This window comes from Halichoerus grypus, chromosome 3 (genome assembly GCF_964656455.1).
Source record: "Halichoerus grypus chromosome 3, mHalGry1.hap1.1, whole genome shotgun sequence".
In the NCBI taxonomy this organism is placed as follows: domain Eukaryota; kingdom Metazoa; phylum Chordata; class Mammalia; order Carnivora; family Phocidae; genus Halichoerus; species Halichoerus grypus.
In genome coordinates this window covers 99,450,010-99,594,188 of record NC_135714.1, presented here as the reverse complement: position 1 = coordinate 99,594,188, position 144,179 = coordinate 99,450,010, and positions in this window count along the sequence as shown.

Genomic DNA, 144,179 nt, shown 5'->3' with positions numbered 1-144,179 from the left:
CAAAAACTAGTCAAAGGAGTCACAAAATACAAGGATGTAAAGTACGTCACCATACACCTAAAATGTGGGGAGAGAGGAGTAAAAATTTAGTGCTTTGAGAATGAGTTCAAACTTAAGGGGAACCATCAACTTAATAAAGACTGCATTATGTGTATAGATGTTACGTGTAAACCTAATGGTAACCGCAAATCAAAATCTGGTAATATATATGCAAAAAATAAAGAGAAAGAAATCCAAGTAATCCACTAAAGAAATCCTCAAACTGTGAGAGAAGAGGGGTATGTGCCCTCTAGACCTACTTGTTGAGGGTTTTTATCCTGAACGGCTGTTGTACTTTGTCCCACACTTTGTCTGCATCAGTTGAAATTATTGCATGGGATTTATCCTTCCTTTGTTGATGTGATGTATGATGTTGACTGATTTGTGAATATTAAACCACCCTTGCATCCCAGGAATAAAGCCTATTTGATCGTGGTGAATGATTTGTTTAATGCATTGTTAGATTCTGTTTGCTAATATTTTGTTGAGGATCTTTGCATCTATGTTCATCAGAGATACTGGCTTGTAGCTCTCTTTGTATTTTTGGTAGTGTCTTTATCTGGTTTTGGTATCAGGGTAATACTGGCTTCATCGAGTGAATTTGGAAGCTTTTCTTCCTCTATTTTTTGGAACAGTTTGAGAAGCATAGGTATTAACTCTTTAAATGTTTGTTAGGATTTGCCTGTGAAGCCATCTGGCCCTGAACGTTCGTTTGTTGGGAGTTTTTTGGTTACTGATTCAATTTCATTGCTGGTAATCAGTCTATTCAAATTTTCCATTTCTTCCTGATTCAGTTTGGGAGGTTATATGTTTCTAGAAATTTATCCATTTCTTCTAGGTTGTCTAATATATTGGTATGTCATTTCTCATAATATTCTTATAATCCTTTGTATTTCTGTGGTGTTGGTTGTTATTTCTCCACTTTCATTCTGATCTTGTTTATTTGAGTCCTCTCTCTCTTTTGATGAATTTGGTTAAAAGTCTATCAACAAAATTGATAATTTTGTTGATCTTTAAAAAAAAACAAAAACAGCTTCTGGTTTCATTAAGAAAGACTTTTTGGGGTGGCAACCTTTGAATACAGACTTAAAGAATGAGAGATGACAATCTATGTGAAGACCTGGGCAAAGTATATTCCAAGCAGAAGGAATAGCAAATCTGAATCTCTGAAGCAGCAACAAGTTAAAGGAAGAGCAAGAAATCTGGTATGGCTGAAGCAGTAGTACTAAGCTAGTAAGTAAGCTAGTAGTAAGCTAGTAGTACTATTTTAGGGCACATTTAGGTATTTTGTTCACCATGTATTTTTTGAAAATTGACTTTTTAAAATATTACATTAAAATTAAAATATCATATCTTATTTACTTAGTTTTTTGGTGCACCTCAAATTTTGTGTGCCTGGTTTCACCCACTGTAGTATCTATTTGGGCCAAGGGCCTGAAAGGTTAAATGTAATTTCCAGGTATGGTCAGTAGAGGGCAGCAAAGGGTAGTGGAGTGAGCACTCACAGCCAAGGCCTGGGCATCCCTTTTTTCCCTCTATAGAGATAAAAATCCGTCAGTGGTAGTAGAAAGTCCAGAGTGCCAGAATCAGGAGAGAAATTACTCATAGGGATACTGATCCAGAATGGGGATCAGCTGAGGAGGCACAATTCACAGCCTGGTATCTATCTTAGAGATGTGAACCACTAGACATCAGGAGGGGAATCATTAGACTTTCCCAGTCCCGACTCCTCCTCCTCCCCGCCTGTCTAAAACCTCAGATCTGGCTCCGTAAAGTAACAGGAGTCTCCTGTCCATCTTGGGAGCTGATGCAAACTTCCTGACTGACAGTTAGGACATGGTACCAGCAGTGGCTAAGTGTTCCTCAACCAGCCATTTCAGGGAGGAGAGACTGAGTGGCATAGGGGCACCATAGGCAAACACTGACAGCTGATGAAAACACTCACATGTGTGTCAGTTAAATAATTTGGGAGCCAACCTAAATGGGATGCGGCTTAAAATATATTTTCTTTCCTCCTCCAGAAGGAAAACATTGTTTAGGTGAGGAAAAACTATATGACTTTGAAATTAGACAAACTTGACTCTGCAGATTATTTGGTATCTCAGTTACTTAACTTTATTGAGCTTCAGTTTCTCCATCTATAAAATGGAAATAATGATTCTTACCTCACAAATCTGCTGCAAGGAAATGAGATGATGTCCATAAACTGCCTGGCAAAGAACTTGGCAATTTGTAGTTACTCAGTTGGCATTACTACCTGTTCTCTGTCCCTGTCTTTGGTCATGGGAGAATACCCATTATATTGTTGCTATTTTGAATAAAAAGCCTCATTGTCTCCTATAAGCATAACTAAATTATTTGAAGGATTAATCTGTTAGGTACCATACTAACATTTCTGCAGTATGATCTCATTTAATTCTCACAACAACCCTATGAAGCAGATGCTTTCATCATCATTTTGATTTTACAGATAAGGACATTGAGGCTTTAGAAGTATAACAGGTTTACCCAGTGTCATGTAGGTAGTAAATCATAAGGAAGGATTAAAACTAGGTAATTGGATTCCAGAGCTCATGCTCTTGACACTGCATAATGTTTTCCAATATACACATTTAATCAAAGATTTAAAATTTTAAGGGAATAAATCAGAGAAGAAATTAAAAAATACATGGAGACAAATGAAAATGAAAACACAATGGTCCAAAAACTTTGGAATCCAGCAAAAGCTGTTCTATGAGGGAAGTTTATAGCAATCAAGGCCTACCTCAAGAAGTAAGAAAAATATTGAAGAAACAACCTAAACTTACACCTACAGAAGCTAGAAAAAGAACAAACAAAACCCAAAACCTAAATAGGAAGGAAGAAAATAATAAAGATTAGAGCAGAAATAAATGAAATAGAACCTAAAAAAAAACCCAATAGAGCAGATCAATGAAACCAGGAGCTGGTTCTTTGAAAAGATCAACCAAATAGATAAACCTTTAGCCAGACTCATAAAAGAGAGAGAGAGAGAGAGAGAGGACTCAAATAAACAAAATCAGAAGGGAAAGAGGAGAAAGGACAACCAACGCCACAGAAATATGAAGGATTATAAGAGAATATTATGAAAAATTGTATGCAAACAAATTGAACAACCTAGAAGAAATGATAAATCCCTGGAAACATATAACCTCCCAAAACTGAATCGGGACGAAATAGAAAACTTGAACAGACTGATTACCAGGAATGAAATTGAATCAGCATTCAGAAAACTCCCAACAAACAAAAGTCCAGGAGCAGATGGCTTCACAGGTGAATTTTACCGAACATTTAAAGAAGAGTTAGAAGGAAAGCTTCCAAATTCACAAATTCATTCTGTGAGGCCAGCATTACCCTGATACCAAAACCAGGTAAAGACATTTAAAAAAAAAAAAAAAAAAAAAGAGGACGCCTGGGTGGCTCAGTCAGTTAAGCGTCTGCCTTCAGCTCTGGTCATGATCCCAGAGTCCTGGGATCGAGTCCCCCATCGGGCTCCTGGCTCGGCGGGGAGCCTGCTTCTCCCTCTCCCACTCCCCCTGCTTGTGCTCTCTCTCTCTCTCTCACTCTTGCTCTATCGCAAATAAATAAAATCTTTTTAAAAAAAGAGAGAACTACAGGCCAATATCTCTGATGAACACAGATGCAAAAATCCTCAACAAAATAATAGCCAACCAAATCCAACAATACATTAAAAAATCATTCACGGTGATCAAGTGGGATTTATTCCTAGGATGCAAACGTGATTCAATATTCACAAATCAATTAACATCATACATCACATCAACAAGAGAAAGGATAAAAAGCACATGATTATTTTAATAGATGCAGAAAAGCATTTGACAAAGTACAATATCCATTCATGATAAAAACTCTCAACGAAGTAGGTTTAGAGGGAACATATTTCAATGTAATAAAGACCATATAAAAACCTACAGCTAAAATCATACTCAATGGTGAAAAACTAAAAGCTTTTCCCCAAGATCAAGAGCAAGACAGGGATGTCCATTCTCACTACTTGTATTCAACATAGCACTGGAAGTCCTAGCCCCAGGAATAAGACAAGACAAAGAAATAAATGGCATCCAAATGGGTAAGGAAGAAGTAAGACTTTCACTATTTGCAGGTGACATGATACTATATATACAGAAAACCCTCAAGTCTCCACCAAAAATAGACTAGAACTGATAAATGAGTTCAGGAAAATCACAGGATACAAAATCAATATACAGAAATCTGCATTTTTATACACTAATAATGAAGAAGCAGAAAAAGAAATTAAGAAACAGTCCCATTCACAATTATACCAAAAATAACAAACTACTTAGGAATAAACTTAAACAAGGAAGTGAAAGACCTATATTCTGAAAACTATAAAACACTGATGAAAAAAAATTGAAGACAACATGAATGGAAAAATATTCTATGCTTATTGATGGAAGAACAAATATTTTAAAATGCCCCATACCCAAAATGATCTACAGATTTAATGCAATCCCTATCAAAACACCAATAGCATTTTTCACAGAACTAGAACAAATAATTCTAAAATATGTATGGTACCACAAAAGGCCCCAAATAGCCAAAGCAATCTTGAGAAAGAACAAAATTGGAGGTATCACAATCCCAGATTTCAAGATATATCACAAAGCTGTAATAATCAAAACAGTATGGTACTGACGGAAAAGTAGACAATAGATCAACGGAACAGAAGAGAGAATCCAGAAATAAACCCATGATTTTATGTACAAGCAGGGAGGCAAGAATATACAATGGGAAAAAGATAGTCTCTTCAAAAACTGGTGTTGGGAAAACTGGACAGGTACATCCAAAAGAATGAAACTGGACCACTCTCTTACACTACACACAAAAATAAAATTCAAAATGGATTAAAGACCTAAATGTGAGACTTGAAACCAAAAAAGTCCTCGAAGAGAGCACAGACAGTACTTTCTCAGACACTGGTTGCAACAACATCTTTCTAGATATGTCCCCTGAGGCAAGGGAGACAACAGCAAAAATAAATTATTGGGACTACATCAAAATGAAAGGCTTCTGCACAGCAAAGAAAACCACCGATAAAACTAGAGGACAAGTTACTGAATGGGAGAAGATATTTGCAAATGATAGAAAAGGTTAGTATCCAAAATATATAAAGAACTTATACAACTCAACACCAAAAAACCAAATGATCCAATTTAAAAATAGGCGGAAGACATCAACAGACATTTCTCCAAAGAAGACACAGATGGCCAACAGACACACGAAAAGACGCTCAAATCACTCATCATCAGGGAAATGCAAACGAAAACCACAGTGAGCTATCACCTCATACCTGTCCAAATGGCTAAAATCAACAACACAAGAAACAACAGGTTTTGGCAAGATTGTGGAGAAAAAGGGACTCTTGTGCACTGTTGGTGGGAATGCAAACTGGTGCAGCCCCTGTGGAAAACAATATGGAGGTTCCTCAAAAAATGAAAACTAGAATTGCTATATGATCCACAACTGAGTATTTACCCCCAAAATAGAAAAGCACTAATTTGTGGGGTGTCTGGGTGGCTCAGTCGGTTAAGCATCTAGCTCATGGTTTCAGCTCAGGTCATAATCTCGGGATCGTGGGATCGACCCTCACATTGGGTTCTGCGCTCAGCACAGAGTCTGCTTGAGATTCCCTCTCCCTCTTCCTCTGCCCCTGCCCCCACCTGTCTGCTCACCCTCTCTCTTTCTCAAATAAATAAATAAATAAATAAATAAATAAATAAATAAATAAAATCTTTAAAAAAAGAAAAACACTAATTTAAAAAGATATATGCACCCCTATGTTTGTTGCAACATTATTTACAGTAGCCAAATTATGGAGCAAGCCCAAGTGTGTCCACTGATAGATGAATGGATGAAGAAGATGTGGTATATATATATATATATATATATATATATATATATATATACACACACACACACACACACACACAGACACACACACAATGGAATATTATTCAGCAATAAAAAAGAATGAAATCTTGCCATTTGCAACAACATGGATGGATTTAGAGGGTATAATGCTAAGTGAAATAAGTCAGAGAAAGACAAATACCATATGATTTCACTTATATGTGGAATTTAAGAAACAAAACAAATAAAAAAGAGATAAACCAAAAGACAGACTCTTAGCTATAGAAAACAAACTGATGGTTATCAGAAGGAAGGTGGGTGGGGGGCTGGATGGTAGGTGATGGGGATTAAGAGTACACTTATCATGATGAGCACTGAGTAATGTATAGAATTATCGAATCACTATATCGTACACCTGAAACTAATATAACACTGTTAATTATACTGGAATTGAAATAAAATAAATATTAAAAAAATTCAAAGAAAGAAATTGAATTAAGAAAATAGTCTAGGGGCACCTGCATGGCCCATTCAGTTAAGCATCTGCCTTCGGCTCAGGTCGTGATCTCAGGGTCCTGGGATCGAGCCCCACATCGGGCTCCCTGCTCCTAGGGGAGTCTGCTTCTCCCCCTCCCCCCCAACCCCCTCCCCGCTCATGCTCTCTCTCTCTCTCTCACTTCTCTCTCAAATAAATAAAATCTTCAAAAAACCTTTTTTTAAAAAATAGTCTTGTCTTTGCAACATGCTTAAAAACATTGGTATTATGGGCATAGGATCACCTTATACTGTCTCTTCTATTTGATATTTAGGGTGAAAAGTTAAGTGTTCAATGAAATAGATGAAAACAAACCCTATCACTGTTATTCTATTTAGAGCTCATTCACCAAATTAAAATAAATAGCAATGGTATTTTAGAAGAAATTAAGCTTTAGCTATTACTGTAAATGTAACTATTACATGACTAAGGAAAGCTCCCTTTATCTTTCTGAGAAAACTTTTCTCTCCTTGGCTTTACTACAAGGGGAAGATAGAATCAGAACACTACATCTTTCTCAATTAATTCCTGAAGACTAGTAACTCACAATCCTGGTTACATACAAGAATCACTCAAAAATTTTTTTAAAATACAGGTTTTCTGGATCTGATGAATCAGAACCTCTGGGGGTTACAGAGGGAGTGCCTGAAAACTCCCCCAAGTGAGACTGATGCATATCAGTATTGATAAGCAGATACTAGATTCTAGAAGGAGAGTTTTCCTGGTCTCTAAATCTCGAACTTCTCTGAAGGGAGAGGCAGAGAAATGGGACATAATCCGGGAATTGGGGAAGGTGCAGAGATAAGTTTGCCTACATTTTTACCTTAAATAAATTTTGACAGATGCTTGATGGGAGGCCAGAAAGTGTTGCCCAATGAGCCTCCATGGTTCTAATACAATCAAACGTGTCCAGACTAGCACTTGTCCCTTTAAAAGTGGTGAGAAGGGGCATCTGGGTGGCTCAGTCGGTTAAGCTTCTGACTCTTGATCTCGGCTCAGGTCATGATCTTGGTTCAGGTCATGATCTCAGGGCTGTGAGATCGAGCCCCAGGTCAGGCTCCACTCTCAGCACTGTTTGTGCTTGTCCCTCTCCCTCTGCTACCCGCCCCCCCCCAAATAAATAAATAAAATCTTAAAAAAAATAAAAGTGGTGAAAAGTCTGAAGGCCACTATCTACATGTCACTTCTGTGCTAGTTTGGTTTTCAGATGAGAGGCCTCAGTAAAGTCTAAGAGGTCTACCAGGACTTGTGCTCTTGCCTCTACTTACTTTTTCAGGCATATTTCATGCTCCTGTACCTTCTGCCTGTGTCTGCAATCTAGCAAACTCTTCCATGTCTCTGAAACGTCACATATTCGCATTCTGTCCCTTCAGCTGAAAAATGTATCTTCCCTTCCAATACACTTCTCTTCTTGTCCCTTCCCTCTGCCTTCCTCTTTTCTCTCCTCTCTCTAATCAATCCCTAATTATTCTTTAAAGCTCATTTTAAAGGAGCTCTTCAAAGGAGACTTCTTCACAACTGAAATCAGGTGTCAGGTCCCTCTTTTAATTTCTCATCTCACTCTTTAATTTTTCTCTGCAGTACTTTCCAGAGTCTGGTGTTACACAGTTATTGATGACGCTCTTTGTTTAATTTCTGCCCCCGCACCCCCCCATTTAAATCCTGGTTTTGTGAGAGTGGGGCCTGGCTCTCTGTTGCCCAGACCTAGCAAGTGTCTTTCTCCTAGTACAGGTTCAAACACTATCTGTTGAATGAATGAAGTAAATGAGAGAGAGACTAGTTTAGGTCATGCCTTTTCCCCATCCATCCATGCCAGAAAACTATTTCATTCACCCATTCAAGAGAATTTTTGAATTCCTCCAATGTGCCAATGTTTGTGAGAATTAAAATGATAAATCAGACATAGACTCTTTCCTTGAGGTCCATAGAGTCGAGTGGGGAATAAAAGAGAGGGATTCACATACCTGTTAGAGGTGCCTATAAGGGAAACCACGAACTTTGTTAGTAGGATCAAATTTCAGTCCTCCACTGTTGTCAAAGGAAAGACACTGTCCGTGTGAGAAGAGTGGGGGGCCCTCACAGGAAGTTGAGTGACCTCCTGAGTCAGCTGGATTTGAATCCTTCACGTTACGTCGCAGCCGCTTGGGTTGAAAGCGTCTAACCTGTCCGTGAAGCACCTCCTCATCTGTAAAACGGTCAGTTTTCCAGTGGACAGGGAACACCGTCTCCACGGAAAATGTTTTTAACAGACTACTGTAGGTTCCGTCACACTGAAGAAGATGTCCACATGGCAAATAGATGTTTAGCATCACTAACCATTGGGGAAATGCACGTTAAATCCACAGTGAGATATCACGACACAGCTATCAGAACAGCTAAAATAAAAAATGACAACACCCAATGCTAGTGTGGCTGTGGGGAAACTGAATCACTCCCGCAGTACTGGTGAGAATGTGAAATGGCAGAGCCATTCTGGAAAACAGTTAGACAGTTTCTTAAAAAACAAAACAGAGCAGCTACCCTAGGACCTGGCAATTGGACTCCTGGGCATTTAGCCCAGAGAAGAGAAGACCGACGCTGACACAAAAACCTGTACACAGATGTTTACAGCAGCTTTATTAGTGGAAGCCCAAGCCTGCAGACAATCCAGAATTCCTTCAGCAGGTGGTGAAGCAAACTGTGATACAGCCGTATCCTGGCATACTACTAAGAGACACAGAGAAATGGACTGTGAGCACCTGTGGCAATCCGGATGACTCTCCCGTTATGTTGAGTGGAAAAAAGCAAATCACAAAAATGTTACATACTATATGATCCCCTCTGTATACCGTTCTTGAAATGTCAAAATTATACACATGGAGAACAGATTCGTGATTGCCAGGGATTAAAGAGGTGGGGGAGGTGGAAGGAAGTGTGTGTGGTTGTAAAAGGGTAATAGGAAGGATCCTTGTGGTGATGGAAGTGTCTGGAAGTCTCTATCTGTAGAAAATTGATGTAATCTCTCTGTATTATTTCTTACAGATACATATGAATCTATAGTTATCTCAAAATAAAAAAAAAAGATTACTTTTAAAAAATCAAAACGTGCAGGCCAAATCAGGGAAACAAGTATGTCAGTTTGGCAGTTATGGCATGAGCCTTAGATCCGTGACATCATAATGGTAGTGATCCCAGGTTACTGTGGAATCCTCAGGCTTCAAGCATTTTACAGTACTCTGCCTAGTGCTGTAGACTCACTTGATTTTCAGTCCTGAGAACTGAAGACAAAAGGATGTTCACGTCATTCAGAAAACATGCTGAACTTATAGGTGCTCGTTCAAGGCTTCACCGCGGAAGGTAGTCTTTTGATATACTCTTTTTGAGCCTCAAAACAGACTGACAGTAACAGGGAGTGTTGTTCTCTTTTGTTTCTTCTAATACATGTAAACTAATGAGTAACTTCAGCACCAGCTTCATGAAAAGCTACTCAGGTTCGTAAGATTCAGTGCCGCTGAGCTGAAGAGAGCAGGGCTTACTTTCTCGGAGGAGACACTTTCTTGGCTCCACGAGAGAGAATTTTCCCAGGTCTATGAAAATATCTGTCCTATTTATGAAAGAACTTTTGCATTCTGTTCAATTTAGTTGTTTTACCTATGACGACCAGAAAGTCCTATCAGAGCTCAGTCAGAGCTCAGCCAAGTAACAGCTAAACTCTTGTGTTTAGAAACTTTTTGATGTTTCCAGTATTTTCGCCGATCTTTGAGAATTTTTCCCCCAAGTTTGAATATTGATTTAGATAAGATTTAGATAGATTTAGATAAGTAAATTTCCAGAATCTTCAGTTGTCTTCATTTTTATCTTAACATGAAAGCAAATTGTAATTAATTCTTCACACACACACCATATCATTTTGTTTTATATTAGGCCACAAATTGTCCTGTTTGTTGTTGTTTGCCTTCTTGTAATACACTCTACCTCTTGATTCTCCCCTTCCTAACAGCTCATGATTAGCTTTGCTGCTTTCTCCACCCCACGTCTGAGTGTTGGCATGCCCAAGGGCTTTGTCCTTGAAACTGTTCTCCATCGGTATCAGTTCACCAAGTGACCTCATCTCTCTCTCTTTTTTCAAAATATTGTGTTTATTTATTTGAGAAAGAGAGCATGTGAGAGAGAGAGAGAGAGAGCACAAACAGGGTGGAGGGGTAGAGGCAGAGGGAGAAGCAGGCTCCCCGCTGAGCAGGGAGCCCGACGTGGGGCTCGATCCCAGGACCCTGGGATCATGACCTGAGCTGAAGGCAGACGCTTAACCGACTGAGCCACCCAGACGTCCGACCTCATCTCTTTCAATAGCTTTCTATAACTCAGCGATCCCTGAATGTGAGCTCTGGAGCTCTGCTTTCGGGGTTGAGACTGAATTTTAGTGTTGTGCGAACCTTGACATTTAGCATACAACTCTATTGTATATTTGACTAGTAACTAGCTGCTCCGTGGTGTTTGGTGGGTTGCAGGAAGAGCTCTTCTGTTGAGGTGGACGCCCGCAGCAAAAGCACTACATCATCTGAGGGTGCCGCCCCTACCCTGCTTATCCACGGCCCCGTCGAGCTCAAGAGAGGCTGGAGGAGGCAGAAGCGGCACCTCTTCTTGTTCAGCGATTTCTTGCTGGTGTCCGATACCAAGTATGTATACTAAGCAACGTGCCCTCGTGATGATCACGAAGTTACATTTCCATTAACCCTTACCATAAGAAGACATGACATTTTTTTTCTTTTGTTTTTGCCCATGTTTTGATCCTTCATTCATTCAACAAGTACTTATGGAGGTCTTGTTTCGTGCCATACCCCCCCCTCCCCTGCCTGCAGAGAATACAATAGAGAATGTGACAAGCAGTGTCTCTCTTGCCTGGAACTTACAGACAAATGATAAAAATAAGAGGGGTAATTATAGATTGTGATTAGTGCTTCTGATAGAAGGTAGACAGGGGGCTGTGTGGAGATGATGGGAACGTTTGAGAGAGGGGTAGTCCAGGAGGGCCTCTCTGAGGTGGCAGCACTGAAACTAGATCTATGGGATGAGAAGCAGCCACGTTCCTAGACGAGGTGCCTGAACCTTCTAGGCTGAGGGACCGGCAGGCTACGTGGGTGCAACCTGACCCCTGGGGGGAGGGGCTCAGGAAGGCTGGTTTGATGGGAGCCGAAGCATGGGGCATGCGATCAGATGTGATACTGCGCTCAGGGTCCAGTCACACACGGTCTGCACAGGCCATGGTGAAAGTGGACACATTTTGCCATGGCATTTTTAACTAGGACTGACCGAATCTGATTTATAGCTCTAGCAAATTTTTCTGACTGTTGCTAGGTAATGGATGGATGCTTAAGCAAGAGTGGGAGCAGGGAGACTGGTTAGGGGAGGCAGTAGTCCTGATGGCTGCTCTCAAGGGCTCCAGGATAGGAGTGCAGTAAAAAGGAAGGAGGCAGCAGACAGATTTGGAATATATGCTGGAGACAGAACTAACTGCGTGTACTTTCCTCTCAACCCTGAACACAAATGCAGCTGATATCCAGCCTGGAACCTGATGATTGCTCAATAAGTGTCCAAAAGCAGGTGGGTGGGAGGTCAGCTGTTTACTTGCTCTGTCTCTGTTTTCATTATTCACAAAACATCATGAAAGACAAAGACTATTCCAACAAACCAAATACCAAGAAGCTTTTTAGTCACCAGAAAAAAAACTACCCCCCTTTATTTTGCTGCCCTCACCAGCTCCCAGTTATGCCATGCCATTAGTAAGACATGCAAGTACTAATGTGGCAAAATGCTATACTCAATCTGAGTGACATTAATGATAATTTATCAGGGGCTTACTACATGACAGATGTTATGCTAAGAACTTCATGTATGTAATCTTCTCCAACCTTACAACTACGCTGTGAGATGGGATTATTTTTATTTTAGAGGAGAACTCTGAAAATCAGAGGTCTGAAGGTTTTGCCCAGGTCACCATATTAGTGATGAGTAGAGTCTACATTTGAAATTAGGTCCGTTTCTTTCAAAGTACAGGCTTTTATTCTACGTGTGGTGCTGCTGTTTCTATTCTTTCTATTTTTCTGAATTTCATACAACATTCCATGAACACCTAGATTCTCTTTCATTATTGAAATCAACCTTTCCTTTACGGTGAGTAAACAACTCCAATCTGCTTGGTATCTGGTAAGAAATAGGTCAGAATGCTTAGTGAACTGAGAAATGACGGTAGTGTAGCTGTCCAAAAAAAAAGAAAAAAAAAAAAAACCAGAGGCAAAGACAGAAATAGTAAAATATATTTGAGATGAGTGATATTGCCTACAGATGTAGCCTTGGAGGTGGTGATGTCATGAGGAGGACAGAGAGAAAAAGACTGTCCAGGTCCTGACATGAGGTCCATGTGACGCACTCTGCTCCTCCCGATAGAGGGCCACATCATTATTTTTAAAAAAGCAGAGTAGTTACCATTCTCTTTATTTAACCAAGGTGAGTACAGGAGACTAAAATGTGTGGGACGCATGCTGGGGACCACACGAGGAGCATTACAGATTCCTCGTGTGATTTCCCCACAGCCCTCCAAGGCCAGTATTGTTATCATCCACCGGCTGCAGAAATGAAAATGGGGATGGAGGAAGTCTCAGGAATGGACCTGTCATCCACAGGGAAATGGTGGGAGAGACTCCAAGCCAGGCCTGCCTTCATCCCAAGGCCACACTCTTCCTGCCACACCATGCCACACCTACTCTTCCATGCTCAGCCCGAGACACGCTAACAAACAGCAAACTCCTTTCCTGCTCCTTGGGACCTTGCAGACCACTCACATTCGATTTATAAGGGGAACAGGTTGTCCTTCACTTTGTTTTCATCTTTGTAATTATTATCGCACTTAGGGAGAGGAGAAGACCTTTCTTTTCCTACTAGAGCCGTTTATTGTCCTGGATACTGCTTACCTCGCAGCGGGTTTTACGGAACCTACGGTGTTCTGCTGAAAAGATTTTATATAAAGGCAGTGTTCTTTCTCCATGAGAGAACTGCATCCTTTTAAGAGCTGAATTTTTTATTTTGATTGGTTCACTATTACAAAAGAAGTGCAACATTTTTCCTCTTCACATATTGCTTCTGAGATAGGTCTTTGTGTCTACGCAAGGGTTTTTATGATGTGACAAAATCTACATCAATGTATTTAATAATGTTCTCTTTAAGAGACTCAGCTCCTGAAAGATTATCTTATATACTTTTTACATCCATTAGGAATATTAGAAAATGTAAGTGATCTCAGGCACTTGAATTTGGTTTCTAAAACCAAGGCCCTTGACAGAGAGAGAACACAGATTTTTGGAAGTCCAAGTTCGGGACACCATCAGGGTCAGGTTCCCACGAGAGCTGTCTTTCTGCTTGCAGATGGCTGCCCTCTGGCCTATGCCCTGTGGGGTTTCCTCAGCGCCTGCATGTACACACACACACACAGAGCTCTCTCTCCCTCTTCTTACAAGGGCACCGATCCTACTGGACTAAGCCCTTACCCTGATGGCCCCATTTACACTTAGTTACCGCTTAAAAGCTCTCTCTCCAAACATGGTCATATTGGCAGAGAGGGCTTCACGGTAAGACTGTGGGGAGCAGTGGGGGAGGGGACACAATTCTGTCCCTAGCAGTCACGAGCAGCACTTCATGCTGTGGCCGCGTACAAGTTTTTGCCACAGTTTTTAGAAAACGACTATGAGAACATTCCCATAGTAAATATTTGGGTATATTTATGATCACTGTTAATATTGGAAAAGTTTACATTTTTTTTTCTAGAAGGAAACAACTAAAAAGAAATAGCTCCTGCATTAACAACCTTGTTTCATCCCTGTCATCCTTGTTCTTGGAGGATTGTGTTATGCCCTGAATCAATCTGTTCAAATTAATAATCTGAATTTAGGGCCTACGTTTTCCAATTAGCTATAAGAAGAAGGGGTTGGGGTGACCCAGGTTCCATTTTACCTCAGCTCACCTGCAGGCTTCAGCTGGAAACTCTCATCTTTAGGTTGACGCTATAGAAATTAACACAGATTGGGTAAGTAGTTGACTAATTGCTACCTATTTATTCTGTCAGAATTAGTGAATTTTAGTTTGTGTGTAATCGTAAAAGGAATTTAAATGTTTGTTTCTTCACAAAGAAATTATATTTCTCTAGTCGTACAAGATGTCAATAATAGTGGAAATTGTTTGGGGATTTTTTTCATACACCTTTAGAAATTTCTCAAGAATTGAGGTCAGATGGAACCTTCCTTATTACTTTTGATATTCATTAGAATACTAAATAAGTTATTTTTCAAATAAAATTATTACTTTATTTTTAAGAACAGTATCTGCTTGATAAATATTAAGATATTAATACTAGTAGAGGCCCATGAAGAATTTACAAAAAGGAAGGGACTGAACTTAGTTCTTTAGACATCACATGCCTCATATGTAGGTATTAAAGAATATGAAATGAAACAAAAAATGAATTTAAATTAGGTCAAAAGATGAAGATGACTATTAACTCATTATGCGTGAAATTACAAAGAATTACTTACAGAATATACCATGACCCCCACTCCCAACATCTGTAAAAGGATACCCCTTTCTTAGAACAGGGGAAATCTCCCTAGAATCCTGTAAATTTCCACAGTGCACTGGGGCTTCCCTTCTGGTATAAAGGTTGAGGTAACAGAAAGCAAGAGTGATATCCATCATGTTAATACAAATATAATAAAGGACTATTTTTAGAAATAAAAACCACAGTTCTTTCTCCTCCTCTTTCTTCTCCTCAAGTCAGTTTCCATTAGATTAATACTTTCCAATTTCTACTGAGATAATCCAGTTGGGTCAGTGATTGAGAGTGAAGAAATGCAGTAAGACCCTAGAAGAATCCACTGAAGTATGAAGCTTTGTTGTAATAAACTTTAAATATTTCCAAGCTAGCAAGTAGCTTTGTTAATACAATGTCTTGAGATCTATCCTCTCACTCCCCAGACAATCCCATGAGAAAGCCTGATGGCTCTGGGGACCGAAGTGAGGCTGAGTGAGGGTAGGAAACATGAGAAGGGTAGTTCATGGAACGATAGGTCAGCACCCACAGAGGCCAAGTGGTTACAAACATGGGCTCATGAGTTAGGCTGTCTGGGTTCAAACTCTCTTGCCTTTGGCAATTTTTTTGACCTTTCTGTGAGTTTCCTTATTTGTAAAATGGAGCTAATAAAGACCACCTAGTGTAGTTGTTTGAGGATTAAATTTTTTATATTTGTATTTATAAAATATTTAGAACAGTGCTTGGCATATGGTAAGTGCTCCAAATGTTATAGGACAGTAGAAACCATGCTCTGGGCTTTGGGATAACTCCTTGGTTTGGAGTAGATAATCTTGGCGCTTTCTTGAACTAAGGAGAGAATTATTGAGATGCCTTTTTCCAGGTCAATGTATTTGGAAGTTTCCACACAGTACCTCAGGTGTCTGTATACACACAGATACCTACATTAGAAAAACAAAAAAAAAATCTGTGAAAACAAACAGATATATGTCTATCTTTCCCATTAGCCATATATTTTTACCTTGGCAACGCCTTTGGAGTTACTATCTAGAAAAATGATTTTATCTGATAATCAGACATCTGATATCTGATAATGATTTTATCTGATGACTTTATTCATTGTGTCATAAACTTTGAATCTAGATTATCCTTCAAGTGCGCTTCCAGCAAAATTATTTTTCTTTCATAAAACCCATTGGAGAGTCTTAGCTTTAATTGTTCCATGAATCATTGGAGTCATAGGGATTTTTGCACATGAGGTGTCTTTGATCTCATTTTAGTTTAGTGTTTCCACATGTGTTTCTGAATAGGAAGGAGTTCCAGAGTGGTGTGTCCAAGTTCCCTAAGCATCCCTCAGAGGGCTTATAACTATTTAAATCTCAAGCCCACCTGAGAGTTAAAGTTGTGAATTAACCAAATTAATCAATATGGTGGTTTTCATGTTAGAGATCAAAGAAGATTAGGCAGAAATTGTCAAAAAGCAGTTTCACCACTGACAAAGTTGATCACCTTCTGACTCCTCAGAGAAATGGGAAGTATCCATCACTCACATATACGACCTCCTGACCACTGATCTGGGATTGATTGATTGATGGATTGATGATTTTTAAATTGGGCTCAATCTGTAGGCTAACAGTTTTTCAGTTTTAGCCAGAATCTAAGGGAAAATGATATGGATAAAATTTTAAGAAGGGAAATTGAAAATAACCTATGCTTTAAAGGCTAGAAAGTATTTTTTTTTTAATTAAGGTTGAAAATAACTTTTAAATCTTTCTGATCCAAGTTTATTTTTTGTTCTTGGTTTGTCTCTCTCTCTCTCTCTCTCTCTCTCTTTTGAAGATTTATTTATGTATTTATTTATTTTAGAGAGAATGAGCGTGAGCGGGGGGAAGGGCAAAGGGAGAGGGGAAGCAGACTCCCCACTGAGAGGGGAGCCTTACACGGGGACTCGATCTCAAGACCCTGAGATCACCACCTGAGCCGAAACCAAGAGTTGGATGCTTAACCGACTGAGCCACTCAGGCGCGCCCCCTGGTTTGTCTCTCTTAAGAAAAAAATTGTATGACTATTTTTATAAATCGTGTACAGGTAGCTTTGTTCAGCCCCTCAAATACTTTTTGAAGTAAGCAAGTCATAAATGAATAATTAACTCTAATAATAACCATAAAACTATATATAATAAGAAACAAATTCTAACAATAATAAATGAATTAATGGTTTTCTGAAAAAGCTCTGCAATATATCGTCTTTACTCAACACTCAACATTCAGAAAAATGGCCACTTGCTGCCATTTGAGGAAGTGTTTTCAGGGCCTTCCTAGGGCCAGACTTCGCTCAACACACACTTTGTAAAGGTCATGTCACCATTTGCTGTGCTGGGCACAGAGGGTAATAGAGACAAGGGAGGCATGCTGTGCCCTGGAGCAGTGAGAACTGGTCTCTGATGAGCACGGCTGTTCCCATAACATTTATGAAACAAACTGACAGAGGTCTTGTTTGGGTATCTTTCTAGGTATAAGAAAAAACTTAAGATAAAAAATAAAATACCACTGAACACCGTGTGGACTGCCAACTGTATGGACAGAGTGGAGGATGCCAACATCTGTGCTGGGAGGTCCTTTATCCTGGGCTGGCCCACGGTGACCTTTGTGGCCACCTTCAGGTAAGACCGACCGTTTGGTCTTGTATTTACATGGGTTAAAAAGAAAAACATTTTAATCTGATTATATATCAAGCCAGTGACTCACTTTTTGACTTCCCATAATGACACTCATTTGCCTTGTACTTTCCCCCAAAAGGTATGTACAAATGGGAGCAAGTAGATAACGTAGAGTGGGAACTATTGGAGTAATTTCTTTTGGTTTTGATCAGTGGTTTTTCAGATGGGCTCTAGGAGCCACTTGAGGAATTGGGTGTTTTAGGCATATGGAAGGAGAATCAAGAGAGTGAGGTTCTAGAACCCCTCTCCAATATCCTGCCCCCTAATTCCCAGGGGGTATCTGTGTTTCCAAATCACTGGCATATTTTTCTTGAGCAAGTACTATTAAAGAGTCCAATTAAATTTGAAAAATTGCTCTTATACTCCCAAGTTCATTCCTTTAAAAGTAGTATGTAATTATACAAAGAAATTAATCATGTCATTGAATATGAGGTTGCCTGAATTGCTGTGTACTGCTTATCTTAGTTGGTGTCTCTAGAGAGGTGACCATCGAAAACAACAGTATGATTGCGTTGAGTAGAGGTTAGTTGTGCAAGACACATTCTTAGGCTGACATGAGGATGGGGAATGTGACTCTCTACCCCGGACATCCTGAGCAGACACTCCTGAGTTTACAGGGGTGGTGCAACACTTACATCTGCTGTTTGAAACAACCACACCCCAAGTCTCATTCTTGTTTTGCACAATGAGTGTTCATCACATGCACTTAACACCCTCCTTTCTTCTCCTCACCCCACTCCACCAAAATGCCACACGTCATCACAAAGGGAAGACAACGAAAATGTTTACAAGTTGTTAATTTATTAAGCCCTATAATGCAGCGTTGACTTGATGAAAAATTTTCAAAGCTTATTGGGAAGAAATATGTATTTATATGCTCTCCGCATGTCTTCTTTTCCACGACGTATTTCTGTAAAGATTCTCAGTTCCTCTTGCTTACTGTCTTCTCCATGTTGCAAATGGAAGGAACCAGTTTCAATTGGGAATGTATAAAGTCTTTGACAGGGGAGTTTCCAAGAAACTTTTTTTCCCTAACAAGGAGGAAAATGTGGAAGCCAGGCTTCTACAGGTTATATTAGTTAAAAAGCTGTGTAAACATATAGAAGGCATTTATAACAATTCCTGGCACCTAGTGCTTTTGCTATTTGTTATTATTACTGTTCTGCAGATCAGCATGGCTAACTAGAAGCTGTGTCCATGCGCATAGGCAGGCTGGGGCGCGAAGTGGGCGTTCCATTTTCCAGATGGGACAAATCCTGAAACAGCGATGGAGGGGTTGGGGAGCAGTGTTGCTGGGAGGAGTATAAAATGTGGCAGCCACTGTGGACAGTTTGATGGTTCCTCAGTAAGTCAAACAGAATTACTATACGACCCAGCAATGCCACCTCCAGATGTATACCCAAGAGAAACATAGGTGCACACAAAATTGATACACAAACGTTCATAGCAGCATTGTCGACAATAGCCAAAAACCAAACAAACAAAAAAAAGTAGAAACAACCCAAGTGTTTATCAACAAATACACAAAATATGGTACAGGAGCTAGAAACAGGAAGGAAGGAAGAGTGACTGACTGCTTCATGGACACAGGTTTGCTTTTGGGTGAAAAAATGTTCCAGAACTAAACAGTCACGGTAGTTGCACAAAACTGTGAATGTACTAAAGGTCACTAATGGTCAATTTTATTTTGTGTAGTTTCCCACAGTAAAAAAACGCTAGTAAGTGGTAAGGCCATGTATGAATGAGGCTTAAAACATTCGCAACTTTGGATATTAAATGCTGTGAAAACTTTAGTTGAGAAAAGACTAACCTTTAGTAGTTTAGCACTAGCTGGATTGATCTTGCTCAGAGGATCACAGTAATGAAGAATGTTTTCTAGAAACTAATTTAACACATTCCAAGCTGCTGTGTGGATGAAGAAATAAAAATATTACAGGTGTTTTTTCCTAAAAAGATATTCTTGTTTCTGGGCCAAGATAGTTCCATCCAAATGCCAAATTCCTTAAGTATGATTTAATTTGAATAATAATGTTCTTTATATCTGAATAGCACTTGCAGCTGCAGGAACACTCGGGGTATAATTAACCCTTTTCCAGTTCTGGAAACTGAAGATCAGCGCAGTTAAGCAAAGTGCCCATGATCGCATAGCTTGCATCACATAGTTACAATTAAGTGTTCAGATTCAAAACCAACTTTTCTTCCACTTTAGGATCTACTTCCCATTGCTTTAATACGCTCATAAAAGAGTGGGGTCCCTCCAAAGCCCAACTATGAGGACAGTATGATATTAACACATGCATCCACATCCTTAACAACTGGCTGCTGATATTTTTTTCTGGAATGGTGATCTTATTTTGCTAGTATAAGTATTGTATGTATCTTAATTTTTTCTTCCCATTTTTTTAAATTGCAGTTCTTCGGAACAAAAGGAAAAATGGCATTCTTTCCTTCAAAGGTATCTTGTCACTATACATACTATACATCTTTAACCCATGAGAAAAGAATAAATCCCTTCAAAGCAGCGCCCCCACACACTATGCTTCCCCTACTTAGTAGAAATTGTTAGACTATCCTCAAATAATTTCTTATTTAGATGTACCCTGGCTGCTACTGCAAATAATCTGCTCTTATTTACATGCACATATTGCTTATTTTTGATGAAATTCTGGTTATCACTCTCATCTTCCCCTTCTCTCAGACCTAATGATTGGAGCTAACATTATTCTCAAAAGATACATATTAAATTTTCTTCAGTGCAATTTAGTCTCCTGAGTGATGCTCAAAGCACCTTCTCATTCCTACCCTTGAAGGTGCTGGGCCCTCCAGTCTAGGCAGGAAAGCTTTGATGACTGGATCTGCTGCTCACATCTTACATGACAAGAGCAACCTGTTGTTTTCTGAGTCATGTCTTATTTTCCTGAAATAGTTTTGCATGTTTTCTCCCAACCCATAATTTGGTTTTGCTGAGTTTATTTACATGCATTTAAAAATAACAGAGTGTGTTGAAAATTTTAGCCACATAGATCAATTTGAAAGTAAGCTAATAGCTAATTCATCCTACTCTATTTGGGGTTATTATTGAATTTGATTAGGTACATCAATCTAGCCAAAGAGAAGGACCAGCCAAAAAGCATTCCTCTCAGAATCTTCACTGAGGACATCAAGAACTGTGCCTGTGTAAGTGTTTTTAAGACCAAAAATTAAATTCCATGTTCCTGATTCAGATAGAATGAAAGAGAGGGAGATGGAGATGGAGATAGAGAGAGGGAGGGAGGGAGAGACGGGGAGGTAGGAAGGAGAGAGCAAAAGATAAGAAGAGAGAGAGTATTTAGAAAAGTACCATGTGGGAAAATGTCTTTTCCTGTCTACACGTGTCTTTGTATACATAAAGAGTGAATCCTAGGTAATATGAAGCGAGAGGAATCCATGCCACAGTACTTAAGCATGGAAAGAGTATTGCGTGTTAAGTATCCATAATATTTCTCTGGATCTTTCTAATAGCAATAACACTGGCTTGTAATAAGGTGATTTTCACATGCAGGTATTTCCTACTAGAATTAAACCTTTTTTTCCAATGGTTACTACTTATGTACAGAATGGCTTGGATTGTTTCCACAGTTCTCCACCCTCCCCCCATTGGTGTTTTATTTGGTATAAGTGTAAACTCACAGAAAAGTTGTAGATATAAAAATAAAACAAAAAACACCCCATGCACCCTTTACCTAGATTCAGCTATTAGTAACATTTTACTCCACTTGCTTTATCATTTATTTTCTTTCTCTGTCCCTATTATGTGTATGTTATACTTATTTTTGAGGGTCATACAAATGCCATGGCCCTTTATCCTTAAACCTAAGTATTTCCCAAGAATAAAGATATCCTCTTATATCACCATCATACAGTTATCACCTTTAGTAAATTTAACATCGGTGTAATACTTTACTCTGCCTTCCATGTTCCCATTTTGTCAGTTGACCTCAATAATGTCTCCTTTCCAGTACAGGATCTACTCAAGGGTCAGGTATTTCACTTAGTAGTTATATCAACTGCAGAGGGGTTTTGAAAGGTCTTTTGTTCCAAGGAATATCAGGGTTGAATTGAGCTCAGAGGGATGACACTTTTAAGGGATCAGCATATTTCTATCTCATTTTCTTTTGGCTGTTGGGGGAAAAAATCAAACCAGTTGCCCATTATTTGTATAAAATTTGATTTCTGAAATTGTAGTGCAGTAGCCAAGACATTTGCAATGATGAACAAGATACTTTGGGTATCTTTAAGTGACATTTTTTTTTTCCTGTTATACTTTACAGTAGCTCTAGATCACACAAAAGAGTACTTGAAGGTGGAAAAAGTGGTAGCTATTCGTGGCCAAAGCAAAAGCCACGCAAATATTTTGATTGGTTTCTAAGCACCAGGTAGATGCATTGCATGAAGGAGATAAGGCCAGAGGGTTCTCTAGCAGCAGAGCACACTCTTGTCTCTGCCTGCTTTGATTTCAGCTGTGGCAGTGGGTTCCATTCAGAATTTTCCATGGAAAATTACCTTGAAATCTTTAAAAATCAACTTTATTTATGTATAATTTACACAAAATAAGCATTTCTAATGTTCTTCACTCATTCCTAAAGATCCAAGTTTCCCTCTAACACTGTTTTCATTTCATCCGAGAGAGATGATCCTTAGCATTTCTTGTGCAGATCTGGTGCAAACAGATTTTCTTAATTTCTCTTCTCTGAATATGGCTTTATTTCACACTCACTCTTGAAGGATATTTTGAGGGATGTAGAATTTTGTTTGCAAACTTTTTCCTTTCAGCCCTTTAAAGCTGTTCCACTGTCTTTTTGTCTTTGTGCTTTCTGATGAGTAGTCTGGGATCAATCAAACATTAATCCTCTGTAGGTGATTTGTCATTTTTCTCTAGCTGCTTTCAAGAGTTTCTCTTTATTTTTGGTTTTTAGCAGTGTGGCTATCAAGTATCACAGCATGGTTTTCTTTGAATCTGTCCTATTTGGCATATTCTGAACTTCTTGAATTTATAAATTTAATTTCACCAAATTTGGGAAATTTTAATCATTATTACCTCAAATATTTTCTTCCCCATTTTCTCTCTTCTCTCCTCCTGAGAGTCCAGTTATATGTATATCAGACCCTTTCATATTGCTCATAGATCCCTCAGGGTCTTAATTTTTTCAATCTTTTTCTCCCCTTTTCTTCTTCAGACAGGATAATTTCTATTATCTATTTTCAAATCGCTGACTTCCTTTTGTCATCTCCATTATGCAATGTAGCCTAGTCAGTAAATTTTTTCTTTAAGATATTTTTCAGATAAAAAATTTCTATTTTTAAATATTTTTAGTTTCTATGCTAAGATGCCTCTTTCGTTTATTGTGAGCATATTTTCATTTGTATCATTGAGCATTATTGTAATAGCTGTTTTTGGCTAACAGCCTGAACATCTAGATCATCTCAGGGTTGGCTTCAGCTCTTGAGAATTGATCACATTTTCCTTGTTCTTCATATATTAAGTAACACTTTGACTCATATAAAACAAAAAGTAACATTTCTTTTTCTTTTAAATTATTTCCAAAAAACAGCTTATTTTTCTGAAGTTATTTGTTTACAGAGAGCTCTATCTACTGGAATTTATCTGTTTTGGAGAACCTACAACATGCAGGAAAATATACATACGTCTCTGGAATTACTATTTTGAACATAGTATGTTCCTTATACCATGAAAACCATTATCTTGCAGACCAGATAAATTAAAAAGTGATTATTAGTATTTCAAAAGAGATTTTTTTTTTTTCTTTAAAAAGATTTCAAGGGAGGGACGCCTGGGTGGCTCAGTCAGTTATGCATCTACCTTCGACTCAGGTTATGATCCCCGGGTCCTGGGATGGAGTCTTGCAACAGGCTCCCTGCTCAGAGGGGAACCTGCTTCTCCCTCTGCCTTCTCTGCCTGTGGCTCCCCCTGCTTGTGCTCTCTCTCTGACAAATAAATAAATAAAAATCTTAAAAAAAAAATTCGTGGGAAAGTTTTTAAGTTGTATTGAAAGGCTTTCAGACATCTTAAAAAAAAAAATAGCAGAGCCATTACTTCTAACTAAATTTCAAGCTAAGACCCAGTCTTGAATCCTCTAGACAATTTAACATAGGAAGCCCCTCCCTGACAATTTAACATAGGATATCCTTGAGTTTGGGTGCTCTGAGTCCTACTGCTAGGTTCTGAACACTTTTTTTTAATAATCCTTAAAGCTCAAGTAGTTTGAAATCAATGAACACTTGTGTTTATAAAAGTTCGATTATCAAACAACTTTTGGGCCATCTGTCATATCAAGCAATTGCATTTCAATTCCTAAGAAGAAAAATACAATGAAAGAACAAGTTTCTTTTAACTTTGTTTTTAATATTTTTAAGGACTGTGAGTGTCCACTTCTGTTGCTTGTCTTCTTCATGCACTGTTTCTCAAAGGACACAGGCCTCATTGCCTAATAATGTTATAAAAACTGTATGCATAGTTGGTTACATATTGTCCTATTTTAAAATGTCTTTTGGAATTCGGATAGTTTTATAGATATCATCTCAGATTCCTATCAGTCCCTTTCAGATAATTTTCAATAACTGTTTTCCTTGTTGTATGGAGCAGTTTCTCAATATAAGGTGTGATAGAGAGATATTATAAGTAACTACTCACTGTCAGAGTTGCGAATGGAATATAAACTTCTAAAATTTTCAGTCTCATTTCCTAGACTCATTGGTTTTATTTGTCTCAACAGATTTCAACAATGGAAATCTTAGTAACCATGATGACACAAAGAAAGTACTGACTAAATAGTAGTTTTTTTTTTTTTTTTAAATGTCTGTCACAGACAGTTCTTATTCTGATTTTGCTGAAACTGAGTATGTAATTGCGAAGAGAGAAAAGTATCTAGCTCCTCCTTTTTAAACTATCTCCCCTCTCTATTTTGGAAATAGCATTATGGAGCTGAGGGTCAGTTCATGTCCCCTCGTGGAATTCTGTTTTTCTCTTTCTTGCTTAAGCTGCTATATTTTGTAAGCCACAAATCCTTGAAGGGAAATACATGTTTTACTGAAATGTTTCCTACTAGCTTCATGTTCTGTAAAGAAATGAAGATATAATTAAGGGTGTGTGCTCTACATATGCTTTACTTTGTCATTAACTGAAAACAAGCTTTGCCTTTAGAGTATGGATAATAATTTGACAATAATTATTTGGTCACTGCTTTAAATTTTTAAAAATTTATAGCAATTTTTCTTATTTCTTTTTTACAGTCTGTAACTGTAACAGGAACAAATTCAGACACAGCGAATGACATTATCAACATGTCACTACCAATGCTAGGAATAACCATAAGTTGCCTTGCAAACTATTTTTAATTTAAAAACCAACTTTGACTTTTGAGATTTGTGTGTGTGTGTGTTGTGTACCTCCCATTATAAGACAGCTGATTATTATAGATATCATAGTCATATTTTGTCCCCCAGATTTAGAAATTGAAGGCAGCAAAGCTATATTATTAGCCTATACATGGGTGCTCTTCTTGTCTTCCCATTTTAAATTTTCTGCGAATTCGAAATCATAGCATAAAATTGGGCTATAATTTTAGAGTGCTAATAACAACATGCAGTTTATTGTATATATTTTATACACAGACAATAAAATATTTCTAAGTTTCTAAATATTTCCTCCTCTATTGGACTCTTCTATCTGTGTCTTCGTTCCTGATTCCTCCCCATCCCTATTTACCCTGGTCATCACGCAAGGACTCAATCCCAGTTAGAGGAATCCTAACTTATATGTTTTGTTGTACATTTTGACATAAAGACCACATGGCTAGAAGCTACCTCCTCTTGGTGCAGTTCCTTGGGATGAGGCGGCTCACACCCCTTATGAACTGGTAAAGAGGGCAAGTTCTGAATAAGACCATGGATCTGGGGGCAGTTGCGTACATATCACTTTCATCTTGTTTTGGTTTTAACTGCCTGTTCCTTTATGTTTTGATGGTGCTGGTGTGAGTTGCTGGATTTTTTTTTTTTTTTTTTTTTTTGATGAAAGACATGGACATATTTGAGGATGAGGTTTTCTAAGGGAAAAGAGAGGGAGAGTGATAGTCAGATGGACAGAACTGAAGGGAGCACTTGTAAAGCACCGCTTCTTATATAAAATCCTCTATAAATGCAAAGATGTCTTGCTATTATGACATGACATAATTACAAGATTCTTACTTAAATTCTGTCTGACCCAATGGTATAATAAAGCCCCTAAAAAATTCAGAGCAACTGGAATTTGGCATAAGAAATCAATGATTTCTGTACAAACAAAATTTAATAATATATCTGAAATAAAATTGAATTTATATGTACTGAGTAAAGCACATATCTACATTGATTTCTAACCTGTATGATATATATACCCTAAACAGGAATTAAGTCTTAGAAAGAGAGTGAGTGGTTTTAGGGATGAAGTTGGGGAGATTGATTAATGATGAAGCTCATTTTATTTCATGTTTGTGATTTTCCTTTGCATAAAGTGATCAATCTCACCACACAAAGAATTTCTGTTTTAATGAAGAATTGGGGCTATTTGGCTTTATGTATGCCTGATTTAAGGGATTCCAGCATAGCATTTCCAAACCCTACCCTACCTTATTAGCTCTCACATCTTATATGCAATACAGTTTTGAGCAGATTCAGCTATGTGTGTGTGTCTGTGTGTCTGTGTGTGTCTGTGTCCATACCTATGACCTTTCTTCATAAGGGCAAGACCCTGATTTTTAATCAGGAGTCAAGGGCAAGCATAGTACCTATCACCAACAACTCCATGTCGAACATTTTTTGCTTTAGTCTCCTGGAAGACTCTCTAAAATAGTTCCGCGATCTTTATAATTTAGATGTGTTTGTTTCAAGTAGGACTTCCAGGTTTACTGGGCGGTAATTCTGCTGGGAGTGATTGTTTTCTGCATCTGATATGTCGTCTAGGTGAGAGTCCTTGTTCTTCCTCTCCCTGAAGTGGGGCTTGCCCGCACCAAAGCCAGTGGCTGACTTCAGTCCGCTATCTCCTCAAGGCCTCTTGGGCGTTTGTCTCCTTTTGCCCAGGGCTGCTGAGCTATTGATGCCTTTCAAGTTACTTTGCTCGGGAATAGTCACAGCAGGGTATATGGCTCTCTGGACAATATGCATGTCAGGGCAGGGACATTTGGCGGCAAAAGCCAACATTATCCAAGGAATCTAGAGACAGCGGAAGGCAGGACTCCGAGATTAGAACTTTCCTCCTTAGTGAAGGGGCACAACTGTGATTTCTTATGCCATGGGCCACCCACACAGTGAGGGGCTGATTGTACTGCGGTTTCCTGGCCTTTATCAAAAATGACAAGAACCTGGGACGGTCCACTGGAGGCTATGAGGGAACAAGTTAACAAGTACTGTAGCTACCTCCATGGACCAAATAGCATTTATACTGGCCCCAATTCCTTCTTTCTGGAAACATAGATATGCAAAGGAAATGTGTTCTTCAAGTACTGTGAAAGATTTGTTATGATGCATAGTTCTTTTTGTTTCCAAGGGCTCTGAGAAAGACTACCAGCTGTCGGTGAGTGCTGGCAAGGAAGCGTCCCCACACCCACTCATTGGTAAGTGTCAGGGAAAATCTAAGATGGGATTGATTAGGTTCAAAATTGTAACTCTACATCTCAAAGTAATGGTTGTTCTGTCTTAAGCTTAAATACCCTTAAAAGTGAAAATCACATGCAATATTCACTCTCACGTTTATTAAAGAATTACCAGGTACTTACTTTTTCCCAGGCACTGAGGACATCTCTTCATTCATCAGCTTAAGGTCTAGTTAGGGAGAGAAATGTAAATTTTTCGTTTCTACTTCATTTTACCTGACAAACAGAGCTGTCTTAAACATTGTTTTGTTTAGTGTTTACTTACTTATTTACTCACTTAGGTATGAAAGCAAAGAATCGGAATTTCTTTTTCCCATACATTTATTTTTCATATTCAGTCTTGAATTCCAGTTCCTAACAACTAAATAGCCTCTATTCTGTGAGAATCCACTAAAATCCAATCATGTCTCTGAATCCAGGTATAGGTATGTGTTTAACACCTGCTCTGTGCCCAGAAGTTTTCTCAGCATCATGAGGAAAATGAGATAATCACATTTAAACTCCTCAAGTCTTCACTGACTAAACTACCTGCACTTTGCTGTTTCTCAGGCTTTTTCCATCACTGTTCTTAAGGTTATTGATAAACAGATTACAGCTCTCCTAAAATAGTTATTAGCACAAGTTCTCTAAAAAAAAATCTTTGGATTAGCAAAATTGTTCAGTGCTTACCAGAAATAGAAGGATTAAAAAACAAGAGAAAAAAGAGAGGATCTGCAGCAGACCTTGAAGTATAGTAATGTATGGTAATGGTGACAATGATTTCTGCTAGAAATCTTAGAGCATTCCTTCTTACATGCATTTTTTTAAATCTTTTTAATAATCCTGTGAGGCGGGATGCCTGGGTGGCTCAGTTAAGTGTCTGCCTTTGGCTCAGGTCATGATCCCAGGGTCCTGGGCTCCTTGCTCAGTGGGGAGCTGCTTCTCCCTTGGCCTGCCGCTCCCCCTGCTTGTGCTCTCTCTCTCTCTCTCTGACAAAGAAATAAATAAAATCTTAAAAAGAAAATAATCCCATGAGGCTATTACTGTTTTCCAAGTTATCTAAAGAATATTTTCAAGTGATCTGGAAATCTAAATAACCAATTTCTTTCTATGAAATGTATATTCCCAGTCTTAGGATACAGAGAGTCACCAAGGGCATAGCTGAGGAAAAAAATCCCCCCCACCATTCCATGTTTCATATTAATATTGACATCTCTGTAAAAGTTGGCCAACAACAAAAAGGAAAAAAGTCAAATACTTAAATATATTTCTTTTAATAAAGTGCATTAATTTAGGTAAAACAATATAGATGATAACTTTTTAGACTTTGAGCAGCTTCACACACCAAGGCAGCTCTAAGGAATCCGGAGAGCCTGTCATTCATGATGATCCATTAGCAGCAATCAAAATGCATTTTTTAACAATGCTCTCAATTCTCAATTGCGGATTATCTCCTGGTTATCTTTGTGAATTGGTTGTATTGCTGTCGTAGAAGCTTCTTTTTCCTTAAAAGAGGGAAGTCACTGTGATTCTTGTGAACACATCACTGACACTGCATCTATGACAGATGAGAAGGAACAGCAAAAGCTCCTCAAGTTACATTCAATAATAAATCAGAAGTGACAGAAAGAGAACTTCCATTCTGTTCTTAAAAAATGAGATCCATGTCATATAGCACAGGGTCTTTGAGAATTCTATAGAGAGGAAACAATTTAAAGCATACAAGAACAAAACTAATCACTTGGCAGGCAACTCTCACTGACTCTGGGTGCAGTTTTCCACTCTGTAAACATCGTTTTGCACTTTGCTTCTGGGTTCCCAACACTGTGCAGCCTTCCCTCTGATCATCACCTGGCAGGACTCCCCTTGGAGGCAGGGCAGCAGTGGGAGGGAAGTATAAAGCATAAAGGCAACCCATCCCACTGCCCTTGAGTAGCTCTGGCTCTAGAAATTGACAAAACGAAATGAAAAAAAATCTGTTCAACTGACATTATGTGAGAGAGGTTAGCAATTCTTAATATATATGTTCAATTACTTAAAAAATATTAACCACCAATGCGTATTAATATATTTACTCTGATCCTTATAAGTTTGTGTGAGGGCAAGCATTTCAAAGGATGAATGTAAGGCTCAGAGGGGCCAAGTAATTTGCCTAAGATGTGCAGATCTCGTTAGTGTCAAGGCAGAAACTAGAAGGCCTTAAATATTCTCAGATGGAAACACAGCAAAAGTCAGCATTGTGCAATGCGCTGATGAATCTTTGTATTCCGAGTAAAGTAACATGCTTTAAATTTTTTTTCTCTTTTTAAAATCTTTTCCTTGGGCACCTGCTTTTTGCAGGGTGTCCCCAACAAGAGCGAATATGATGCTCACTCAGGAGGCACAGCCCTTTTTAGCCAGAAGCCCCAGCAGAATAGCAGCATATACCAGTGTGATGCATACACTCACGGTAAGGGGGATTTGATCAGAGCCATCACCATCAGCCTGAATCTATATTTTTTCCATATAGGACATGAAGATCCCTATGGAATTAAAATGAGCCATCTTCCATCTACCACACTGCTGCCGCAGACACCAGAGGACTCCATCTCTCCTTCCACCCTCCAGGAGTCCCTCCTTCTGGAGCAGGGGTTCGCAGAGATGCAAGGCCAGTTCATCCTGAAGCCCAGGCACCCAACGCAGAATGAGCAAGGGAGAGGTGAGCCCCTTCCCTTTCTTCACGTGTCTTCTCTTGGCTCATGTCTCCACTCTTGACCACAAATTCAGGACACAGAGCTCACTCTCTCTGTGAGGGGTGGGGAGGAACCGTAGAGGCAAGAACCCCAAAACTGCACAGAATCAAGCTTAGAGAAACCCAAAGGTCTTAAGACCCAACTCACTTCGAGGAAGGTTGTGTGCTTGTTTTAATTCTCCTAGGTAGACTGTTACTCCTTTCTCTGTATCCCCAGAACACTTTCTACATATAATTGTGTGAGTACACATCTCTGTGTCTTCTTAGAGCACAAGCTGTTTGTGGCCTGGAAACAGGTCTTCCCTATTCCAGGGTTTTATCTAGTATCTCAGGCCATCACAGGATGGAATCAAATGACTGCATGGCTTAGATGCACCTGGAATGGAAGAACTCCAGTGGAGTAAAGAGTTATGGAACTGAATTGGATTTATTCCGGGCTTAGGCTGAAGTGGCCTTGGGGTTACAGTTAGAATTCAAGTCTCAATTCTGCCCCCACCTTCCATGTCTGCTTCAGACACAGGTCAAGGCTGGAGCTAGACTGAATGTTTGTGGTCAGGGCTTTTTAATCTTCCTTCTTGCTATTTTTTTCCCTAGCATTCCAGTATTCTCCCATTGATATTTGTTTTCTCTGATGAAAATGTGTTATTCATCTGAGAAGTATTGGGCCAAAATAGAAAGTATTTTATTGTTATGATTGTTATTCTATAAGCACAAAGTTTCCAAAATTTTATTTTTTAATATTCATACCCTAATTCAAGCATTAGGAAACATTAACCCAAATCTTGCCAGGGCTGTTTAAGAAAGAATAGGTTTCCATAAAGTTAGCTTGTTTAATCATTCCTATATTTTTCATGGCTATAGCATATATTTTTATTAGTAATAGAGGCAACATGAACTCTAACAGCAAATAATGTACATTATAAAACATCCAGCTAAGGCTGAAAATACCTTGGAGAAAGTATAGGACCCAATGTGTACTTATTTTCTGTATATACTCATAGAGTAGCTAGATACATAGCTTTGTACCAAGGGATACAACATTCTTCTTAAGAGCATTCTTCTTATTAAAGCTGAATAATGGAATATATTTGGGTAGTTTTAGAAATAATAAAACTAGGGGAAGAGTAGGGAACCCAGGTTGCATACAACAACTCAACTTACATATTAACATGTGTCTTCAGCAAATGCATACATTTTGATGGACAGGAATCTCCTCCTGGATTTAAGAATGTATTTGCTTTCTTTCTTCACTCCTTTTAAAATGGTAGGGGAATCAATTTCAGGGCAGGAAGAAAGAGCCTTAGTTAAGTAAAGTGGTAGCAATCCTTCATGATTGCCTACCTTCTAGAGGTTGCAAAATCAAATAGAGAATGGGAGTGATGTCTGCTTTGGAGGGGGAAGAGACTGATGTCTAGACTGCCTGAGGCCTTCTGAGCAAGGAAATTACTTTTATCAAGGCTGCCATGAGCCATGCCTTGTGCTGAGTAGTACATTACATTTAGTTCAACGAGTTGTAGGCAGCAGCATTTATGTTAAAGTTAAGCAAACCAAAGCTTAAAAACTTTTGAGTAATCTAACTAAGTGGCAGAACCAGGATGCTTCTGGTTCTTAGATCCTGGTCTCTCTGGTCAAGTGCCATGAGTGTTGCCACCCACGTGAGTGGATATGGTGATGCACTCACTACATCCCAGAAAAGCCCAGTGGACAGGTGTTTATGGGTGTTTGGTGAAATGTTGCTCATTTGTTTATCCTTCTACAGCTTGGCTCCTCTGTGGACTTTTAAAGAATTCAGTTATTTAAGCAGATTATGTAAGCAAATGTTAAGGTATCTTATAAGGAAAACATTCATAGCTGAGCAGTAGAAACTTTCAACTCAGCTTTTCACTGCGGATCACCTTTTCTTTGTAAAGCTCTTCTTCTGCATTCCTTTGATAGGGAATGTTGGGTAATTCAAAATCTTCTCTGGAAATTGGGGATAAATCAGGCATTCATAATCTCTCATTGTTTTTCTTTTTGTATGTTTTCTTTCAAGCCTTGTACTGGTATGGTGTATATACATGTATGTTTGAGTATGTGTGAGGAATTGGGTGCAATTCATTGTGGATTAGACTCTTTTCAGTAAATATCAAACATAATTTACAAAAAAAAAAAATCATCTCTGGGTAGCTTGGTGGGGTATCATAAGAAAACACAGTCACCTGGAATCTTACCACATAGCCAGCATGTAATGACTATTTCCCAAGAACCCTGACTGCAGGAAGTCATCCTTGGGGATGGCCGAGAGCAGAGACACCAGAGGCTGCCTGAGAAGTGGGGTCAGGCGGATCATGTCATGAAAGGCAGATCCTTTTGATCATAGAAAGATGAGCACTCAGAGGCACCTGGGTGGCTCAGTCGTTAAGCGTCTGCCTTCAGCTCAGGTCATGATCCCAGGGTCCTGGGATCTAGCCCTGTATCGGGCTCCCTGCTCAGTGGGAGTCTGCTTCTCCCTCTCCCAATCCCCCCCCTGCTTGTGTTCCCTCTCTTGCTGTCTCTCTCTGCCAAATAAATAAATAAAATCTTAAAAGAAAAAAAAAAGTTGAGCACTCAGAAAGCCAAAGAGGAAACCTAAGGCTGGGAGGAGACTCACTGTGAAAGCAGATGATTAACAAACTCAGCTTGATTTGAATACCAGATCTTTTGAGCTTTTAAAATCGGATCTGACACTGGATGAATCCACTAATCATACTTACCAATAGGAAACAAACAACAAGTTAAGTGCCTCAAGATAAAGCACAACAGGCAGTAGATGGCATTGAAAGCATTGACACTAAGTCTGATCAAGTCTCTAGGTTTCACCATCAGTTTGCAGGATCTGGGGAAGAAATCTTAACACCATAAGAATGCTATTGGCCAATTTCAAAAAATGGAGAATTCTACACAACAAATGCCTGTTTCCCTATTCTAGCCATTGCAATGAATGTACCGTAGAATGGGGATGGTGAAAATAAGGTTAAGCGGGGTGCCTGGGTGGCTCAGTTGTTAAGCGTCTCCCTTGGGCTCAGGTCATGATCCCGGTGTCCTGGGATTGAGCCCTGCATTAGGCTCCATGCTGGGCGGGAAGCCTGCTTCTCCCTCTCCCGCTGCCCCTGCTTGTGTTCCATCTCTCGCCGTCTCTCTATCTGTCAAAAAATAAATAAAATCTTTAGAAAAAAAAGAAAAGAAGGTTAAGCGAATAAAACAACGACTACTACTACTAATCTCACTTCTTCCTTAGACCCCGGCCGGAAGACAGTGAAAAGACGTTCTTTCAGAGACTGGGTCTGTTGTCTGGGCTCCAGCCCTAGCCGGGAAAACCAGGGCACAGCCCCACCTGCCGCAAAACCAGGACAGCTCTTCGGAGTTTCCCTCACGGATGTGTGTGATAAAGACAAGCTGCCCTTCCCAATTCTGGTAGGTCATCTCATTTTGGTCTTCTATAGCCCTCCTGAGGAGGGGAAACTCTGAGAGGCCAAGCGTCCTCAACCAAATCTATCCCCAAATGGAGAAGTCATTAGACAGCCCCTGGCTTTGGCTGAGAAGCTCTGTTACTGTTATTGCAAAGAACAGAATCTGATTTAGGTCCTACACAGTCATGAGGCAAATACAACAGGAAAAGTCATTCTTGTCCATTCCACTTGTGTCTTGTTTCCACAAAGACCCACGGAGTCCTGTTCAGATCAGTCAAAATGGACTCTGTGTATGTGAGTCTCTGAGAGTCCACCTCATCTTCACAGTCTCCCTTCATTGCCTTCCTGAGCTCACATTAGTCTCAAGTCTCCTTCAGCGGAGTGTACTCAGTCTAACAACTGCAAACATCTGACACGAGCATAGACTCATCCTCTGGCAAATAGGAATCTGTTAATCCTAACAGAATATGTGAAATGAAAGCCCCAGAGTTTGGCCTGTGTTATCTCAAACTGCTGTAGTGAATTGTCAGTTTTGACATTCACTGAGTATTCGGTGTCTCTGCAAGCACGGGACGGGATGGAGGGAACGTTCTGCTAGACATGAAGAAATGTATCATATTAGCTAGCATGTTACCTGCTAGCTACTCCCACAGTTCCTTGCATCACAGCAAATTTAGGGGCTAGCTAGGATTATCATCCTCCGCACTTCCCAAACGAATCAGAAAAGCATCAGTACAGTATGTATGGGCCCCAGGGCACACAAAAGATACGTAGCATAATAGACTTCAGATCCGTTGGATTCCCTGAGTGCAGCCCTCATTAACTTTCTACACAGCAGGGAGAGGACATGAACATAGAGCAAAAGACAATGAAAGACTCATGAGAAGGGAGGGTAATCAGAGAAGGACAAGAGAGTTTTTGAGCCTGACTTTAAAAGAGGGAAGGAAATAGGACAAGTAGGAATGGAGTATACAGGCACTTAAAGAGAAATAAACAAATGGGAAATGAGTATTTCCTAAATCGACTTCCCTACTTGGGGAAGAGCATCTATGTAAGGGAATAATGAGAAAAGAATGGTAAAGTAGGAAACAGACGGTGATTCCGCAAAGGCCTTGAAGCAGAGAAGTTTGACTTAAAAATGTAAACTCAATGGAAGGGAAAATCTGATTAAAAGAAGTGTTAAAAATGTTTCAGTGTATGACTGTAAAATGGATATTTGGGTAGAAAGTATAGAGAGAGACACTGAAAAACAACCAATCTAAATTGACTTTACTCCTTCCCGCTCTAACACAGTGTGCCATTACATTCCCCTCCTCTTTCAAAACGAAGGCAAGCTTGTGCTCTGCATTTGTGGATATGAGATGCCATATACTTTTCTTTTCTTCCTACAGGATATGCTTTCCTTTATTAATCAAAAAGGGCCACTCACAGAAGGCATCTTCAGCAAATCAGCCAATATAAAATCCTGCAGAATCCTCAAGGACAAACTCAATTCTGGGGTCAAAGTGAACTTGTACAGCGAATCTGTTCATGTGGTCGCATCCGTCTTAAAGGTAGGGAAGGTTCTAGCATTATCTACACACAAGTAACTGAAACTATGATTGGTGTCCTTCATCATGACAGCTCAAGAACCATAACGGGCATAATAGTTTAAGAACTTGACAAACTGAAAAACGCTTGACAAAATCAAAATGTAAGGAAGCTACTTGAGGAGTTAAAAGCCCCATATGTTAGTAATACTTTCTGTTTTCACCACACACCGCCCTCCCCACCTTCACTCCTGAAGACTCCATGCAAAATACTAATACTGAAATGACTACGAGTCATGATAATAAATTTCAAAATACGCACTGACACATACACACTGTTTACCAAAGCAAACATCCTCGCCACCCTCCTAATGAAGGCAAACCTTCTAAAAGAAATAGAACAGGGAAAGAATTTAATCCATCCACCTTGGCACTTATTAACAGGTCTGAACAACACTATGTTAATGAAGTAATGAGTACAGTCTTAGAATCTCAGTCACATTTGGTCTTCCATTGTCCCGATAATGTCCGAAGATGTGATAAATAGCAAAGTCCAGAAATGACTTAGGTAACCACTCCTACACTGGGGCCATAGTGATATCCAGTAGTAATATACATATAGGCATCAGGAGACAGGAAAAGAATGATGATACATTAGGTAGCAAGATGGGTGTTGCCCTCTGTAAGGTGCACACATGGAATCGATTTTCTAGCAAGAGTGAGAAGGTTCTTTCCTGATTCCGTGTGATAAGCACCGACTAGGAAGAGGGTGAGCACTTGTGGGTATAGTGCTTAGACATTTCTAAAGTTTTCTCTTCCTGAAGTTGACTGATCTTGGTGGAGAATCAGTCTCTGCAACCTTGGCCTTGATAATATCATGTCAAACTAACTGGAGAATTGGCCTAAACTAGAAATGAATCTATCCTCAGGACCACAGTGAGTCTGCCATTAGACTCCCGCCTTTTAGACAGCTAAGAAAAGGAAGAATGAAGCAAATATGAGAGAAGCTTTCTTCCAGGGAGCACACATACCCCGAGTGAGAAGACCTAGTTCTTTCCTAATATGTGTGCAAGAGCCCACCTGTTTGTGTTTTGATTGTTTCAGAACTTTTCTTGCTAGAATTAAGAGCTAGCACTGTGTCTAAAACAAGCAACATGGGAATGTGTGTTTCTGTCCAAGAAGCTAATAGGATTTAGCATGGTCTATGGCCAGACCCTGTCAGTTTGTGGTACTTCGCAAAAAAGGCACACATGAAAAATAAGTTCCAGATGATAGAAGGGAGCTTTATGTTCATTTCCACCACAGCCTAAGCTCTGCTTTTATGCCTCTAAGTTTTAGCGGGAGAAAATCCAAGCACCTGCTCCTGCGTGTGCCAGTAAACGAGGAGTCAGAGGCGAGCTCCGTGTGGGTCACAGTTTGGCTATCTGTGAAGGAAGTGGGGGATGAACTGAATATTTTAACTACATATTTTCTCTGTAATATTTCCAATACATATTTTCTATAATATATATACATATTTTTTTTATCTCCATAAGGATTTTCTTAGAAATATCCAAGGAAGTATATTGTTATCCGATCACTATGACAAATGGCTCGGTGTTATTGATCAAGGGAACGAAGAGGAGAAGATAACTGCAGCCCAGAGGTAATGAAGCAAAAATTACTCTACTCTGGTCACATCTCCATAATACAGCCAACATACTATTAGGAGAACATTGGCTTACGTTTCGCAGCTTTGCCCACTAAAATCATGACCGATGCCAAAGAGTTTCAATTCTTCACACCCATGGGGGTCAGCTTCAGAATAGAGGCACGCTTTAGGGCTCTTATTGTTCTTCTCCTGATGTTATTAATGTGGAATCCTTGGCCGTTTTACACCTTCTGGATCCATGAAACTGGTCGACGAAATCCCCTGGTCCAAGACAGATGCAAGAGCATCGACTGCCAGGGTTATGACCTTAAGAGTCTGTCAAACATTTAACTAACCAGAGAAGTGTTTATCTGGCTCAGGACTGAATTCAGTGCAACAATTTTGTATACATTCATGCCTGGAACTCTGCTACGGCAGGTTGTGTGCTAGATACACAAGGATCTATCCTGTTCCCTGTCTCTGTATTTCCAACCTCCTAAGTGGAATCACTTGCCTAATTTAAAAGTGTATTTTTCTGACCTTAGGCTTTTAGCCCAGCTGCCAAGAGCAAATGTGGTTCTCTTGCGATACCTTATTGGAGTGTTATACAACATTGAGCAACATTCCTCATCCAATCAGATGACAGCTTATAATTTATCAGTGTGTATAGCTCCAAGCCTTCTTTGCGCACCTAATTCCGGCAGCTTGGAATTGAAAGACAACTTGATAAAAAAGGTAATGAGAGCTCTCATTTTAGTCCCCCAGGGGGTAGAATCCCTACTTTGAACCGGACATGTGCAGTAGTAACTCTGACGGGTGGAACTTTGTGAAGTGCACATTTTCATTAGGCCCCTGTGGAGTGGCAGAGTTCTTCAACCTACTCTGATGGGGTCTGGGAAGGGGTGTCGTTAAACGGGAAACTCGGAGCAGTCGAGTCATTCTTCCCCCTCCAGGAGACTAAACACTAGACTGACTAAACGAGAGACAGAAGAGTCGTGTGATACGATAGAAAAGAACCTGGGCTTTGGAGCTTTACCAGTCAAGGTTCAGCTCTCAGCCTAATCCCTGAGGGACTTGTAACCTTGGGTAAAGCCATGGTTTCCTCGCTACACAATGGCGACAACAGTCAGCTCCTCTGGTCATGACAGGCACATACTAGGTGGCTTGGGCAATATGAGCTCCCATGGCTCCAAACACATTGGCTTTCCTCTGCAAATTGTGGCTCATCTAGAGAAGTACTCGGCTACTATTTCACCTCTGCTATGTCACACGGAAACTACCAAAAGATTGCAGAATATCCTAACAAGATGACAGGTCTTCCCCAAGCTCACACAGAGATCCAGCATGAGGCAAAGCAATGCATGAGAAGGGACTGAAGTTACACAGACAGATACGTTTTCTCTCCAGCTGTGTGGGTTTTCCCTCACAACCCCACAAAAATCTCTGCTTCCAACCTTTAAGATACTTCTTCACTTAAGAAATGGTTTTCTTAAGTTTTTGTTCATACTTTATAAAGTTTAATAAGATGTTATACATCAGATACAGCTCAATAAAACTGGAAACAAAATTTAAAAACCAAAACTAAGCAAACTTTAATAAGGTAGGCTACTTTGAAAATTATCCTAGTTTTATTTATTTTTTGATATGTATTTATTTGAGAGAGGGAAAGAGAGAGCGTGAGCGGGGCAGGGGCTGAGGAAGAGGGAGAGGGAGAGGGAGAAGCCCAAGCCGATTCCCCGCTGAGCACGGAGCCCAAAGTTGGCTCCATGTGGGGCTGGATCTCACAACCATGAGATCGTGATCTGAGCCGAAATCAAGAGTCAGACGCTCAACTGAGGGGCCCCGAAATTTATCCTACGCTTCAAGACGTAACCACTGTTCCCAAAATGTTAGCTATTAAACTCGGCCACACATTATAACTTTAGCCCACTGATGAGCAGTATTTTAAAATGTGTACCCAAAGTACACGGGAAAGTATCACTCTTTCTAAGTTATTTCTTAGAACTCTGGTCTCTATGTTTTTTGGTTTTTGTTTTTTTTTTAAGATTTTATTTATTTACACGACAGAGAGAGACACAGCGAGAGAGGGAACAGAAGCAGGCGGAGTGGGAGAGGGAGAAGCAGGCTTCCCGCTGAGCAGGGAGCCCGATGTAGGGCTGATCCCAGCACCCTGGGATGATGACCTGAGCTGAAGGCAGACGCTTAACCGACTGAGCCACCCAGGTGCCCCTGGTTTCTACGTAATTTTCTCAACTCTGAATTTTTCTGGGAAGTCTTTCACATTTTTTCTTAGATCCAAGGTCTATATACAAAATGTGATTTATAACTATGCCCTATGAAAAAGAGCACCCCATTTTTGTCTTTTTGTGTTACAGATTTCTCTTGTCGCATTTCTCATTGAAAATTGCCTCAGAATATTTGGAGAAGACATCACTTCCCTCTTGGGAGAGAACTCAATGAGTCGTGCTAACAGCGAGAAAGCTGCAGGTACCGGGAATATTTTAATTGGCTTTGGGGGAAGCAGACAGCAAGGTTGCCAGGGGTCATGGGAGATGCTTAGACAGCGCTCTTCTGGAGCCCAGAGCATCGCCAGGGCAGTGATTTCCATCGGCTCCTTGTTCCGAAGGCTGGCTCACAGGTCAAGGGAGGTTCCACACTGTTGTGAGACCAAAGAAAGGATAAGATGAGGTCTCTGACTTCAAGAAGTTTCTAGTGCAGATCATAACAGCATTAGGAATCATCATGGTATGCTACAGTGATGGGAATTTATTGTAACCAATATGATATATCATTAGATACTTATACTATATAAATATATAAACATAATGTATATATTTATGTATATTAGATGTGCTCTGGTTGAAGCCAGAGCAAGGGGCCTTCTTTTCCTCCCTCCTCTTTTCACTCAGGGGCTCTTGAGGCACCACAGGATTCCAGTGCCCTTTGCAACGGGTTGAAAAGAACTGGCATCACTGAGAGAAAAGGACTTGACTTGATGTCAAACAACCTCTCCAGAGTGTAAAGTCCTGTGCCCCCATTTACCAGCTATATTATCTTTGGCCAGTTATTCTAGCTCAGCATCAGTTTATTCATCTCTAAAATGTGGATAAAAATAAGGTCTAAATCTTAGAATTGTTGTGTAGATTAAATAAGATGATGGATGTAATCCAAAAAAAGCCATTAATAGGACTAGGAGAAGTGCCCCTGAGACTAGATCTAGTATGATTTGAGCCTAGCTAATCACAGCTAACTGGCAGCAGTCCACCTTAGAAGGTAGACTTTCGATTCAGAACCTGGAGACACGTATCATCAATCCCTACGTGTTTTTGACATTTCTTGGTTTTATGATGCTTACCACATTGCTTTGAGGAAACCTTTAGGAAAATACAAGTCATCAGGAACTAAGATGAGTCTGGGGCACCTGGGTGGCTCAGTCGTTAAGCGTCTGCCTTCAGCTCAGGTCATGATCCCGGGGTCCTGGGATCGAGCCCCGCATCGGGCTCCCTGCTCCGAGGGAAGCCTGCTTCTCCCTCTCCCCCTCCCCCTGCTTGTGTTCCCTCTCTCGCTGTCTCTCTCTGTCAAAAAATAAACAAAATCTTTAAAAAAAAAGAAAAGGAAAAAGAAGGTTCAACAAATTAAACAACAACTACTACTACTAGTACTCTCACTTCTTCCTTAGACTCCGGCCAGAAGACAGTGAAAAGCCGTTCTTTCGGAGACAGGGCCTTTGGTTGGGGTTGCAGCACTTGCCAGGAAAACCAGGGCACAGCCCCACCTTCCGCAAAGCCAGGACAGCTCTTTGGAGTTTCCCTCATGGATGTGTGTTATATAGAAACCCTGGCCTTCCCAATTCTGGTAGGTCATCTCATTTTGGTCTTCTATAGACCTCTAAGGAGGGGAATGTCTGAGAGGCCAAGCGTCCTCATCCAAATCTACTCCCAAATGGAGAAGTCGTTAGACAGCCACTGGCTTTGCCTAAGAAGCTCTGTTACTGTTATTGCAAAGAGTAGAATCTGATTGAGGTCGTGCAGAATCATGAGGCAAATGCAACAGGAAAAGACATTGTTGTCCATTCCACTTGTGTCTTGTTTCCACAAAGACCCATGGAGGCCTGTTCAGATCAGTCAAAATGGACTCTGTGTATGTGAGTCTCTGAGAGTCCAGCTCATTTTCACACTCTCCCTTCATTGCCTTCCTGAACTCACATTAGTCTCAAGTCTCCTTCAGCGGAGTCTACTCAGTCTAACAACTGCAAACATCTGACATGAGGATAGACTCATCCTCTGGCAAATAGGAATCTGTTAATCCTAACAGAATATGTCAAATGAAAGCCCCAGAGTTTGGCCTGTGTTATCTCAAACTGCTGTAGTGAATTGTCAGTGTTGACATTAACTGAGTATTCAGTGTCTCTGCAAGCACTGTACGGGATGGAGAGGACGTTCTGCTAGACATGAAGAAATGTATCATATTAGCTAGCATGTTACCTGCTAGCTACTCCCCCAGTTCCTTGCATCACAGCAAATTTAGGGGCTAGCTAGGATTATCATCCCAAACGAATCAGAATAGCCTCAGTACAGTATGTATGTGCCCCAGGTCACACAATAGATAAGTAGTATAATAGACTTTAGATCCGTCGGATTCCCTGAGTGCAGCCCTCATTAACTTTCTACACAGCAGGGAGAGGACATGAAAATAGAGCAAAAGACAATGAAAGACTCATGAGAAGGTAGGGTAATTAGAGAAGGACAAGAGAGTTTTTGAGCCTGACTTTAAAAGAGGGAAGGAAATAGAACAAGTAGGAATGGAGTATACAGGCACTTAAAGAGAAATAAACAAATGGGAAATGAGTATTTCCTAAATCGACTTCCCTACTTGGGGAAGAGCATCTATGTAAGGGAATAATGAGAAAAGAATGGTAAAGTAGGAAACAGACGGTGATTCCGCAAAGGCCTTGAAGCAGAAATGTTTGACTTAAAAGTGTAAACTCAATGGAAAGGAAAATATGACTAAAAGAAGTGTTAAAAATGTTTCAGTGTATGACTGTAAAATGGATATTTGGGTAGAAAGTATAGAGAGAGACACTGAAAAAAAACCAATCTAAATTGACTTTCGTCCTTACCGCTCTAAAACAGTGTGCCAATACATTCCCCTCCTCTTTCAAAACGAAGACAAGCTTGTGCTCTGCGTTTCTGGATTTGAGATGCCATATACTTTTCTTTTCTTCCTACAGGGTATGCTTTCCTTTATTAATCAAAAAGAGCCACTCACAGAAGGCATCTTCAGCAAATCAGCCAATATAATATCATGCAGAGATCTAAAGGAGAAACTAAATTTTGGGGTAAAAGTGAACCTGTACAGCGAATCTCTTCTTGTGGTCGCATCCGTCTTAAAGGTAGGGAAGGTTCTAGCATTATCCCCACACGAGTAACTGAAGCTATGATTGGTGTCCTTCATCATGACTGCTCAAGAACCATAATGGGCATCATAGGTTAAGAACCTGAGAAACTGAAAAACGCTTGACAAATTCAAAATTTAAGGAAGCTACTTTAGGAGTTAAAAGCCCCATATGTTAGTAATACTTTCTGTTTTCACCACACACCGCCCTCCCCACCTTCACTCCTGAAGACTCCATGCAAAATACTAATACTGAAATGACTACGAGTCATGATAATAAATTTCAAAATACGCACTGACACATACACACTGTTTACCAAAGCAAATATCCTCGCCACCCTCCTAATGAAGGCAAAGATTCCAAAAGAAATAGAACAGGGGGAGAATTTAATCCATCCAACTTGGCACTTATTAGCAGCTCTGAACAACCCTATGTTAATGTAGTTGACTACAGTCTTAGAATCTCAGTCACATTTGGTCTTCCCTTGTCCCCCATTAATGTTCGAAGATGTGATAAATAGCAAAGTCCAGAAATGACTTAGGTAACCACTCCTACACTGGGGCCATGGTGATATCTAGTAGTAATATACATATAGGCATCAGGAGACAGGAGAAGAATGATGATACACTAGGTAGCAAGATGAGTACTGCCCTCTGTAAGGTGCACACATGGAATCGATTTTCTAGCAAGAGTAAGTAGGTTCTTTCCTGATTCCGTGTGATAAGCACCGACAAGGAGGAGGGGGAACACTTGTGGGTATAGTGCTTAGACATTTCTAAAGTTTTCTCTTCCTGAAGTTGACTGATCTTGGTGGAGAATCAGACTCTGCAACCTTGGCCTTGATAATATCATGTCAAACTAACTGGAGAATTGGCCTAAACTAGAAATGAATCTATCCTCAGGACCACAGTGAGTCTGCCATTAGACTCTCGCCTTTTAGACAGCTAAGAAAAGGAAGAATGAAGCAATTATGAGAGAAGCTTTCTTCCAGGGAGCACACATACCCCGAGTGAGAAGACCTACTTCTTTCCTAATATGTGTGCAAGAGCCCACCTGTTTGTGTTTTGACTGTTTCAGAACTTTTCTTGCTAGAATTAAGAGCTAGCACTGTGTCTAAAACAAGCAACATGGGTATGTGTGTTTCTGTCCAAGAAGCTAATAGGATTTAGGATGCTCTATAGCCAGACCTTGTCAGTTTGTGGTACTTTGCAAAAAAAGCACACACAAAAAATAAGTTACAGAAGATAGAAGGGAGCTTTATGTTCATTTCCACCACAGCCTAAGCTCTGCTTTTATGCCTCTAAATTTTAGCGGGAGAAAATCCAAGCACCTGCTCCTGCGTGTGCCAGTCAAAGGAGAGTCAGAGGCGAGCTCCGTGTGGGTCACAGTTTGGGTATCTGTGAAGGAATTGGGGGATGAACTGAATTTTTTAACTACATATTTTCTCTGTAATATTTCCAATACATATTTTCTATAATATATATACATTTTTATTATCTTCATAAGGATTTCCTGAGAAATATCCAAGGAACTATACTCTTATCCGATCACTATGACAAATGGCTCGGTGTTAGTCATCAAGGGAACGAAGAGAAGATAACTGCAGCCCAGAGGTAATGATGCAATAATTACTCTACTCTGGTCACATCTCAGAAATACAGCCAACATACTATTAGGAGAACATTGGCTTACGTTTTGCAGCTTTGCCCACTAAAATCATGACCGATGCCAAAGAGTTTCAATTCTTCACACCCATGGGGGTCAGCTTCAGAGTAGAGGCACGCTTTAGGGCTGTTATTGTTCTTCTCCTGATATTATTAATGTGGAATCATTGGCCGTTTTACAAGATGTGGATACGTGAAACTGGTCGACGAAATCCCCTGGTCCAAGACAGATGCAAGAGCATCGACTGCCAGGGTTATGACCTTAAGAGTCTGTCAAACATTTAACTAACCAGAGAAGTTTTTATCTGGCTCAGGAACTGAATTCAGTGCAACAATTTTGTATACATTCATGCCTGGAACTCTGCTACGGCGGGTTGTGTGCTAGATACACAAGGATCTATCCTGTTCCCTGTCTCTGTATTTCCAACCTCCTAAGTGGAATCACTTGCCTAATTTAAAAGTGTATTTTTCTGACCTTAGGCTTTTAGCCCAGCTGCCAAGAGCAAATGTGGTTCTCTTGCGATACCTTTTTGGAGTGTTATACAACATTGAGCAACATTCCTCATCCAATCAGATGACAGCTTATAATTTATCAGTGTGTATAGCCCCAAACCTTCTTTGCCCACCTAATTCTGGCAGCTTGGAATTGGAAGACAACTTGATAAAAAAGGTAATGAGAGCTCTCATTTTTGTCCCCCAGGGGTAGAATCCCTACTTTGAACCGGACATGTGCAGTAGTAACTCTGACGGATGGAACTTTGTGAAGTGCACATTTTCATTAGGCCCCTGTGGAGTGGCAGAGTTCTTTATCCTACTCTGCTGGGGTCTGGGAAGGGGTGTCGTTAAACGGGAAACTCGGAGCAGTCGAGTCACTTCTTCCCCCTCCAGGAGACTAAACACTCGACTGACTAAACTAGAGACAGAAGAGTCGTGTGATACGATAGAAAAGAACCTGGGCTTTGGAGCTTTACCAGTCAAGGTTCAACTCTCAGCCTAATCCCTGAGGGCCTTGTAACCTTGGGTAAAGCCATGGTTTCCTCGCTACACAATGGCGACAACAGTCAGCTCCTCTGCTCATGACTGGCACATCCTAGGTGGCTTGGGCAATATGAGCTCCCATGGCTCCAAACACATTGGCTTTCCTCTGCAAATTGTGGCTCATCTAGAGAAGTACTCGGCTACTATTTCACCTCGGCTACGTCATACAGAAACTAGGAAAAGATTCCTGAACATCCTAACAAGATGACAGGTCTTCCCCAAGCTCCCACAGAGAGCCAGCATTACGCAAAGCAATGCATGAGAAGTGACTGAAGTTAGACAAACAGATATGTTTTCTCTCCAGCTGTGAGGGTTTTCCCTCACAACCCCACAAAAATCTCTGCTTCCCAACTTTGAGATACTTCTTCAGTTAAGAAATGGTTTTCTTAAGTTTTTGTTCATACTTTATAAAGTTTAATAGGATGTTCAACATCAGTTACAGCTCAATAAAACTGGAAACAAAATGTAAAAACAAAAACTAAGTAAACTTTACTAAGGTAGGCTACTTTGAAAATTATCCTAGTTTTATTTATTTTTTAATATGTATTTATTTGAGAGAGGGAAAGAGAGAGTGTGAGCGGGGCAGGGGCAGAAGAAGAGGGATAGGGAGAAGCCAAGCCAATTTCCCGCTGAGCACGGAGCCCAAAGTTGGCTCCGTGTAGGGCTGGATCTCACCACCATGAGATCGTGATCTGAGCCGAAATCAAGAGTCAGACGCTCAACTGAGGGGCCCCGAAATGTATCCTAGGCTTAAAGACGTCACCACTGTTCCCAAAATGTTAGCTATTAAACTAGGCCATGCATTATAACTTTAGCCCACTGAGGTGCAGTATTTTAAAATGTGTACCCAAAGTACACGGGAAAGTATCACTCTTTCTAAGTTATTTCTTAGAGAACTCTGGTCTCTAAGTTTTTTGTTTTTTTGGTTTTTTTTAAGCTTTTATTTATTTACTTGACAGAGAGAGACACAGTGATAGAGGGAACACAAGCCAGGGGAGTGGGAGAGGGAGAAGCAGGCTTCCTGCTGAGCAGGGAGCCCGATGTAGGGCTGATCCCAGCACCCTGGGATGAGGACCTGAGCTGAAGGCAGACGCTTAACCAACTGAGCCACCCAGGCGCCCCAGGTTTCTACGTATTTGTCTCAACTCTGAATTTTTCTGGGAAGTCTTTCACATTTTTTCTTAGATCCAAGGTCTATATACAAAATGTGATTTATAACTATGCCCTATGAAAAAGAGCACCCCATTTTTGTCTTTTTGTGTTACAGATATCTCTTGTCCAAATTCTCCTTGAAAATTGCCTCAGAATATTTGGAGAAGACATCACTTCCCTCTTGGGAGAGAACTCAATGAGTCGTGCTAACAGCGAGAAGGCTGCAGGTACCGGGAATCATTTAATTGGCTTTAGTGAGAAGCAGACAGCAAGGTTGCCAGGGGTCATGGGAGATGCTTAGACAGCGCTCTTCTGGAGCCCCAAGCATCGCCAGGGCAGGGATTTCCATGTGCTCCTTGTTCCGAAGGCTGGCTCACAGGTCAAGGGAGGTTGCACACTGTTGTGAGACCAAAGAAAGGATAAGATGAGGTCTCTGACTTCAAGAAGATTCTAATGTAGATCACAATGGCATTAGGACTCATCATGGTATGCTACAGTGTTTGGGAATTTATTGTCACAAATATCTAAATGGGTGCTATATATATATATATATATATATACACACACATATATAACTACATATGTATGTAGTTATAATTATAATATATAATTAGATACTTATACTATATAAATATATAAACATAATGTATATATTTATGTATATCAGATGTGCTCTGGTTGAAGCCAGAGCAAGGGGACTTTCTTCTCCTCCCTCCTCTTTTCACTCAGGGGCTCTTGAGGCACCACAGGATTCCAGTGCCCTTTACAACGGGTTGAAAAGAACTGGCATCACTGAGAAAAAAGGACTTAACTTGATGTCAAACAACCTTTCAAGAGTGTAAATTCCTGTGCCCCCATTTACCAGCTATATTATCTTTGGCCAGTTATTCTAGCTCAGCATCAGTTTATTCATCTCTAAAATGTGGATAAAAATAAGGACTAAATCTTAGAATTCTTGTGTAGATTAAATAAGATGATGGATGTAATCCAAAAAAAGCCATTAATAGGACTAAGAGAAGTGCCCCTGAGACTAGAGCTAGTATGATTTGAGCCTAGCTAATCACAGCTAACTGGCAGCAGTCCACCTTAGAAGGTAGACTTTCGATTCAGAACCTGGAGACACGTATCATCAATCCCTACATGCTTTTGACATTTCTTGGTTTTATGATGCTTACCACATTGCTTTGAGGAAACCTTTAGGAAAATACAAGTCATCAGGAATTAAGATGAGTCTGGGGCACCTGGGTGGCTCAGTCGTTAAGCGTCTGCCTTCAGCTCAGGTCATGATCCCGGGGTCCTGGGATCAAGCCCCGCATCGGGCTCCCTGCTCCGAGGGAAGCCTGCTTCTCCCTCTCCCCCTCCCCCTGCTTGTGTTCCCTCTCTCGCTGTCTCTCTCTCTCTGTCAAAAAATAAATAAAATCTTTAAAAAAAAAAAAAGAAGGAAAAAGAAGGTTCAGCGTATTAAACAACAACTACTACTACTAGTACTCTCACTTCTTCCTTAGACTCCGGCCAGAAGACAGTGAAAAGCCGTTCTTTCGGAGACAGGGCCTTTTGTCGGGGTTGCAGCACTTGCCAGGACAACCAGGGCACAGCCCCACCTTCTGCAAAGCCGGGACAGCTCTTTGGAGTTTCCCTCACGGATGTGTGTGATAAAGACAACCTGGCCTTCCCAATTCTGGTAGGTCATCTCATTTTGGTCTTCTATAGCCCACCTGAGGAGGGGAATCTTTAGAGGCCAAGCGTCCTCAACCAAATCTATCCCCAAATAGAGAAGTCATTGGACAGCCACTGGCTTTGGCTGAGAAGCTCTGTTACTGTTATTTCAAAGAAGAGAATCTGATTTAAGTCCTGCAGAGTCATGAGGCAAATGCAACAGGAAAAGACATTGTTGTCCATTCCACTTGTCTCTTGTTTCCACAAAGACCCACGGAGTCCTGTTCAGATCAGTCAAACTGGACTCTGTGTATGTGAGTCTCTGAGAGTCCAGCTCATCTTCACAGTCTCCCTTCATTGCCTTCCTGAACTCACATTAGTCTCAAGTCTCCTTCAGCGGAGTCTACTCAGTCTAACAACTGCAAACATCTAACACGAGCCTAGATTCATCCTCTGGCAAATAAGAATCTGTTAATCCTAACAGAATATGTCACATGAAAGCCCCAGAATTTGGCCTGTGTTATCTCAAACTGCTATAGTGAATTGTCAGTGTTGACATTCACTGAGTATTCGGTGTCTCTGCAAGCACTGTACGGGATGGAGGGAACGTTCTGCTAGACATGAAGAAATGTATCATATTAGCTAGCATGTTACCTGCTAGCTACTCCCCCAGTTCCTTGCATCACAGCAAATTTAGGGGCTAGCTAGGATTATCATCCTCCGCACTTCCCAAACGAATCAGAAAAGCCTCAGTACAGTATGTATGTGCCCCAGCTCACACAATAGATACGTAGCATAATAGACTTCAGATCCGTTGGATTCCCTGAGTGCAGCCCTCATTAACTTTCTACACAGCAGGGAGAGGACATGAAGATAGAGCAAAAGACAATGAAAGACTCATGAGAAGGGAGGGTAATCAGAGAAGGACAAGAGAGTTTTTGAGCCTGACTTTAAAAGAGGGAAGGAAATAGAACAAGTAGGAATGGAGTATACAGGCACTTAAAGAGAAATAAACAAATGGGAAATGAGTATTTCCTAAATCGACTACCATACTTGGGGAAGAGCATCCATGTAAGGGAATAATGAGAAAAGAATGGTAAAGTAGGAAACAGACGGTGATTCCGCAAAGGCCTTGAAACAGAAATGTTTGACTTAAAAATGTAAACTCAATGGAAAGGAAAATATGACTAAAAGAAGTGTTAAAAATGTTTCAGTGTATGACTGTAAAATGGATATTTGGGTAGGAAGTATAGAGAGAGACACTGAAAAAAAAACCAATCTAAATAGACTTTCGTCCTTACCGCTCTAAAACAGTGTACCATTACATTCCCCTTCTCTTTCAAAACGAAGCCAAGCTTGTGCTCTGCGTTTGTGGATATGAGATGCCATATACTTTTCTTTTCTTCCTACAGGGTATGCTTTCCTTTATTAATCAAAAAGAGCCACTCACAGAAGGCATCTTCAGCAAATCAGCCAATATAATATCATGCAGAGATCTAAAGGATAAACTAAATTCTGGGGTCAAAGTGAACCTGTACAGAGAATCTGTTCTTGTGGTCGCATCCGTCTTAAAGGTAGGGAAGGTTCTAGCATTATGCACACATGAGTAACTGAAGCTATGATTGGTGTCCTTCATCATGACTGCTCAAGAACCATAATGGACATAATAGATTAAGAACCTGAGAAACTGAAAAACGCTTGACAAATTCAAAATTTAAGGAAGCTACTTTAGGAGTTAAAAGCCCTATATGTTAGAAATACATTCTGTTTTCATCACACACCATCCTCTCCAACTTCACTCCGGAAGACTCCATGCAAAATACTAATACTGAAATGATTACGAGTCATGAAAAAAATTTCAAAATATGCACTGACACATACACACTGTTTACCAAAGCAAATATCCTCACCACCCTCGTAATGAAGGCAAAGATTCCAAAAGAAGTAGAACAGAGGAAGAATTTAATCCATCCACTTTGGCACTTATTAACAGGTCTGAACAACCCTATGCTAATATAGTAATGACTGCAGTCTTAGAATCTGTCACGTTTGGTCTTTCCTTGTCCCCCATTAATGTTCGAAGATGTGATAAATAGCAAAGTCCAGAAATGACTTAGGCAACCACTCCTACACTGGGGCCATAGTGATATCCAGTAGTAATATACATATAGGCCTCAGGAGACAGGAGAAGAATGATGATACACTAGGTAGCAAGATGGGTGTTGCCCTCTGTAAGGTGCACACATGGAATCGATTTTCTAGCAAGAGTGAGTAGGTTCTTTCCTGATTCCGTGTGATAAGCACCGACTAGGAAGAGGGTGAGCACTTGTGGGTATAGTGCTTAGACATTTCTAAAGTTTTCTCTTCCTGAAGTTGACTGATCTTGGTGGAGAATCAGTCTCTGCAACCTTGGCCTTGATAATAACATGTCAAACTAACTGGAGAATTGGCCTAAACTAGAAATGAATCTATCCTCAGGACCACAGTGAGTCTGCCAGTAGACTCTCGCGTTTTAGACAGCTAAGAAAAGGAAGAATGAAGCAATTATGAGAGAAGCTTTCTTCCAGGGAGCACACATACCCCGAGTGAGAAGACCTAGTTCTTTCCTAATACGTGTGCAAGAGCCCACCTGTTTGTGTTTTGATTGTTTCAGAACTTTTCTTGCTAGAATTAAGAGCTAGCACTGTGTTTAAAACAAGCAACATGGGTATGTGTGTTTCTGTCCAAGAAGCTAATAGGATTTAGGATGGTCTATGGCCAGACCCTGTCAGTTTGTGGTACTTTGCAAAAAAAGCACACACAAAAAATAAGTTCCAGATGATAGAAGGGAGCTTTATGTTCATTTCCACCACAGCCTAAGCTCTGCTTTTCTGCCTCTAAGTTTTAGCGGGAGAAAATCCAAGCACCTGCTCCTGCGTGTGCCAGTCAACGGAGAGTCAGAGGCGAGCTCCGTGTGGGTCACAGTTTGGCTATCTGTGAAGGAAGTGGGGGCTGAACTGAATTTTTTAACTACATATTTTCTCTGTAATATTTCCAATACATATTTTCTATAATATATATATACATATTTTTTATCTCCATAAGGATTTTCTTAGAAATATCCCAGGAAGTGTATTGTTAACCGATCTCTATGACAAATGGCTCAGTGTTATTGATCAAGGGAACGAAGAGGAGAAGATAACTGCAGCCCAGAGGTAATGATGCAATAATTACTCTACTCTGGTCACATCTCAGAAATACAGCCAACATACTATTAGGAGAACATTGGCTTACGTTTTGCAGCTTTGCCCACTAAAATCATGACCGATGCCAAAGAGTTTCAATTCTTCACACCCATGGGGGTCAGCTTCAGAATAGAGGCACGCTTTAGGGCTCTTATTGTTCTTCTCCTGATGTTATTAATGTGGAATCCTTGGCCGTTTTACACCTTCTGGATCCATGAAACTGGTAGACGACATCCCCTGGTCCAGGACAGATGCAAGAGCATCGACTGCCAGGGTTATGACCTTAAGAGTCTGTCATACATTTAACTAACCAGAGAAGTGTTTATCTGGCTCAGGAACTGAATTCAGTGCAACAATTTTGTATACATTCATGCCTGGAACTCTGCTACAGCGGGTTGTGTGCTAGATACACAAGGATGTATCCTGTTCCCTGTCTCTGTATTTCCAACCTCCTAAGTGGAATCCCTTGCCTAATTTAAAAGTGTATTTTTCTGACCTTAGGCTTTTAGCCCAGCTGCCAAGAGCAAATGTGGTTCTCTTGCGATACCTTTTTGGAGTGTTATACAACATTGAGCAACATTCCTCATCCAATCAGATGACAGCTTATAATTTATCAGCGTGTATAACCCCAAGCCTTCTTTGCCCACCTAATTCCGGCAGCTTGGAATTGGAAGACAACTTGATAAAAAAGGTAATGAGAGCTCTCATTTTTGTCCCCCAGGGGTAGAATCCCTACTTTGAACCGGACATGTGCAGTAGTAACTCTGACGGATGGAACTTTGTGAAGTGCACATTTTCATTAGGCCCCTGTGGAGTGGCAGAGTTCTTTATCCTACTCTGGTGGGGTCTGGGAAGGGGTGTCGTTAAACGGGAAACTCGGAGCAGTCGAGTCACTTCTTCCCCCTCCAGGAGACTAAACACTAGACTGACTAAACGAGAGACAGAAGAGTCGTGTGATACGATAGAAAAGAACCTGGGCTTTGGAGCTTTACCAGTCAGGGTTCAACTCTCAGCCTAATCCCTGAGGGACTTGTAACCTTGGGTAAAGCCATGGTTTCCTCGCTACACAATGGCGACAACAGTCAGCTCCTCTGCTCATGACTGGCGCATCCTAGGTGGCTTGGGCAATATGAGCTCCCATGGCTCCAAACACATTGGCTTTCCTCTGCAAATTGTGGCTCATCTAGAAAAGTACTCGGCTACTATTTCACCTCTGCTACGTCATACGGAAACTAGCAAAAGATTCCAGAACATCCTAACAAGATGACAGGTCTTCCCCAAGCGCACACAGAGAGCCAGCATGAGGCAAAGCAATGCATGAGAAGGGACTGAAGTTAGACAGACAGATACGTTTTCTCTCCAGCTGTGTGGGTTTTCCCTCACAACCCCACAAAAATCTCTGCTTCCCAACTTTGAGATACTTCTTCAGTTAAGAAATGGTTTTCTTAAGTTTTTGTTCATACTTTATAAAGTTTAATAAGATGTTATACATCAGTTACAGCTCAATAAAACTGGAAACAAAATGTAAAAACAAAAACTAAGTAAACTTTACTAAGGTAGGCTACTTTGAAAATGATCCTAGTTTTATTTATCTTTTGATATGTATTTATTTGAGAGAGGGAAAGAGAGAGCGTGAGCGGGGCAGGGGCAGAAGAAGAGGGAGAGGGAGAGGGAGAGGGAGAAGCCCAAGCCGATTCCCCGCTGAGCACGGAGCCCAAAGTTGGCTCCAAGTGGGGCTGGATCTCACCACCATGAGATCGTGATCTGAGCCGAAATCAAGAGTCAGACGCTCAACTGAGGGGCCCCGAAATGTATCCTAGGCTTCAAGACGTCACCACTGATCCCAAAATGTTAGCTATTAAACTAGGCCACGCATTATAACTTTAGCCCACTGATGAGCAGTATTTTAAAATGTGTACCCAAAGTACACAGGAAAGTATCACTCTTTCGAAGTTATTTCTTAGAGAACTCTGGTCTCTATGTTTTTTGTTTTTTGTTTTTTTTTTTTTTTTAAAGATTTTTTATTTATTTATTTGAGACAGAGAGAATGAGAGAGAGAGAGCACATGAGAGGGGGGAGGGTCAGAGGGAGAAGCAGGCTCCCTGCTGAGCAGGGAGCCCGATGCGGGACTCGATCCAGGGACTCCAGGATCATGACCTGAGCCGAAGGCAGTCGCTTAACCAACTGAGCCACCCAGGCGCCCTGTTTTTTGTTTTTTTTTAAGCTTTTATTTATTTACTTGACAGAGAGAGACACAGCGAGAGAGGGAACACAAGCCGGGGAAGTGGGAGAGGGAGAAGCAGGCTTCCCGCTGAGCAGGGAGCCCGATGTAGGGCTGATCCCAGCACCCTGGGATCATGACCTGAGCCGAAGGCAGACGCTTAACTGACTGAGCCACCCAGGCGCTCCTGGTCTCTCTGTATTTTTCTCAACTCTGAATTTTTCTGGGAAGTCTTTCACATTTTTTCTTAGATCCAAGGTCTATATACAAAATGTGATTTATCACTATGCCCTATGAAAGACAGCACCCCATTTTTGTCTTTTTGTGTTACAGATTTCTCTTGTCGCATTTCTCATTGAAAATTGCCTCAGAATATTTGGAGAAGACATCACTTCCCTCTTGGGAGAGAACTCAATGAGTCGTGCTAACAGCGAGAAGGCTGCAGGTACCGGGAATCATTTAATTGGCTTTAGTGAGAAGCAGACAGCAAGGTTGCCAGGGGTCATGGGAGATGCTTAGACAGCGCTCTTCTGGAGCCCAGAGCATCGCCAGGGCAATGATTTCCATCTGCTCCTTGTTCCGAAGGCTGGCTCACAGGTCAAGGGAGGTTCCACACTGTTGTGAGACCAAAGAAAGGATAAGATGAGGTCTCTGACTTCAAGAAGTTTCTAGTGCAGATCATAACGGCATTAGGACTCATCATGGTATGCTACAGTGTCTGGGAATATTTTCTAACAAAATTCTAAACGGGTGCTATATATATATATATATAACATCATACATATGTATGTAGTTATATATATGATATATCATTAGATACTTATACTATATAAATATATAAACATAATGTATATATTTATGTATATTAGATGTGCTCTGGTTGAAGCCAGAGCAAGGGGCCTTTCTTCTCCTCCCTCCTCTTTTCGCTCAGGGGCTCTTGAGGCACCACAGGATTCCAGTGCCCTTTGGAACAGGTTGAAAAGAACTGGCATCATTGAGAGAAAAGGACTTGACTTGATGTCAAACAACCTCTCCAGAGTGTAAAGTCCTGTGCCCCCATTTACCAGCTATATTATCTTTGGCCAGTTATTCTAGCTCAGCATCAGTTTATTCATCTCTAAAATGTGGATAAAAATAAGGTCTAAATCTTAGAATTGTTGTGTAGATTAAATTAGATGATGGATGTAATCCAAAAAAAGCCATTAATAGGACTAGGAGAAGTGCCCCTGAGACTAGAGCTAGTATGATTTGAGCCTAGCTAATCACAGCTAACTGGCAGCAGTCCACCTTAGAAGGTAGACTTTCGATTCAGAACCTGGAGACACGTATCATCAATCCCTACATGTTTTTGACATTTCTTGGTTTTATGATGCTTACCACATTGCTTTGAGGAAACCTTTAGGAAAATACAAGTCATCAGGAATTAAGATGAGTCTGGGGCACGTGGGTGGCTCAGTCGTTAAGCGTCTGCCTTCAGCTCAGGTCATGATCCCGGGGTCCTGGGATCGAGCCCCGCATCGGGCTCCCTGCTCCGAGGGAAGCCTGCTTCTCCCTCTCCCCCTCCCCCTGCTTGTGTTCCCTCTCTCGCTGTCTCTCTCTCTCTGTCAAAAAATAAATAAAATCTTTAAAAAAAAAAAAGAAGGAAAAAGAAGGTTCAGCGTATTAAACAACAACTACTACTACTAGTACTCTCACTTCTTCCTTAGACTCCGGCCAGAAGACAGTGAAAAGCCGTTCTTTCGGAGACAGGGCCTTTGGTCGGGCTTGCAGCACTTGCCAGGACAACCAGGGCACAGCCCCACCTTCTGCAAAGCCAGGACAGCTCTTTGGAGTTTCCCTCACGGATGTGTGTGATAAAGACAACCTGGCCTTCCCAATTCTGGTAGGTCATCTCATTTTGGTCTTCTATAGCCCTCCTGAGGAGGGGAAACTCTGAGAGGCCAAGCGTCCTCAACCAAATCTATCCCCAAATGGAGAAGTCATTAGACAGCCCCTGGCTTTGGCTGAGAAGCTCTGTTACTGTTATTGCAAAGAACAGAATCTGATTTAGGTCCAGCAGAGTCATGAGGCAAATACAACAGGAAAAGACATTGTTGTCCATTCCACTTGTGTCTTGTTTCCACAAAGACCCACGGAGGCCTGTTCAGATCAGTCAAACTGGACGCTGTGTATGTGAGTCTCTGAGAGTCCAGCTCAGCTTCACACTCTCCCTTCATTGCCTTCCTGAACTCACATTAGTCTCAAGTCTCCTTCAGCGGAGTCTACTCAGTCTAACAACTGCAAACATCTGACACGAGCATAGACTCATCCTCTGGCAAATAGGAATCTGTTAATCCTAACAGAGTATGTCACATGAAAGCCCCAGAGTTTGGGCTGTGTTATCTCAAACTGCTATAGTGAATTGTCAGTGTTGACATTCACTGAGTATTCGGTGTCTCTGCAAGCACGGTACGGGATGGAGGGAACGTTCTGCTAGACATGAAGAAATGTATCATATTAGCTAGCATGTTACCTGCTAGCTACTCCCCCAGTTCCTTGCATCACAGCAAATTTAGGGGCTAGCTAGGATTATCATCCTCCGCACTTCCCAAACGAATCAGAAAAGCCTCAGTACAGTATGTATGTGCCCCAGCTCACACAATAGATACGTAGCATAATAGACTTCAGATCCGTTGGATTCCCTGAGTGCAGCCCTCATTAACTTTCTACACAGCAGGGAGAGGACATGAACATAGAGCAAAAGACAATGAAAGACTCATGAGAAGGGAGGGTAATCAGAGAAGGACAAGAGAGTTTTTGAGCCTGACTTTAAAAGAGGGAAGGAAATAGAACAAGTAGGAATGGAGTATACAGGCACTTAAAGAGAAATAAACAAATGGGAAATGAGTATTTCCTAAATCGACTTCCCTACTTGGGGAAGAGCATCTATGTAAGGGAATAATGAGAAAAGAATGGTAAAGTAGGAAACAGACGGTGATTCCGCAAAGGCCTTGAAGCAGAGAAGTTTGACTTAAAAGTGTAAACTCAATGGAAAGGAAAATCTGATTAAAAGAAGTGTTTAAAATGTTTCAGTGTATGACTGTAAAATGGATATTTGGGTAGAAAGTATAGAGAGAGACACTGAAAAAAAAACCAATCTAAATTGACTTTCGTCCTTCCTGCTCTAAAACAGTGTGCCATGACATTCCCCTCCTCTTTCAAAACGGAGGCAAGCTTGTGCTCTGCGTTTGTGGATATGAGATGCCATATACTTTTCTTTTCTTCCTACAGGGTATGCTTTCCTTTCTTAATCGAAGAGGGCCACTCACAGAAGGCATCTTCAGCAAATCAGCCAATATAAAATCCTGCAGAATCCTCAAGGACAAACTCAATTCTGGGGTCAAAGTGAACCCGTACAACGAATCTGTTCATGTGGTCGCATCCGTCTTAAAGGTAGGGAAGGTTCTAGCATTATGCACACATGAGTAACTGAAGCTATGATTGGTGTCCTTCATCATGACTGCTCAAGGACCATAATGGGCATAATAGATTAAGAACCTGACAAACTGAAAAACGCTTGACAAATTCAAAATTTAAGGAAGCTACTTTAGGAGTTAAAAGCCCCATATGTTAGTAATACTTTCTGTTTTCACCACACACCGCCCTCCCCACCTTCACTCCTGAAGACTCCATGCAAAATACTAATACTGAAATGACTACGAGTCATGATAATAAATTTCAAAATACGCACTGACACATACATAAACAGTGGTTTACCAAAGCAAACATCCTCACCACCCTCCTAATGAAGGCAAAGTTTCCACAAGAAATAGAACAGGGAAAGAATTTAATCCATCCACCTTGGCACTTATTACCAACTCTGAACAACCCTATGTTAATGTAGTAATGAGTACAGTCTTAGAATCTCAGTCACATTTGGTCTTCCCTTGTCCCCCATGAATGTTCGAAGATGTGATAAATAGCAAAGTCCAGAAATGACTTAGGTAACCACTCTTACACTGGGGCCATAGTGATATCCAGTAGTAATATACATATAGGCATCAGGAGACAGGAGAAGAATGATGATACACTAGGTAGCAAGATGGGTGTTGCCCTCTGTAAGGTGCACACATGGAATCGATTTTCTAGCAAGAGTGAGTAGGTTCTTTCCTGATTCCGTGTGATAAGCACCGACTAGGAAGAGGGTGAGCACTTGTGGGTATAGTGTTTAGACATTTCTAAAGTTTTCTCTTCCTGAAGTTGACTGATCTTGGTGGAGAATCAGTCTCTGCTATCTTGGCCTTGATAATATCATGTCAAACTAACTGGAGAATTGGCCTAGACTAGAAATGAATCTATCCTCAGGACCATAGTGAGTCTGCCAGTAGACTCTCGCCTTTTAGACAGCTAAGAAAAGGAAGAATGAAGCAATTATGAGAGAAGCTTTCTTCCAGGGAGCACACATACCCCGAGTGAGAAGACCTAGTTCTTTCCTAATATGTGTGCAAGAGCCCACCTGTTTGTGTTTTGATTGTTTCAGAACTTTTCTTGCTAGAATTAAGAGCTAGCACTGTGTTTAAAACAAGCAACATGGATATGTGTGTTTCTGTCCAAGAAGCTAATAGGATTTAGCATGGTCTATAGCCAGACCCTGTCAGTTTGTGGTACTTTGCAAAAAAAGCACACACAAAAAATAAGTTCCAGATGATAGAAGGGAGCTTTATGTTCATTTCCACCACAGCCTAAGCTCTGCTTTTCTGCCTCTAAGTTTTAGCGGGAGAAAATCCAAGCACCTGCTCCTGCGTGTGCCAGTCAACGGAGAGTCAGAGGCGAGCTCCGTGTGGGTCACAGTTTGGCTATCTGTGAAGGAAGTGGGGGCTGAACTGAATTTTTTAACTACATATTTTCTCTGTAATATTTCCAATACATATTTTCTATAATATATATACATATTTTTTTATCTCCATAAGGATTTTCTTAGAAATATCCCAGGAAGTGTATTGTTAACCGATCTCTATGACAAATGGCTCGGTGTTATTGATCAAGGGAACGAAGAGGAGAAGATAACTGCAGCCCAGAGGTAATGATGCAATAATTACTCTACTCTGGTCACATCTCCGAAATACAGCCAACATACTATTAGGAGAACATTGGCTTACGTTTTGCAGCTTTGCCCACTAAAATCATGACCGATGCCAAAGAGTTTCAATTCTTCACAGCCATGGGGGTCAGCTTCAGAATAGAGGCACGCTTTAGGGCTCTTATTGTTCTTCTCCTGATGTTATTAATGTGGAATCCTTGGCCGTTTTACACCTCCTGGATCCATGAAACTGGTAGACGACATCCCCTGGTCCAGGACAGATGCAAGAGCATCGACTGCCAGGGCTATGACCTTAAGAGTCTGTCATACATTTAACTAACCAGAGAAGTGTTTATCTGGCTCAGGAACTGAATTCAGTGCAACAATTTTGTATACATTCATGCCTGGAACTCTGCTACGGCGGGTTGTGTGCTAGATACACAAGGATGTATCCTGTTCCCTGTCTCTGTATTTCCAACCTCCTAAGTGGAATCACTTGCCTAATTTAAAAGTGTATTTTTCTGACCTTAGGCTTTTAGCCCAGCTGCCAAGAGCAAATGTTGTTCTCTTGCGATTCTTTTTTGGAGTGTTATACAACATTGAGCAACATTCCTCATCCAATCAGATGACAGCTTATAATTTATCAGTGTGTATAGCTCCAAGCCTTCTTTGCCCACCTAATTCCGGCAGCTTGGAATTGAAAGACAACTTGATAAAAAAGGTAATGAGAGCTCTCATTTTTGTCCCCCAGGGGTAGAATCCCTACTTTGAACCAGACGTGTGCAGTAGTAACTCTGACGGATGGAACTTTGTGAAGTGCACATTTTCATTAGGCCCCTGTGGAGTGGCAGAGTTCTTTATCCTACTCTGCTGGGGTCTGGGAAGGGGTGTCGTTAAACGGGAAACTCGGAGCAGTCGAGTCACTTCTTCCCCCTCCAGGAGACTAAACACTAGACTGAAAAACGAGAGACAGAAGATTCGTGTGATACGATAGAAAAGAACCCGGGCTTTGGAGCTTTACCAGTCAGGGTTCAACTCTCAGCCTAATCCCTGAGGGACTTGTAACCTTGGGTAAAGCCATGGTCTCCTCGCTACACAATGGCGACAACAGTCAGCTCCTCTGGTCATGACTGGCACATCCTAGGTGGCTTGGGCAATATGAGCTCCCATGGCTCCAAACACATTGGCTTTCCTCTGCAAATTGTGGCTCATCTAGAGAAGTACTCGGCTACTATTTCACCTCTGCTACGTCATACGGAAACTAGCAAAAGATGCCAGAACATCCTAACAAGATGACAGGTCTTCCCCAAGCTCACACAGAGAGCCAGCATGAGACAAAGCAATGCATGAGAAGGGACTGAAGGTAGACAGACAGATACGTTTTCTCTCCAGCTGTGTGGGTTTTCCCTCACAACCCCACAAAAATCTCTGCTTCCCAACTTTGAGATACTTCTTCAGTTAAGAAATGGTTTTCTTAGGTTTTTGTTCATACTTTATAAAGTTTAATAAGATGTTATACATCAGTTACAGCTCAATAAAACTGGAAACAAAATGTAAAAACAAAACTAAGTAACTTTACTAAGGTAGGCTACTTTGAAAATTATCCTAGTTTTATTTATCTTTTGATATATATTTATTTGAGAGAGGGAAAGAGAGAGCGTGAGCGGGGCAGGGGCAGAAGATGAGGGAGAGGGAGAGGTAGAGGGAGAAGCCCAAGCCGATTCCCCGCTGAGCACGGAGCCCAAAGTTGGCTCCATGTGGGGCTGGATCTCACCACCATGAGATCGTGCTCTGAGCCGAAATCAAGAGTCAGACGCTCAACTGAGGGGCCCCGAAATGTATCCTAGGCTTCAAGACGTAACCACTGATCCCAAAATGTTAGCTATTAAACTAGGCCACGCATTATAACTTTAGCCCACTGATGAGCAGTATTTTAAAATGTGTACCCAAAGTACACGGGAAAGTATCACTCTTTCTGTTACTTCTTAGAGAACTCTGCTCTGTTTGTGTTTTTGTTTTTTTGTTTTTTTTAAGCTTTTATTTATTTACTTGACAGAGAGAGACACAGCGAAATAGGCAACACAAGCAGGGGGAGTGGGAGAGGGAGAGGTAGGCTTCCCGCTGAGCAGGGAGCCCGATGTAGGGCTGATCCCAGCACCCTGGGATCATGACCTGAGCCGAAGGGAGACACTTAACCGACTGAGTCACCCAGGCGCCCCAGGTTTCTACGTATTTTTATCAACTCTGAATTTTTCTGGGAAGTCTTTCACATTTCTTCTTAGATCCAAGGTCTATAGACAAAATGTGATTTATAACTATGCCCTATGAAAGACAGCACCCCATTTTTGTCTTTTTGTGTTACAGATTTCTCTTGTCCAATTTCTTATTGAAAATTGCCTCAGGATATTTGGAGAAGACATCACTTCCCTCTTGGGAGAGAACTCAATGAGTCGTGCTAACAGCGAGAAGGCTGCAGGTACCGGGAATCATTTAATTGGCTTTAGTGAGAAGCAGACAGCAAGGTTGCCAGGGGTCATGGGAGATGCTTAGACAGCGCTCTTCTGGAGCCCAGAGCATCGCCAGGGCAGTGATTTCCATCTGCTCCTTGTTCCGAAGGCTGGCTCACAGGTCAAGGGAGGTTCCACACTGTTGTGAGACCAAAGAAAGGATAAGATGAGGTCTCTGACTTCAAGAAGTTTCTAGTGCAGATCATAACGGCATTAGGACTCATCATGGTATGCTACAGTGTTTGGGAATTTCTCTTACAAAATTTGAATGGGTGCCATATATATATATGTCATATCATACATATATATGTAGTTATATATATAATATATAATTAGAAATTTAGAATACCTAATTATTAAACGTAATATATATACTTATGTATATTAGATATGCTCTGGTTGTAGCCAGAGCAAGGGGCCTTCTTCCCCTCCCTCCTCTTTTTGCTCAGGTTTCTTGAGGCACCACAGGATTCCAGTGCCCTTTGGAACGGGTTGAAAAGAACTGGCATCAGTTCTTTCTCTCTAAAATCTGGATAAAAATAGTGTCTAAATCTTAGAATTGTTGTAAAGATTAAGTAAGATGATGGCTGTAAAATAAATTTCAAAAAAAAGCCATTAATAGGACTAGGAGAAGTGCCCCTGAGACTAGAGCTAGTATATTTGAGCCTAGCTAATCACAGCTAACTGGTAGCAGTCCACCTTATAATAGACTTTCGATTCAGAACCTGGAGACACATCTCATCAATTCCTCTATATTTTTGACATTTCTTGGTTTTATGACGTTTACCTCATTGCTTTGAGGAAATCTTTAGGAAAATACATGTCATCAGGAATTTAGATAAATCTAGTGTAGTGTCTGAGAATATGCTTATATAAGACAACTGTTTGTTTTTCGTTTCATCAGTGACAGGAAAACAACCTCTTGAATACAAGCCAGTGAGAGTGATAGTGATTTACAAAAAGGCACAACTGCAGAATGATACGAAGACCCCATGTGGCATGGTTCCACCCAGCTACCTGTCTACAGTTTTCTAAGTCACTGAAGACTACCATCTCCATAATGACACTTGACTCTTCCTTTTTCTTTATTTCCTATAAAATAGAAAATAAAATGAACTGTTTTTCCAATGAATGAAAAATGAGCCCCTTCCAAGGAACTTGCTCATCGCATTTGAATTTTTCTTCTGCCTCATCTCATATTATCCATATTGAGGAAATCTTCCCACAGAGTATCTCCTCTGTCTTCAATACCTACCGTATCATATTATGTACTTTGTTGCATTGTAGTGTATTGCATATTTTTATACTGATGCAATAAAAATAATTCCATCACTCAATGGGTTAGACAACCATTTTACTTGTTTATGATTCATATCAACACTTCAGTGGAGGCTCATCTGAGCAGTTCTGGTCTCAGCTGAGGTCACTTGCGCACCTGCAGTCAGCTGGCAGCTCATCTGGAGCTAACCTAGGAGTCTGTTTATTGGTGTTGGCTCTCAGCTGGTCCCCATGTCTTCAACGAGCTAGCCTGTCCTTCTCCATATGGTGGAGGAAGAGTTGCCAGAAGCAAGAAAGGCTTTTCAAGAGTTAATGTGGGAGAGGACTGTGCAAAGCACCATGCCAAAGACAGTGACTTACAAGACAAGGAGGCATTCATGATTTATTAAGACCACACATGATAATCAAAACTCAAGGCAGCACCACTACTACACATATCCTTTTATTCATCGGCTTTTAATCCTCAGTGGATTATAATCAGCATTTCCTAAAAGGCATTCAAAGTGTGGTAGGAAGTATCTTTGAAATAATAACTGATTTTTTACCTCAGGTATTCGTTGCCTCTATCCTTGTCCCTGTCTTAAGCTGTCTTACGGACAACTAAATCACTTCCTCAGGGAATAGAAGCTATAGGAGAATATGAGGAAAAGGGAGCTCTTTGTTGCTTATGAGTTTTAAAAATTTAGCTTTCTAGGAAACAAAACTTATTCATGGCATAGAGTAGAAGATTTAGGTGGAAATCTCATGGGAAAAGCCCCAAATCATTAGGTACATGGGACATCTGCCCCTTTTCCTGGATAGAAGCCAAAAGAAAGCAGGAAGGCCTCACAGAATAGCTAACTGACTTGTCTAAGAAAGATGGGGCCCTGTGGGTCCACACAGAGTTTCTTATACCTCAGCATGGAACAGATCAGTAAGAAAAGTATTCCCATCAATTCCAGAATAGTATGGAAGAAATACAGAGAGCCACCAGGTTTGAAAGACATGTCTCAGCAACAGTAGTCCTGACCAATTCCCCAGGACCAGAGAACAGTTAGGACATCTCAGCAGATGCTAGTATACATCAATGACACAAAGCAGCAGATAAGTGCCACCTCAGCATTTCATAGCCTTCTAACTCCCTGGCACTAGAAGACTCCAGAACATAGACACACTCCTGGGGGAAATTAAGAGATCCTGAATTTCTACCAATCTGGGAACAGAGAATCAAACTAGACACCAAGTGAGCTATTCAAAAATACAGAATTGGACATTTATTACATATGTCAATGTATAGATTGAGGTTGGTATCAATATATATAGAATATATGATCCAAGCACAGTTTTCCTAGAAAGGGTTCCCTGGTCAAATAGGTTTGGGAAATTCTGTATTTTCCTTTTGAAGTCAAATGCTCCAGTTTTTTCCACACTTATTTGACATGACTTGGCCCTTTTGGAGTAACCCCTTTAATTAATGATCCTGGGAACATACATTAATAAACATTGCTCTGAATTTATTTCTTCTTAAGTCACAGATTTTACCATTTCACTCACCTGCTAAGAAGCCATCAATAGATCTTTGGATTTTTTTTCTTTTTTTCAGAAAAAAATGTCCTTTTTTAGATCCTCCACAATGCAACCTGCTCTAGTAATCAATTTTGTCTTCACACTTTCCCATTGTAGATCCTTTGCTTTAACTAGGTCAGAAACTTTACTGGTCCCTGAATAAGTCACACTCACTTTTCTAACTATAATTCTCACCTCTCCTTGGTCTCTATGTTTCCACCCACTAACTAGGTAGCCATCTGGGTTCCCCACTCCCAGAATTCACAAAGCCTTCCTGATCTCAAATTAATTATTCTTTACATGAGCGCTTGCCCCTACTAGACATTGGCTCGTATGCTGCTTTGCACCATCAGGAATTATGCCAGTGTGTTCATACATTATTCAGCAAATCCAAATTCCTGTGGTAAACAACTGTATCTTGTGTTAGTTTTATATTGCTTTTAATGCCTGGCTAAATTTCTACTCAAAAAAATATGAATGAATATGTTCAATTTTCGAAGGGTGTAGAGATTTTATATATATTGGTAGCAACTGCAAGTTTTAAAACTGACGAGGTAGAACACAGCACATATGGAATTTCAATGGGTGGCAATAAGACATCATCAGTTTGACCAATTTTTTTAGATATGACTTCACAGCCTTATTCACAAGTTCTGGGATATACTATTTTTATTCATTATGTAAAAAATCTGATATCGGTGTGATGCATTTGGGAATAGTTGCATTTTTGTATTAAATTTCTTTTAAATATCAACAATCCAGAATAAAAGGGGCCAAAAAACATGGCTGGGCAATGCATCTGTGAGTTTTTAAGCCAAGGAAGATATTAAAAAAAAATTGAAAAGAAGAGGAGCTAGAAGTACCAGAAGGTAAAGAAAAGCTGAAATTGAACTTATTTGTCAATGGCAACTCAGAGAAGAGATTCCTGACCTAGGGAAATGGTTAATAAATGTTAGTATTTCCTTCAGGAGACTCAAGCATAATGTCTCCTTGAGAATAACAATTTATTTCTTAAATTTGAGGAAAAGATCCTGGGAACTCTGATAAACTATAAAAGAACTTAATTGCCTAATCTAGAATGACTAAAAGGCAATTAGACATTCTGATATTGGCCTTTACCGTACCTGGGAGTAAGATGTGTGTAGTCATCAGTCAATCTGCACTTAGTGATGTAGTTAAGGTTAAACATCTCCAGAAGTAAAATAAAGGTACTTAGAATGACTCTCTTATTTTATTCCAGAAAGAAAGCGACTCACAGGCTACCAATATCAGAAAATTAATATCATGGATGGTTGGGATTAATTACCATGATAAATTAAGTGGGATATATATATATAATCACTCAATTTTTATTCCACAAAAGCAACATGGAAGAATTTGGTGAATGGAATATATATTAGTACAAGAAGCCACTTTTTTTTCAGAGAGCACTGAACGATGCCTTTTATATTTTTCTGTAACTCTTTCTATGCTAGCCGAATGGGCCAGTAATACTCTGAAGATTTATAGCGGATGGTGACTCTATTTTCCAGTTTTGTTTTGTTTTACTTACCCACAACATAATTGGTGCTAAGAAAAAATTGGTTTCCTTATGGTCCTGGGCCTAAATGTCAGTATTAATTTAGTTGGCTTAATCTTTAAAAAATGGTATCATTCCTTTGTCAAATAAAAGAAACAACTAGAAAACCAAACTGTCAAAGGAAAGTTATAATTTCCTAAAATGGAAAAAGAGAAACTGCTTTGTAAGAATGGGAGTTTTTCCAAAATGTAAAAATATAAAACTAGTTGGGAAAGAAAAAACAAAACAACACCGTCTTCAGGATAGTGATCACCTCTGTGGAAGGAGGTTTGAGGGGATTGAGTGGGATTGAGTAAAGGGGGAAAAAAGAAACTCCAAGCACACATATATTAATTTAATTTCTTGAAAGATTTAAAAATGCTAACATTTCACCACGTGCTTCACACTTCTTAAGAAAATGTTAGAGGTGACTTTATTACATAAATATCCACAACATACCCATGCATACACACACACACACAATTTGTATATAGAAACATACAAAACATTGTTAAATGAATAAGTAAACTACAGAAATTCTTATCATTCAGCAATTTTATCGTTTTACCATATGTTTTGTGATTCCTCTGTATTGATGACCTGGTTCACTCCGTCTAGTATTCCATTATATGATAATGCATTTATGTGTGTACACATCTACCTTGATCAAACTTTCTAGAGGCTTGCCTAGTTTATTAGCTTTCAAAGAAATAGATTTTAAAATTCATCTCCATTAATGTTTTTTCCTAGGTTATTAATTGGTGTTTTGCTTTTACCATTCTGTTGCTTCAACTTTCTTACTGTTTTCACTTCTTCATCTAGCTTCTCGGATGAAATGCTAGGTCACTTACATTTAGTAAATATATTTAATAAGATTATTCATAACTTCTAAGTACTGCTTTATCTATATCTCACAAATTTTTCGTATTTTAGTTTGTTGATAAAACCATTACAGTTTATGATTCTCTTCGTGAAGTATTTTTTAACTTATTCATTGTTTAAGCTTTTGTTTTTTTCAGATTTTCTAACCTATAGGATTTTAATTACTAGTGGTAGTAGTTAATTTCTAAATAAATTGCATAGTAATTTGATAATGTGGTTTGAATAACTATGACTTTTTGTGACGGAGAGTATACAGTTAATTTTATACATATCTAATGTGTTGCGTGCATGCTTTAGGAGAATGTGTATCCTCTGTTGTTGTTGTCTTTTGGGTGCAGGCATATGTAAATTCACAATTATGTCCTATGCGTTCCTCAGATTCTCTGTATATTCTCCAAATATGTGGTTTCTGAAAGAGGTGTTAAATTTTGCCATTATGCTTACATGAGCTTTTCAATTTTATTTTGTAATTCTGAATTTTTGTAGTTGTTGGCTTTTGGTGCTTTATAGTTTAACTCTATATTGTTAGGCAAATACAAATTTATAACTTCTATAGCCTTTTCATGAAGTATAGCTTATTTGCTTTATTCACATTAATGTGTTGACTTCATATTCTATTTTGACAGATATTGTTGCACCAGCTCTTTTTTGGTTCATATATGCTTAGTAGATTTCTTTTTTTTCCTTTTTATATTTTCTGTTTTAGAGTGTGTTTGTGTGCATGTGTGTATAGCAGTGTGCCTTATAAGCAGCATATAACTGATTTTTTTTATATCCATGCTGATAATTTCTGATTTTTAATAGGGTGATTTAATCTATTTACATTTATTGTCGTTACAATGTACTTTGAGTTACACTGACCACCTTATTTTGTATTTTTCTTTCATCAGAGATTTCTCCTGGTTTCTTTTTTCTTCCTTTCCTAATTTTTGTTGGATTGATAATTAAAGTTTAGTATTTTCTCTATCAATTTTTATTTATATATATTAAAATTTCTCAGCTATTATATCTTTGACTAATTTGCTGCAATATCCCTCTATTATCTTTTACTAGAATCCACTAAAATTTTAGGAAACAGTGATTCTCAAAGAACACTCCATATAAACAACTCTTTCAATTTTTCTCTTTAGACTGCATCCTGAGTAAAATTCTCAGTTCTTTCTTCCAGTTTATTAATTCTTTAACTTTGGTCATTCTAGAGTTAATTCTTTTAGTTTCATGTCTTTTTTTCACACCTATATGTTTTCTGGGATTACTAATCAGATCTTTTTCCTATTCATATAATTTTATGTTTTTTCAATAAAGATCATTTCAGGGGTGCCTGGGTGGCTCACCGGGCTGAGGATACGATTCTTGATTTTGGCTCAGGTCATGATCTCAGGATCCTGAGATGTATCCCTGACTGAGGCTCCCCGCTCAGCAGGGAGTCTGCTTGAGATTCTCTCTCTCTCCCTCTGCTCCTCCCTGCTCTCTCTCACTCGTGGGCTCTCTCTCTCAAATGAATAAATAAATAATCTTTAAAAAAAAAATAAACATCACTTCATTCATTTTCCTCTCTGATTTTGGTACCAAGAAGTAGGATGCTGCTGTGACAAATACCTAAAAATGTCAAAGCGGCTTTAGAATTGGGGAAGGGGTAGAGGTTGGAGGAGTTTTGAGGGGCATGCTGGGAAAAGTCCACATTGCTGTGAAGGGACTGTTGGTAGAAATAAGAGATGTTGAAGGTGATTCTGGTAAGTGTTCAGAAATAAAAGCGAGAGCTTCAGGGATAGACTCTATCTTCTTAGAGAGTATGTAACTAATCAGAAACAGAATGTTAGAAATATGCACGTTGAACATCTTTCTGGTGAGATCTCAGATGGAAATGAAGAACATGCTGTTGGAAACTGTAAGAAAGGAGATCCTTGTTATAAAATAGCAAAGAACTTGGCTTAACTAGTGTTCTAGTGTTTTCTGGAAGGTCGAACTTGCAAGCTATAAGATCGGGTATTTACCTGAGGAGATTTCTCAGGGAAGTTTTAAAGGAGTTTGTTTCTTCCTGATTGCTCATAGTAAAATGCAAGAAGAGAGAAATGAGTTGAGGAAGGTATTAAGCAAAAGGAAATCAGGACTTGAAGATGTGGAAAATTCTCAAGTTTTCCAAAATCAGTTTGTCATTTCTACTCTAACACATGTGCTCATGCTGTTGCTGCCCCCAGATGGTTCCTCCTGTCCAAATCCAACCTATAGAGTGTCAGCTTCCCAACAAAGTCTGTCTTGATTTGTTCAGTTATGTTGGCATTTTCTCTTGTGAATTTCTATAGCCTTGTAATCATTTTCGTGTAATGTTTGTGACAGGTAGTCTTTAAGGCACATCTTTTTTTTTTTTTTTTTTAATTTTACATTTTCTGAAACTGAAGTACCCCCCGTCTGTGTATATATGTTTATTTTTTTTCAGCAATTCTCTGTCCACCCTCAAATGTTTTTAAATGGATAACACATGCATAATCCATGGGTTCTAGAAAATGAGGAAGTAGGAAACTTGACTTCGCAATTGTTCTCAGGTGGTCCTCCATGGCACCTTCCGGAGCCACCAAGAGCAGGGCTAACGCAGTGGGGAAAGTTAAGTAAACCAGTGGAGCCCTGCTCTGGTCACTCTTACAACCTTGAAAAAGCAGCTCACCTCTTTCTTTTTTTTTTTTTTTTTTTGTACTTTTTTGCTTTATTATTTTATTTATGGGTCTGAGGCAAAAGGTTTTGTGAACCTGAAAATATTGGTATAAATATGTAGTATGTTTTAGATTTGTCTCTCTCATTAGAACACAGGCTTCTGCACCCAAAGGGACTAGCACAGTTATAGCTAGATAATTGGGTCAGCTTGTTCTTGATTGGTTTGTGTGCAAACATGCAGACTACATCCACAGTGAGCATTCCTCTTAATCTTTTCAAACAATTGTGTGCCAATCTCCTAAATGTTAGTTTCTTTCCGTGTCTTAATTTTCTTAAAAAAGTGGTGTCTTAGGCCTCCCAAAAGGAACATGAATTATTGCTCTAGTATTTCTTTATAGACAGCAAGTTTTAGATTTCTTTCCAAAACACACGCATGGATTTTAAGGAAATCTGTAAATGGCTATAATTTAAGATCAGAAAGTATTATCCTTAAGATAATATTAGAATTTGGAAGGAAAAAAACACAACTTTTATTTACGAACTTGTTATCTCGAACATAGAATTCTGTTCCTGCAGAATTTCAAGTTATATACTCAGTTTGGATGCAAGAAGCAAATGTTGGAAAACTAGAAGTAGGTGAAGTTTGAAAAGACTACACAGGGAATGAATTTACATTATCTACTTTCCCCTTTTATTTGGGGGGGTGAGAGAGAAAACAAGCATACACTTTATTGTAAGAAACTGGCTCACATGGGGTGCCTGGATGGCTCAGTCAGTTAAGCATCCAACTCTTGATTTCGGTGCAGGTCATGAGATTGAGCCCCACATCAGGCTCCATGCTCAGTGTTGAGTCTGCTTGAGATTCTCTCCCTTCCCCCTGCTTGCATGTTCTATAAATAAATAAATAAATAAATAAATAAACAAACAAACAAACAAACAAACAAAATCTTAAAAAAAAAGTAATGGGCTCACACAATTGTGGAGGCTGGCAAGTCTGAAATCTGTAGGGCACGCTGGCAGGCTTGAAATTCAGGTAAGAGTTGATGTTACAATCTTGAGCCCAAATTCCAGGCTGGTCAGATAAATGAGAAATTTAGGCAAGGTTTCTATTTTGCAGTCTTGAGGCTGTATTTCTTCTTCTATGGAAAACTGCTCTTTGCTCTTAAAGCCTTCAACTGATTAGATGGGGCCCACACACTAAGGAATGTAATCTGCTTTACTCAAAGCCTACTAATTTAAATGTTAATCACACCTAAAAAATACATGCACAGCAACATCTAGACTAGTGTTTGACCAAACTATTGGGCACCATAGCATAGCCAAGTTAACATATAAAATTAACCATCACAGTGTCTCATTACCTATTAGGCTCTGTTTTCTCACATCTTTTCTTCACTCAGCTCTACTTAGTTTCACCTTAATCCACCAAATAAAATGCAACATGATTTCAGCCTTGTAAGGGTCTCCAATTTGCTAAAGACCTGAAATCCCCAAACTAATCAAGATTTCAGAGAGCTGTCTAGATGACACAGCCACAAAGACCAAATCTCCAGGGGCTTTGTGTGTCAGAGGTTTTCCTGCATGGTAGGTTTGGTGGAAGAGACAATGAGTGAAAGAAGTGGATTATGTGAGGCAGGTTGAGCTCAAAATGTTAACACAGATTTGTCCCTGAATTGACCTTATGGATGGTGTATCGTTTGTGTCATTATTTCTAGAAGTAAATTTTCGTGAAGTCTTTAAAGGAGCACCTTGACACATATGTCAAGACTGATGAAGTGTGGGTAAGTAAAGGTGGATCTGAACTGCTCTTTCCTGCTACATGTGGAATCTCAGTGGTCATCTCCTGGATTTGTTTAGAGCAGAACTGATACAGCACATTTCAAGCTCTCAAAATGACATTTGAATGCATTCAAATGAATGCAAGTAGCTGTATAAAGTAAGCACTAAAAAATGAGATTAACCACTGCTAGGCTTTATGAGCCCTAGCATGTTTTTCTTCTAGCACCGTGGTAATAATAAAACTTACTTGTAGAGGTCTTGGCAGTTTAAAAGCAGCACATTTGTATTTCCACATTTGATTCTCCTTCCAAATAGCATGATGGTGGGAGGGGGGAACGCCTGGATGGCTCAGTCGTTAAGCATCTGCCTTCGGCTCAGGTCATAATCTCGGGGTCCTGGGATCGAGTCCTGCATTGGGCTCCCTGCTCGGCGGGGAGCCTGCTTCTCCCTCTCCCTCTGCTGCTCCCCCTGCTTGTGCTCTCTCTCTCTCTCTCTCTCTCTCTCTCTCTCTCTCTGTCAAATAAATAAATAAAATCTTAAAAAAAAACCAAATAGAATGATGGATAAAATATTGTTCTACAGATATGGAATTTGGGATTCAGAATTCAGATTTCACTTGCTGAAGGACAAATAGTAAATACTGGGGTCAGAAGTAGATAGACCACAGCTTTCTCCGCTACATCATCTAGTCTGTTAAACATTCTTCATTGCTGTCCTGGGAGATAAAAGTCATTATGTTTCTAAAGTAGATTATGAACAGCACTGAACGACTTGTTTTAGTGGTAGGGGTTCTTACACAGGAAAATAAAAAGCAACTACTTGTGGCATTACTGTGAAAGCCCCTTACTATGAATTATCAGAGAGAAAAGTTAAATTTACATGAATTTCATTGATTTAAAATGTAACATAAAAATGCTGGAAGAAGGTGGCGCCTGGGTGGCTCAGTCGTTAAGCGTCTGCCTTCGGCTCAGGTCATGATCCCAGGGTCCTGGGATCGAGCCCCGCATCGGGCTCCCTGCTCAGCGGGAAGCCTGCTTCTCCCTCTCCCACTCCCCTGCTTGTGTTCTCTCTCTCGCTGTGTATCTCGCTCTGTCAAATAAATAAAATCTTTAAAAAAAAAAAAAAATGCTGGAAGAAAAAAGAAATGGTGTTTTTCAGTTATGATAATAAAGTAATTTTCTTTTGTGACTGGTAATTGCATTGGAAAACATTTAAAAAAATAAGTGCAACTCAAATTTAACTAGATCTTTGAAGAAGTGGAGGAAGGAGGAGATTCATTCTGAGGATCAGCTTGATCTTTGCTTCTTTCACAGAGATCAAAAGATTTATTGTTACTTGAGAAGGAAAAGCAGAATTCAATTAGGACTGAAATGAAGGACGCTGGGAACAGAGTAGCTGCCTTCTGTACTTCCTAATTGGGTATCCTGTCTCCAACTAGATACTCTTAACTGATTCTTCAAATTCTTAATTTCAGTAATTAAGTCATTTAGACATCGGAAGGATGTTAACAGAGTCCAGTTAAGAGCAACAGGATTCAAAGTCATTGCAAATGACTAGAGGAGCAAAGAGATGAAGGGATTGGAAAAGAGGAAAACTTTTTTCCTGGCCCTCCAAAGTCAATCTGCAATGCCTCAAATGAGTTCATTTATCATTCACAAGCCAGATAATAGGTCTCAGAAATCTCAGAACGGATTCTCTCCATATAAATCCATCCTTTGTTTTAGGTACAAAACCTAATTATTCCCATTCTGTCATCATCAGCTCGCGGACTTCCGAGCCCTGCCCAAATCAGAATTTGCTGACTGAAAGTATATTTAGGGGCCTGAACTTTGTGGCAGAATGTTCTTAACTTTCCTAAAATCAAGCTCATCACACACAATACATTAAGTTCTGAAGTTGTGTTTTTTTGAAAAGCACAACCATGACAAAAGTAAGTGATAAAGCCCCAACTGCATTTCATTTCCATGACATGAACAATGAAATGTTCTCTGTTTCTAAGAGAGGATCATATGTTCTATAGCACATAATTTAAGAAGGCAAGTTTTAGAGCAGTACAGACATTTAAAATTGGGGCCGTGTATTTAATTATGTTTTAAACTGCAATTGTTATTCATTCTCCGTCTTTTGCCCTTTGCTTATCGCAGTTGACAAGCATATTCTCAATAGCCTTCATCTTTTTCTACATATATGGAATTCCAACCATATAGAGTTGAGAATTAGGAAGGAAATTAGTATTCCCTAAACACCAGTCACCTTCCTTCATAGTGCTTCATTTTATTTACTTCAGAGCTTTTATCAATATTGCCTCGAATGACCTTGCTCTTTTGTTCAGTTGTTCATGGTTAATTTTTCCCTCAACAGAATGTAAGTTCCATGAAAGCAGAGTCCTTCTCTGTCATGTGCTCTTCTAGATCCTGAGCCCCCAGAGGTGTGCTTGGCACACAGTAGGTATTTATGCTTTGGTTTGTTTCTGTTTTTGTTTTTTAGAGAGAGAGAGAAAGCACATGCGCGTGGGGGGAAGGGGCAGAGAGAGGGAGAGAGAAAATCTTAAGTAGGCTCCACGTTCAGCATGGAGCCCGATCCAGGGCTTGATCTCATGACCCTGAGATCATGACCTGAGCCAAAACCAAGAGTTGGACGCTTAACTGATTGAGCCACCCAGGCACCCTAAGGTATTAATGTTTTTTAATAAACTCCAGGCACAGGATTAGACACATTGTGAACATTACCTCATATAATCCTCAAAGTGATCTTGAATATAAATGTATTATCCCTTTTTCACACTGAGGAATCAAGCTGAAAGGAATTAACTAACTTGTCAAAAATCGAACAATTAGGAATTTAGGTCTGATGTGTGTTCTGTTTGGGGTCCATGTTATAAGGAATGTTCCCAAAGTGGTCCATGGCTGTAAGTGAGATGATTATGGGTAGTAAACAAAGTGGCATTCAGTAATGACAGCATTAGACCATAAGAAAATTATTCCCTCTAAAACTTCTTTGTAATTAATTTTATTACATCAAGGATAAAGTCTCAGATTGGTGCCAGTGCCATTAATCTGGTGCTCCGATTAATGCTTCCCCAGTAATTGCTCCTCTCTCCCTCTCTCTCTCCTTATTTCACTTAAGGGCGGCAGGTAAGACTCTAAAGCCAGAGTTTGTTGGCAGTGTATAAATTTTCTACAACTTAAAGCAAGGGGTTCTGGTTTCCCATTTGCAATAGTTACATAGTTCCTTCAGAAATAAAATTTTAGATAAAAGTCCTGAGCTTAGGGGCGCCTGGGTGGCTCAGTCGTTAAGCGTCCACCTTCGGCTCTGGTCATGATCCCGGGGTCCTGGGATCGATCCCCGCATTGGGCTCCCTGCTCCGCGGGAAGTCTGCTTCTCCCTCTCCCACTCCCCCTGCTTGTGTTCCCTCTCTCTGTGTGTCTCTCTCTGTCAAATAAATAAATAAAATATTAAAAAAAATAAAGTCCTGAATTTACTTAAGGAAAATATTAATGAGATAATGGTACAGGTGATATATTCGGCAAAAATTGTGGAGGTGGCACAGTGTCTGGTTTAGAAAACCCTGCTCTAAAGCAAATTTACAAAGCCCTGAAATAGAAACAAGCAACAGAAGGCATTGCTATGATAGGGAAACTCAGACACATAAAATAATTATCTCCAAAATTCTTTAAAAGTGGTGTGCTTGAGGAACAGAAAACTAACTCGACATAACTGGGGAAAATACCACTGAGATACAAATTCTGGATGTACAATGAAGCTATAGTTCCTGACGAATGGTGCCAAAAATACAGTGGGGGACGTATATAAGTGACCAGAATACAAGTAGGGAACTAAAAAATGCCCAAAAGAAGAAAAAAATACATGTGGATGTGAGAAATCACAGTTCTACGGTGTTAGTTACCTTTAATTACCTTCTGTTATCATTAAATTTGTTAATTATAATTAATAATTATTCACATTAATTAGATATTTGTTTAAAGTCATAATATATAAATTATATAAATATTATAAATTAACTTACTTAATTTCAATTAATAATTTTGTCATGCATGCTCAGAATAATGAGTATCCTTGCTAAGTCTATCGTATAAAAGGAGAAATAAGGACAAATAGCTTTAATCTCATTTTAGATGGCATACAAATGCAAAATACTCCCACTTGCAAAAGGGCTGGGCACTCTCTCTTATAACTGCAAGAAAAGCCTCGATGGGTTTGGCAAACATGACCTGCTAAACTGCTAACCATTTAGAAGAAATCGGAATTCATAACCCCGGTAAAGCTGCCACGTCTTTAACACGGTACCAAATCAGGGCTCCACCAAGGTATGGTGCTGCCCGAGAAACTGTCATCACTTAGTACACTTCTGGGTAAACCTCTACCGATGAAGGGACTGGATTTGCTCTTCTAGTCTTTATGCTGACATCTGTTTATAGGGAGTATCGGAGTAAATTCAAATGGTCCAAAAGCTGGGGCTTTCTGTGAGGCCACCTGTCCGTGGCTTGCTCCTTGTTCTGCCATCAGCTTCCAAGGTATCAGCTAATACAGGACATCTGCCACTCTCTAGCTCCGGAGAGGCTATCTGGTGACAGGGCGGGCAGGGACCCGACAGCACAGACTCCACGTTCAAATTCTGATTCTCCCGCTTATTTGAGCAAGTTGCTTAATTTCTCTAGGCCTCAATGTCTTCAACTGCAAATTGAGTGAAAGGATCTTATTAGGAGATTTTGAAAATTAAGTGAAATAAAGCAAGAGGATATTCGGTGAGGCCGGGCACATAATAAGTAAAACGTCAATTATCATTAGCTACTATCAGCCTGTGTTAGAAGTACAGTGTTCTCTCCTCTGGGCATTCCAGAGCCCTTGGGAAACACGAGCCTTTTAATCTTACTCTCTTGTGCCGGTACTTAGGGGAGCGCTTCAGGCCAGCTTCCCACATGCAACTTTTGGCTGTTTCCTCAGCTCCTCCGAGTTCTCTCTCTCTCTCTCCCTGTACCTCCCCGGCCAGAAGAGCGACTCTGGAGGCCCTACCTCCCTCAGTGACTCAAATCCCTCTCCTTCTGCTACACCACCAAAGAGAAAGCCTGCATTAAAATTCAAACAGGGACTTGGATTTCTCCAGAGAGGTGACTTTCACCATAACCTCCACAGAATCTAGTCTGGAGCATTCTTCTCATTTGCCACTCGCTTTAGTTGGCTAAGAGTTAACATTTAATACAATGCTTGTGCTAATCTTTTTATAGCCACTGACGGCAGCTCCCTGGAAACTTCTACATTTTGTTTCTGACAAACAGTATGTCAGACATTTGCCCAAACAAAACATAAAGAAAGTGCCTGAACTCAGCCTGTGCTATTTTTGCATACCTTTCACTTTATAGCCAAGCGCTACGATAAAGACGTTGTGTAGGTTTAGTGAGATAGAGTATGTAAGACCCTTAGACTCATTCGCCTGTGTATGGAACACAATGTTTAATTCTTCAGAATATCTATCTGGAGGAAGAATCATTCCCGAATGGTATATTTCCAGGAGTGTATGCCGAGTGGGCAGTCGGCCCCCGCTGCTGTGTTCTAAAGCCCTGCCAGGCTGGCTTAGCCATTTGGCTTTCTGAGAGCCAACTGGAATGAAGACACCACAGAACTCTTACTCATTCCTTGCTTTTACTCATCCTGAGGCTTGATTGTTCACATCTCCTCGGATTCTCAACGTACCGGAGTACCCTTATTATAAATTACCTCTTTGGGCTTAGGCGAGCACAAGTAGATATCTGCCACGTATAATAAGAATTCAAATTTAAAACTGAAATTTAAAAAAAAAAAATTAAGGATATTAAGCTTATCAGCAATATATTGGGCTTTTATGTATCTTAGTACATCTTTTTTTCACTGTAAAAGCTCATCGACTTGTTTCGACAGCCAACAGGTAGGGTTAACTGCCTCTAAAAATATCAGTAAAGAAAAACACTCTTATTCAGTGAATTTCTCAAAGTAATGAGGAATAGAAAACACACACATACATAGCATTTCAGATTTCATTTTACCCTCACCAAAATTATCTTCTTGTTAAAATGACCTAAATCTTTTGAATGAAAATAATAGGAGTTTCTTATGATACTCAATATTCAATATTCTTGTGATATTAGTAATATGTGCTAACTGTAGAATTTTAAGTAGCGATATGATATACTTTGGCAAATGCGTATCATTTATTGTAGCAACAGATTTTAAGCAATTTGCGGTACTGGGAAGTCACAGTAGCTGCTTTACTTCTTTTTGTAACGTATATGTTAGGAAATTTAGTCCCACCATCCTTCCTCAGGTTCTTCTTTGACTATTTACGCATACCCTTCCAACATACTACGCGCTTTCTTGTCTCTGCATCTCCCCCTTAACTAAGTTTGCAAGGAAAACTTCTAATCATCCTGCAGGGCGTGATTTAAACATCACCGTCTGGGCAAGTATTCTCTGCACTTTCTGTCTATACCTCTCTGAGCAGAAGCAATTTTTTACTTCCCATTTATTTTTCATCATAACACTTTGTAAAAACATCTAGTATTTTTATATCTGCTCTATTAGTAATTTCAGGTCTGTCACCCCAAGTTATCTGTAAATCCCTTTATGGCAAAAACTAGGTCATGTTCATAATTGTGTCTTTCTAGCACATTAGACAATTTCTCATTGATGACTGACATTTAGTACATGTTTGTTGTTGTAAACAAGGAATTTCAGTTCAGAAAAATGTGAGGAAAGTTTCAGGTGGTCCTGGAGTAATGGTTTTGAGAATTATTAAAATGTTATTAAATATAGTACTAGGGCCTTTTCTGGTTTAGACCTATTTTTTCGATTTATGATTTTATTAAAGCTTGCCAAAAGTTGTTCAAAGTAGTTTTATCAATTTCTATTCCAAGCAACAGTGTATGAGACTTCCAGGTGTTCCCTACCTTACCAACACTTAGCATTTTCACATTATATTTATATACTTATATACATACACACATATCACTTGATTTGGTTTGACATCTTATTCAGCATTTTTGTTTCTAATGTTTATAAGTGAAGTTGGACTATATTAACTAAACTTTTCCTAATGTAATCATTTCCTTCATTCCACTTTGGGTACAGGCTTCCTTTTTTCTAGCTTCTTATAGTGAAAACTTAGGTTCACACAGATTCAATAGTCTCTCTGGATTTGTATATGTATGTGTGTATACACATATGCATGTATGTATACATATATTTATATATTAGATATCATGAGATATATATCTTAATATATTAAGAGTATTTATATTATATAATATCAATCTTATGTCTTACATATTCTTATTAATATCTACTTTTTTACTGTATTAATTAATATGTAATATAATTAGTATATTAATATTAGCTATAGTAATATCAGGAAAAATATATCTTAAGGTAGAATTATTTTCTGAAGAAGTTTAAGTTCTAATGATAAATATTTAATATATGCAATATATATGTAATTTATAATACATATGATATATACTCTAATATATAATAAGATATATATTAATGACATAAGTTTATCATATATCTTTATTTATTTATACATAATTAATATGCATATATTAAATATATATTACATATCTTATATTGTATATTTGTATTTGTAGGTATATTGTATATTTATATTGTATTTTAAATGTATATTATATATTTTATATATATTACATATAATATATAAATTATACATTAGATTATATAAGTAAATAATATATAAGAAGTTTAAGATCTAATGATATATATCTAATATATACATAAATATATATTAGATTTATATATATGAAAGACATATTCAATTATATATTAGACCATAATTTTATACTTATATGTAACTTAATGTACAATGTACACATATAATGTGTGATTGATATATATTCTATATTATATAATTTACACCTTTTGTGTAATCTGCCAAGTTAGGTGGGATTCTTTCTCACCAGATTAGCTTTCTGTGCTTATGCTACTGTGTTTTCTCCCAATTACTTAAAACAAATAAAACCCAGAAGTTCCTTACTTCGGAGACAGCTAAGATTGCTTACAGTTACCCTAATTTCTGCTTCTGTTCATTTATAAATCTTGTGCTGTCATTTCAATTGCCAAGAAACCAAGCTACAACCACTCATTGTTCTCAGGTACTTACGCATCCATGTTAAAGATCAAGTGACCAATCTCCTCTGCTAATGCTTTTGACTCTTCTCAAAGCCAGCCACAGAATTCAGGAAAATCAAAGGTAAGTGAATAAGCAAATTCAAGATGTCTTTTTAAACTATTTTGTTTTCTTTTTTTCTTACCCTACAAAGGAAACACTACTAGAAATAATCTTTATTTAATATTCCATCTTGCATAATTAGCTCAATAGTATCATAAAAGCTACAAGGGAAGAATTGTGAAATCAGACAAGTTTCACCCTCATTGGTTGTTACATTCTGGTAAAAATGTTATTAATTTAATGTAGTTCAGAGATTATATACTTTATAGAAAAGCACTCATATATCATACATAATATGTTACTATCCTAAAGGGAAACTGATGTAATCCTTATGTAACATTTGTGTATTCTATCCAAAAAGAGGATTTTACTTTCCTCCATTCTGATGTTGTTGGTTACTGATACAATCAACCACAGTCATTCATCCTTATCCTCCACAGGTAAAAATTTCCTTTCCTGCTTGCCCAAAAACTCTGACATTAGGCAGAGAGGCCAAACACTGTCTTCTATAAGGAAGGACAGTTTCAGAGCCTCATGAAAAGGATCGTGCCAGGAACTCTAATGACGCTTCAAGGAATGGACTCAAAATACAGCACAGAAGCAGCAGTTTGAAAGACACCTGGAAGGAGACTGATTTCCTGATCTTGCAACTTGTGCTGGGGGTATAGGGATCTTTAGGAGATTTCTCCAAGAACAAAAGAGCTGGTGGGTGCAATTTCCCTCCCCCGCCCCCCAGTCTAAATATCTGGACAACTGCAGGATCCAGCATGAATACTCTTCACTTAGCTTGCTAACACTGTATGCCTCACCCCTGCATTCTCCTGCGGACCTGCCCACTTCAACACACCCTCAGCAAGAGTCCACCCAAAGGCGCATCACAAGCCTGGCAGTGTGCAAGCAGCCCTAACAGGGGCCAGCACCACTCCACAGTGACTCCTGCCCCGGGGAGAGGGCAAGAAAACCACATACACCAGTTTGTCTGCAGCCCCAGCAGTGGGCTGGGGGCAGACATATGGTCTGACTGCAGGCCCCACCCCCCAACAAAAGCTCCTCAGGGGACCACACAGGGAAAGTGCCCTGCAGTTCAGTGAGACTGAAGCTCTGGCAAACTGCTGATCTGAGTAAACTCAAGCCCAGGAGGGCCTCAGACTGGCCTATTAACGGCGCAGAGACCAAACCCTGCCCACAACAGACAAAGAGAGCCATTGCAGATGACTGGACTAAAGACAAACACAGGTCAGCCACAACAGTAGGGCACATACAACACACATAGGAGACGCCTCTGAAGCATCAGGTTCTGGGCAACAGGGGACATTGCACTGCAGGGCACAGCAGGAGCTCTTCTTCATAAGGCCACTACCTTCACGAGCAGGATAGGTAGCTGACTTTCCTAACTCAAAGAAACAGAGAATTAGGGCGCCTGGGTGGCTCAGTCGTTAAGCGTCTGCCTTCGGCTCAGGTCATGATCCCAGGGTCCTGGGATCGAGTCCCACATCGGGCTCCCTGCTCTGCGGGAAGCCTGCTTCTCCCTCTCCCACTCCCCCTGCTTGCGTTCCTGCTCTCGCTATCTCTCTCTCTGTCAAATAAATAAATAAAAAATCTTAAAAAAAAAAAAAAAAAAAAAAAAAGAAACAGAGAATTAGACAAAATAAAGAGATAGAGGAATATGTCCCAAATAAAAGAACAGCACAAAATCACAGCAAGAGAGCTACATGAGATGGAGATAAGTAAAATGCCTGATAGAGAATTTAAAGTAATAGTCATAGAGATACTCACTAAATGTGAGAAAAGAGTGGAGAACCTCCATGAGACTCTCAACAAAGAGATAGAGAACATAAAAAAGAACCGATCAGAGATGAAAAACTCAATAACTGAAATTAAAAGTACACTGGATGGAAAAGAGGAAGCACACTAGAGGAAGCAGAAGAATGAGTCAGGGACCTGGAGGGGAGAGTAACAGAAAGCAATCAAGCTGAACAAAGAGGGAGAAAGAATAATAATAAAAAATGAAACTAGACTTAGGGAACTCAACAACACCATCAAGCATAATAACATTGCATAATAAGGATCCCAGAAGAAAGAGAAGAGGGGGCAGAAAATGTATTTAAAGATATAACAGCTGAAAACTTCCCAAATCTGGGGAAGGAAACAGAAATCCAGATTTAAGAGGAACAGAGGGCCCCCAACAAAATCAACCCAAGGAGGTCCACCCCAAGACACACAGCAATTTAAATGGCAAAAAGGAGTGGGAAAGAGAATTTTGGAAGCAGCAAGAGAAAAGAAAATAGTTGCGTACAAGGGAAACCCCATAAGGCCATCCGCTGATTTTCAGCAAAAACTTTGCAGGCCGGAAGGGAGTGACATGATATATTCAAAGTGCTGAAAGAAAAGAACCTGCAACTAAATATTCTATTCAGCAAGGCTATCATTCAGAATAAATGGAGAGATAAATAGTTTCCCAGACAAAAAAAGTTAAAGAACTTCAGCACAGCTAAACCAGCCTTACAAGGAACGTTAAAGGAGATTCTTTGAGTGAAAAGAAAAGACCATAAGCAGGAATAAGAAGCACAAAAGCAGTACAATCAAGTATATCTACAAAAACTAGTCAAAGGAGTCACAAAATACAAGGATGTAAAGTACGTCACCATACACCTAAAATGTGGGGAGAGAGGAGTAAAAATTTAGTGCTTTGAGAATGAGTTCAAACTTAAGGGGAACCATCAACTTAATAAAGACTGCATTATGTGTATAGATGTTACGTGTAAACCTAATGGTAACCGCAAATCAAAATCTGGTAATATATATGCAAAAAATAAAGAGAAAGAAATCCAAGTAATCCACTAAAGAAATCCTCAAACTGTGAGAGAAGAGGGGTATGTGCCCTCTAGACCTACTTGTTGAGGGTTTTTATCCTGAACGGCTGTTGTACTTTGTCCCACACTTTGTCTGCATCAGTTGAAATTATTGCATGGGATTTATCCTTCCTTTGTTGATGTGATGTATGATGTTGACTGATTTGTGAATATTAAACCACCCTTGCATCCCAGGAATAAAGCCTATTTGATCGTGGTGAATGATTTGTTTAATGCATTGTTAGATTCTGTTTGCTAATATTTTGTTGAGGATCTTTGCATCTATGTTCATCAGAGATACTGGCTTGTAGCTCTCTTTGTATTTTTGGTAGTGTCTTTATCTGGTTTTGGTATCAGGGTAATACTGGCTTCATCGAGTGAATTTGGAAGCTTTTCTTCCTCTATTTTTTGGAACAGTTTGAGAAGCATAGGTATTAACTCTTTAAATGTTTGTTAGGATTTGCCTGTGAAGCCATCTGGCCCTGAACGTTCGTTTGTTGGGAGTTTTTTGGTTACTGATTCAATTTCATTGCTGGTAATCAGTCTATTCAAATTTTCCATTTCTTCCTGATTCAGTTTGGGAGGTTATATGTTTCTAGAAATTTATCCATTTCTTCTAGGTTGTCTAATATATTGGTATGTCATTTCTCATAATATTCTTATAATCCTTTGTATTTCTGTGGTGTTGGTTGTTATTTCTCCACTTTCATTCTGATCTTGTTTATTTGAGTCCTCTCTCTCTTTTGATGAATTTGGTTAAAAGTCTATCAACAAAATTGATAATTTTGTTGATCTTTAAAAAAAAACAAAAACAGCTTCTGGTTTCATTAAGAAAGACTTTTTGGGGTGGCAACCTTTGAATACAGACTTAAAGAATGAGAGATGACAATCTATGTGAAGACCTGGGCAAAGTATATTCCAAGCAGAAGGAATAGCAAATCTGAATCTCTGAAGCAGCAACAAGTTAAAGGAAGAGCAAGAAATCTGGTATGGCTGAAGCAGTAGTACTAAGCTAGTAAGTAAGCTAGTAGTAAGCTAGTAGTACTATTTTAGGGCACATTTAGGTATTTTGTTCACCATGTATTTTTTGAAAATTGACTTTTTAAAATATTACATTAAAATTAAAATATCATATCTTATTTACTTAGTTTTTTGGTGCACCTCAAATTTTGTGTGCCTGGTTTCACCCACTGTAGTATCTATTTGGGCCAAGGGCCTGAAAGGTTAAATGTAATTTCCAGGTATGGTCAGTAGAGGGCAGCAAAGGGTAGTGGAGTGAGCACTCACAGCCAAGGCCTGGGCATCCCTTTTTTCCCTCTATAGAGATAAAAATCCGTCAGTGGTAGTAGAAAGTCCAGAGTGCCAGAATCAGGAGAGAAATTACTCATAGGGATACTGATCCAGAATGGGGATCAGCTGAGGAGGCACAATTCACAGCCTGGTATCTATCTTAGAGATGTGAACCACTAGACATCAGGAGGGGAATCATTAGACTTTCCCAGTCCCGACTCCTCCTCCTCCCCGCCTGTCTAAAACCTCAGATCTGGCTCCATAAAGTAACAGGAGTCTCCTGTCCATCTTGGGAGCTGATGCAAACTTCCTGACTGACAGTTAGGACATGGTACCAGCAGTGGCTAAGTGTTCCTCAACCAGCCATTTCAGGGAGGAGAGACTGAGTGGCATAGGGGCACCATAGGCAAACACTGACAGCTGATGAAAACACTCACATGTGTGTCAGTTAAATAATTTGGGAGCCAACCTAAATGGGATGCGGCTTAAAATATATTTTCTTTCCTCCTCCAGAAGGAAAACATTGTTTAGGTGAGGAAAAACTATATGACTTTGAAATTAGACAAACTTGACTCTGCAGATTATTTGGTATCTCAGTTACTTAACTTTATTGAGCTTCAGTTTCTCCATCTATAAAATGGAAATAATGATTCTTACCTCACAAATCTGCTGCAAGGAAATGAGATGATGTCCATAAACTGCCTGGCAAAGAACTTGGCAATTTGTAGTTACTCAGTTGGCATTACTACCTGTTCTCTGTCCCTGTCTTTGGTCATGGGAGAATACCCATTATATTGTTGCTATTTTGAATAAAAAGCCTCATTGTCTCCTATAAGCATAACTAAATTATTTGAAGGATTAATCTGTTAGGTACCATACTAACATTTCTGCAGTATGATCTCATTTAATTCTCACAACAACCCTATGAAGCAGATGCTTTCATCATCATTTTGATTTTACAGATAAGGACATTGAGGCTTTAGAAGTATAACAGGTTTACCCAGTGTCATGTAGGTAGTAAATCATAAGGAAGGATTAAAACTAGGTAATTGGATTCCAGAGCTCATGCTCTTGACACTGCATAATGTTTTCCAATATACACATTTAATCAAAGATTTAAAATTTTAAGGGAATAAATCAGAGAAGAAATTAAAAAATACATGGAGACAAATGAAAATGAAAACACAATGGTCCAAAAACTTTGGAATCCAGCAAAAGCTGTTCTATGAGGGAAGTTTATAGCAATCAAGGCCTACCTCAAGAAGTAAGAAAAATATTGAAGAAACAACCTAAACTTACACCTACAGAAGCTAGAAAAAGAACAAACAAAACCCAAAACCTAAATAGGAAGGAAGAAAATAATAAAGATTAGAGCAGAAATAAATGAAATAGAACCTAAAAAAAAACCCAATAGAGCAGATCAATGAAACCAGGAGCTGGTTCTTTGAAAAGATCAACCAAATAGATAAACCTTTAGCCAGACTCATAAAAGAGAGAGAGAGAGAGAGAGAGGACTCAAATAAACAAAATCAGAAGGGAAAGAGGAGAAAGGACAACCAACGCCACAGAAATATGAAGGATTATAAGAGAATATTATGAAAAATTGTATGCAAACAAATTGAACAACCTAGAAGAAATGATAAATCCCTGGAAACATATAACCTCCCAAAACTGAATCGGGACGAAATAGAAAACTTGAACAGACTGATTACCAGGAATGAAATTGAATCAGCATTCAGAAAACTCCCAACAAACAAAAGTCCAGGAGCAGATGGCTTCACAGGTGAATTTTACCGAACATTTAAAGAAGAGTTAGAAGGAAAGCTTCCAAATTCACAAATTCATTCTGTGAGGCCAGCATTACCCTGATACCAAAACCAGGTAAAGACATTAAAAAAAAAAAAAAAAAAAAAAGAGGACGCCTGGGTGGCTCAGTCAGTTAAGCGTCTGCCTTCAGCTCTGGTCATGATCCCAGAGTCCTGGGATCGAGTCCCCCATCGGGCTCCTGGCTCGGCGGGGAGCCTGCTTCTCCCTCTCCCACTCCCCCTGCTTGTGCTCTCTCTCTCTCTCTCACTCTTGCTCTATCGCAAATAAATAAAATCTTTTTAAAAAAAGAGAGAACTACAGGCCAATATCTCTGATGAACACAGATGCAAAAATCCTCAACAAAATAATAGCCAACCAAATCCAACAATACATTAAAAAATCATTCACGGTGATCAAGTGGGATTTATTCCTAGGATGCAAACGTGATTCAATATTCACAAATCAATTAACATCATACATCACATCAACAAGAGAAAGGATAAAAAGCACATGATTATTTTAATAGATGCAGAAAAGCATTTGACAAAGTACAATATCCATTCATGATAAAAACTCTCAACGAAGTAGGTTTAGAGGGAACATATTTCAATGTAATAAAGACCATATAAAAACCTACAGCTAAAATCATACTCAATGGTGAAAAACTAAAAGCTTTTCCCCAAGATCAAGAGCAAGACAGGGATGTCCATTCTCACTACTTGTATTCAACATAGCACTGGAAGTCCTAGCCCCAGGAATAAGACAAGACAAAGAAATAAATGGCATCCAAATGGGTAAGGAAGAAGTAAGACTTTCACTATTTGCAGGTGACATGATACTATATATACAGAAAACCCTCAAGTCTCCACCAAAAATAGACTAGAACTGATAAATGAGTTCAGGAAAATCACAGGATACAAAATCAATATACAGAAATCTGCATTTTTATACACTAATAATGAAGAAGCAGAAAAAGAAATTAAGAAACAGTCCCATTCACAATTATACCAAAAATAACAAACTACTTAGGAATAAACTTAAACAAGGAAGTGAAAGACCTATATTCTGAAAACTATAAAACACTGATGAAAAAAAATTGAAGACAACATGAATGGAAAAATATTCTATGCTTATTGATGGAAGAACAAATATTTTAAAATGTCCCATACCCAAAATGATCTACAGATTTAATGCAATCCCTATCAAAACACCAATAGCATTTTTCACAGAACTAGAACAAATAATTCTAAAATATGTATGGTACCACAAAAGGCCCCAAATAGCCAAAGCAATCTTGAGAAAGAACAAAATTGGAGGTATCACAATCCCAGATTTCAAGATATATCACAAAGCTGTAATAATCAAAACAGTATGGTACTGACGGAAAAGTAGACAATAGATCAACGGAACAGAAGAGAGAATCCAGAAATAAACCCATGATTTTATGTACAAGCAGGGAGGCAAGAATATACAATGGGAAAAAGATAGTCTCTTCAAAAACTGGTGTTGGGAAAACTGGACAGGTACATCCAAAAGAATGAAACTGGACCACTCTCTTACACTACACACAAAAATAAAATTCAAAATGGATTAAAGACCTAAATGTGAGACTTGAAACCAAAAAAGTCCTCGAAGAGAGCACAGACAGTACTTTCTCAGACACTGGTTGCAACAACATCTTTCTAGATATGTCCCCTGAGGCAAGGGAGACAACAGCAAAAATAAATTATTGGGACTACATCAAAATGAAAGGCTTCTGCACAGCAAAGAAAACCACCGATAAAACTAGAGGACAAGTTACTGAATGGGAGAAGATATTTGCAAATGATAGAAAAGGTTAGTATCCAAAATATATAAAGAACTTATACAACTCAACACCAAAAAACCAAATGATCCAATTTAAAAATAGGCGGAAGACATCAACAGACATTTCTCCAAAGAAGACACAGATGGCCAACAGACACACGAAAAGACGCTCAAATCACTCATCATCAGGGAAATGCAAACGAAAACCACAGTGAGCTATCACCTCATACCTGTCCAAATGGCTAAAATCAACAACACAAGAAACAACAGGTTTTGGCAAGATTGTGGAGAAAAAGGGACTCTTGTGCACTGTTGGTGGGAATGCAAACTGGTGCAGCCCCTGTGGAAAACAATATGGAGGTTCCTCAAAAAATGAAAACTAGAATTGCTATATGATCCACAACTGAGTATTTACCCCCAAAATAGAAAAGCACTAATTTGTGGGGTGTCTGGGTGGCTCAGTCGGTTAAGCATCTAGCTCATGGTTTCAGCTCAGGTCATAATCTCGGGATCGTGGGATCGACCCTCACATTGGGTTCTGCGCTCAGCACAGAGTCTGCTTGAGATTCCCTCTCCCTCTTCCTCTGCCCCTGCCCCCACCTGTCTGCTCACCCTCTCTCTTTCTCAAATAAATAAATAAATAAATAAATAAATAAATAAAATCTTTAAAAAAAGAAAAACACTAATTTAAAAAGATATATGCACCCCTATGTTTGTTGCAACATTATTTACAGTAGCCAAATTATGGAGCAAGCCCAAGTGTGTCCACTGATAGATGAATGGATGAAGAAGATGTGGTATATATATATATATATATATATATATATACACACACACACACACACACACACACACACACACACACACAGACACACACACAATGGAATATTATTCAGCAATAAAAAAGAATGAAATCTTGCCATTTGCAACAACATGGATGGATTTAGAGGGTATAATGCTAAGTGAAATAAGTCAGAGAAAGACAAATACCATATGATTTCACTTATATGTGGAATTTAAGAAACAAAACAAATAAAAAAGAGATAAACCAAAAGACAGACTCTTAGCTATAGAAAACAAACTGATGGTTATCAGAAGGAAGGTGGGTGGGGGGCTGGATGGTAGGTGATGGGGATTAAGAGTACACTTATCATGATGAGCACTGAGTAATGTATAGAATTATCGAATCACTATATCGTACACCTGAAACTAATATAACACTGTTAATTATACTGGAATTGAAATAAAATAAATATTAAAAAATTCAAAGAAAGAAATTGAATTAAGAAAATAGTCTAGGGGCACCTGCATGGCCCATTCAGTTAAGCATCTGCCTTCGGCTCAGGTCGTGATCTCAGGGTCCTGGGATCGAGCCCCACATCGGGCTCCCTGCTCCTAGGGGAGTCTGCTTCTCCCCCTCCCCCCCAACCCCCTCCCCGCTCATGCTCTCTCTCTCTCTCTCACTTCTCTCTCAAATAAATAAAATCTTCAAAAAACCTTTTTTTTAAAAAATAGTCTTGTCTTTGCAACATGCTTAAAAACATTGGTATTATGGGCATAGGATCACCTTATACTGTCTCTTCTATTTGATATTTAGGGTGAAAAGTTAAGTGTTCAATGAAATAGATGAAAACAAACCCTATCACTGTTATTCTATTTAGAGCTCATTCACCAAATTAAAATAAATAGCAATGGTATTTTAGAAGAAATTAAGCTTTAGCTATTACTGTAAATGTAACTATTACATGACTAAGGAAAGCTCCCTTTATCTTTCTGAGAAAACTTTTCTCTCCTTGGCTTTACTACAAGGGGAAGATAGAATCAGAACACTACATCTTTCTCAATTAATTCCTGAAGACTAGTAACTCACAATCCTGGTTACATACAAGAATCACTCAAAAATTTTTTTAAAATACAGGTTTTCTGGATCTGATGAATCAGAACCTCTGGGGGTTACAGAGGGAGTGCCTGAAAACTCCCCCAAGTGAGACTGATGCATATCAGTATTGATAAGCAGATACTAGATTCTAGAAGGAGAGTTTCCCTGGTCTCTAAATCTCGAACTTCTCTGAAGGGAGAGGCAGAGAAATGGGACATAATCCGGGAATTGGGGAAGGTGCAGAGATAAGTTTGCCTACATTTTTACCTTAAATAAATGTTGACAGATGCTTGATGGGAGGCCAGAAAGTGTTGCCCAATGAGCCTCCATGGTTCTAATACAATCAAACGTGTCCAGACTAGCACTTGTCCCTTTAAAAGTGGTGAGAAGGGGCATCTGGGTGGCTCAGTCGGTTAAGCTTCTGACTCTTGATCTCGGCTCAGGTCATGATCTTGGTTCAGGTCATGATCTCAGGGCTGTGAGATCGAGCCCCAGGTCAGGCTCCACTCTCAGCACTGTTTGTGCTTGTCCCTCTCCCTCTGCTACCCGCCCCCCCCAAATAAATAAATAAAATCTTAAAAAAAATAAAAGTGGTGAAAAGTCTGAAGGCCACTATCTACATGTCACTTCTGTGCTAGTTTGGTTTTCAGATGAGAGGCCTCAGTAAAGTCTAAGAGGTCTACCAGGACTTGTGCTCTTGCCTCTACTTACTTTTTCAGGCATATTTCATGCTCCTGTACCTTCTGCCTGTGTCTGCAATCTAGCAAACTCTTCCATGTCTCTGAAACGTCACATATTCGCATTCTGTCCCTTCAGCTGAAAAATGTATCTTCCCTTCCAATACACTTCTCTTCTTGTCCCTTCCCTCTGCCTTCCTCTTTTCTCTCCTCTCTCTAATCAATCCCTAATTATTCTTTAAAGCTCATTTTAAAGGAGCTCTTCAAAGGAGACTTCTTCACAACTGAAATCAGGTGTCAGGTCCCTCTTTTAATTTCTCATCTCACTCTTTAATTTTTCTCTGCAGTACTTTCCAGAGTCTGGTGTTACACAGTTATTGATGACGCTCTTTGTTTAATTTCTGCCCCCGCACCCCCCCATTTAAATCCTGGTTTTGTGAGAGTGGGGCCTGGCTCTCTGTTGCCCAGACCTAGCAAGTGTCTTTCTCCTAGTACAGGTTCAAACACTATCTGTTGAATGAATGAAGTAAATGAGAGAGAGACTAGTTTAGGTCATGCCTTTTCCCCATCCATCCATGCCAGAAAACTATTTCATTCACCCATTCAAGAGAATTTTTGAATTCCTCCAATGTGCCAATGTTTGTGAGAATTAAAATGATAAATCAGACATAGACTCTTTCCTTGAGGTCCATAGAGTCGAGTGGGGAATAAAAGAGAGGGATTCACATACCTGTTAGAGGTGCCTATAAGGGAAACCACGAACTTTGTTAGTAGGATCAAATTTCAGTCCTCCACTGTTGTCAAAGGAAAGACACTGTCCGTGTGAGAAGAGTGGGGGGCCCTCACAGGAAGTTGAGTGACCTCCTGAGTCAGCTGGATTTGAATCCTTCACGTTACGTCGCAGCCGCTTGGGTTGAAAGCGTCTAACCTGTCCGTGAAGCACCTCCTCATCTGTAAAACGGTCAGTTTTCCAGTGGACAGGGAACACCGTCTCCACGGAAAATGTTTTTAACAGACTACTGTAGGTTCCGTCACACTGAAGAAGATGTCCACATGGCAAATAGATGTTTAGCATCACTAACCATTGGGGAAATGCACGTTAAATCCACAGTGAGATATCACGACACAGCTATCAGAACAGCTAAAATAAAAAATGACAACACCCAATGCTAGTGTGGCTGTGGGGAAACTGAATCACTCCCGCAGTACTGGTGAGAATGTGAAATGGCAGAGCCATTCTGGAAAACAGTTAGACAGTTTCTTAAAAAACAAAACAGAGCAGCTACCCTAGGACCTGGCAATTGGACTCCTGGGCATTTAGCCCAGAGAAGAGAAGACCGACGCTGACACAAAAACCTGTACACAGATGTTTACAGCAGCTTTATTAGTGGAAGCCCAAGCCTGCAGACAATCCAGAATTCCTTCAGCAGGTGGTGAAGCAAACTGTGATACAGCCGTATCCTGGCATACTACTAAGAGACACAGAGAAATGGACTGTGAGCACCTGTGGCAATCCGGATGACTCTCCCGTTATGTTGAGTGGAAAAAAGCAAATCACAAAAATGTTACATACTATATGATCCCCTCTGTATACCGTTCTTGAAATGTCAAAATTATACACATGGAGAACAGATTCGTGATTGCCAGGGATTAAAGAGGTGGGGGAGGTGGAAGGAAGTGTGTGTGGTTGTAAAAGGGTAATAGGAAGGATCCTTGTGGTGATGGAAGTGTCTGGAAGTCTCTATCTGTAGAAAATTGATGTAATCTCTCTGTATTATTTCTTACAGATACATATGAATCTATAGTTATCTCAAAATAAAAAAAAAGATTACTTTTAAAAAATCAAAACGTGCAGGCCAAATCAGGGAAACAAGTATGTCAGTTTGGCAGTTATGGCATGAGCCTTAGATCCGTGACATCATAATGGTAGTGATCCCAGGTTACTGTGGAATCCTCAGGCTTCAAGCATTTTACAGTACTCTGCCTAGTGCTGTAGACTCACTTGATTTTCAGTCCTGAGAACTGAAGACAAAAGGATGTTCACGTCATTCAGAAAACATGCTGAACTTATAGGTGCTCGTTCAAGGCTTCACCGCGGAAGGTAGTCTTTTGATATACTCTTTTTGAGCCTCAAAACAGACTGACAGTAACAGGGAGTGTTGTTCTCTTTTGTTTCTTCTAATACATGTAAACTAATGAGTAACTTCAGCACCAGCTTCATGAAAAGCTACTCAGGTTCGTAAGATTCAGTGCCGCTGAGCTGAAGAGAGCAGGGCTTACTTTCTCGGAGGAGACACTTTCTTGGCTCCACGAGAGAGAATTTTCCCAGGTCTATGAAAATATCTGTCCTATTTATGAAAGAACTTTTGCATTCTGTTCAATTTAGTTGTTTTACCTATGACGACCAGAAAGTCCTATCAGAGCTCAGTCAGAGCTCAGCCAAGTAACAGCTAAACTCTTGTGTTTAGAAACTTTTTGATGTTTCCAGTATTTTCGCCGATCTTTGAGAATTTTTCCCCCAAGTTTGAATATTGATTTAGATAAGATTTAGATAGATTTAGATAAGTAAATTTCCAGAATCTTCAGTTGTCTTCATTTTTATCTTAACATGAAAGCAAATTGTAATTAATTCTTCACACACACACCATATCATTTTGTTTTATATTAGGCCACAAATTGTCCTGTTTGTTGTTGTTTGCCTTCTTGTAATACACTCTACCTCTTGATTCTCCCCTTCCTAACAGCTCATGATTAGCTTTGCTGCTTTCTCCACCCCACGTCTGAGTGTTGGCATGCCCAAGGGCTTTGTCCTTGAAACTGTTCTCCATCGGTATCAGTTCACCAAGTGACCTCATCTCTCTCTCTTTTTTCAAAATATTGTGTTTATTTATTTGAGAAAGAGAGCATGTGAGAGAGAGAGAGAGAGAGCACAAACAGGGTGGAGGGGTAGAGGCAGAGGGAGAAGCAGGCTCCCCGCTGAGCAGGGAGCCCGACGTGGGGCTCGATCCCAGGACCCTGGGATCATGACCTGAGCTGAAGGCAGACGCTTAACCGACTGAGCCACCCAGACGTCCGACCTCATCTCTTTCAATAGCTTTCTATAACTCAGCGATCCCTGAATGTGAGCTCTGGAGCTCTGCTTTCGGGGTTGAGACTGAATTTTAGTGTTGTGCGAACCTTGACATTTAGCATACAACTCTATTGTATATTTGACTAGTAACTAGCTGCTCCGTGGTGTTTGGTGGGTTGCAGGAAGAGCTCTTCTGTTGAGGTGGACGCCCGCAGCAAAAGCACTACATCATCTGAGGGTGCCGCCCCTACCCTGCTTATCCACGGCCCCGTCGAGCTCAAGAGAGGCTGGAGGAGGCAGAAGCGGCACCTCTTCTTGTTCAGCGATTTCTTGCTGGTGTCCGATACCAAGTATGTATACTAAGCAACGTGCCCTCGTGATGATCACGAAGTTACATTTCCATTAACCCTTACCATAAGAAGACATGACATTTTTTTTCTTTTGTTTTTGCCCATGTTTTGATCCTTCATTCATTCAACAAGTACTTATGGAGGTCTTGTTTCGTGCCATACCCCCCCCTCCCCTGCCTGCAGAGAATACAATAGAGAATGTGACAAGCAGTGTCTCTCTTGCCTGGAACTTACAGACAAATGATAAAAATAAGAGGGGTAATTATAGATTGTGATTAGTGCTTCTGATAGAAGGTAGACAGGGGGCTGTGTGGAGATGATGGGAACGTTTGAGAGAGGGGTAGTCCAGGAGGGCCTCTCTGAGGTGGCAGCACTGAAACTAGATCTATGGGATGAGAAGCAGCCACGTTCCTAGACGAGGTGCCTGAACCTTCTAGGCTGAGGGACCGGCAGGCTACGTGGGTGCAACCTGACCCCTGGGGGGAGGGGCTCAGGAAGGCTGGTTTGATGGGAGCCGAAGCATGGGGCATGCGATCAGATGTGATACTGCGCTCAGGGTCCAGTCACACACGGTCTGCACAGGCCATGGTGAAAGTGGACACATTTTGCCATGGCATTTTTAACTAGGACTGACCGAATCTGATTTATAGCTCTAGCAAATTTTTCTGACTGTTGCTAGGTAATGGATGGATGCTTAAGCAAGAGTGGGAGCAGGGAGACTGGTTAGGGGAGGCAGTAGTCCTGATGGCTGCTCTCAAGGGCTCCAGGATAGGAGTGCAGTAAAAAGGAAGGAGGCAGCAGACAGATTTGGAATATATGCTGGAGACAGAACTAACTGCGTGTACTTTCCTCTCAACCCTGAACACAAATGCAGCTGATATCCAGCCTGGAACCTGATGATTGCTCAATAAGTGTCCAAAAGCAGGTGGGTGGGAGGTCAGCTGTTTACTTGCTCTGTCTCTGTTTTCATTATTCACAAAACATCATGAAAGACAAAGACTATTCCAACAAACCAAATACCAAGAAGCTTTTTAGTCACCAGAAAAAAAACTACCCCCCTTTATTTTGCTGCCCTCACCAGCTCCCAGTTATGCCATGCCATTAGTAAGACATGCAAGTACTAATGTGGCAAAATGCTATACTCAATCTGAGTGACATTAATGATAATTTATCAGGGGCTTACTACATGACAGATGTTATGCTAAGAACTTCATGTATGTAATCTTCTCCAACCTTACAACTACGCTGTGAGATGGGATTATTTTTATTTTAGAGGAGAACTCTGAAAATCAGAGGTCTGAAGGTTTTGCCCAGGTCACCATATTAGTGATGAGTAGAGTCTACATTTGAAATTAGGTCCGTTTCTTTCAAAGTACAGGCTTTTATTCTACGTGTGGTGCTGCTGTTTCTATTCTTTCTATTTTTCTGAATTTCATACAACATTCCATGAACACCTAGATTCTCTTTCATTATTGAAATCAACCTTTCCTTTACGGTGAGTAAACAACTCCAATCTGCTTGGTATCTGGTAAGAAATAGGTCAGAATGCTTAGTGAACTGAGAAATGACGGTAGTGTAGCTGTCCAAAAAAAAAGAAAAAAAAAAAAAAACCAGAGGCAAAGACAGAAATAGTAAAATATATTTGAGATGAGTGATATTGCCTACAGATGTAGCCTTGGAGGTGGTGATGTCATGAGGAGGACAGAGAGAAAAAGACTGTCCAGGTCCTGACATGAGGTCCATGTGACGCACTCTGCTCCTCCCGATAGAGGGCCACATCATTATTTTTAAAAAAGCAGAGTAGTTACCATTCTCTTTATTTAACCAAGGTGAGTACAGGAGACTAAAATGTGTGGGACGCATGCTGGGGACCACACGAGGAGCATTACAGATTCCTCGTGTGATTTCCCCACAGCCCTCCAAGGCCAGTATTGTTATCATCCACCGGCTGCAGAAATGAAAATGGGGATGGAGGAAGTCTCAGGAATGGACCTGTCATCCACAGGGAAATGGTGGGAGAGACTCCAAGCCAGGCCTGCCTTCATCCCAAGGCCACACTCTTCCTGCCACACCATGCCACACCTACTCTTCCATGCTCAGCCCGAGACACGCTAACAAACAGCAAACTCCTTTCCTGCTCCTTGGGACCTTGCAGACCACTCACATTCGATTTATAAGGGGAACAGGTTGTCCTTCACTTTGTTTTCATCTTTGTAATTATTATCGCACTTAGGGAGAGGAGAAGACCTTTCTTTTCCTACTAGAGCCGTTTATTGTCCTGGATACTGCTTACCTCGCAGCGGGTTTTACGGAACCTACGGTGTTCTGCTGAAAAGATTTTATATAAAGGCAGTGTTCTTTCTCCATGAGAGAACTGCATCCTTTTAAGAGCTGAATTTTTTATTTTGATTGGTTCACTATTACAAAAGAAGTGCAACATTTTTCCTCTTCACATATTGCTTCTGAGATAGGTCTTTGTGTCTACGCAAGGGTTTTTATGATGTGACAAAATCTACATCAATGTATTTAATAATGTTCTCTTTAAGAGACTCAGCTCCTGAAAGATTATCTTATATACTTTTTACATCCATTAGGAATATTAGAAAATGTAAGTGATCTCAGGCACTTGAATTTGGTTTCTAAAACCAAGGCCCTTGACAGAGAGAGAACACAGATTTTTGGAAGTCCAAGTTCGGGACACCATCAGGGTCAGGTTCCCACGAGAGCTGTCTTTCTGCTTGCAGATGGCTGCCCTCTGGCCTATGCCCTGTGGGGTTTCCTCAGCGCCTGCATGTACACACACACACACAGAGCTCTCTCTCCCTCTTCTTACAAGGGCACCGATCCTACTGGACTAAGCCCTTACCCTGATGGCCCCATTTACACTTAGTTACCGCTTAAAAGCTCTCTCTCCAAACATGGTCATATTGGCAGAGAGGGCTTCACGGTAAGACTGTGGGGAGCAGTGGGGGAGGGGACACAATTCTGTCCCTAGCAGTCACGAGCAGCACTTCATGCTGTGGCCGCGTACAAGTTTTTGCCACAGTTTTTAGAAAACGACTATGAGAACATTCCCATAGTAAATATTTGGGTATATTTATGATCACTGTTAATATTGGAAAAGTTTACATTTTTTTTTTCTAGAAGGAAACAACTAAAAAGAAATAGCTCCTGCATTAACAACCTTGTTTCATCCCTGTCATCCTTGTTCTTGGAGGATTGTGTTATGCCCTGAATCAATCTGTTCAAATTAATAATCTGAATTTAGGGCCTACGTTTTCCAATTAGCTATAAGAAGAAGGGGTTGGGGTGACCCAGGTTCCATTTTACCTCAGCTCACCTGCAGGCTTCAGCTGGAAACTCTCATCTTTAGGTTGACGCTATAGAAATTAACACAGATTGGGTAAGTAGTTGACTAATTGCTACCTATTTATTCTGTCAGAATTAGTGAATTTTAGTTTGTGTGTAATCGTAAAAGGAATTTAAATGTTTGTTTCTTCACAAAGAAATTATATTTCTCTAGTCGTACAAGATGTCAATAATAGTGGAAATTGTTTGGGGATTTTTTTCATACACCTTTAGAAATTTCTCAAGAATTGAGGTCAGATGGAACCTTCCTTATTACTTTTGATATTCATTAGAATACTAAATAAGTTATTTTTCAAATAAAATTATTACTTTATTTTTAAGAACAGTATCTGCTTGATAAATATTAAGATATTAATACTAGTAGAGGCCCATGAAGAATTTACAAAAAGGAAGGGACTGAACTTAGTTCTTTAGACATCACATGCCTCATATGTAGGTATTAAAGAATATGAAATGAAACAAAAAATGAATTTAAATTAGGTCAAAAGATGAAGATGACTATTAACTCATTATGCGTGAAATTACAAAGAATTACTTACAGAATATACCATGACCCCCACTCCCAACATCTGTAAAAGGATACCCCTTTCTTAGAACAGGGGAAATCTCCCTAGAATCCTGTAAATTTCCACAGTGCACTGGGGCTTCCCTTCTGGTATAAAGGTTGAGGTAACAGAAAGCAAGAGTGATATCCATCATGTTAATACAAATATAATAAAGGACTATTTTTAGAAATAAAAACCACAGTTCTTTCTCCTCCTCTTTCTTCTCCTCAAGTCAGTTTCCATTAGATTAATACTTTCCAATTTCTACTGAGATAATCCAGTTGGGTCAGTGATTGAGAGTGAAGAAATGCAGTAAGACCCTAGAAGAATCCACTGAAGTATGAAGCTTTGTTGTAATAAACTTTAAATATTTCCAAGCTAGCAAGTAGCTTTGTTAATACAATGTCTTGAGATCTATCCTCTCACTCCCCAGACAATCCCATGAGAAAGCCTGATGGCTCTGGGGACCGAAGTGAGGCTGAGTGAGGGTAGGAAACATGAGAAGGGTAGTTCATGGAACGATAGGTCAGCACCCACAGAGGCCAAGTGGTTACAAACATGGGCTCATGAGTTAGGCTGTCTGGGTTCAAACTCTCTTGCCTTTGGCAATTTTTTTGACCTTTCTGTGAGTTTCCTTATTTGTAAAATGGAGCTAATAAAGACCACCTAGTGTAGTTGTTTGAGGATTAAATTTTTTATATTTGTATTTATAAAATATTTAGAACAGTGCTTGGCATATGGTAAGTGCTCCAAATGTTATAGGACAGTAGAAACCATGCTCTGGGCTTTGGGATAACTCCTTGGTTTGGAGTAGATAATCTTGGCGCTTTCTTGAACTAAGGAGAGAATTATTGAGATGCCTTTTTCCAGGTCAATGTATTTGGAAGTTTCCACACAGTACCTCAGGTGTCTGTATACACACAGATACCTACATTAGAAAAACAAAAAAAAAATCTGTGAAAACAAACAGATATATGTCTATCTTTCCCATTAGCCATATATTTTTACCTTGGCAACGCCTTTGGAGTTACTATCTAGAAAAATGATTTTATCTGATAATCAGACATCTGATATCTGATAATGATTTTATCTGATGACTTTATTCATTGTGTCATAAACTTTGAATCTAGATTATCCTTCAAGTGCGCTTCCAGCAAAATTATTTTTCTTTCATAAAACCCATTGGAGAGTCTTAGCTTTAATTGTTCCATGAATCATTGGAGTCATAGGGATTTTTGCACATGAGGTGTCTTTGATCTCATTTTAGTTTAGTGTTTCCACATGTGTTTCTGAATAGGAAGGAGTTCCAGAGTGGTGTGTCCAAGTTCCCTAAGCATCCCTCAGAGGGCTTATAACTATTTAAATCTCAAGCCCACCTGAGAGTTAAAGTTGTGAATTAACCAAATTAATCAATATGGTGGTTTTCATGTTAGAGATCAAAGAAGATTAGGCAGAAATTGTCAAAAAGCAGTTTCACCACTGACAAAGTTGATCACCTTCTGACTCCTCAGAGAAATGGGAAGTATCCATCACTCACATATACGACCTCCTGACCACTGATCTGGGATTGATTGATTGATGGATTGATGATTTTTAAATTGGGCTCAATCTGTAGGCTAACAGTTTTTCAGTTTTAGCCAGAATCTAAGGGAAAATGATATGGATAAAATTTTAAGAAGGGAAATTGAAAATAACCTATGCTTTAAAGGCTAGAAAGTATTTTTTTTTTAATTAAGGTTGAAAATAACTTTTAAATCTTTCTGATCCAAGTTTATTTTTTGTTCTTGGTTTGTCTCTCTCTCTCTCTCTCTCTCTCTCTTTTGAAGATTTATTTATGTATTTATTTATTTTAGAGAGAATGAGCGTGAGCGGGGGGAAGGGCAAAGGGAGAGGGGAAGCAGACTCCCCACTGAGAGGGGAGCCTTACACGGGGACTCGATCTCAAGACCCTGAGATCACCACCTGAGCCGAAACCAAGAGTTGGATGCTTAACCGACTGAGCCACTCAGGCGCGCCCCCTGGTTTGTCTCTCTTAAGAAAAAAATTGTATGACTATTTTTATAAATCGTGTACAGGTAGCTTTGTTCAGCCCCTCAAATACTTTTTGAAGTAAGCAAGTCATAAATGAATAATTAACTCTAATAATAACCATAAAACTATATATAATAAGAAACAAATTCTAACAATAATAAATGAATTAATGGTTTTCTGAAAAAGCTCTGCAATATATCGTCTTTACTCAACACTCAACATTCAGAAAAATGGCCACTTGCTGCCATTTGAGGAAGTGTTTTCAGGGCCTTCCTAGGGCCAGACTTCGCTCAACACACACTTTGTAAAGGTCATGTCACCATTTGCTGTGCTGGGCACAGAGGGTAATAGAGACAAGGGAGGCATGCTGTGCCCTGGAGCAGTGAGAACTGGTCTCTGATGAGCACGGCTGTTCCCATAACATTTATGAAACAAACTGACAGAGGTCTTGTTTGGGTATCTTTCTAGGTATAAGAAAAAACTTAAGATAAAAAATAAAATACCACTGAACACCGTGTGGACTGCCAACTGTATGGACAGAGTGGAGGATGCCAACATCTGTGCTGGGAGGTCCTTTATCCTGGGCTGGCCCACGGTGACCTTTGTGGCCACCTTCAGGTAAGACCGACCGTTTGGTCTTGTATTTACATGGGTTAAAAAGAAAAACATTTTAATCTGATTATATATCAAGCCAGTGACTCACTTTTTGACTTCCCATAATGACACTCATTTGCCTTGTACTTTCCCCCAAAAGGTATGTACAAATGGGAGCAAGTAGATAACGTAGAGTGGGAACTATTGGAGTAATTTCTTTTGGTTTTGATCAGTGGTTTTTCAGATGGGCTCTAGGAGCCACTTGAGGAATTGGGTGTTTTAGGCATATGGAAGGAGAATCAAGAGAGTGAGGTTCTAGAACCCCTCTCCAATATCCTGCCCCCTAATTCCCAGGGGGTATCTGTGTTTCCAAATCACTGGCATATTTTTCTTGAGCAAGTACTATTAAAGAGTCCAATTAAATTTGAAAAATTGCTCTTATACTCCCAAGTTCATTCCTTTAAAAGTAGTATGTAATTATACAAAGAAATTAATCATGTCATTGAATATGAGGTTGCCTGAATTGCTGTGTACTGCTTATCTTAGTTGGTGTCTCTAGAGAGGTGACCATCGAAAACAACAGTATGATTGCGTTGAGTAGAGGTTAGTTGTGCAAGACACATTCTTAGGCTGACATGAGGATGGGGAATGTGACTCTCTACCCCGGACATCCTGAGCAGACACTCCTGAGTTTACAGGGGTGGTGCAACACTTACATCTGCTGTTTGAAACAACCACACCCCAAGTCTCATTCTTGTTTTGCACAATGAGTGTTCATCACATGCACTTAACACCCTCCTTTCTTCTCCTCACCCCACTCCACCAAAATGCCACACGTCATCACAAAGGGAAGACAACGAAAATGTTTACAAGTTGTTAATTTATTAAGCCCTATAATGCAGCGTTGACTTGATGAAAAATTTTCAAAGCTTATTGGGAAGAAATATGTATTTATATGCTCTCCGCATGTCTTCTTTTCCACGACGTATTTCTGTAAAGATTCTCAGTTCCTCTTGCTTACTGTCTTCTCCATGTTGCAAATGGAAGGAACCAGTTTCAATTGGGAATGTATAAAGTCTTTGACAGGGGAGTTTCCAAGAAACTTTTTTTCCCTAACAAGGAGGAAAATGTGGAAGCCAGGCTTCTACAGGTTATATTAGTTAAAAAGCTGTGTAAACATATAGAAGGCATTTATAACAATTCCTGGCACCTAGTGCTTTTGCTATTTGTTATTATTACTGTTCTGCAGATCAGCATGGCTAACTAGAAGCTGTGTCCATGCGCATAGGCAGGCTGGGGCGCGAAGTGGGCGTTCCATTTTCCAGATGGGACAAATCCTGAAACAGCGATGGAGGGGTTGGGGAGCAGTGTTGCTGGGAGGAGTATAAAATGTGGCAGCCACTGTGGACAGTTTGATGGTTCCTCAGTAAGTCAAACAGAATTACTATACGACCCAGCAATGCCACCTCCAGATGTATACCCAAGAGAAACATAGGTGCACACAAAATTGATACACAAACGTTCATAGCAGCATTGTCGACAATAGCCAAAAACCAAACAAACAAAAAAAAGTAGAAACAACCCAAGTGTTTATCAACAAATACACAAAATATGGTACAGGAGCTAGAAACAGGAAGGAAGGAAGAGTGACTGACTGCTTCATGGACACAGGTTTGCTTTTGGGTGAAAAAATGTTCCAGAACTAAACAGTCACGGTAGTTGCACAAAACTGTGAATGTACTAAAGGTCACTAATGGTCAATTTTATTTTGTGTAGTTTCCCACAGTAAAAAAACGCTAGTAAGTGGTAAGGCCATGTATGAATGAGGCTTAAAACATTCGCAACTTTGGATATTAAATGCTGTGAAAACTTTAGTTGAGAAAAGACTAACCTTTAGTAGTTTAGCACTAGCTGGATTGATCTTGCTCAGAGGATCACAGTAATGAAGAATGTTTTCTAGAAACTAATTTAACACATTCCAAGCTGCTGTGTGGATGAAGAAATAAAAATATTACAGGTGTTTTTTCCTAAAAAGATATTCTTGTTTCTGGGCCAAGATAGTTCCATCCAAATGCCAAATTCCTTAAGTATGATTTAATTTGAATAATAATGTTCTTTATATCTGAATAGCACTTGCAGCTGCAGGAACACTCGGGGTATAATTAACCCTTTTCCAGTTCTGGAAACTGAAGATCAGCGCAGTTAAGCAAAGTGCCCATGATCGCATAGCTTGCATCACATAGTTACAATTAAGTGTTCAGATTCAAAACCAACTTTTCTTCCACTTTAGGATCTACTTCCCATTGCTTTAATACGCTCATAAAAGAGTGGGGTCCCTCCAAAGCCCAACTATGAGGACAGTATGATATTAACACATGCATCCACATCCTTAACAACTGGCTGCTGATATTTTTTTCTGGAATGGTGATCTTATTTTGCTAGTATAAGTATTGTATGTATCTTAATTTTTTCTTCCCATTTTTTTAAATTGCAGTTCTTCGGAACAAAAGGAAAAATGGCATTCTTTCCTTCAAAGGTATCTTGTCACTATACATACTATACATCTTTAACCCATGAGAAAAGAATAAATCCCTTCAAAGCAGCGCCCCCACACACTATGCTTCCCCTACTTAGTAGAAATTGTTAGACTATCCTCAAATAATTTCTTATTTAGATGTACCCTGGCTGCTACTGCAAATAATCTGCTCTTATTTACATGCACATATTGCTTATTTTTGATGAAATTCTGGTTATCACTCTCATCTTCCCCTTCTCTCAGACCTAATGATTGGAGCTAACATTATTCTCAAAAGATACATATTAAATTTTCTTCAGTGCAATTTAGTCTCCTGAGTGATGCTCAAAGCACCTTCTCATTCCTACCCTTGAAGGTGCTGGGCCCTCCAGTCTAGGCAGGAAAGCTTTGATGACTGGATCTGCTGCTCACATCTTACATGACAAGAGCAACCTGTTGTTTTCTGAGTCATGTCTTATTTTCCTGAAATAGTTTTGCATGTTTTCTCCCAACCCATAATTTGGTTTTGCTGAGTTTATTTACATGCATTTAAAAATAACAGAGTATGTTGAAAATTTTAGCCACATAGATCAATTTGAAAGTAAGCTAATAGCTAATTCATCCTACTCTATTTGGGGTTATTATTGAATTTGATTAGGTACATCAATCTAGCCAAAGAGAAGGACCAGCCAAAAAGCATTCCTCTCAGAATCTTCACTGAGGACATCAAGAACTGTGCCTGTGTAAGTGTTTTTAAGACCAAAAATTAAATTCCATGTTCCTGATTCAGATAGAATGAAAGAGAGGGAGATGGAGATGGAGATAGAGAGAGGGAGGGAGGGAGAGACGGGGAGGTAGGAAGGAGAGAGCAAAAGATAAGAAGAGAGAGAGTATTTAGAAAAGTACCATGTGGGAAAATGTCTTTTCCTGTCTACACGTGTCTTTGTATACATAAAGAGTGAATCCTAGGTAATATGAAGCGAGAGGAATCCATGCCACAGTACTTAAGCATGGAAAGAGTATTGCGTGTTAAGTATCCATAATATTTCTCTGGATCTTTCTAATAGCAATAACACTGGCTTGTAATAAGGTGATTTTCACATGCAGGTATTTCCTACTAGAATTAAACCTTTTTTTCCAATGGTTACTACTTATGTACAGAATGGCTTGGATTGTTTCCACAGTTCTCCACCCTCCCCCCATTGGTGTTTTATTTGGTATAAGTGTAAACTCACAGAAAAGTTGTAGATATAAAAATAAAACAAAAAACACCCCATGCACCCTTTACCTAGATTCAGCTATTAGTAACATTTTACTCCACTTGCTTTATCATTTATTTTCTTTCTCTGTCCCTATTATGTGTATGTTATACTTATTTTTGAGGGTCATACAAATGCCATGGCCCTTTATCCTTAAACCTAAGTATTTCCCAAGAATAAAGATATCCTCTTATATCACCATCATACAGTTATCACCTTTAGTAAATTTAACATCGGTGTAATACTTTACTCTGCCTTCCATGTTCCCATTTTGTCAGTTGACCTCAATAATGTCTCCTTTCCAGTACAGGATCTACTCAAGGGTCAGGTATTTCACTTAGTAGTTATATCAACTGCAGAGGGGTTTTGAAAGGTCTTTTGTTCCAAGGAATATCAGGGTTGAATTGAGCTCAGAGGGATGACACTTTTAAGGGATCAGCATATTTCTATCTCATTTTCTTTTGGCTGTTGGGGGAAAAAATCAAACCAGTTGCCCATTATTTGTATAAAATTTGATTTCTGAAATTGTAGTGCAGTAGCCAAGACATTTGCAATGATGAACAAGATACTTTGGGTATCTTTAAGTGACATTTTTTTTTTTTCCTGTTATACTTTACAGTAGCTCTAGATCACACAAAAGAGTACTTGAAGGTGGAAAAAGTGGTAGCTATTCGTGGCCAAAGCAAAAGCCACGCAAATATTTTGATTGGTTTCTAAGCACCAGGTAGATGCATTGCATGAAGGAGATAAGGCCAGAGGGTTCTCTAGCAGCAGAGCACACTCTTGTCTCTGCCTGCTTTGATTTCAGCTGTGGCAGTGGGTTCCATTCAGAATTTTCCATGGAAAATTACCTTGAAATCTTTAAAAATCAACTTTATTTATGTATAATTTACACAAAATAAGCATTTCTAATGTTCTTCACTCATTCCTAAAGATCCAAGTTTCCCTCTAACACTGTTTTCATTTCATCCGAGAGAGATGATCCTTAGCATTTCTTGTGCAGATCTGGTGCAAACAGATTTTCTTAATTTCTCTTCTCTGAATATGGCTTTATTTCACACTCACTCTTGAAGGATATTTTGAGGGATGTAGAATTTTGTTTGCAAACTTTTTCCTTTCAGCCCTTTAAAGCTGTTCCACTGTCTTTTTGTCTTTGTGCTTTCTGATGAGTAGTCTGGGATCAATCAAACATTAATCCTCTGTAGGTGATTTGTCATTTTTCTCTAGCTGCTTTCAAGAGTTTCTCTTTATTTTTGGTTTTTAGCAGTGTGGCTATCAAGTATCACAGCATGGTTTTCTTTGAATCTGTCCTATTTGGCATATTCTGAACTTCTTGAATTTATAAATTTAATTTCACCAAATTTGGGAAATTTTAATCATTATTACCTCAAATATTTTCTTCCCCATTTTCTCTCTTCTCTCCTCCTGAGAGTCCAGTTATATGTATATCAGACCCTTTCATATTGCTCATAGATCCCTCAGGGTCTTAATTTTTTCAATCTTTTTCTCCCCTTTTCTTCTTCAGACAGGATAATTTCTATTATCTATTTTCAAATCGCTGACTTCCTTTTGTCATCTCCATTATGCAATGTAGCCTAGTCAGTAAATTTTTTCTTTAAGATATTTTTCAGATAAAAAATTTCTATTTTTAAATATTTTTAGTTTCTATGCTAAGATGCCTCTTTCGTTTATTGTGAGCATATTTTCATTTGTATCATTGAGCATTATTGTAATAGCTGTTTTTGGCTAACAGTCTGAACATCTAGATCATCTCAGGGTTGGCTTCAGCTCTTGAGAATTGATCACATTTTCCTTGTTCTTCATATATTAAGTAACACTTTGACTCATATAAAACAAAAAGTAACATTTCTTTTTCTTTTAAATTATTTCCAAAAAACAGCTTATTTTTCTGAAGTTATTTGTTTACAGAGAGCTCTATCTACTGGAATTTATCTGTTTTGGAGAACCTACAACATGCAGGAAAATATACATACGTCTCTGGAATTACTATTTTGAACATAGTATGTTCCTTATACCATGAAAACCATTATCTTGCAGACCAGATAAATTAAAAAGTGATTATTAGTATTTCAAAAGAGATTTTTTTTTTTTCTTTAAAAAGATTTCAAGGGAGGGACGCCTGGGTGGCTCAGTCAGTTATGCATCTACCTTCGACTCAGGTTATGATCCCCGGGTCCTGGGATGGAGTCTTGCAACAGGCTCCCTGCTCAGAGGGGAACCTGCTTCTCCCTCTGCCTTCTCTGCCTGTGGCTCCCCCTGCTTGTGCTCTCTCTCTGACAAATAAATAAATAAAAATCTTAAAAAAAAAATTCGTGGGAAAGTTTTTAAGTTGTATTGAAAGGCTTTCAGACATCTTAAAAAAAAAAATAGCAGAGCCATTACTTCTAACTAAATTTCAAGCTAAGACCCAGTCTTGAATCCTCTAGACAATTTAACATAGGAAGCCCCTCCCTGACAATTTAACATAGGATATCCTTGAGTTTGGGTGCTCTGAGTCCTACTGCTAGGTTCTGAACACTTTTTTTTAATAATCCTTAAAGCTCAAGTAGTTTGAAATCAATGAACACTTGTGTTTATAAAAGTTCGATTATCAAACAACTTTTGGGCCATCTGTCATATCAAGCAATTGCATTTCAATTCCTAAGAAGAAAAATACAATGAAAGAACAAGTTTCTTTTAACTTTGTTTTTAATATTTTTAAGGACTGTGAGTGTCCACTTCTGTTGCTTGTCTTCTTCATGCACTGTTTCTCAAAGGACACAGGCCTCATTGCCTAATAATGTTATAAAAACTGTATGCATAGTTGGTTACATATTGTCCTATTTTAAAATGTCTTTTGGAATTCGGATAGTTTTATAGATATCATCTCAGATTCCTATCAGTCCCTTTCAGATAATTTTCAATAACTGTTTTCCTTGTTGTATGGAGCAGTTTCTCAATATAAGGTGTGATAGAGAGATATTATAAGTAACTACTCACTGTCAGAGTTGCGAATGGAATATAAACTTCTAAAATTTTCAGTCTCATTTCCTAGACTCATTGGTTTTATTTGTCTCAACAGATTTCAACAATGGAAATCTTAGTAACCATGATGACACAAAGAAAGTACTGACTAAATAGTAGTTTTTTTTTTTTTTTTAAATGTCTGTCACAGACAGTTCTTATTCTGATTTTGCTGAAACTGAGTATGTAATTGCGAAGAGAGAAAAGTATCTAGCTCCTCCTTTTTAAACTATCTCCCCTCTCTATTTTGGAAATAGCATTATGGAGCTGAGGGTCAGTTCATGTCCCCTCGTGGAATTCTGTTTTTCTCTTTCTTGCTTAAGCTGCTATATTTTGTAAGCCACAAATCCTTGAAGGGAAATACATGTTTTACTGAAATGTTTCCTACTAGCTTCATGTTCTGTAAAGAAATGAAGATATAATTAAGGGTGTGTGCTCTACATATGCTTTACTTTGTCATTAACTGAAAACAAGCTTTGCCTTTAGAGTATGGATAATAATTTGACAATAATTATTTGGTCACTGCTTTAAATTTTTAAAAATTTATAGCAATTTTTCTTATTTCTTTTTTACAGTCTGTAACTGTAACAGGAACAAATTCAGACACAGCGAATGACATTATCAACATGTCACTACCAATGCTAGGAATAACCATAAGTTGCCTTGCAAACTATTTTTAATTTAAAAACCAACTTTGACTTTTGAGATTTGTGTGTGTGTGTGTTGTGTACCTCCCATTATAAGACAGCTGATTATTATAGATATCATAGTCATATTTTGTCCCCCAGATTTAGAAATTGAAGGCAGCAAAGCTATATTATTAGCCTATACATGGGTGCTCTTCTTGTCTTCCCATTTTAAATTTTCTGCGAATTCGAAATCATAGCATAAAATTGGGCTATAATTTTAGAGTGCTAATAACAACATGCAGTTTATTGTATATATTTTATACACAGACAATAAAATATTTCTAAGTTTCTAAATATTTCCTCCTCTATTGGACTCTTCTATCTGTGTCTTCGTTCCTGATTCCTCCCCATCCCTATTTACCCTGGTCATCACGCAAGGACTCAATCCCAGTTAGAGGAATCCTAACTTATATGTTTTGTTGTACATTTTGACATAAAGACCACATGGCTAGAAGCTACCTCCTCTTGGTGCAGTTCCTTGGGATGAGGCGGCTCACACCCCTTATGAACTGGTAAAGAGGGCAAGTTCTGAATAAGACCATGGATCTGGGGGCAGTTGCGTACATATCACTTTCATCTTGTTTTGGTTTTAACTGCCTGTTCCTTTATGTTTTGATGGTGCTGGTGTGAGTTGCTGGATTTTTTTTTTTTTTTTTTTTTTGATGAAAGACATGGACATATTTGAGGATGAGGTTTTCTAAGGGAAAAGAGAGGGAGAGTGATAGTCAGATGGACAGAACTGAAGGGAGCACTTGTAAAGCACCGCTTCTTATATAAAATCCTCTATAAATGCAAAGATGTCTTGCTATTATGACATGACATAATTACAAGATTCTTACTTAAATTCTGTCTGACCCAATGGTATAATAAAGCCCCTAAAAAATTCAGAGCAACTGGAATTTGGCATAAGAAATCAATGATTTCTGTACAAACAAAATTTAATAATATATCTGAAATAAAATTGAATTTATATGTACTGAGTAAAGCACATATCTACATTGATTTCTAACCTGTATGATATATATACCCTAAACAGGAATTAAGTCTTAGAAAGAGAGTGAGTGGTTTTAGGGATGAAGTTGGGGAGATTGATTAATGATGAAGCTCATTTTATTTCATGTTTGTGATTTTCCTTTGCATAAAGTGATCAATCTCACCACACAAAGAATTTCTGTTTTAATGAAGAATTGGGGCTATTTGGCTTTATGTATGCCTGATTTAAGGGATTCCAGCATAGCATTTCCAAACCCTACCCTACCTTATTAGCTCTCACATCTTATATGCAATACAGTTTTGAGCAGATTCAGCTATGTGTGTGTGTCTGTGTGTCTGTGTGTGTCTGTGTCCATACCTATGACCTTTCTTCATAAGGGCAAGACCCTGATTTTTAATCAGGAGTCAAGGGCAAGCATAGTACCTATCACCAACAACTCCATGTCGAACATTTTTTGCTTTAGTCTCCTGGAAGACTCTCTAAAATAGTTCCGCGATCTTTATAATTTAGATGTGTTTGTTTCAAGTAGGACTTCCAGGTTTACTGGGCGGTAATTCTGCTGGGAGTGATTGTTTTCTGCATCTGATATGTCGTCTAGGTGAGAGTCCTTGTTCTTCCTCTCCCTGAAGTGGGGCTTGCCCGCACCAAAGCCAGTGGCTGACTTCAGTCCGCTATCTCCTCAAGGCCTCTTGGGCGTTTGTCTCCTTTTGCCCAGGGCTGCTGAGCTATTGATGCCTTTCAAGTTACTTTGCTCGGGAATAGTCACAGCAGGGTATATGGCTCTCTGGACAATATGCATGTCAGGGCAGGGACATTTGGCGGCAAAAGCCAACATTATCCAAGGAATCTAGAGACAGCGGAAGGCAGGACTCCGAGATTAGAACTTTCCTCCTTAGTGAAGGGGCACAACTGTGATTTCTTATGCCATGGGCCACCCACACAGTGAGGGGCTGATTGTACTGCGGTTTCCTGGCCTTTATCAAAAATGACAAGAACCTGGGACGGTCCACTGGAGGCTATGAGGGAACAAGTTAACAAGTACTGTAGCTACCTCCATGGACCAAATAGCATTTATACTGGCCCCAATTCCTTCTTTCTGGAAACATAGATATGCAAAGGAAATGTGTTCTTCAAGTACTGTGAAAGATTTGTTATGATGCATAGTTCTTTTTGTTTCCAAGGGCTCTGAGAAAGACTACCAGCTGTCGGTGAGTGCTGGCAAGGAAGCGTCCCCACACCCACTCATTGGTAAGTGTCAGGGAAAATCTAAGATGGGATTGATTAGGTTCAAAATTGTAACTCTACATCTCAAAGTAATGGTTGTTCTGTCTTAAGCTTAAATACCCTTAAAAGTGAAAATCACATGCAATATTCACTCTCACGTTTATTAAAGAATTACCAGGTACTTACTTTTTCCCAGGCACTGAGGACATCTCTTCATTCATCAGCTTAAGGTCTAGTTAGGGAGAGAAATGTAAATTTTTCGTTTCTACTTCATTTTACCTGACAAACAGAGCTGTCTTAAACATTGTTTTGTTTAGTGTTTACTTACTTATTTACTCACTTAGGTATGAAAGCAAAGAATCGGAATTTCTTTTTCCCATACATTTATTTTTCATATTCAGTCTTGAATTCCAGTTCCTAACAACTAAATAGCCTCTATTCTGTGAGAATCCACTAAAATCCAATCATGTCTCTGAATCCAGGTATAGGTATGTGTTTAACACCTGCTCTGTGCCCAGAAGTTTTCTCAGCATCATGAGGAAAATGAGATAATCACATTTAAACTCCTCAAGTCTTCACTGACTAAACTACCTGCACTTTGCTGTTTCTCAGGCTTTTTCCATCACTGTTCTTAAGGTTATTGATAAACAGATTACACCTCTCCTAAAATAGTTATTAGCACAAGTTCTCTAAAAAAAAATCTTTGGATTAGCAAAATTGTTCAGTGCTTACCAGAAATAGAAGGATTAAAAAACAAGAGAAAAAAGAGAGGATCTGCAGCAGACCTTGAAGTATAGTAATGTATGGTAATGGTGACAATGATTTCTGCTAGAAATCTTAGAGCATTCCTTCTTACATGCATTTTTTTAAATCTTTTTAATAATCCTGTGAGGCGGGATGCCTGGGTGGCTCAGTTAAGTGTCTGCCTTTGGCTCAGGTCATGATCCCAGGGTCCTGGGCTCCTTGCTCAGTGGGGAGCTGCTTCTCCCTTGGCCTGCCGCTCCCCCTGCTTGTGCTCTCTCTCTCTCTCTCTGACAAAGAAATAAATAAAATCTTAAAAAGAAAATAATCCCATGAGGCTATTACTGTTTTCCAAGTTATCTAAAGAATATTTTCAAGTGATCTGGAAATCTAAATAACCAATTTCTTTCTATGAAATGTATATTCCCAGTCTTAGGATACAGAGAGTCACCAAGGGCATAGCTGAGGAAAAAAAATCCCCCCCACCATTCCATGTTTCATATTAATATTGACATCTCTGTAAAAGTTGGCCAACAACAAAAAGGAAAAAAGTCAAATACTTAAATATATTTCTTTTAATAAAGTGCATTAATTTAGGTAAAACAATATAGATGATAACTTTTTAGACTTTGAGCAGCTTCACACACCAAGGCAGCTCTAAGGAATCCGGAGAGCCTGTCATTCATGATGATCCATTAGCAGCAATCAAAATGCATTTTTTAACAATGCTCTCAATTCTCAATTGCGGATTATCTCCTGGTTATCTTTGTGAATTGGTTGTATTGCTGTCGTAGAAGCTTCTTTTTCCTTAAAAGAGGGAAGTCACTGTGATTCTTGTGAACACATCACTGACACTGCATCTATGACAGATGAGAAGGAACAGCAAAAGCTCCTCAAGTTACATTCAATAATAAATCAGAAGTGACAGAAAGAGAACTTCCATTCTGTTCTTAAAAAATGAGATCCATGTCATATAGCACAGGGTCTTTGAGAATTCTATAGAGAGGAAACAATTTAAAGCATACAAGAACAAAACTAATCACTTGGCAGGCAACTCTCACTGACTCTGGGTGCAGTTTTCCACTCTGTAAACATCGTTTTGCACTTTGCTTCTGGGTTCCCAACACTGTGCAGCCTTCCCTCTGATCATCACCTGGCAGGACTCCCCTTGGAGGCAGGGCAGCAGTGGGAGGGAAGTATAAAGCATAAAGGCAACCCATCCCACTGCCCTTGAGTAGCTCTGGCTCTAGAAATTGACAAAACGAAATGAAAAAAAATCTGTTCAACTGACATTATGTGAGAGAGGTTAGCAATTCTTAATATATATGTTCAATTACTTAAAAAATATTAACCACCAATGCGTATTAATATATTTACTCTGATCCTTATAAGTTTGTGTGAGGGCAAGCATTTCAAAGGATGAATGTAAGGCTCAGAGGGGCCAAGTAATTTGCCTAAGATGTGCAGATCTCGTTAGTGTCAAGGCAGAAACTAGAAGGCCTTAAATATTCTCAGATGGAAACACAGCAAAAGTCAGCATTGTGCAATGCGCTGATGAATCTTTGTATTCCGAGTAAAGTAACATGCTTTAAATTTTTTTTCTCTTTTTAAAATCTTTTCCTTGGGCACCTGCTTTTTGCAGGGTGTCCCCAACAAGAGCGAATATGATGCTCACTCAGGAGGCACAGCCCTTTTTAGCCAGAAGCCCCAGCAGAATAGCAGCATATACCAGTGTGATGCATACACTCACGGTAAGGGGGATTTGATCAGAGCCATCACCATCAGCCTGAATCTATATTTTTTCCATATAGGACATGAAGATCCCTATGGAATTAAAATGAGCCATCTTCCATCTACCACACTGCTGCCGCAGACACCAGAGGACTCCATCTCTCCTTCCACCCTCCAGGAGTCCCTCCTTCTGGAGCAGGGGTTCGCAGAGATGCAAGGCCAGTTCATCCTGAAGCCCAGGCACCCAACGCAGAATGAGCAAGGGAGAGGTGAGCCCCTTCCCTTTCTTCACGTGTCTTCTCTTGGCTCATGTCTCCACTCTTGACCACAAATTCAGGACACAGAGCTCACTCTCTCTGTGAGGGGTGGGGAGGAACCGTAGAGGCAAGAACCCCAAAACTGCACAGAATCAAGCTTAGAGAAACCCAAAGGTCTTAAGACCCAACTCACTTCGAGGAAGGTTGTGTGCTTGTTTTAATTCTCCTAGGTAGACTGTTACTCCTTTCTCTGTATCCCCAGAACACTTTCTACATATAATTGTGTGAGTACACATCTGTGTGTCTTCTTAGAGCACAAGCTGTTTGTGGCCTGGAAACAGGTCTTCCCTATTCCAGGGTTTTATCTAGTATCTCAGGCCATCACAGGATGGAATCAAATGACTGCATGGCTTAGATGCACCTGGAATGGAAGAACTCCAGTGGAGTAAAGAGTTATGGAACTGAATTGGATTTATTCCGGGCTTAGGCTGAAGTGGCCTTGGGGTTACAGTTAGAATTCAAGTCTCAATTCTGCCCCCACCTTCCATGTCTGCTTCAGACACAGGTCAAGGCTGGAGCTAGACTGAATGTTTGTGGTCAGGGCTTTTTAATCTTCCTTCTTGCTATTTTTTTCCCTAGCATTCCAGTATTCTCCCATTGATATTTGTTTTCTCTGATGAAAATGTGTTATTCATCTGAGAAGTATTGGGCCAAAATAGAAAGTATTTTATTGTTATGATTGTTATTCTATAAGCACAAAGTTTCCAAAATTTTATTTTTTAATATTCATACCCTAATTCAAGCATTAGGAAACATTAACCCAAATCTTGCCAGGGCTGTTTAAGAAAGAATAGGTTTCCATAAAGTTAGCTTGTTTAATCATTCCTATATTTTTCATGGCTATAGCATATATTTTTATTAGTAATAGAGGCAACATGAACTCTAACAGCAAATAATGTACATTATAAAACATCCAGCTAAGGCTGAAAATACCTTGGAGAAAGTATAGGACCCAATGTGTACTTATTTTCTGTATATACTCATAGAGTAGCTAGATATATAGCTTTGTACCAAGGGATACAACATTCTTCTTAAGAGCATTCTTCTTATTAAAGCTGAATAATGGAATCTATTTGGGTAGTTTTAGAAATAATAAAACTAGGGGAAGAGTAGGGAACCCAGGTTGCATACAACAACTCAACTTACATATTAACATGTGTCTTCAGCAAATGCATACATTTTGATGGACAGGAATCTCCTCCTGGATTTAAGAATGTATTTGCTTTCTTTCTTCACTCCTTTTAAAATGGTAGGGGAATCAATTTCAGGGCAGGAAGAAAGAGCCTTAGTTAAGTAAAGTGGTAGCAATCCTTCATGATTGCCTACCTTCTAGAGGTTGCAAAATCAAATAGAGAATGGGAGTGATGTCTGCTTTGGAGGGGGAAGAGACTGATGTCTAGACTGCCTGAGGCCTTCTGAGCAAGGAAATTACTTTTATCAAGGCTGCCATGAGCCATGCCTTGTGCTGAGTAGTACATTACATTTAGTTCAACGAGTTGTAGGCAGCAGCATTTATGTTAAAGTTAAGCAAACCAAAGCTTAAAAACTTTTGAGTAATCTAACTAAGTGGCAGAACCAGGATGCTTCTGGTTCTTAGATCCTGGTCTCTCTGGTCAAGTGCCATGAGTGTTGCCACCCACGTGAGTGGATATGGTGATGCACTCACTACATCCCAGAAAAGCCCAGTGGACAGGTGTTTATGGGTGTTTGGTGAAATGTTGCTCATTTGTTTATCCTTCTACAGCTTGGCTCCTCTGTGGACTTTTAAAGAATTCAGTTATTTAAGCAGATTATGTAAGCAAATGTTAAGGTATCTTATAAGGAAAACATTCATAGCTGAGCAGTAGAAACTTTCAACTCAGCTTTTCACTGCGGATCACCTTTTCTTTGTAAAGCTCTTCTTCTGCATTCCTTTGATAGGGAATGTTGGGTAATTCAAAATCTTCTCTGGAAATTGGGGATAAATCAGGCATTCATAATCTCTCATTGTTTTTCTTTTTGTATGTTTTCTTTCAAGCCTTGTACTGGTATGGTGTATATACATGTATGTTTGAGTATGTGTGAGGAATTGGGTGCAATTCATTGTGGATTAGACTCTTTTCAGTAAATATCAAACATAATTTACAAAAAAAAAAAATCATCTCTGGGTAGCTTGGTGGGGTATCATAAGAAAACACAGTCACCTGGAATCTTACCACATAGCCAGCATGTAATGACTATTTCCCAAGAACCCTGACTGCAGGAAGTCATCCTTGGGGATGGCCGAGAGCAGAGACACCAGAGGCTGCCTGAGAAGTGGGGTCAGGCGGATCATGTCATGAAAGGCAGATCCTTTTGATCATAGAAAGATGAGCACTCAGAGGCACCTGGGTGGCTCAGTCGTTAAGCGTCTGCCTTCAGCTCAGGTCATGATCCCAGGGTCCTGGGATCTAGCCCTGTATCGGGCTCCCTGCTCAGTGGGAGTCTGCTTCTCCCTCTCCCAATCCCCCCCCTGCTTGTGTTCCCTCTCTTGCTGTCTCTCTCTGCCAAATAAATAAATAAAATCTTAAAAGAAAAAAAAAAGTTGAGCACTCAGAAAGCCAAAGAGGAAACCTAAGGCTGGGAGGAGACTCACTGTGAAAGCAGATGATTAACAAACTCAGCTTGATTTGAATACCAGATCTTTTGAGCTTTTAAAATCGGATCTGACACTGGATGAATCCACTAATCATACTTACCAATAGGAAACAAACAACAAGTTAAGTGCCTCAAGATAAAGCACAACAGGCAGTAGATGGCATTGAAAGCATTGACACTAAGTCTGATCAAGTCTCTAGGTTTCACCATCAGTTTGCAGGATCTGGGGAAGAAATCTTAACACCATAAGAATGCTATTGGCCAATTTCAAAAAATGGAGAATTCTACACAACAAATGCCTGTTTCCCTATTCTAGCCATTGCAATGAATGTACCGTAGAATGGGGATGGTGAAAATAAGGTTAAGCGGGGTGCCTGGGTGGCTCAGTTGTTAAGCGTCTCCCTTGGGCTCAGGTCATGATCCCGGTGTCCTGGGATTGAGCCCTGCATTAGGCTCCATGCTGGGCGGGAAGCCTGCTTCTCCCTCTCCCGCTGCCCCTGCTTGTGTTCCATCTCTCGCCGTCTCTCTATCTGTCAAAAAATAAATAAAATCTTTAGAAAAAAAAGAAAAGAAGGTTAAGCGAATAAAACAACGACTACTACTACTAATCTCACTTCTTCCTTAGACCCCGGCCGGAAGACAGTGAAAAGACGTTCTTTCAGAGACTGGGTCTGTTGTCTGGGCTCCAGCCCTAGCCGGGAAAACCAGGGCACAGCCCCACCTTCCGCAAAACCAGGACAGCTCTTCGGAGTTTCCCTCACGGATGTGTGTGATAAAGACAAGCTGCCCTTCCCAATTCTGGTAGGTCATCTCATTTTGGTCTTCTATAGCCCTCCTGAGGAGGGGAAACTCTGAGAGGCCAAGCGTCCTCAACCAAATCTATCCCCAAATGGAGAAGTCATTAGACAGCCCCTGGCTTTGGCTGAGAAGCTCTGTTACTGTTATTGCAAAGAACAGAATCTGATTTAGGTCCTACAGAGTCATGAGGCAAATACAACAGGAAAAGTCATTCTTGTCCATTCCACTTGTGTCTTGTTTCCACAAAGACCCACGGAGTCCTGTTCAGATCAGTCAAAATGGACTCTGTGTATGTGAGTCTCTGAGAGTCCACCTCATCTTCACAGTCTCCCTTCATTGCCTTCCTGAGCTCACATTAGTCTCAAGTCTCCTTCAGCGGAGTGTACTCAGTCTAACAACTGCAAACATCTGACACGAGCATAGACTCATCCTCTGGCAAATAGGAATCTGTTAATCCTAACAGAATATGTGAAATGAAAGCCCCAGAGTTTGGCCTGTGTTATCTCAAACTGCTGTAGTGAATTGTCAGTTTTGACATTCACTGAGTATTCGGTGTCTCTGCAAGCACGGGACGGGATGGAGGGAACGTTCTGCTAGACATGAAGAAATGTATCATATTAGCTAGCATGTTACCTGCTAGCTACTCCCACAGTTCCTTGCATCACAGCAAATTTAGGGGCTAGCTAGGATTATCATCCTCCGCACTTCCCAAACGAATCAGAAAAGCATCAGTACAGTATGTATGGGCCCCAGGGCACACAAAATATACGTAGCATAATAGACTTCAGATCCGTTGGATTCCCTGAGTGCAGCCCTCATTAACTTTCTACACAGCAGGGAGAGGACATGAACATAGAGCAAAAGACAATGAAAGACTCATGAGAAGGGAGGGTAATCAGAGAAGGACAAGAGAGTTTTTGAGCCTGACTTTAAAAGAGGGAAGGAAATAGAACAAGTAGGAATGGAGTATACAGGCACTTAAAGAGAAATAAACAAATGGGAAATGAGTATTTCCTAAATCGACTTCCCTACTTGGGGAAGAGCATCTATGTAAGGGAATAATGAGAAAAGAATGGTAAAGTAGGAAACAGACGGTGATTCCGCAAAGGCCTTGAAGCAGAGAAGTTTGACTTAAAAATGTAAACTCAATGGAAGGGAAAATCTGATTAAAAGAAGTGTTAAAAATGTTTCAGTGTATGACTGTAAAATGGATATTTGGGTAGAAAGTATAGAGAGAGACACTGAAAAACAACCAATCTAAATTGACTTTACTCCTTCCCGCTCTAACACAGTGTGCCATTACATTCCCCTCCTCTTTCAAAACGAAGGCAAGCTTGTGCTCTGCATTTGTGGATATGAGATGCCATATACTTTTCTTTTCTTCCTACAGGATATGCTTTCCTTTATTAATCAAAAAGGGCCACTCACAGAAGGCATCTTCAGCAAATCAGCCAATATAAAATCCTGCAGAATCCTCAAGGACAAACTCAATTCTGGGGTCAAAGTGAACTTGTACAGCGAATCTGTTCATGTGGTCGCATCCGTCTTAAAGGTAGGGAAGGTTCTAGCATTATCTACACACAAGTAACTGAAACTATGATTGGTGTCCTTCATCATGACAGCTCAAGAACCATAACGGGCATAATAGTTTAAGAACCTGACAAACTGAAAAACGCTTGACAAAATCAAAATGTAAGGAAGCTACTTGAGGAGTTAAAAGCCCCATATGTTAGTAATACTTTCTGTTTTCACCACACACCGCCCTCCCCACCTTCACTCCTGAAGACTCCATGCAAAATACTAATACTGAAATGACTACGAGTCATGATAATAAATTTCAAAATACGCACTGACACATACACACTGTTTACCAAAGCAAACATCCTCGCCACCCTCCTAATGAAGGCAAACCTTCTAAAAGAAATAGAACAGGGAAAGAATTTAATCCATCCACCTTGGCACTTATTAACAGGTCTGAACAACACTATGTTAATGAAGTAATGAGTACAGTCTTAGAATCTCAGTCACATTTGGTCTTCCATTGTCCCGATAATGTCCGAAGATGTGATAAATAGCAAAGTCCAGAAATGACTTAGGTAACCACTCCTACACTGGGGCCATAGTGATATCCAGTAGTAATATACATATAGGCATCAGGAGACAGGAAAAGAATGATGATACATTAGGTAGCAAGATGGGTGTTGCCCTCTGTAAGGTGCACACATGGAATCGATTTTCTAGCAAGAGTGAGAAGGTTCTTTCCTGATTCCGTGTGATAAGCACCGACTAGGAAGAGGGTGAGCACTTGTGGGTATAGTGCTTAGACATTTCTAAAGTTTTCTCTTCCTGAAGTTGACTGATCTTGGTGGAGAATCAGTCTCTGCAACCTTGGCCTTGATAATATCATGTCAAACTAACTGGAGAATTGGCCTAAACTAGAAATGAATCTATCCTCAGGACCACAGTGAGTCTGCCATTAGACTCCCGCCTTTTAGACAGCTAAGAAAAGGAAGAATGAAGCAAATATGAGAGAAGCTTTCTTCCAGGGAGCACACATACCCCGAGTGAGAAGACCTAGTTCTTTCCTAATATGTGTGCAAGAGCCCACCTGTTTGTGTTTTGATTGTTTCAGAACTTTTCTTGCTAGAATTAAGAGCTAGCACTGTGTCTAAAACAAGCAACATGGGAATGTGTGTTTCTGTCCAAGAAGCTAATAGGATTTAGGATGGTCTATGGCCAGACCCTGTCAGTTTGTGGTACTTCGCAAAAAAGGCACACATGAAAAATAAGTTCCAGATGATAGAAGGGAGCTTTATGTTCATTTCCACCACAGCCTAAGCTCTGCTTTTATGCCTCTAAGTTTTAGCGGGAGAAAATCCAAGCACCTGCTCCTGCGTGTGCCAGTAAACGAGGAGTCAGAGGCGAGCTCCGTGTGGGTCACAGTTTGGCTATCTGTGAAGGAAGTGGGGGATGAACTGAATATTTTAACTACATATTTTCTCTGTAATATTTCCAATACATATTTTCTATAATATATATACATATTTTTTTTTATCTCCATAAGGATTTTCTTAGAAATATCCAAGGAAGTATATTGTTATCCGATCACTATGACAAATGGCTCGGTGTTATTGATCAAGGGAACGAAGAGGAGAAGATAACTGCAGCCCAGAGGTAATGAAGCAAAAATTACTCTACTCTGGTCACATCTCCATAATACAGCCAACATACTATTAGGAGAACATTGGCTTACGTTTCGCAGCTTTGCCCACTAAAATCATGACCGATGCCAAAGAGTTTCAATTCTTCACACCCATGGGGGTCAGCTTCAGAATAGAGGCACGCTTTAGGGCTCTTATTGTTCTTCTCCTGATGTTATTAATGTGGAATCCTTGGCCGTTTTACACCTTCTGGATCCATGAAACTGGTCGACGAAATCCCCTGGTCCAAGACAGATGCAAGAGCATCGACTGCCAGGGTTATGACCTTAAGAGTCTGTCAAACATTTAACTAACCAGAGAAGTGTTTATCTGGCTCAGGACTGAATTCAGTGCAACAATTTTGTATACATTCATGCCTGGAACTCTGCTACGGCAGGTTGTGTGCTAGATACACAAGGATCTATCCTGTTCCCTGTCTCTGTATTTCCAACCTCCTAAGTGGAATCACTTGCCTAATTTAAAAGTGTATTTTTCTGACCTTAGGCTTTTAGCCCAGCTGCCAAGAGCAAATGTGGTTCTCTTGCGATACCTTTTTGGAGTGTTATACAACATTGAGCAACATTCCTCATCCAATCAGATGACAGCTTATAATTTATCAGTGTGTATAGCTCCAAGCCTTCTTTGCGCACCTAATTCCGGCAGCTTGGAATTGAAAGACAACTTGATAAAAAAGGTAATGAGAGCTCTCATTTTAGTCCCCCAGGGGGTAGAATCCCTACTTTGAACCGGACATGTGCAGTAGTAACTCTGACGGGTGGAACTTTGTGAAGTGCACATTTTCATTAGGCCCCTGTGGAGTGGCAGAGTTCTTCAACCTACTCTGATGGGGTCTGGGAAGGGGTGTCGTTAAACGGGAAACTCGGAGCAGTCGAGTCATTCTTCCCCCTCCAGGAGACTAAACACTAGACTGACTAAACGAGAGACAGAAGAGTCGTGTGATACGATAGAAAAGAACCTGGGCTTTGGAGCTTTACCAGTCAAGGTTCAGCTCTCAGCCTAATCCCTGAGGGACTTGTAACCTTGGGTAAAGCCATGGTTTCCTCGCTACACAATGGCGACAACAGTCAGCTCCTCTGGTCATGACAGGCACATACTAGGTGGCTTGGGCAATATGAGCTCCCATGGCTCCAAACACATTGGCTTTCCTCTGCAAATTGTGGCTCATCTAGAGAAGTACTCGGCTACTATTTCACCTCTGCTATGTCACACGGAAACTACCAAAAGATTGCAGAATATCCTAACAAGATGACAGGTCTTCCCCAAGCTCACACAGAGATCCAGCATGAGGCAAAGCAATGCATGAGAAGGGACTGAAGTTACACAGACAGATACGTTTTCTCTCCAGCTGTGTGGGTTTTCCCTCACAACCCCACAAAAATCTCTGCTTCCAACCTTTAAGATACTTCTTCACTTAAGAAATGGTTTTCTTAAGTTTTTGTTCATACTTTATAAAGTTTAATAAGATGTTATACATCAGATACAGCTCAATAAAACTGGAAACAAAATTTAAAAACCAAAACTAAGCAAACTTTAATAAGGTAGGCTACTTTGAAAATTATCCTAGTTTTATTTATTTTTTGATATGTATTTATTTGAGAGAGGGAAAGAGAGAGCGTGAGCGGGGCAGGGGCTGAGGAAGAGGGAGAGGGAGAGGGAGAAGCCCAAGCCGATTCCCCGCTGAGCACGGAGCCCAAAGTTGGCTCCATGTGGGGCTGGATCTCACAACCATGAGATCGTGATCTGAGCCGAAATCAAGAGTCAGACGCTCAACTGAGGGGCCCCGAAATTTATCCTACGCTTCAAGACGTAACCACTGTTCCCAAAATGTTAGCTATTAAACTCGGCCACACATTATAACTTTAGCCCACTGATGAGCAGTATTTTAAAATGTGTACCCAAAGTACACGGGAAAGTATCACTCTTTCTAAGTTATTTCTTAGAACTCTGGTCTCTATGTTTTTTGGTTTTTGTTTTTTTTTTAAGATTTTATTTATTTACACGACAGAGAGAGACACAGCGAGAGAGGGAACAGAAGCAGGCGGAGTGGGAGAGGGAGAAGCAGGCTTCCCGCTGAGCAGGGAGCCCGATGTAGGGCTGATCCCAGCACCCTGGGATGATGACCTGAGCCGAAGGCAGACGCTTAACCGACTGAGCCACCCAGGTGCCCCTGGTTTCTACGTAATTTTCTCAACTCTGAATTTTTCTGGGAAGTCTTTCACATTTTTTCTTAGATCCAAGGTCTATATACAAAATGTGATTTATAACTATGCCCTATGAAAAAGAGCACCCCATTTTTGTCTTTTTGTGTTACAGATTTCTCTTGTCGCATTTCTCATTGAAAATTGCCTCAGAATATTTGGAGAAGACATCACTTCCCTCTTGGGAGAGAACTCAATGAGTCGTGCTAACAGCGAGAAAGCTGCAGGTACCGGGAATATTTTAATTGGCTTTGGGGGAAGCAGACAGCAAGGTTGCCAGGGGTCATGGGAGATGCTTAGACAGCGCTCTTCTGGAGCCCAGAGCATCGCCAGGGCAGTGATTTCCATCGGCTCCTTGTTCCGAAGGCTGGCTCACAGGTCAAGGGAGGTTCCACACTGTTGTGAGACCAAAGAAAGGATAAGATGAGGTCTCTGACTTCAAGAAGTTTCTAGTGCAGATCATAACAGCATTAGGAATCATCATGGTATGCTACAGTGATGGGAATTTATTGTAACCAATGTCTAAATGGGTGCTATATATATATATATATATATATATATATATATATATACACATATATAACTACATATGTATGTAGTTATATATATGATATATCATTAGATACTTATACTATATAAATATATAAACATAATGTATATATTTATGTATATTAGATGTGCTCTGGTTGAAGCCAGAGCAAGGGGCCTTCTTTTCCTCCCTCCTCTTTTCACTCAGGGGCTCTTGAGGCACCACAGGATTCCAGTGCCCTTTGCAACGGGTTGAAAAGAACTGGCATCACTGAGAGAAAAGGACTTGACTTGATGTCAAACAACCTCTCCAGAGTGTAAAGTCCTGTGCCCCCATTTACCAGCTATATTATCTTTGGCCAGTTATTCTAGCTCAGCATCAGTTTATTCATCTCTAAAATGTGGATAAAAATAAGGTCTAAATCTTAGAATTGTTGTGTAGATTAAATAAGATGATGGATGTAATCCAAAAAAAGCCATTAATAGGACTAGGAGAAGTGCCCCTGAGACTAGATCTAGTATGATTTGAGCCTAGCTAATCACAGCTAACTGGCAGCAGTCCACCTTAGAAGGTAGACTTTCGATTCAGAACCTGGAGACACGTATCATCAATCCCTACGTGTTTTTGACATTTCTTGGTTTTATGATGCTTACCACATTGCTTTGAGGAAACCTTTAGGAAAATACAAGTCATCAGGAACTAAGATGAGTCTGGGGCACCTGGGTGGCTCAGTCGTTAAGCGTCTGCCTTCAGCTCAGGTCATGATCCCGGGGTCCTGGGATCGAGCCCCGCATCGGGCTCCCTGCTCCGAGGGAAGCCTGCTTCTCCCTCTCCCCCTCCCCCTGCTTGTGTTCCCTCTCTCGCTGTCTCTCTCTGTCAAAAAATAAACAAAATCTTTAAAAAAAAAGAAAAGGAAAAAGAAGGTTCAACAAATTAAACAACAACTACTACTACTAGTACTCTCACTTCTTCCTTAGACTCCGGCCAGAAGACAGTGAAAAGCCGTTCTTTCGGAGACAGGGCCTTTGGTCGGGGTTGCAGCACTTGCCAGGAAAACCAGGGCACAGCCCCACCTTCCGCAAAGCCAGGACAGCTCTTTGGAGTTTCCCTCATGGATGTGTGTTATATAGAAACCCTGGCCTTCCCAATTCTGGTAGGTCATCTCATTTTGGTCTTCTATAGACCTCTAAGGAGGGGAATGTCTGAGAGGCCAAGCGTCCTCATCCAAATCTACTCCCAAATGGAGAAGTCGTTAGACAGCCACTGGCTTTGCCTAAGAAGCTCTGTTACTGTTATTGCAAAGAGTAGAATCTGATTGAGGTCGTGCAGAATCATGAGGCAAATGCAACAGGAAAAGACATTGTTGTCCATTCCACTTGTGTCTTGTTTCCACAAAGACCCATGGAGGCCTGTTCAGATCAGTCAAAATGGACTCTGTGTATGTGAGTCTCTGAGAGTCCAGCTCATTTTCACACTCTCCCTTCATTGCCTTCCTGAACTCACATTAGTCTCAAGTCTCCTTCAGCGGAGTCTACTCAGTCTAACAACTGCAAACATCTGACATGAGGATAGACTCATCCTCTGGCAAATAGGAATCTGTTAATCCTAACAGAATATGTCAAATGAAAGCCCCAGAGTTTGGCCTGTGTTATCTCAAACTGCTGTAGTGAATTGTCAGTGTTGACATTAACTGAGTATTCAGTGTCTCTGCAAGCACTGTACGGGATGGAGAGGACGTTCTGCTAGACATGAAGAAATGTATCATATTAGCTAGCATGTTACCTGCTAGCTACTCCCCCAGTTCCTTGCATCACAGCAAATTTAGGGGCTAGCTAGGATTATCATCCCAAACGAATCAGAATAGCCTCAGTACAGTATGTATGTGCCCCAGGTCACACAATAGATAAGTAGCATAATAGACTTTAGATCCGTTGGATTCCCTGAGTGCAGCCCTCCTTAACTTTCTACACAGCAGGGAGAGGACATGAAAATAGAGCAAAAGACAATGAAAACTCATGAGAAGGTAGGGTAATTAGAGAAGGACAAGAGAGTTTTTGAGCCTGACTTTAAAGAGGGAAGGAAATAGAACAAGTAGGAATGGAGTATACAGGCACTTAAAGAGAAATAAACAAATGGGAAATGAGTATTTCCTAAATCGACTTCCCTACTTGGGGAAGAGCATCTATGTAAGGGAATAATGAGAAAAGAATGGTAAAGTAGGAAACAGACGGTGATTCCGCAAAGGCCTTGAAGCAGAAATGTTTGACTTAAAAGTGTAAACTCAATGGAAAGGAAAATATGACTAAAAGAAGTGTTAAAAATGTTTCAGTGTATGACTGTAAAATGGATATTTGGGTAGAAAATATAGAGAGAGACACTGAAAAAAAACCAATCTAAATAGACTTTCGTCCTTACCGCTCTAAAACAGTGTGCCAATACATTCCCCTCCTCTTTCAAAACGAAGACAAGCTTGTGCTCTGCGTTTCTGGATTTGAGATGCCATATACTTTTCTTTTCTTCCTACAGGGTATGCTTTCCTTTATTAATCAAAAAGAGCCACTCACAGAAGGCATCTTCAGCAAATCAGCCAATATAATATCATGCAGAGATCTAAAGGAGAAACTAAATTTTGGGGTAAAAGTGAACCTGTACAGCGAATCTCTTCTTGTGGTCGCATCCGTCTTAAAGGTAGGGAAGGTTCTAGCATTATCCCCACACGAGTAACTGAAGCTATGATTGGTGTCCTTCATCATGACTGCTCAAGAACCATAATGGGCATAATAGGTTAAGAACCTGAGAAACTGAAAAACGCTTGACAAATTCAAAATTTAAGGAACCTACTTTAGGAGTTAAAAGCCCCATATGTTAGTAATACTTTCTGTTTTCACCACACACCGCCCTCCCCACCTTCACTCCTGAAGACTCCATGCAAAATACTAATACTGAAATGACTACGAGTCATGATAATAAATTTCAAAATACGCACTGACACATACACACTGTTTACCAAAGCAAATATCCTCGCCACCCTCCTAATGAAGGCAAAGATTCCAAAAGAAATAGAACAGGGGGAGAATTTAATCCATCCAACTTGGCACTTATTAGCAGCTCTGAACAACCCTATGTTAATGTAGTAATGACTACAGTCTTAGAATCTCAGTCACATTTGGTCTTCCCTTGTCCCCCATTAATGTTCGAAGATGTGATAAATAGCAAAGTCCAGAAATGACTTAGGTAACCACTCCTACACTGGGGCCATGGTGATATCTAGTAGTAATATACATATAGGCATCAGGAGACAGGAGAAGAATGATGATACACTAGGTAGCAAGATGAGTGCTGCCCTCTGTAAGGTGCACACATGGAATCGATTTTCTAGCAAGAGTAAGTAGGTTCTTTCCTGATTCCGTGTGATAAGCACCGACAAGGAGGAGGGGGAACACTTGTGGGTATAGTGCTTAGACATTTCTAAAGTATTCTCTTCCTGAAGTTGACTGATCTTGGTGGAGAATCAGACTCTGCAACCTTGGCCTTGATTATATCATGTCAAACTAACTGGAGAATTGGCCTAAACTAGAAATGAATCTATCCTCAGGACCAAAATGAGTCTGCCATTAGACTCTCGCCTTTTAGACAGCTAAGAAAAGGAAGAATGAAGCAATTATGAGAGAAGCTTTCTTCCAGGGAGCACACATACCCCGAGTGAGAAGACCTACTTCTTTCCTAATATGTGTGCAAGAGCCCACCTGTTTGTGTTTTGATTGTTTCAGAACTTTTCTTGCTAGAATTAAGAGCTAGCACTGTGTCTAAAACAAGCAACATGGGTATGTGTGTTTCTGTCCAAGAAGCTAATAGGATTTAGCATGGTCTATAGCCAGACCCTGTCAGTTTGTGGTACTTTGCAAAAAAAGCACACACAAAAAATAAGTTCCAGATGATAGAAGGGAGCTTTATGTTCATTTCCACCACAGCCTAAGCTCTGCTTTTATGCCTCTAAATTTTAGCGGGAGAAAATCCAAGCACCTGCTCCTGCGTGTGCCAGTCAAAGGAGAGTCAGAGGCGAGCTCCGTGTGGGTCACAGTTTGGGTATCTGTGAAGGAATTGGGGGCTGAACTGAATTTTTTAACTACATATTTTCTCTGTAATATTTCCAATACATATTTTCTATAATATATATACATTTTTATTATCTTCATAAGGATTTCCTGAGAAATATCCAAGGAACTATACTCTTATCCGATCACTATGACAAATGGCTCGGTGTTAGTCATCAAGGGAACTAAGAGAAGATAACTGCAGCCCAGAGGTAATGATGCAATAATTACTCTACTCTGGTCACATCTCCAAAATACAGCCAACATACTATTAGGAGAACATTGGCTTACGTTTTGCAGCTTTGCCCACTAAAATCATGACCGATGCCAAAGAGTTTCAATTCTTCACAGCCATGGGGGTCAGCTTCAGAGTAGAGGCACACTTTAGGGCTGTTATTGTTCTTCTCCTGATATTATTAATGTGGAATCATTGGCCGTTTTACAAGATGTGGATACGTGAAACTGGTCGACGAAATCCCCTGGTCCAAGACAGATGCAAGAGCATCGACTGCCAGGGTTATGACCTTAAGAGTCTGTGAAACATTTAACTAACCAGAGAAGTGTTTATCTGGCTCAGGAACTGAATTCAGTGCAACAATTTTGTATACATTCATGCCTGGAACTCTGCTACGGCAGGTTGTGTGCTAGATACACAAGGATCTATCCTGTTCCCTGTCTCTGTATTTCCAACCTCCTAAGTGGAATCACTTGCCTAATTTAAAAGTGTATTTTTCTGACCTTAGGCTTTTAGCCCAGCTGCCAAGAGCAAATGTTATTCTCTTGCGATACCTTTTTGGAGTGTTATACAACATTGAGCAACATTCCTCATCCAATCAGATGACAGCTTATAATTTATCAGTGTGTATAGCCCCAAACCTTCTTTGCCCACCTAATTCCGGCAGCTTGGAATTGGAAGACAACTTGATAAAAAAGGTAATGAGAGCTCTCATTTTTGTCCCCCAGGGGGTAGAATCCCTACTTTGAACCGGACATGTACAGTAGTAACTCTGATGGATGGAACTTTGTGAAGTGCACATTTTCATTAGGCCCCTGTGGAGTGGCAGAGTTCTTTATCCTACTCTGCTGGGCTCTGGGAAAGGGTGTCGTTAAACGGGAAACTCGGAGCAGTCGAGTCACTTCTTCCCCCTCCAGGAGACTAAACACTCGACTGACTAAACTAGAGACAGAAGAGTCGTGTGATACGATAGAAAAGAACCTGGGCTTTGGAGCTTTACCAGTCAAGGTTCAACTCTCAGCCTGATCCCTGAGGGACTTGTAACCTTGGGTAAAGCCATGGTTTCCTCGCTACACAATGGCGACAACAGTCAGCTCCTCTGGTCATGACTGGCACATCCTAGGTGGCTTGGGCAATATGAGCTCCCATGGCTCCAAACACATTGGCTTTCCTCTGCAAATTGTGGCTCATCTAGTGAAGTACTCGGCTACTATTTCACCTCGGCTACGTCATACGGAAACTAGGAAAAGATTCCTGAACATCCTAACAAGATGACAGGTCTTCCCCAAGCTCCCACAGAGAGCCAGCATGAGGCAGAGCAATGCATGAGAAGGGACTGAAGTTAGACAGACAGATACGTTTTCTCTCCAGCTGTGTGGGTTTTCCCTCACAACCCCACAAAAATCTCTGCTTCCCAACTTTGAGATACTTCTTCAGTTAAGAAATGGTTTTCTTAAGTTTTTGTTCATACTTTATAAAGTTTAATAAGATGTTATACATCAGTTACAGCTCAATAAAACTGGAAACAAAATGTAAAAACAAAAACTAAGTAAACTTTACTAAGGTAGGCTACTTTGAAAATGATCCTAGTTTTATTTATCTTTTGATATGTATTTATTTGAGAGAGGGAAAGAGAGAGCGTGAGCGGGGCAGGGGCAGAAGAAGAGGGAGAGGGAGAGGGAGAGGGAGAAGCCCAAGCCGATTCCCCGCTGAGCACAGAGCCCAAAGTTGGCTCCAAGTGGGGCTGGATCTCACCACCATGAGATCGTGATCTGAGCCGAAATCAAGAGTCAGATGCTCAACTGAGGGGCCCCGAAATGTATCCTAGGCTTAAAGACGTCACCACTGATCCCAAAATGTTAGCTATTAAACTAGGCCACGCATTATAACTTTAGCCCACTGATGAGCAGTATTTTAAAATGTGTACCCAAAGTACACAGGAAAGTATCACTCTTTCGAAGTTATTTCTTAGAGAACTCTGGTCTCTATGTTTTTTGTTTTTTGTTTTTTTTTAAGCTTTTATTTATTTACTTGACAGAGAGAGACACAGCGAGAGAGGGAACACAAGCCAGGGAAGTGGGAGAGGGAGAAGCAGGCTTCCCGCTGAGCAGGGAGCCCGATGTAGGGCTGATCCCAGCACCCTAGGATCATGACCTGAGCCGAAGGCAGACGCTTAACCGACTGAGCCACCCAGGCGCCCCAGGTTTCTACGTATTTTTCTCAACTCTGAATTTTTCTGGGAAGTCTTTCACATTTTTTTCTTAGATCCAAGGTCTATATACAAAATGTGATTTATCACTATGCCCTATGAAAGAGAGTACCCCATTTTTGTCTTTTTGTGTTACAGATTTCTCTTGTCGCATTTCTCATTGAAAATTGCCTCAGGATATTTGGAGAAGACATCACTTCCCTCTTGGGAGAGAACTCAATGAGTCGTGCTAACAGCGAGAAGGCTGCAGGTACCGGGAATCATTTAATTGGCTTTAGTGAGAAGCAGACAGCAAGGTTGCCAGGGGTCATGGGAGATGCTTAGACAGCGCTCTTCTGGAGCCCAGAGCATCGCCAGGGCAGTGATTTCCATCTGCTCCTTGTTCCGAAGGCTGGCTCACAGGTCAAGGGAGGTTCCATACTGTTGTGAGACCAAAGAAAGGATAAGATGAGGTCTCTGACTTCAAGAAGTTTCTAGTGCAGATCATAACGGCATTAGGACTCATCATGGTATGCTACAGTGTTAGGGAATTTCTCTTACAAAATTTGAATGGGTGCCATATATATATATATGTCATATCATGCATATATATGTAGTTATATATGTAATATATAATTAGAAATTTAGAATATCTAATTATTAAACGTAATATATATACTTATGTATATTAGATATGATCTGGTTGTAGCCAGAGCAAGGGTCCTTTCTTCCCCTCCCTTCTCTTTTTGCTCAGGTTTCTTGAGGCACCACAGGATTCCAGTGCCCTTTGGAACGGGTTGAAAAGAACTGGCATCAGTTCTTTCTCTCTAAAATCTGGATAAAAATAGTGTCTAAATCTTAGAATTGTTGTAAAGATTAAATAAGATGATGGCTGTAAAATAAATTTCAAAAAAAAGCCATTAATAGGACTAGGAGAAGTGCCCCTGAGACTAGAGCTGGTATATTTGAGCCTAGCTAATCACAGCTAACTGGTAGCAGTCCACCTTATATTAGACTTTCGATTCAGAACCTGGAGACACATCTCATCAATTCCTCTATATTTTTGACATTTCTTGGTTTTATGACGTTTACCTCATTGCTTTGAGGAAATCTTTAGGAAAATACATGTCATCAGGAATTTAGATAAATCTAGTGTAGTGTCTGAGAATATGCTTATATAAGACAACTGTTTGTTTTTCGTTTCATCAGTGACACGAAAACAACCTCTTGAATACAAGCCAGTGAGAGTGATAGTGATTTACAAAAAGGCACAACTGCAGAATGATACGAAGACCCCATGTGGCATGGTTCCACCCAGCTACCTGTCTACAGTTTTCTAAGTCACTGAAGACTACCATCTCCATAATGACACTTGACTCTTCCTTTTTCTTTATTTCCTATAAAATAGAAAATAAAATGAACTGTTTTTCCAATGAATGAAAAATGAGCCCCTTCCAAGGAACTTGCTCATCGCATTTGAATTTTTCTTCTGCCTCATCTCATATTATCCATATTGAGGAAATCTTCCCACAGAGTATCTCCTCTGTCTTCAATACCTACCGTATCATATTATGTTCTTTGTTGCATTGTAGTGTATTGCATATTTTTATACTGATGCAATAAAAATAATTCCATCACTCAATGGGTTAGACAACCATTTTACTTGTTTATGATTCATATCAACACTTCAGTGGAGGCTCATCTGAGCAGTTCTGGTCTCAGCTGAGGTCACTTGCGCACCTGCAGTCAGCTGGCAGCTCATCTGGAGCTAACCTAGGAGTCTGTTTATTGGTGTTGGCTCTCAGCTGGTCCCCATGTCTTCAACGAGCTAGCCTGTCCTTCTCCATATGGTGGAGGAAGAGTTGCCAGAAGCAAGAAAGGCTTTTCAAGAGTTAATGTGGGAGAGGACTGTGCAAAGCACCATGCCAAAGACAGTGACTTACAAGACAAGGAGGCATTCATGATTTATTAAGACCACACATGATAATCAAAACTCAAGGCAGCACCACTACTACACATATCCTTTTATTCATCGGCTTTTAATCCTCAGTGGATTATAATCAGCATTTCCTAAAAGGCATTCAAAGTGTGGTAGGAAGTATCTTTGAAATAATAACTGATTTTTTACCTCAGGTATTCTTTGCCTCTATCCTTGTCCCTGTCTTAAGCTGTCTTACGGACAACTAAATCACTTCCTCAGGGAATAGAAGCTATAGGAGAATATGAGGAAAAGGGAGCTCTTTGTTGCTTATGAGTTTTAAAAATTTAGCTTTCTAGGAAACAAAACTTATTCATGGCATAGAGTAGAAGATTTAGATGGAAATCTCATGGGAAAAGCCCCAAATCATTAGGTACATGGGACATCTGCCCCTTTTCCTGGATAGAAGCCAAAAGAAAGCAGGAAGGCCTCACAGAATAGCTAACTGACTTGTCTAAGAAAGATGGGGCCCTGTGGGTCCACACAGAGTTTCTTATACCTCAGCATGGAACAGATCAGTAAGAAAAGTATTCCCATCAATTCCAGAATAGTATGGAAGAAATACAGAGAGCCACCAGGTTTGAAAGACATGTCTCAGCAACAGTAGTCCTGACCAATTCCCCAGGACCAGAGAACAGTTAGGACATCTCAGCAGATGCTAGTATACATCAATGACACAAAGCAGCAGATAAGTGCCACCTCAGCATTTCATAGCCTTCTAACTCCCTGGCACTAGAAGACTCCAGAACATAGACACACTCCTGGGGGAGATTAAGAGATCCTGAATTTCTACCAATCTGGGAACAGAGAATCAAACTAGACACCAAGTGAGCTATTCAAAAATACAGAATTGGACATTTATTACATATGTCAATGTATAGATTGAGGTTGGTATCAATATATATAGAATATATGATCCAAGCACAGTTTTCCTAGAAAGGGTTCCCTGGTCAAATAGGTTTGGGAAATTCTGTATTTTCCTTTTGAAGTCAAATGCTCCAGTTTTTTCCACACTTATTTGACATTACTTGGCCTTTTGGAGTAACCCCTTTAATTAATGATCCTGGGAACATACATTAATAAACATTGCTCTGAATTTATTTCTTCTTAAGTCACAGATTTTACCATTACACTCACCTGCTAAGAAGCCATCAATAGATCTTTGGATTTTTTTTTTCTTTTTTTCAGAAAAAAATGTCCTTTTTTAGATCCTCCACAATGCAACCTGCTCTAGTAATCAATTTTGTCTTCACACTTTCCCATTGTAGATCCTTTGCTTTAGCTAGGTCAGAAACTTTACTGGTCCCTGAATAAGTCACACTCACTTTTCTAACTATAATTCTCACCTCTCACCTCTCCTTGGTCTCTACGTTTCCACCCACTAACTAGGTAGCCATCTGGGTTCCCCACTCCCAGAATTTCACAAAGCCTTCCTGATCTCAAATTAATTGTTCTTTACATGAGCGCTTGCCCCTACTAGACATTGGCTCGTATGCTGCTTTGCACCATCAGGAATTATGCCAGTGTGTTCATACATTATTCAGCAAATCCAAATTCCTGTGGTAAACAACTGTATCTTGTGTTAGTTTTATATTGCTTTTAATGCCTGGCTAAATTTCTACTCAAAAAAATATGAATGAATATGTTCAATTTTCGAAGGGTGTAGAGATTTTATATATATTGGTAGCAACTGCAAGTTTTAAAACTGACGAGGTAGAACACAGCACATATGGAATTTCAATGGGTGGCAATAAGACATCATCAGTTTGACCAATTTTTTTAGATATGACTTCACAGCCTTATTCACAAGTTCTGGGATATACTATTTTTATTCATTATGTAAAAAATCTGATATCGGTGTGATGCATTTGGGAATAGTTGCATTTTTGTATTAAATTTCTTTTAAATATCAACAATCCAGAATAAAAGGGGCCAAAAAACATGGCTGGGCAATGCATCTGTGAGTTTTTAAGCCAAGGAAGATATTAAGAAAAAATTGAAAAGAAGAGGAGCTAGAAGTACCAGAAGGTAAAGAAAAGCTGAAATTGAACTTATTTGTCAATGGCAACTCAGAGAAGAGATTCCTGACCTAGGGAAATGGTTAATAAATGTTAGTATTTCCTTCAGGAGACTCAAGCATAATGTCTCCTTGAGAATAACAATTTATTTCTTAAATTTGAGGAAAAGATCCTGGGAACTCTGATAAACTATAAAAGAACTTAATTGCCTAATCTAGAATGACTAAAAGGCAATTAGACATTCTGATATTGGCCTTTACCGTACCTGGGAGTAAGATGTGTGTAGTCATCAGTCAATCTGCACTTAGTGATGTAGTTAAGGTTAAACATCTCCAGAAGTAAAATAAAGGTACTTAGAATGACTCTCTTATTTTATTCCAGAAAGAAAGCGACTCACAGGCTACCAATATCAGAAAATTAATATCATGGATGGTTGGGATTAATTACCATGATAAATTAAGTGGGATATATATATATATAATCACTCAATTTTTATTCCACAAAAGCAACATGGAAGAATTTGGTGAATGGAATATATATTAGTACAAGAAGCCACTTTTTTTTCAGAGAGCACTGAACGATGCCTTTTATATTTTTCTGTAACTCTTTCTATGCTAGCCGAATGGGCCAGTAATACTCTGAAGATTTATAGCGGATGGTGACTCTATTTTCCAGTTTTGTTTTGTTTTACTTACCCACAACATAATTGGTGCTAAGAAAAAATTGGTTTCCTTATGGTCCTGGGCCTAAATGTCAGTATTAATTTAGTTGGCTTAATCTTTAAAAAATGATATCATTCCTTTGTCAAATAAAAGAAACAACTAGAAAACCAAACTGTCAAAGGAAAGTTATAATTTCCTAAAATGGAAAAAGAGAAACTGCTTTGTAAGAATGGGAGTTTTTCCAAAATGTAAAAATATAAAACTAGTTGGGAAAGAAAAAACAAAACAACACCGTCTTCAGGATAGTGATCACCTCTGTGGAAGGAGGTTTGAGGGGATTGAGTGGGATTGAGTAAAGGGGGAAAAAAGAAACTCCAAGCACACATATATTAATTTAATTTCTTGAAAGATTTAAAAATGCTAACATTTCACCACGTGCTTCACACTTCTTAAGAAAATGTTAGAGGTGACTTTATTACATAAATATCCACAACATACCCATGCATACACACACACACACAATTTGTATATAGAAACATACAAAACATTGTTAAATGAATAAGTAAACTACAGAAATTCTTATCATTCAGCAATTTTATCGTTTTACCATATGTTTTGTGATTCCTCTGTATTGATGACCTGGTTCACTCCGTCTAGTATTCCATTATATGATAATGCATTTATGTGTGTACACATCTACCTTGATCAAACTTTCTAGAGGCTTGCCTAGTTTATTAGCTTTCAAAGAAATAGATTTTAAAATTCATCTCCATTAATGTTTTTTCCTAGGTTATTAATTGGTGTTTTGCTTTTACCATTCTGTTGCTTCAACTTTCTTACTGTTTTCACTTCTTCATCTAGCTTCTCGGATGAAATGCTAGGTCACTTACATTTAGTAAATATATTTAATAAGATTATTCATAACTTCTAAGTACTGCTTTATCTATATCTCACAAATTTTTCGTATTTTAGTTTGTTGATAAAACCATTACAGTTTATGATTCTCTTCGTGAAGTATTTTTTAACTTATTCATTGTTTAAGCTTTTGTTTTTTTCAGATTTTCTAACCTATAGGATTTTAATTACTAGTGGTAGTAGTTAATTTCTAAATAAATTGCATAGTAATTTGATAATGTGGTTTGAATAACTATGACTTTTTGTGACGGAGAGTATACAGTTAATTTTATACATATCTAATGTGTTGCGTGCATGCTTTAGGAGAATGTGTATCCTCTGTTGTTGTTGTCTTTTGGGTGCAGGCATATGTAAATTCACAATTATGTCCTATGCGTTCCTCAGATTCTCTGTATATTCTCCAAATATGTGGTTTCTGAAAGAGGTGTTAAATTTTGCCATTATGCTTACATGAGCTTTTCAATTTTATTTTGTAATTCTGAATTTTTGTAGTTGTTGGCTTTTGGTGCTTTATAGTTTAACTCTATATTGTTAGGCAAATACAAATTTATAACTTCTATAGCCTTTTCATGAAGTATAGCTTATTTGCTTTATTCACATTAATGTGTTGACTTCATATTCTATTTTGACAGATATTGTTGCACCAGCTCTTTTTTGGTTCATATATGCTTAGTAGATTTCTTTTTTTTCCTTTTTATATTTTCTGTTTTAGAGTGTGTTTGTGTGCATGTGTGTATAGCAGTGTGCCTTATAAGCAGCATATAACTGATTTTTTTTATATCCATGCTGATAATTTCTGATTTTTAATAGGGTGATTTAATCTATTTACATTTATTGTCGTTACAATGTACTTTGAGTTACACTGACCACCTTATTTTGTATTTTTCTTTCATCAGAGATTTCTCCTGGTTTCTTTTTTCTTCCTTTCCTAATTTTTGTTGGATTGATAATTAAAGTTTAGTATTTTCTCTATCAATTTTTATTTATATATATTAAAATTTCTCAGCTATTATATCTTTGACTAATTTGCTGCAATATCCCTCTATTATCTTTTACTAGAATCCACTAAAATTTTAGGAAACAGTGATTCTCAAAGAACACTCCATATAAACAACTCTTTCAATTTTTCTCTTTAGACTGCATCCTGAGTAAAATTCTCAGTTCTTTCTTCCAGTTTATTAATTCTTTAACTTTGGTCATTCTAGAGTTAATTCTTTTAGTTTCATGTCTTTTTTTCACACCTATATGTTTTCTGGGATTACTAATCAGATCTTTTTCCTATTCATATAATTTTATGTTTTTTCAATAAAGATCATTTCAGGGGTGCCTGGGTGGCTCACCGGGCTGAGGATACGATTCTTGATTTTGGCTCAGGTCATGATCTCAGGATCCTGAGATGTATCCCTGACTGAGGCTCCCCGCTCAGCAGGGAGTCTGCTTGAGATTCTCTCTCTCTCCCTCTGCTCCTCCCTGCTCTCTCTCACTCGTGGGCTCTCTCTCTCAAATGAATAAATAAATAATCTTTAAAAAAAAAATAAACATCACTTCATTCATTTTCCTCTCTGATTTTGGTACCAAGAAGTAGGATGCTGCTGTGACAAATACCTAAAAATGTCAAAGCGGCTTTAGAATTGGGGAAGGGGTAGAGGTTGGAGGAGTTTTGAGGGGCATGCTGGGAAAAGTCCACATTGCTGTGAAGGGACTGTTGGTAGAAATAAGAGATGTTGAAGGTGATTCTGGTAAGTGTTCAGAAATAAAAGCGAGAGCTTCAGGGATAGACTCTATCTTCTTAGAGAGTATGTAACTAATCAGAAACAGAATGTTAGAAATATGCACGTTGAACATCTTTCTGGTGAGATCTCAGATGGAAATGAAGAACATGCTGTTGGAAACTGTAAGAAAGGAGATCCTTGTTATAAAATAGCAAAGAACTTGGCTTAACTAGTGTTCTAGTGTTTTCTGGAAGGTCGAACTTGCAAGCTATAAGATCGGGTATTTACCTGAGGAGATTTCTCAGGGAAGTTTTAAAGGAGTTTGTTTCTTCCTGATTGCTCATAGTAAAATGCAAGAAGAGAGAAATGAGTTGAGGAAGGTATTAAGCAAAAGGAAATCAGGACTTGAAGATGTGGAAAATTCTCAAGTTTTCCAAAATCAGTTTGTCATTTCTACTCTAACACATGTGCTCATGCTGTTGCTGCCCCCAGATGGTTCCTCCTGTCCAAATCCAACCTATAGAGTGTCAGCTTCCCAACAAAGTCTGTCTTGATTTGTTCAGTTATGTTGGCATTTTCTCTTGTGAATTTCTATAGCCTTGTAATCATTTTCGTGTAATGTTTGTGACAGGTAGTCTTTAAGGCACATCTTTTTTTTTTTTTTTTTTTAATTTTACATTTTCTGAAACTGAAGTACCCCCCGTCTGTGTATATATGTTTATTTTTTTTCAGCAATTCTCTGTCCACCCTCAAATGTTTTTAAATGGATAACACATGCATAATCCATGGGTTCTAGAAAATGAGGAAGTAGGAAACTTGACTTCGCAATTGTTCTCAGGTGGTCCTCCATGGCACCTTCCGGAGCCACCAAGAGCAGGGCTAACGCAGTGGGGAAAGTTAAGTAAACCAGTGGAGCCCTGCTCTGGTCACTCTTACAACCTTGAAAAAGCAGCTCACCTCTTTCTTTTTTTTTTTTTTTTTTGTACTTTTTTGCTTTATTATTTTATTTATGGGTCTGAGGCAAAAGGTTTTGTGAACCTGAAAATATTGGTATAAATATGTAGTATGTTTTAGATTTGTCTCTCTCATTAGAACACAGGCTTCTGCACCCAAAGGGACTAGCACAGTTATAGCTAGATAATTGGGTCAGCTTGTTCTTGATTGGTTTGTGTGCAAACATGCAGACTACATCCACAGTGAGCATTCCTCTTAATCTTTTCAAACAATTGTGTGCCAATCTCCTAAATGTTAGTTTCTTTCCGTGTCTTAATTTTCTTAAAAAAGTGGTGTCTTAGGCCTCCCAAAAGGAACATGAATTATTGCTCTAGTATTTCTTTATAGACAGCAAGTTTTAGATTTCTTTCCAAAACACACGCATGGATTTTAAGGAAATCTGTAAATGGCTATAATTTAAGATCAGAAAGTATTATCCTTAAGATAATATTAGAATTTGGAAGGAAAAAAACACAACTTTTATTTACGAACTTGTTATCTCGAACATAGAATTCTGTTCCTGCAGAATTTCAAGTTATATACTTAGTTTGGATGCAAGAAGCAAATGTTGGAAAACTAGAAGTAGGTGAAGTTTGAAAAGACTACACAGGGAATGAATTTACATTATCTACTTTCCCCTTTTATTTGGGGGGGTGAGAGAGAAAACAAGCATACACTTTATTGTAAGAAACTGGCTCACATGGGGTGCCTGGATGGCTCAGTCAGTTAAGCATCCAACTCTTGATTTCGGTGCAGGTCATGAGATTGAGCCCCACATCAGGCTCCATGCTCAGTGTTGAGTCTGCTTGAGATTCTCTCCCTTCCCCCTGCTTGCATGTTCTATAAATAAATAAATAAATAAACAAACAAACAAACAAACAAAATCTTAAAAAAGAAGTAATGGGCTCACACAATTGTGGAGGCTGGCAAGTCTGAAATCTGTAGGGCACGCTGGCAGGCTTGAAATTCAGGTAAGAGTTGATGTTACAATCTTGAGCCCAAATTCCAGGCTGGTCAGATAAATGAGAAATTTAGGCAAGGTTTCTATTTTGCAGTCTTGAGGCTGTATTTCTTCTTCTATGGAAAACTGCTCTTTGCTCTTAAAGCCTTCAACTGATTAGATGGGGCCCACACACTAAGGAATGTAATCTGCTTTACTCAAAGCCTACTAATTTAAATGTTAATCACACCTAAAAAATACATGCACAGCAACATCTAGACTAGTGTTTGACCAAACTATTGGGCACCATAGCATAGCCAAGTTAACATATAAAATTAACCATCACAGTGTCTCATTACCTATTAGGCTCTGTTTTCTCACATCTTTTCTTCACTCAGCTCTACTTAGTTTCACCTTAATCCACCAAATAAAATGCAACATGATTTCAGCCTTGTAAGGGTCTCCAATTTGCTAAAGACCTGAAATCCCCAAACTAATCAAGATTTCAGAGAGCTGTCTAGATGACACAGCCACAAAGACCAAATCTCCAGGGGCTTTGTGTGTCAGAGGTTTTCCTGCATGGTAGGTTTGGTGGAAGAGACAATGAGTGAAAGAAGTGGATTATGTGAGGCAGGTTGAGCTCAAAATGTTAACACAGATTTGTCCCTGAATTGACCTTATGGATGGTGTATCGTTTGTGTCATTATTTCTAGAAGTAAATTTTCGTGAAGTCTTTAAAGGAGCACCTTGACACATATGTCAAGACTGATGAAGTGTGGGTAAGTAAAGGTGGATCTGAACTGCTCTTTCCTGCTACATGTGGAATCTCAGTGGTCATCTCCTGGATTTGTTTAGAGCAGAACTGATACAGCACATTTCAAGCTCTCAAAATGACATTTGAATGCATTCAAATGAATGCAAGTAGCTGTATAAAGTAAGCACTAAAAAATGAGATTAACCACTGCTAGGCTTTATGAGCCCTAGCATGTTTTTCTTCTAGCACCGTGGTAATAATAAAACTTACTTGTAGAGGTCTTGGCAGTTTAAAAGCAGCACATTTGTATTTCCACATTTGATTCTCCTTCCAAATAGCATGATGGTGGGAGGGGGGAACGCCTGGATGGCTCAGTCGTTAAGCATCTGCCTTCGGCTCAGGTCATAATCTCGGGGTCCTGGGATCGAGTCCTGCATTGGGCTCCCTGCTCGGCGGGGAGCCTGCTTCTCCCTCTCCCTCTGCTGCTCCCCCTGCTTGTGCTCTCTCTCTCTCTCTCTCTCTCTCTCTGTCAAATAAATAAATAAAATCTTAAAAAAAAACCAAATAGAATGATGGATAAAATATTGTTCTACAGATATGGAATTTGGGATTCAGAATTCAGATTTCACTTGCTGAAGGACAAATAGTAAATACTGGGGTCAGAAGTAGATAGACCACAGCTTTCTCCGCTACATCATCTAGTCTGTTAAACATTCTTCATTGCTGTCCTGGGAGATAAAAGTCATTATGTTTCTAAAGTAGATTATGAACAGCACTGAACGACTTGTTTTAGTGGTAGGGGTTCTTACACAGGAAAATAAAAAGCAACTACTTGTGGCATTACTGTGAAAGCCCCTTACTATGAATTATCAGAGAGAAAAGTTAAATTTACATGAATTTCATTGATTTAAAATGTAACATAAAAATGCTGGAAGAAGGTGGCGCCTGGGTGGCTCAGTCGTTAAGCGTCTGCCTTCGGCTCAGGTCATGATCCCAGGGTCCTGGGATCGAGCCCCGCATCGGGCTCCCTGCTCAGCGGGAAGCCTGCTTCTCCCTCTCCCACTCCCCTGCTTGTGTTCTCTCTCTCGCTGTGTATCTCGCTCTGTCAAATAAATAAAATCTTTAAAAAAAAAAAAAAAATGCTGGAAGAAAAAAGAAATGGTGTTTTTCAGTTATGATAATAAAGTAATTTTCTTTTGTGACTGGTAATTGCATTGGAAAACATTTAAAAAAATAAGTGCAACTCAAATTTAACTAGATCTTTGAAGAAGTGGAGGAAGGAGGAGATTCATTCTGAGGATCAGCTTGATCTTTGCTTCTTTCACAGAGATCAAAAGATTTATTGTTACTTGAGAAGGAAAAGCAGAATTCAATTAGGACTGAAATGAAGGACGCTGGGAACAGAGTAGCTGCCTTCTGTACTTCCTAATTGGGTATCCTGTCTCCAACTAGATACTCTTAACTGATTCTTCAAATTCTTAATTTCAGTAATTAAGTCATTTAGACATCGGAAGGATGTTAACAGAGTCCAGTTAAGAGCAACAGGATTCAAAGTCATTGCAAATGACTAGAGGAGCAAAGAGATGAAGGGATTGGAAAAGAGGAAAACTTTTTTCCTGGCCCTCCAAAGTCAATCTGCAATGCCTCAAATGAGTTCATTTATCATTCACAAGCCAGATAATAGGTCTCAGAAATCTCAGAACGGATTCTCTCCATATAAATCCATCCTTTGTTTTAGGTACAAAACCTAATTATTCCCATTCTGTCATCATCAGCTCGCGGACTTCCGAGCCCTGCCCAAATCAGAATTTGCTGACTGAAAGTATATTTAGGGGCCTGAACTTTGTGGCAGAATGTTCTTAACTTTCCTAAAATCAAGCTCATCACACACAATACATTAAGTTCTGAAGTTGTGTTTTTTTGAAAAGCACAACCATGACAAAAGTAAGTGATAAAGCCCCAACTGCATTTCATTTCCATGACATGAACAATGAAATGTTCTCTGTTTCTAAGAGAGGATCATATGTTCTATAGCACATAATTTAAGAAGGCAAGTTTTAGAGCAGTACAGACATTTAAAATTGGGGCCGTGTATTTAATTATGTTTTAAACTGCAATTGTTATTCATTCTCCGTCTTTTGCCCTTTGCTTATCGCAGTTGACAAGCATATTCTCAATAGCCTTCATCTTTTTCTACATATATGGAATTCCAACCATATAGAGTTGAGAATTAGGAAGGAAATTAGTATTCCCTAAACACCAGTCACCTTCCTTCATAGTGCTTCATTTTATTTACTTCAGAGCTTTTATCAATATTGCCTCGAATGACCTTGCTCTTTTGTTCAGTTGTTCATGGTTAATTTTTCCCTCAACAGAATGTAAGTTCCATGAAAGCAGAGTCCTTCTCTGTCATGTGCTCTTCTAGATCCTGAGCCCCCAGAGGTGTGCTTGGCACACAGTAGGTATTTATGCTTTGGTTTGTTTCTGTTTTCGTTTTTTAGAGAGAGAGAGAAAGCACATGCGCGTGGGGGGAAGGGGCAGAGAGAGGGAGAGAGAAAATCTTAAGTAGGCTCCACGTTCAGCATGGAGCCCGATCCAGGGCTTGATCTCATGACCCTGAGATCATGACCTGAGCCAAAACCAAGAGTTGGACGCTTAACTGATTGAGCCACCCAGGCACCCTAAGGTATTAATGTTTTTTAATAAACTCCAGGCACAGGATTAGACACATTGTGAACATTACCTCATGTAATCCTCAAAGTGATCTTGAATATAAATGTATTATCCCTTTTTCACACTGAGGAATCAAGCTGAAAGGAATTAACTAACTTGTCAAAAATCGAACAATTAGGAATTTAGGTCTGATGTGTGTTCTGTTTGGGGTCCATGTTATAAGGAATGTTCCCAAAGTGGTCCATGGCTGTAAGTGAGATGATTATGGGTAGTAAACAAAGTGGCATTCAGTAATGACAGCATTAGACCATAAGAAAATTATTCCCTCTAAAACTTCTTTGTAATTAATTTTATTACATCAAGGATAAAGTCTCAGATTGGTGCCAGTGCCATTAATCTGGTGCTCCGATTAATGCTTCCCCAGTAATTGCTCCTCTCTCCCTCTCTCTCTCCTTATTTCACTTAAGGGCGGCAGGTAAGACTCTAAAGCCAGAGTTTGTTGGCAGTGTATAAATTTTCTACAACTTAAAGCAAGGGGTTCTGGTTTCCCATTTGCAATAGTTACATAGTTCCTTCAGAAATAAAATTTTAGATAAAAGTCCTGAGCTTAGGGGCGCCTGGGTGGCTCAGTCGTTAAGCGTCCACCTTCGGCTCTGGTCATGATCCCGGGGTCCTGGGATCGATCCCCACATTGGGCTCCCTGCTCCGCGGGAAGTCTGCTTCTCCCTCTCCCACTCCCCCTGCTTGTGTTCCCTCTCTCTGTGTGTCTCTCTCTGTCAAATAAATAAATAAAATATTAAAAAAAATAAAGTCCTGAATTTACTTAAGGAAAATATTAATGAGATAATGGTACAGGTGATATATTCGGCAAAAATTGTGGAGGTGGCACAGTGTCTGGTTTAGAAAACCCTGCTCTAAAGCAAATTTACAAAGCCCTGAAATAGAAACAAGCAACAGAAGGCATTGCTATGATAGGGAAACTCAGACACATAAAATAATTATCTCCAAAATTCTTTAAAAGTGGTGTGCTTGAGGAACAGAAAACTAACTCGACATAACTGGGGAAAATACCACTGAGATACAAATTCTGGATGTACAATGAAGCTATAGTTCCTGACGAATGGTGCCAAAAATACAGTGGGGGACGTATATAAGTGACCAGAATACAAGTAGGGAACTAAAAAATGCCCAAAAGAAGAAAAAAATACATGTGGATGTGAGAAATCACAGTTCTACGGTGTTAGTTACCTTTAATTACCTTCTGTTATCATTAAATTTGTTAATTATAATTAATAATTATTCACATTAATTAGATATTTGTTTAAAGTCATAATATATAAATTATATAAATATTATAAATTAACTTACTTAATTTCAATTAATAATTTTGTCATGCATGCTCAGAATAATGAGTATCCTTGCTAAGTCTATCGTATAAAAGGAGAAATAAGGACAAATAGCTTTAATCTCATTTTAGATGGCATACAAATGCAAAATACTCCCACTTGCAAAAGGGCTGGGCACTCTCTCTTATAACTGCAAGAAAAGCCTCGATGGGTTTGGCAAACATGACCTGCTAAACTGCTAACCATTTAGAAGAAATCGGAATTCATAACCCCGGTAAAGCTGCCACGTCTTTAACACGGTACCAAATCAGGGCTCCACCAAGGTATGGTGCTGCCCGAGAAACTGTCATCACTTAGTACACTTCTGGGTAAACCTCTACCGATGAAGGGACTGGATTTGCTCTTCTAGTCTTTATGCTGACATCTGTTTATAGGGAGTATCGGAGTAAATTCAAATGGTCCAAAAGCTGGGGCTTTCTGTGAGGCCACCTGTCCGTGGCTTGCTCCTTGTTCTGCCATCAGCTTCCAAGGTATCAGCTAATACAGGACATCTGCCACTCTCTAGCTCCGGAGAGGCTATCTGGTGACAGGGCGGGCAGGGACCCGACAGCACAGACTCCACGTTCAAATTCTGATTCTCCCGCTTATTTGAGCAAGTTGCTTAATTTCTCTAGGCCTCAATGTCTTCAACTGCAAATTGAGTGAAAGGATCTTATTAGGAGATTTTGAAAATTAAGTGAAATAAAGCAAGAGGATATTCGGTGAGGCCGGGCACATAATAAGTAAAACGTCAATTATCATTAGCTACTATCAGCCTGTGTTAGAAGTACAGTGTTCTCTCCTCTGGGCATTCCAGAGCCCTTGGGAAACACGAGCCTTTTAATCTTACTCTCTTGTGCCGGTACTTAGGGGAGCGCTTCAGGCCAGCTTCCCACATGCAACTTTTGGCTGTTTCCTCAGCTCCTCCGAGTTCTCTCTCTCTCTCTCTCCCTGTACCTCCCCGGCCAGAAGAGCGACTCTGGAGGCCCTACCTCCCTCAGTGACTCAAATCCCTCTCCTTCTGCTACACCACCAAAGAGAAAGCCTGCATTAAAATTCAAACAGGGACTTGGATTTCTCCAGAGAGGTGACTTTCACCATAACCTCCGCAGAATCTAGTCTGGAGCATTCTTCTCATTTGCCACTCGCTTTAGTTGGCTAAGAGTTAACATTTAATACAATGCTTGTGCTAATCTTTTTATAGCCACTGACGGCAGCTCCCTGGAAACTTCTACATTTTGTTTCTGACAAACAGTATGTCAGACATTTGCCCAAACAAAACATAAAGAAAGTGCCTGAACTCAGCCTGTGCTATTTTTGCATACCTTTCACTTTATAGCCAAGCGCTACGATAAAGACGTTGTGTAGGTTTAGTGAGATAGAGTATGTAAGACCCTTAGACTCATTCGCCTGTGTATGGAACACAATGTTTAATTCTTCAGAATATCTATCTGGAGGAAGAATCATTCCCGAATGGTATATTTCCAGGAGTGTATGCCGAGTGGGCAGTCGGCCCCCGCTGCTGTGTTCTAAAGCCCTGCCAGGCTGGCTTAGCCATTTGGCTTTCTGAGAGCCAACTGGAATGAAGACACCACAGAACTCTTACTCATTCCTTGCTTTTACTCATCCTGAGGCTTGATTGTTCACATCTCCTCGGATTCTCAACGTACCGGAGTACCCTTATTATAAATTACCTCTTTGGGCTTAGGCGAGCACAAGTAGATATCTGCCACGTATAATAAGAATTCAAATTTAAAACTGAAATTTAAAAAAAAAAAATTAAGGATATTAAGCTTATCAGCAATATATTGGGCTTTTATGTATCTTAGTACATCTTTTTTTCACTGTAAAAGCTCATCGACTTGTTTCGACAGCCAACAGGTAGGGTTAACTGCCTCTAAAAATATCAGTAAAGAAAAACACTCTTATTCAGTGAATTTCTCAAAGTAATGAGGAATAGAAAACACACACATACATAGCATTTCAGATTTCATTTTACCCTCACCAAAATTATCTTCTTGTTAAAATGACCTAAATCTTTTGAATGAAAATAATAGGAGTTTCTTATGATACTCAATATTCAATATTCTTGTGATATTAGTAATATGTGCTAACTGTAGAATTTTAAGTAGCGATATGATATACTTTGGCAAATGCGTATCATTTATTGTAGCAACAGATTTTAAGCAATTTGCGGTACTGGGAAGTCACAGTAGCTGCTTTACTTCTTTTTGTAACGTATATGTTAGGAAATTTAGTCCCACCATCCTTCCTCAGGTTCTTCTTTGACTATTTACGCATACCCTTCCAACATACTACGCGCTTTCTTGTCTCTGCATCTCCCCCTTAACTAAGTTTGCAAGGAAAACTTCTAATCATCCTGCAGGGCGTGATTTAAACATCACCGTCTGGGCAAGTATTCTCTGCACTTTCTGTCTATACCTCTCTGAGCAGAAGCAATTTTTTACTTCCCATTTATTTTTCATCATAACACTTTGTAAAAACATCTAGTATTTTTATATCTGCTCTATTAGTAATTTCAGGTCTGTCACCCCAAGTTATCTGTAAATCCCTTTATGGCAAAAACTAGGTCATGTTCATAATTGTGTCTTTCTAGCACATTAGACAATTTCTCATTGATGACTGACATTTAGTACATGTTTGTTGTTGTAAACAAGGAATTTCAGTTCAGAAAAATGTGAGGAAAGTTTCAGGTGGTCCTGGAGTAATGGTTTTGAGAATTATTAAAATGTTATTAAATATAGTACTAGGGCCTTTTCTGGTTTAGACCTATTTTTTCGATTTATGATTTTATTAAAGCTTGCCAAAAGTTGTTCAAAGTAGTTTTATCAATTTCTATTCCAAGCAACAGTGTATGAGACTTCCAGGTGTTCCCTACCTTACCAACACTTAGCATTTTCACA